General features: G+C 39.8%; 1 long non-coding RNA gene across 1 annotated transcript; it reads right to left on the reverse strand.

The window, feature by feature from the left end:
* Positions 1–63,421: 63,421 nt before the first annotated feature.
* LOC147635324 (uncharacterized) lies at positions 63,422–64,026 on the reverse strand. The gene is made up of 2 exons (XR_015266577.1): positions 63,720–64,026; positions 63,422–63,599 (listed from the first exon to the last, which is right to left on the reverse strand). It is a non-coding gene; the product is annotated as an uncharacterized LOC147635324 (long non-coding RNA).
* Between the last annotated feature and the right edge of the window lie 80,153 nt (positions 64,027–144,179).

Raw genomic sequence — 144,179 nt, forward strand, 5'->3', positions numbered from 1 at the left:
CAAAGAATAGACTACCGTTGAATTAGCGTAGTTTTCCCTTAACCAAAATCACCAAGAATCTAGTTGGAAATTCAGTTAAATGATGGGTAGATTACCCTAATGAGAGATCAATGATTCTCATTAAGAAAATCTGGATTAAGGGAAAATGGTTTTGTGGAACCAATCTCAAACTGGGAATTCTACTTGCATAGAACCTTTGTTTTCTTTTAAAGGACTATTTTATGCCACAATGCTGGAGGAAGCATTTGGTATGTGACTAACTAAGGAGAGACTCGTTTGCAGCTGGCGGGGAGTCATCAAGGGACATCGCTTGCGGCAAAGCTTGCCGAGGTCTTGACCAGCCTTGGTATGGTTAAAATGGTGCACTTCCGATGTACGATGGGCGAGAACCGACGAAGCGGTCCCTGAGTGAAGTGCTAGGACACCTAAGTAGGATCCTAGAGGGTTCTGACCAGGTGATGCATGGGCTCGCGGTTGCTAGGACACCCATGCATACATCGAGGAAGACATGGATGAACCCAAAGAATGACTTTTGTGAATGGAATTTTGATATTGGATCTCATTGGTTGACCAGCTGGTCTTCAACGGAGAGTCTAGATGATATGTTTTGTAAAACAATGGACTCAATATTTTGGAGGATTATGATCACTAATACTATGATTTCATTGAAAGATTGTTTTAAAGATAGCCGAATCTGTTTAAATGGCAATTTCATATTGGGTGTGTAAGTGGTATGACTACCTTGAATTTTGCTTGAAACGCCGGCTAGGGGCCTGGGAACTCTTTTCCTTGGTACTCGGGCAAAACATAACCAAATTTTTATAAAGGAATCCCACCAACACAGTGGTTGGGCGGTTGGCTAATCCATGGGCCATTTTTGTTGGGGTTAGGCTGGATCAAGGGATTCCTGCAATACAAATAGTTACGATTAAGTTACGTTAGTTAGAATAAGTCCTAGGAAGACCCTTGCTCTGTGGGAGGGAATCAGCCGGCGGCGGTGGCTGTGTCTCGCTACTATAAAGGAGGAAAAAAGCGGTGATTCTATAGACCAAGTGCAAGTATCTTCCTTGATCTGACCATGTGACTTTCAAGTTTGGTTGGATCAGTTTGGTTAGTTAAGACTTTGACTCATTAGATCAATTCTCTCGTTAGATGATTTATCCTAGTAGAATCGCCCATGCCTTCCGGGCGAGGGAAGTTTTTTTGGGCTCTCTTGTCCGGATATCCGTGGGCGAGGCCCCAAGTGTAGATCCCTGCCCCGCGCGAGAGGATGACACTGCTTCCGCTGCCACCGCCCTAGGAGGGGGCACCGCGGAGGGGGTGAGGGTCTCACAATCCATATATATTAGGTACTCCAAAAGTACCTAAAAAGGTGACGAGGTTTAAGCTTATCAAGGTACTTAATCCATTGTTTATGTACCCGTAATTAGAGAATTGGTAGTTTGAATATGTATCGAGTACTACTAAAGTACCTAAAATCAACGTCTCGGTACTTGATAGTTCATAAGAATACCTTAATCCACTGTTTAGATACCTAAAAATGGTAAATTGGTAGTTTAAATATGTATTAGGAACTTCAAAAGTACCTAAAAATTGTGACTAGACAAGTTTAAGCTTTTCAAGGTACTTTAATCCACTGTTTAGGTACCTTAAATTAGTCAATTGGTAGTATAGATATGTATTAGGTACTTAAAAAGTATCTAAAATTTCTTACACGGTAGTTGACAGTTCATAACGATACCTTAGGTACCTTAAATTAGTCAATTGGTAGTATAGATATGTATTAGGTACTTAAAAAGTATCTAAAATTTCTTACACGGTAGTTGACAGTTCATAACGATACCTTAATCCACTGTTTAGGTACTTGTGAAAGTGAATTGGTAGTTTAAGTATGTATTAGGTACTTCAAAATTACCTTAAAATGGTGACTGGGTAGGTTTAAGCTTATCAATGTACTTTAATCCAATGTTTAAGTACTTCAAATATGTATTAGGTACTTCTAAAGTACCTAAAATGGTTAAAATTGGTACTTTAAATATGGATTAGGGACTTCAAAAGTTTCATAAAATGGTGACTGGGTAGGTTTAAGCTTATCAAGGTAATTTAATCCAATGTTTAGGTACTTTAAATATGTATAATGTACTTCTAAAGTACCTAAAATTGTTAAAATTGGTACTGTAAATATGGATTAGGTACTTCAAAGGTACCATAAAACGGTGACTGGGTAGGTTTAAGCTTATCAGGGTACTTTAATCCAATGTTTAGGTACTTAAAATATGTATTATGTACCTCTAGAGTACCTAAAATTGTTAAAATTGGTACTTTAAATATGTATTGGGTACATCCAAAGTACCTAAAATTGTTTACAACAGTTCATAAGGATACCTTAATCCACTATTTAGGTACCTATAATTGGGCAATTGGTAGTGTATATATGTATTACGTACTTCAAAAGTACCTAAACATGGTGACTGGGTAGGTGTATACTTATCAAGGTACTTAATTAGGGTACTTTAATCCACTATTTAGGTACCTAAAATTGGTCTATTGGTGACTGGGTACTTTCATCCACCATTGTTTAAGAACCTGAAATTAGTGAATTGGTATTTTAAATGTGTTCTGGTGTTAATGTGCAGAGGGTGTGCGATTTTCTAAAGGCTAAGCTACAGGAGGCTAAGGCCCAGTCTGAGTGTCTGAGTTTATCAAAGCGATGATTGTTGATACCTTGAAGGGACTAAGGTTCCTATTATATCCACGACCACATGTTGTACATGAAACTAAGATGGTCTATGTTGAAGGAGATTGTGTTGCCTATGGGGAGTCACTTGACTCAGCATTTATAGGTGGCTCTTCCATGTTTGCATGCCAACATCTTTACCATCCATTCTGTTTTGCCTGCACTATGACCACAAAGGAGGTGTGTGTGAAAGCTGGGTGTATGGAGCGCATACCTGTAGTGGCCAAGAATTGGGTTTCAGGCATGCCGTTATACGTAAAGAATGAGAAGAGTAAGTATTTTTCTCAGGTTAAGTTACTCTGAACTAGATTACTTTTTAGTGTTCAATATTATTGCTTTATGTTGTAGAGGATGACATCCATTCTGAGTGTGAATGAGTGATGAAGGACTCCTCACATGTTGGTGCTGATAACATTTATTCTTATTTGGAGGGCCAATTCAATCTTGATGAGTTACTGAAGAAAACCGGTTATGGGGAAGGTGTGTCAAATATCTTTTTTTTTAACATAATACAAAGGGTTTGTTTTTTCAATGTAGTTAAACTACGTTGGTGAGCTTTTGATTATGTGCTGAAGATATCTCTGACAAGCTTACTAGCATTGTTGAAGTAGAGGATGATGGAGCTCCTCCAGTATATGGGAGTCAAGTAAACAAGCTGAATGTGCAGAGGGTTTAGGTGCTGAAGACATCTCTGAGAAGCCCACTGCTGCCAACATTGAAGTAGAGTCTGATGAAGCTTCACCAGTACAGGAGTCTACGGAGGAGTCTATGAAACAGGCTGAATGTGCAGAGGTTGTTGGTGCTGAAGACATCTCACAAAAGCCCGCTTCTAGTACTGTTGAAGTAGAGGATGATAAAAATCCTCCAGTACAGGAGTCTGTTCTAGTAGACCTTGATTCTGGAAATGATGAAGTTCCTCTAGGATAGTTGTTTGGTGGGAGGGGATTGAAGCGTCGTGGTTCCAAGGTGGCTGGCATTGGTGAGTGTGTGAATTGTATATGCTTTTGTGGTCTTGTTACTACATGGTATGTTACTAAAGAGTATGTTTCTTTATAGCACGTACCTCTGAAAAATCAAAAAAGTCAAACTTAGGCTGGTGACACCACAGACATGCATGAAGACCAGGAAGCTGAGAGCAAGAAAGAGGAAGACCAGGAAGATAAGAGCAGGAAAGAAGAAGCTGAGAGTAGGAAAGAAGAAGCTGAGGGCATGAAAGAAGAAGCTGAACAAGGAAACGAGGAGTATGAGAAGAAGCTCGAAGAAGTGCCACATGAAGGTGCTACACAAAACCAAAGGCCTAAGCCCGTGCTTGCAAAAAACTATGAACCCTATCCTGTTTATTTTATGTGTGCGTGTTGAGGTCACACACTGTATTGCAACACTATTACTAACCAGACTTGGGTTTTGATGAATAGACTTGGTGATTTGTATTGTATCACAAGTCTTATTTTGCTATTTATAATTTCGTCTCTTCTACTTCTTATTCAATTTAAACATGTTTCATCCCTTTGTTGCTAGTATGATTCCAATGTGTCTTACAATTAAAGTGCCTTGGTGGGCGAAAGAAGAAAATTTGAAGAAACAGTCTTATACAAGTGTAATCCGTGAATTGCCAGCAAAACTACAGGCAGGCTTGTGGTCCTTGAGGTGAATGGGGTTCTTCTTAAAAGCTTTCGATATGCACATCATCATGAAATTTATTATAGTGACCATTACAACGTAGTTGAGATCAATCAGTTTTGTTATTGTGTTGTGCGGAGAGATGTAGAAGACTTCCTTTTTAAACTTAAAAGGATGTGTGACATTATCATCTGGAGCAACTGCACAGTGAAAAACCTGGGTGACATGCTTGAAGTCATTGATAATTTCAAACTGTCATCCTAATTATCATCTGATGTTTGCTTTCCCATGTGATGACATATTTGGTCAAGAGGAGGAATGTGAGATGTGGTGGGAAACACTTGCTGAGATTCCTTATGCACCCACAGAGGTCTGTAAGAAGCTAGTTTTTCTGAAGATTCTGAAGAATGTGTGGGCAAACCACTTGGAGTTTGATTCCATGAACACAATCCTAGTTGACAATGATCGCTATATAAGTCCTTGAAGAATGACTATGAAAATTTTTTGGGCATTCATGGTTTTGATCCACAACTAACAAATCAAGACCCCTATTATCTCACGAATACCATTCTCCCTTGGCTGGAAGGATGGGTGAAAGACCCCTATCCAAGGTCTTATTCTCGAGGACATCCGATATTTGACATAGAGGATGATATCTTAGGTTTGGTAGCTAATTACTTTGTAGAACAAGAAGGATATGCATATCGAATGTACTACCTTACAAGGTACTGTAGTACCTAACAAAGTACCTAATATAATATAGTACCTAACAAGGTACTGTAGTACCTAGCAAAGTACTATAGTACCTAGCAAAGTACTATAGTATTGTGCTGTCTAACAATGTACTACCTTACAAGGTACTGTAGTACCTAAAAAAGTACTTTAGTACCTAACAAGGTATTGTAGTACCTAGCAAAGTATTGTAGTACTCTTTAAGTACTGTAGTACCTACCAAAGTACCTAACAAGATACTGTAGTACCTAATAAGGTACTTTACTGCCTAACAAGATACTATACCTACCAAAGTACCTAACAAGGTACTTTACTACCTAACAAGATACTATACCTACCAAAGTACCTAACAAGGTACTGTACTGTACTTTACTACCTTACATCCACTGTTAAACTTAGCACCTAATAGGGCACTGTTATACTTGGTACTTTATAGGGCACTGTTATAATGAGTATTTTAGAAGGTAATGTATGTGATTTGTTACATTAAACAAGGTACTTTACTACCTAACAAGGTAGTAAAGTATGTGATTTGTTACATTAAACAAGGTACTTTACTACCTAACAAGAACTGTACCTACCAAAGTGTTATAGTACCTAACAAGGTACTGTACTACCTAACAAGATATTATACCTACCAAAGTACTGTAGTACCGACTAAAGTACCTAACAAGGTACTTTACTACCTAATAGGGTATTGTACTGTACTTTACTTTACTACCTTACATCCATTGTTATGCTTACAAGGCACTACTATACTTAGTAATTTACAAGGCACTGCTATAATGAGTACTTTACAAGGTACTATATGTGATTTGTTACTTTAAAAAATACAATACTTAGTAATTTACAAGGCACTGCTATAATGAGTACTTTACAAGGTACTATATGTGATTTGTTACTTTAAAAAATACAATGGTACTCTAGTTTATGGCAAAAAACTCTAACACAAGACACTGTAGAATACCAAAAACTAACCGGTCAGTCACTTACATGCACACAACATTATGTCTTTACAAAAAATTTATGACTTCACTACAAGGAGTAGTCTACCATAATCTATCAGGAGCAGTGTACAAAACAAGTAATCCATAACACCATTTTTATTTTGAAAGTGTTATTCTCATTAAAATGGAATTTATGCATAGTAAAATGCATAAAAGGTTTATTTTTAATTCGAAAGTATTATTTTCCTTAAAATTGAATTCATGCCTAAATAGATGCATAAAAGGATTTTTATAAAAGTGTTATTCCTACTAAAGTTGTCTTTGAGCAGAGCAAACAAAGTAAGTGATGTGGCCTTGGCGAAAAGTGCTTCCAAACTATATGTGATACTTGATCTCAATGGTCTTCTTTTACAACGTTGTTTTTCCAAATCAAAGAGGTTCCAAATTTTTCGAGTGGGCAAGCAATGGGTTGTTCTTCGACCAGGATGCATTGAGTGTGGATGTGATGTATGAATGAGAATGGGGATGTGGATGTATAAATGTGGATGTGGATATGGATGTGGATGTGAAGGTGGATGTGGATATGGATGTGGATGTGAAGGTGGATGTGGATATGGATGTGGATGTGAAAATGGATGTATGGATGTGGATGTGGATGTGGAAATGGATGTATGGATGTGGATGTGGATGTGGATGTGGATGTGGAAATGGATGTATGGATGTGGATGTGGATGTGGATGTGGATGTACGAATGTGGATGTGTATGTGGAATAATGAATGCGAATGTGTATGTGAAATGATGTGACGTCGATATGAGTGAATGGATGAGATGTGATGACATGTGAATTGGGATGTGAATAAATGATATGTGATGTGAATGAATCTGATGTGATGAGATGGAAAATGATGCGATTGGATGAGAATCATACACATATGAATGGAATGTGGAATAAGTAATGTGGATTGATGAGGGATAATGTGGAAAGACGAGAATTCATTATAGAAACTGTATTTGTGACCTATTTGTAAATGACTGTTTTATGTCAAGAATGCTAGTGGGGAAGCATTTGGACCGTCTTGTGATTAAGGTCGTGGAGACCTAACTGATAAAGTTGCAACTGCTGAGACGGAGAGTCAATGGAGGACGTCTCGCGTAGCAAGGTCAGCCGAGGTCTTGACCAGTCTCGGTTTGATTAAAATGGTGAGCTTCCGGTACAGTGAATGAGGGACCAAGGAAGTGGCCTATGAGTGAAGCATTAGGTGACCTGCGAAGGATCCTAGAGGGTGCTGACCATACGGTGCTCGGGCTCTGGGTCGCCGAAGATACCCACAAGTATGTCAGGGAAGATATTGGAACAAGGAGTAAGAGTTGTTTTCTGAATTCGGGTGTGGATCTGGTTGATTAACCTTGCTGGTCCTCAACAGATGAGTCCATAACTCTTTTATATGGATCTGTTGGTTGATCTTGCTGTGATCTTCCACGAAGATTCCATTTTGTTATGAGAATATATTGCCGGTTACTATGAGCTAGGAACTATCGAAAAGGCCCCTGAGTGAACAGGTGGTAAGCGTTCTGGTTGTGCCAATGATGCCATAAGTACACCGATGAAGGAATGATTGGAAATAAGGATTCACCCAGAGATTTTGAGGATTGTGATCAGTGACACAATGGTTTCATTAAAGGATTGTTTTAAAGTTAGCTGATTCTGAGAAAAAAGACAATTTCATATTGTGTGTAAGTGGTGTGACTAGTTTTAAGTTTGCATGAACATCCGGCTAGGGGGGCTGGGAACTCTTTTCCTCCCTGGTACCCGAGACAAAACCTAACCGAATTCCTAATTGGATCCCATCACTACAGTGGTTGGGTGGTTGGCTAACCCATGGGACTGGGTCCACAGGGTTAGGCTGGACTGATGGATCCGTAAATCGAGACTCAATTTCTGTTTAGTTCGATAGATGAAGTAAATTCTAGACAAAAATTATTCTATGGAAAAGAATCAACAGTTGTGCCTCTCAATGAGGAAAAAAGCATTGGTCTCTATGATCCAAGTACAGTCGTTTTCCCTGATTTGACTATGGGACTTACGGGTTCGGTCAGATGAGCTCAGTTAGTTAAGGCTTTTGACTATGTTAGGGAAAAGTTATCCTAGTGGAATCGCCCGTGCTTTTCGAGAAAAGGAAGTTTTTTTGGGTTCGGTTTTGGAAAAACCAATGGATTAGTCTCTTGTCCGGATATCCGTGGGCGAGGCCCCGAGTGTGGGACCCTGCCTCATGCAAGAAGTGCTACTTCCATTGCTAGCACCCTTGAATTTGTTGCATGGTGGGGACAGGGATCTCACAGTTCGTATCAGAGCTATTTGCCTAATGAGGATCAACCGAGAAGCCAAATATGTCAAAAATTTATCAAGAAGCACTAAAAGGTTGTAATCGTGTGATAAAATTCATAAAATTTGATATTCAAACTGAAATTCGTAAATTAGTAATTGGGTCTTCAGATGGAAGTACCGCAATTGTATGGAATCCCTGACTTGCTTGAGGCCTAGACATGATGGTATTTACCTTATAGTTCCAAGAACCATGACTACCCGTATATACTAAGGGTATAACTGCAGCTCTTTACTGGCAGTATATACGAGTAAATCTAAGACTTGAAATTATAATCATTAATGCTATCCAGATGATGAATTCGAATGTGGTTGATATGATTTTTAAATTCTGGTTGAGAATTGATGAGTTGAATTGGATTCTGATTGAAAAATGATGATCCCTGAAATTTGGTTGAAATGTAATAAGTTGAGCAAAACCGCAATGAGGATGAATGTTACGAGTCCTTGTGATGATGTTCTTAACTGGAATGACTGTTTGGGGCATCATAGCATAGCGGAGGCTACACTCCAACCCACACACTTTTCAATCCGTGAATGCAACCCGGTTAGCACATAGAGGCTATCCCGAATGGGAGAAGAAGAGTTAACCACACACTAATGACTTCTAGTCCTACTCAATCCTTCTCAACACTCAAGCAATCAATCTTACATAATCAAAGCATCAAGATTAGGCTACACTTAAGCACACAAATGCAACTTATGCAAGGAACCTAATATGCAAAGAGCTATCACACAAGCCTCAACTACACATTATTTCAAGCACAAGCTTCATTACAAGCACTCTACAACTCACAAATCAAAACATCATTAAGAAATCTAGATTAGCAAGTATGTAGACCAAAACCTCATATCATTGAAAATGTAAAGAATAGAGAGTACAAGATTGAAGTATGAATGGAAATGGAGAGCCTTGGGAGAGCACTTGAGATGGAGCTATGGAGCAAGCTCTCTCTATGAGCCTCTCAACCAAATGACCAAAGAGTCCCTCTAGCTCTCAAATGGGCCACCTTTTATACAAAAATTCTAGAACTCCCAAAAGTTCCCATGTGGGATTATTGTCAAGCCCTCTCCCACATTCATCTACAACTTTGAACTCTTTTCAAGAGCCCTAAGTGTCTTTTTTGTTGCATCCTTGTATTGATCTTCATTCGTCATGCAACAATGACGTTAATGACTTCAGCCAATCACTATGAGATTAGTGGATTGTGCTGGCCGATTATTACTATTAACTTTTGATCAGTGGATCAAGTTAAGGGATGATAAATTAAAAATCTGAAAAATCCCCATGGAGGACTGTTCAGATGGAAAAAATTAGTCTGATGGACCATTATTGTGTTAAAGATATGAATGAGATATTCTGAATGAATTGTTAACTGATAATGCGTTCTATATGAGTATCTTTATCCCTTGATTCTGTGGGGAGCCAACCTATTTAGAGAACCCCGAAGTCAGTTGAATCAAAAATCAGATTGAATCATAAATAAAGAGACTTAACAAGAATTTTCGTATTGATAGGAACATGGATCGAGGTCGTTGTGGTAGAAATGTTAACCCCCAACTTGATGAAGAAGAGCTCGACTTGGATATTCGTAAAACTCTTCATAGTTCACAGCCTGGACCTTTCAAGGGTGAAGGAGAAAACTTGGCGAGGCTGTGGATAAGTGGATCAAATCAATTCGATGTCACCGGGTACAATGAGAAGAGCAAAATGGCTCTTGCAAGGCTGAAGATAGTGGAGACAGCTAGAGTGGCATGGAGAAACCACTGCGAGGCAAACCATCTTGACCGAAATACCCAAACCTGGACTGATCTCAAAATTTACCTAAGGATGAGGTTCTGTCTTCCCGGCTTTTTAGTAGAAACAAAGATGAACGAATTCTTAGAGTTAACCTAGGGGAGTAGAACTATTGAAGCATATCACCAAGCATTTGCCCTCCTCCTCAGATACTCACCTCCACTGGATGAAGAACAGCTGATGGCCAAGTTCATTCGGGGACTGAACGAACCTTTGAATATCCTGGTGAAGAATGCCAAGCAAGTTTCCATGGCCGAAGTAGTTCGGATGGCGAAGGATTTCGCCAAAGCCTTTGATGTCAAAGTCCAGCCAAAGCCAGCACCATCACCTTTCAAAAGGTTTTTATTCCCAGAAGATGATTCCAACCTTCCTCTACCTAAGAGATATAAGGGTCAACCCAGGATATGGGAAGTTCCAGAATGGAAGAAATGTCCTTTTCCCGAAACTCAATCCCCTAGATTTCAACTTCAGAAGTTCCACCCTTGAACAAGAGAGTGAAATGCTATAACTGTCAAGGGTTTGGACATCGTAGCATGGATTGCCTAACTCCTTTTGGATCAAGGTTTTCAGGGCAAGAAAATCAGGGATCAAGATTCCAAACTCCAGCTCCTTCCTTCCAGAGTAATCAGGGTTCCAAAAATCAGGGAAATCCCAGAGGTAGACCCTCTATCCAACCTGAAGTTTCAATCCAAAGTAATGCAAGACCTTCACCTCAGAATAGGGGAAGTCAAAGAGAGTTGCTCCCAAATCGGCCGTCCACTTCCAAGGTAGTAATGCTGGAAGTGATTGAAGAACTTAGAAGAAGAAGATGATGAAAGAGATCATACTCCACCTGCGAGATGAGGACGTCTCGCGGTTTTTAAGTGGGGTAGAATGTAAGATTCCTCCCCAGCGTCTCAGGATGTCCAGTATCTTCCCCTGTAGTCAAATCCCTCTTCAGAAATATAAATGATCTTGTTTCTACCTGTTTTGGCCTAGAGAGAGAAAATGTTCTAGAGAGAGTTATTCAGATTTTGGATATTTTTGGATGGAAAAATATCTCTTCATATTTAAATAAGTTTCCCTGAAACAGAAGTTCAAAAAGATTTTCAGAAGGTGCATTCGAGATAAATTATAATCTGTTCAAAAGGCCTTATCCTGGGGGTCCAGATTTTCTGAAAATTTTAAATTAAGGTTTTGAGGGGCCAATCAGATGCATTCAAATGTGTGGAGGAGATAAATGGAAGAAATAAAGAAAATCCCCCCAAAATGAGTAAATACTCACATAAGATGACTAAGGACAAAGATATTAGTTAAAAAAGAAGAGATATTTAGTGAAATGATGAATTTTTGATACCTCAAGATGGGGATTCCCCCTCATGAAGGAGGCGCCTACTTCACATGTGTGGTGGAGTTTAAAATTATCAAAAATTGAGATATTTCATCTCTCCTGTCTCCAAATTCAAGTCTAGTTCCAAAAAGTAAGCTAAACTGACCTAAAAATGGTCAAAAATTGACCAAACTGATCTGAAAAATTCTAGAATCAATTTGCTTGGTTAGAGGCTCACTTTTTCCTATAAATAGAAGCCTCCCCCTTTGTTGAAGCTCAATAGTGTTTTTTTGCACTGTTACCCTACTTCTCCTAAGAGCCAAAAACTGTGAATTTACTCATAATTCATTAGTTTTTGACCTTCCCTCTTCTAAAGATTGGTGGCCACTCTTGTTTCAAACAAGAGTAGACCCTCAAACCATCAAGCCAAATGAAAGCTCTCAAATTCTCCTTGTAAGTTGGAGATTCTTCTCTTTTCTATTTCATTTTATGGTTTTTTATGATTTTTGTCTTCTCTAAAATGAATATGATGTTATGCCTCATTGAAAAAAGGCATTCCCCTCTCTTCTTTAGTAAATCCAACCATTCTTTATCCTAGATGAATGATTAATGGATAAAATCAAGTTTTTCATAATGTTTCTCTTAAATAAGTAGAAAATGTTTACATTAGAATGATTTAAATACTCTTGGTGAAATTCTAATTAATTTTAGAGAATTAAAAATTGAAAAATAGTCAGCCATACAAAGGAGGTTATGGCAAAATTTTATAAAATTGTGAAAAAAAAGTTTTACTTTTTTTTATTTAAAAAGAGTAATTCCCATCGTATATGTATTCTTAAAGTGTTAATTTTCATCCTAGGTATAAGAAAATGCATACTAAAAATATTTTATTAAAAAAGTGTTACTTTCTTTAGAATTAAATTCTAAGCATAGAAGGAAGCATATTGAAATTGTTATTTTGATTATAAAAGCGTTTTTTCATCATAAATGATTTTTATGCATAAATGGATTCATAAAAGAAATTCTTTTATATTAAAAGAGTGATTTTCATCATAAATGATTTGTATGCATAAACATATGCATAAAATATTTTTTTATTAAAAGTGTGATTTTCATCATAAATGGATTTTATGCATAAATTAGATGCATAAGAGAAATTCTTTTATTCTAAAAGTGTAGTTCCTACTAAATTGGATTTATGCATGGAAAGATGCATAAAGAATTTATTTTGATCCAAAAGTGTTATTCTCATCAATTTTGATTTTATGCCTAGAATGATGCATAAAGAAATCTATTTTTATTTCAAAAGAGTTATTTTCATCAATTTTGATTTTATGCATAAATAGATGCATAAAGAATTTTATTTTTAATTCAAAAGAGTTATTTTCATCAATTTTGATTTTATGCATAAATAGATGCATAAAGAATTTTATTTTTATTCCAAAAGAGTTATTCTTATCAATTTTGATTTTATACATAAATAGATGCATAAAGAATTTTATTTTCAATTCAAAAGAGTTATTTTCATCAATTTTGATTTTATGCATAAATAGATGCATAAAGAATTTTATTTTTATTCCAAAAGAGTTATTCTTATCAATTTTGATTTTATGGATAAATAGAGCATAAAGAATTTTATTTTTAATTCAAAAGAGTTATTTTCATCAATTTGATTTTATGCATAAATAGATGCATAAAGAATTTTATTCTTAATTCAAAAGAGTTATTTTCATCAATTTTGATTTTATGCATAAACAGATGCTTAAAGAATTTTATTTTTATTCTAAAAGAGTTATTCTTATCAATTTTGATTTTATGCATAAATAGATGCATAAAGAATTTTACTTTTAATACAAAAGAGTTATTCTTATCAATTTTGGTTTTATGCATAGAAAGATGCATAAAATAATTATTTTATTTTGAAAGTATTATTTTCATTGAAATTGAAATTATGCATAGATAGATGCATAAAAGATTTATTTTTATTTTGAAAGTGTTATTCTCATTAAAATGGAATTTATGCATAGTAAAATGCATAAAAGGTTTATTTTTAATTCAAAAGTATTATTTTCCTTAAAATTGAATTTATGCCTAAATAGATGCATAAAAGGATTTTTATAAAAGTGTTATTCCTACTAAAGTTGTCTTTATGCCTAATTAGATGCGTAAAGAATCTTTATATCAAAATATTAAAATTCTCTTACATTCTATAAATAGATGTGATGAGATGTGATAGGAATCAGATCAATGTAAATGGATGGATAGAAGTGATATGAATCAGATAGATGTAAATGGATGGATGGAAGTGATATGAATCAGATAAATGAAAATGGATGAATGGATGTGATGTCCTGTGAATTAGGATGTGAATGAATGGTATAGGATGTGAAGGAATGTGATGGCATGTGAATCGTGATGTGAATGAATGATAAGGGATGTGAATGAAAGACGGCATGTGAATGCGGATGTGAAAGTGGATGTATAAATGTAGATGTGGATGTGGATGTATGAATGTGGATGTGGATGTATGGATGTGGATATGGATGTGTATGTATAAATGCGGATGTGGAAGTGGATGTATGAATGTGGATATGGAAATGGATGTGTGGATGTATGAATGTAGATGTGGATATGGATGTGGATGTGGATGTATGAATGTGGATGTGGATGTGGATGTATGAATGTGGATATGGAAATGGATGTGTGAATGAATGTAGATGTGGATGTGGATGTGGATGTATGCATATGGATGTGGATGTATGGATGTGGATATGGATGTGTATGTATGAATGCGGATGTGGAAGTGGATGTATGAATGTGGATATAGAAATAGATGTGTGGATGTATGAATGTAGATGTGGATGTGGATGTATGAATGTGGATGTGGATGTATGGATGTGGATATGGATGGGTATGTATGAATGCGGATGTGGAAGTGGATGTATGAATGTGGATGTGGAAATGGATGTGTGGATGTATGAATGTAGATGTGGATGTGGATGTATGAATGTGAATGTGGATGTGGATATATGAATGAGAATGGAGATGTGGATGTATAAATGTGGATGTGGATATGGATGTGGATGTGAAAATGGATGTATGGATGTGGATGTGGATGTAGAAATGGATGTGGATGTGGATGTGGATGTACGAATGTGGATGTGTATGTGGAATAATGAATGCGAACGTGTATGTGAAATGATGTGACGTCGATATATGAGTAAATGGATGAGATGTGATGACATGTGAATTGGGATGTGAATAAATGATATGTGATGTGAATAAATCTGATGTGATGAGATGGAAAATGATGTGATTGGATGAGAATGAGTACACATATGAATGGAATGTGGAATAAGTAATGTGGATTGATGTGAGGGATAATGTGGAAAGACGAGAGTTCATTATAGAAACTGTATTTTGTTGGAATTAGGGTTGCAGGAATGCACACACAACTTCAAGAAGATGAGGAAGCTTGAGCACAACACAGTAGTGTATTATGAGTGCCAAAATGAAAGATAACAAGCCCTAGAAGATAATGGGCGTATATACAATGCACGGGGGAAAAAACCTCCTAGTGAGGGAAAAAGTGCCCCGGCGGTCCTAAGTGTGTTCACACACATCACTACTATAATATGGTAACAAATCCCCCCTGGAGTGATGCGGTGAACAAGAGCTAGCACTCATGTATAGGGAAGTGTCTAGCTATGTGGACGAATCCACAAAAGGGAGTAAGCCCAAAGCTTTGCGAAAAGCTTCGAACTTCTCACGAGGCAGAGCCTTTGTGAAAAGGTCTGCAAGGTTATCCTGTGTTGGCACATAAGCCAAACTGATCTCTCCTGCAGAGAGTCTCTCCCTGACATAATGGTAGTGCACCTCAATGTGCTTCGTACGAGCATGGAACACTGGGTTCCGCGCAACTGCCAATGCGCTCTGACTGTCAGTGAAGATGGTGGTGGCAGATGGCTGCCCAACACCCAAATCAGCCATAAGGCGTCTGAGCCACACACACTCAACCGTAGCTGTGAAAGCTGCCCTGTACTCAGCTTCACAACTAGAAGTGGCCACAGTAGGCTGCTTCTTGCTCAACCATGATATGCATGAGCTTCCAAGCATGAAGCAAAAACCACTCGTGGACACGCGTGTGTCATAACAACCAGCCCAGTCAGAATCTGAAAAAGCATGTAAATCTGGCGGCAATGATCCCCCCTTGGGATAAAACAACCCAAGATGCCGAGTACCACTCAAATAGCGAAAGATACGCTTCACTGCCTGCCAATGCTTAATGCCTGGGCTATGCATAAATCTGCTCACCTGTGAGACTGCAAACTGAATGTCTGGCCTCGTAATGCATACATAAATGAGGCAACCAACAGCTGTCTGATAGAGTGTGACATCAAAGTGATCTCCAGCATCATGAAGACTCAACTTCAAACCTGTCTCCATTGGAGTAGCAATAGGCTTGCAGTCTTCAAGGCCAAATCTCCGCAACAATGTTTCAATATACTTTGTCTGACACAAAGCAATACCTCCATCACACTGCTTAAATTGTATCCCCAAATAATGATGCAAATGCCCCAAATCTGACATCTCAAAAGAGGCATTCAAATCAGCCTTAAAATCAGCAATATGACTCTTATTTGGTCCTGTGAGCAGCATGTCATCGACATAGAGAGCAATGATTAGATGTACACCATCCACACGTTTAACATACAAAGTGCTTTCTGTTGGACTATTCTGAAACCCATGTGCAGTCAAATATGCATGTATTTTTTCATACCAAGCTCGTGGAGCTTGCTTTAAACCATATAAAGCCTTTTTTAACCTGCATACTTTGTTTTCCTGCCCTCTTTGAACAAAACCACGAGGCTGCGATACATACACCTCCTCATGCAAATCTCCATTTAAGAACGCAGTCTTTATGTCCAGCTGATGTACATTCCAACCATTATGAGCTGCTAATGCACAGATGCTACGAACAGTGGTCATACGACATGTGGGAGCAAAAGTCTCATCAAAATCAATGCCCTTCTCTTGAGCATAACCTTTTGCAACAAGCCTAGCCTTATGGCGATCCACTGTGCCATCAGGCTTACGCTTCAATTTGTATACCCACTTAGTGCCAATGGCCTTCTTGCCAGGGGGCAAGTCACATAAAGACCATGTACCATTCTTCATAATAGCATCGTATTCTGCTTGCATAGCAGCCATCCAATTTTCTGAACTTTGTGCCTCATCAAATGAAACAGGCTCACTTTCATCGCACATACTAGAAACAGCCAATGCATAACAATCTGACGCATAAGAGGCACCATGAGAGCCAGAACGAGTGCGACTAGACAAAGGGGCATCCAACTTGCTGTCACGCAAAGTCTGCAACAGCCATCTAGGCATATTCCTAGAGCCCTCAATCTCTTGTCTCTCATCCTCAAGTGCATCATGCACATCTGCATCAGATATAGGCTGATCTGTGCCATCATTTAAAACCTGCATAGGCTGAAAAACTGCCTCATGAGGTATTGCACTTGACTGTGCACCACTGAAAAGAGGCAACAATGTATCATAGACATCACGTGAGCTGATATCTGTCTCCTTAGTACATGAAACCAAGGGCTGAACTGCATCTTCCACAAATACAACATCACGGCTAACCAAAATGCGCTTTGTCTGTGGATGATACAAACGATAGCCTTTGCTCTCAGCACTATATCCAACAAAAATACATTTGACAGCTTTGTCATCCAATTTTCTGCGATGTTGCACAGGCACTAATGCATATGCCAGGCAACCAAAAACACGTAAATGGCCAACAGATGGCTTGCGGCCATGCCAAGCCTCATATGGAGTGACAACCTGTAATGCTTTGGTGGGACACCTGTTTAGTACATAAGTGGCACACATGACAGCCTCAAGCCAAAAACCATGTGGTAGACTTTGACTCTTAACCATACATCTTGCCATTTCCATGAGAGACCTGTTTTTTCTCTCAGCCACACCATTTTGCTGTGGTGTATACGGCACTGTACATTGGTGTTTTATCCCACGCTCAGCCAGAAATGCATTAAATTCTGAAGACATATACTCCCCCCCTCGATCTGAACGGAGGGTGCCCATCTTACTTTCTGACACATTTTCAGCCATAACCAAAAACTGTTTGAAGCACAAAAACACTTCGGACTTTGCCTTCAAAGGATATACCCATGCATGCCTGGTAAAATCATCAATGAAAGTCACGAAGTAAAGGTAGTTTCCAAATGATGGAGTTTGCATGGGACCACAAACATCACTGTGAACAAGCTGCAATCTGCGTTCAGCTCTCACTGATCCATCTTTGGGAAAGGAAGCACGCTGCATTTTACCCAATATGCAGCCCTCACAAACATGCTTGACAGGTGCCTCAAGCTTAGGCAAAGAAGACACCATTTCAGATTTCTGCAGGCGCAGCAAACTTGCAAAATTCAGATGACCAAAACGTGCATGCCACAGTTTTGCATTTGAAATAGCCTGCGTATCCATAATAGCACATGCTGAATCCTCTACACATTTGCCATCCATATTGAGCTTATACAGCCCTCGACATAGTGAACCAGATGCTACAATGATGTCACCACAAGAGAGATCATGAACAGTACATCTGTCATCCACAAATTTTACAACCAAACCTGTTTTGGCAAATGCGGAGACTGACAGCAGATTCTTTTTGATCCCTGGCACATACAATGCATCAAAAAGTGTAAAGGTGTTGCCATTTGCAACATTCAGCACAATCTGTCCAACTCCTTTAACGGGATAAGAGGAGTTATTGGCACAAGTGACAGTATTCCCTGTGGGAGCAGACTCAAGGAAAGTGAATAAACTGCGCTGCGAGGTGATATGCTTAGTGGCACCACTGTCAAAGTACCATACATCTGAATCTACTGCAGACATACATGTGTCATGCAAAGATGGGTCATAACTGCACTGCGCATTGAATGCCCATTCTGTATCTAGCACAACATTAGCAGATTCATTGTTAGAAGGAGAGGCATCTGCAACAGCCATACCAGCCTCTTTCTTCTTAGCCTCTTTCGCAGCCAGCTTAGGACACGCTTTGATGACATGATCATTTCCCTTACAGTACTTGCAAAATGTCTTCTGTTTGTCACCCTTCTTCTCATCTTTGTCTTCCTTCTTTGGTTGCGCAGCATTTGCAGATTTCTGCTTACTAGAAGAAAAGCCAGCTTTACCTTTCCCGCTTCTCTGACTAGCACCGAAAGCTTGATCTGCGACACGCATACTATTCCTGTTTTGCCTTGACTGGTCTTCTTGCAGCAAAACAGAAACTAACTCCTCAAATGATAAGGCATTGGGATTGCCTTTCATCATCAAGCGAAGAGTGGAAGCAAAACCCTGATAAGAATCTGGTAGACCATTCAAAACAGTCTGCACAAGTGAACTGTCTGACAGGATTTCATCTGCAGAAATGAGCTGCTCTTTGAAATCCTTGATCTTTGTCAAAAAGCTATCCATAGAATCACCTTCGTTCATATGCTCATTCTCCAACTGTTTTCGGAGATAAGCAACACGAGCCTCATTTCTTGCCTGATACAATGTGGCAAGTACATCCCAAGCATCCTTAGAAGTCCTGCAGGAGCGAATATGTGGGATAATGGTACGTTTGACAGACAGCGCAATCAAGGCATGAGCCTGCGCATCTCTACCATCCCAACGAATCTGCTCTGCTGAAAGTGGTGGTTCTCGAACAGCTGCTACAGCACTTGTGCCTGCACCATCATCAACAGTACCTGTTTCTGATGTGTTTGCAGCATTTCCAGCCACCATAGGACGTGCATCAATACCCTGCACAATATTCCATAACCCCTTTGCTACCAATACATGTCGCATCATATATGCCCACAATGGATAGTTGGTGCCATCCAACTTATCCTCAGCAGCCAACATGCGGAATACATCATTGTTGTCAGCCATGGCCAATGACTGTACTACTAGATGTAAATGCTGTCTGCAAGAGGTAAACCTGTATAAAATCGACCTGTGCTATATAGCACAGCCCAAAACAGACGAATGGGCACCTGTCCTGCAGATTTTAATCTTGACAGAAAATCTGCACAGTAGGACGATTTTGCCTGCGCAGTACTTGAAATGCAAAAACGGAGGGCGAAATGACTTCAGATCAAAATTCTGAAACGACCGAGCCCTATGGGCTCTCCCACGGCATATACTAACCTGCAGACGCTCGTGAAACCTCGTTGCAATCGGAGGAGATGAAGCGGCAGGTGCCGGTGATGCTGCCCGGGAGGAGGAAGCCTGCTCTGATACCAATTGTTGGAATTAGGGTTGCAGGAATGCACACACAACTTCAAGAAGATGAGGAAGCTTGAGCACAACACAGTAGTGTATTATGAGTGCCAAAATGAAAGATAACAAGCCCTAGAAGATAATGGGCGTATATACAATGCACGGGGGAAAAAACCTCCTAGTGAGGGAAAAAGTGCCCCGGCGGTCCTAAGTGTGTTCACACACATCACTACTATAATATGGTAACATATTTGTGACCTATTTGTAAATGATTGTTTTATGTTAAGAATGCTAGTGGGGAAGCATTTGGACCGTCTTGTGATTAAGGTCGTGGAGACCTAACTGATAAAGTTGCAACTGCTGAGACGGAGAGTCAATGGAGGACGTCTCGCATAGCAAGGTCGGCCCAGGTCTTGACTAGCCTCGGTTTGATTAAAATGGTGAGCTTCCGGTACAGTGGATAAGGAACCAAGGAAGCAACCTATGAGTGAAGCATTAGGTGACCTGTGAAGGATCCTAGAGGGTACTGACCATACGGTGCTCGGGCTCTGGGTCGCCGAAGATACCCACAAGTACATCGAGGAAGATATTGGAACAAGGAGTAAGAGTTGTTTTCTGAATTTGGGTGTGGATCTGGTTGATTGACCTTGCTGGTCCTCAAAAAAACGGATGAGTCCATGACTCTTTTATATGGATCTGTTGGTTGATCTTGCTGTGATCTTCCACGGAGATTCCATTTTGTTATGAGAATATATTGCCGGTTACTATGAGCTAGGAACTATCGAAAAGGCCCCTGAGTGAACATGTGGTGAGCGTTCTGGTTGCCAATGATGCCATAAGTATACCGATGAAAGAATGATTGGAAATAAGGATTCAACCAGAGATTTTGAGGATTGTGATCAGTGACACAATGGTTTCATTAAAGGATTGTTTTAAAGTTAGCTGATGCTAAGAAAAAAGGCAATTTCATATTGGGTGTGTAAGTGGTGTGACTAGTTTTAAGTTTGCATGAACATCCGGCTAGGGGGCCTGGGAACTCTTTTCCCTGGTACCCGGGACAAAACCTAACCAAATTCCTAATTGGATCCCATCACTACAGTGGTTGGGCGGTTAGCTAACCCATAGGGCTGGATGGGGTTAGGCTGGAGTGATGGATCCGTAAATCGAGACTCAATTTCTGTTTAGTTCGATAGATGAAGTAAATTCCAGACAAAAATTGTTCTATGGAAAAGAATCAACGGTTGTGCCTCTCAATGAGGAAAAAAGTGTTGGTCTCTATGATCCAAGTACAGTCTTTTTCCCTGATTTGACTATGGGACTTACGGGTTCGGTCAGATGAGCTCAGTTAGTTAAGGCTTTTGACTACGTTAGGGAAAAGTTATCCTGGTGGAATCGCCCGTGCTTTCCGGGCAAAGAAAGTTTTCTCGGGTTCGGTTTTGGAAAAACCAATGGATTAGTCTCTTGTCCGGATATCCGTGGGCAAGCCCCCGAGTGTGGGACCCTACCCCATGCAAGAAGTGCTACTTCCGCTGCTAGCACCCCTGAATTTGTTGCACGGTGGGGACAGGGATCTTACATTAATTTGGCTCAAGGTATTACGAATGTTACTGAGAAGAGTGGTTTCTACATTATGACTTGATGATGACGATGGAATGCAGGATGAAGGAGGAGTTGCTATAAAATATTTGCCTTTAATAAGCTAAGCTTAGACTTGTTATCTTTGTGTTCCAACACTTGGCCATAGTTGAACAAATCATTTTTCTTCTTTCATCTTCCTCCTCTAAAGATGGGTCTTCCAACAATATGTATTTTTATCTTGCTCTCCTTCTCTGCTCTCTTTTCTGTGAAGCTTAGTACTCCCGCACAGAAGATGTGTTGCTGATTTGATTATTGCTTCTATCAATATTTTCCTTTTTAGGACCTATGGTGGAATAGAATGTGCTGTTACCAAAGCTAATGTCCACCTTGAGACCTATTGATGGATAGTTGTTGTGGCCAACATTTGACATACTGGGATTACTGTCCAAATCGCTAAACTAGCCTTCCATACCACGAACAGAGAGACGGAGCTCAGAGAGAAGGGAGAGCTTCAAACGGGTGGCAATAGCGAGATCAGAGAGGAGAGGAGAGAAACAGAGAGTCGGGTCACATAATAGCTCGCAGAGAGAAGGGAGAGCTTCAGACGGGTGACAACAGGATCAAAGAGGAGAAGAGAGAGAGGACTATAGCCATGAGTGCAGAGAGAGAATCAAGTGTAGTCATGATGATGCAACCGTAATAAAGTCTTAATATCTTTCTTTTTTTTATAGCATATCTACAATATCACTAAAAACATGTGTAAGGTAACTCATCTATGGGAATAATTCGGCCGGTTATTGCAACACCTACCTCATTGGTATGAGGTGACCTAATAAAAGGACCTCTAAGAGGAAAGCCAAAAATGGGATAAAGGCATATCTTCTGGTGAGGAAGAAAACACGCAAGTAAGAAGACCATGTTATGACCCATGTTATTTGAATAATAATCATGGTCATTTAAATTTGTATATATTTTTTATGATGCCTATTTCTCATCATGAACACATTAGGATTGATTGATGTGATGTCAATTGATTGTTACTACTGACGTGGTTTATGTTTATGAGTTTAGGTGATGAGGTGTGCAAGGGTACCGATTTAGGTGTTGCACAGTGCGAGGGTACCGATTTAGGTGTCACACGGATGGTGGATTGAGTCATGGCATGTGGACCGATCTCACAATATTTTATGGCTCAGTGTGATATTGATAGTCAATCCTGCTTAGCTTTCCAATTGCTAAACCATTGAGGGAGGAAGCAATCTATAATGGACGGTGTATAATTCACCAAGAGCTAATTTATAATTTATGGAGAAATAAGCTCTGTGAGAAATTAAAATTCTGAAAATTGATCTTTCTTCTCTTTCTCTCTCTCCCTCCTTCGTACCCGGGCGGCAGCGCACAGCGCACAATCGCTTTTATCTCCATCCGGCTGTGCAAAACCCAGGAGGCGTAGAATTTTTTCTTTTATTTTTATTTTTCTCCTCTGTCCATCTGGCCGGCGGCGAGCTGCGAATTCAAGAATTTTCAGATTAGCCCAAAATCCCAGAAAGCGCAGAATTTGCCTCTTGCGTTGAATTTTGTTTTATTTATTTATTTTTTTCCTCTTCGCGGGTAGTGCCAAGAGGAGAGGTTTGTTAATTTAAATTTGTAAAGGCCTTGATTAAGCTTTAATAAAGCTTTATAAAGAACCAGCATAAAAGCTTTATGAGCTTAAAATATTTACTTTTATTTTTATATTTTGATGCGATGGTGGGCGACTTTTTCTCCAACGTTGGCGTTGGGCATCGACCAGATTACAAGCTTTAATAGTAAAGTTTTCATAAGCTTTTTAATAAGCTTAATAAATCAAATATTAAAAGTTTTATGAGATAAAGCTTAGTATAAAGCTTTGATATAAGCTTAGTTTTTTTTTTTAAAGGAGACCATATCTATAAATATATGACCTCTTCTCTAAATTTGGATTAGCTGAGCTCTTCTCTAAATTTGGGTTAGTTGAGCTCATAGTTTCAGGCTGAAAAATGCTTGAAAAAGATTTTATTATAAAGCTTTGTTAAGTTTTTCTTAAATAAGCTTTGTGTAATATGATCTTTATGTAAGCTTTTTCACGAGTCGACCATGAGGATGAACTAACAATGATGATTTAGTAAAGTTACTTTAATTTTGCACAAGTGATTGAAGCTTTAATTATTCAAGCTTATTTTAAAGAGTACATGGATTATTTCTTGAAAAATTATGCATTTTGTGTATTGAGCTAACTTGGCAGGATTCTCATCTAGTTCGACATTCCATATGAGATAAGAAACCCTATCTTTTCTCTTGTTTTAAATTTTTCCTATTGTCAGAAAATGGGTGAATATCCGCAGCACCATCGTACTATTCAGGAACAGCTTGATTCTCTCTATATTCTTTTGAATCAAGAACGAGAGCATCGGAACAACTTTCAAAGATTGAACGATGTCTATTTAGAATAAACAAATATATTAAAAAGAAAGTTCAAATTGTGGAAGCATCTGACATGCATAGCCTGACCAATGACATCGTATCCAAGCTGCCTATTGTCAAGTGTTTCAGGTGTAAGATGTTGGGACATTATGCTAAATCTTGCCCACTTAGAAAGAAGAACCAAATTGCACAAAAGGACATGCTTGACATCGAAGAGGTTAACGCACTCGACACATTAACCAAAGGTGGAGTTTGAAAACTTTAGCTCCTAAAAAGAATTTTAGATACCGTAACCTAACTAGAAAGATCGAGATAAGATTAGTAAAAGTTATCTTCAAGATCTAGTTGCCCAAATTCAAGTAAAAGTGATTGCTAGACATTTCATAGAAGATTAAGACCAATTTGAAGATTCAAGAACCAAGCAAGTTTCTCCAGTCTTTGATTCAAGGTATCAATTGCTTCACCATCAAATTTAGTGATGATGAGAAAAGTAAAGAAATAGCTCTCAAGTGACTAGAAACCAAGCTTAAGTTGTATACCAATCACAATTACGAAGTTATACCAATTCAAGTAAAGTTTTGTCTAAATTTTCAAGTGTTCTAGTTTAAGATCTATCCAAGTACAAAATTCTTTCTAGACCAAGAATTGCTCTAAGTCAAAGATATATTCAACCACAAGATTTAAACCCCTTAAGAACAAGATTTATTCAAGAATTGCAATTATGATTAATTAAAGACTAATTTCTCAATTTTCATCTATTCAAGTATTTTTAATCTAAGCCAAGATTCATTACTAGTACATCAAGTTCTTGCTATCAACTAGGGCACAAGATATCTATCATTATTCAAGTTCTGATTTCAAGTTTAAGATTAAGCTTAAGATCAAGATCCCCTTTAGATTTCATTGTTTACAAGTAAGATTCACAAATTCAAGAATTATATACCTATTCAAAGACTATAATTTTTGAATTTAGTTAGACAAGTACAAGATTAAGATCAAAGACAAATCTCAAGAATTCATCAAGATTAAGATTTTAAAAAAAATCTCGAGAATTTAGTTAGATAATTACAAGATTAAGATCAAGAACAAATCCCCAGAATTCATCAAGTTATTGACAGCAATGTAAGTGATTATTTTTTCAATCTTAAGTTGATAAGAATTTCCATTTCGACCTAATTCATTTTTGGAATAAGACTTGTAGTCTAATTTTGAGGATAGAGAAAAGTTATGTCGGAATGAAAGTTTCAGATGGAATTAGCTACTCTGTCTCAAACTTCTGTTCTTAAGGTAGTGTCGTGTGGAATTAATCTATGGTATGGGACATTAGATTGGTTTTACATACCTACCCCAGACGTATCTATGTCTTCTATCTTTCACCAAAACGAGTGTTTGTATGTGGAAGGTACCTATGTGGTATGGGACACTTAGATCCCTTTTACATGCGTTCATTTGTTTGGTTTTATTTTCAGAAATTGTTTGATGTGATGATCTTGTCCTCCACTTGTACCATGAAGCCACCCACTCATTGATTACGCAACTGAGGACAGTTGATTCCCAACAGGGAGGACTGTTATGACCCATGTTATTTGAATAATAATCATGGTCATTTAAATTTGTATATATTTTTTATGATGCCTATTTCTCATCATGAACATGTTAGGATTGATTGATGTGATGTCAATTGATTGTTACTACTAACGTGGTTTATGTTTATGAGTTTAGGTGATGAGGTGTGCAAGGGTACCGATTTAGGTGTTGCACAGTGCGAGGGTACCGATTTAGGTGTCACACGGATGGTGGATTGAGTCATGGCATGTGGACCGATCTCACAATATTTTGTGGCTCAGTGTGATGTGTGTGTGTGCACACATCAATTTATTGTACAGTGTGCATACGAGCACTAGTTGATTTATTTTGTAATGTGCATATGTGCACAAGTTAGATTATTGTATTAGAAAAATAGTGCAAACCTTAGAAGGTTTGAGAACAAAGGCTAATTAAATGGCAAAGTCCAAATATGGATGTGTACTTTATTTTTGGCTGAAAGCTTACTTTTTTGGAATATATCACAAATACCCACGCGAGGAGAAGCGACTCACGTTGGGGGGGGAAGATTGCACCCAGTCTTGTGTTGCCTTGTGTTGATGGTGATGTACTTCTTTCTCTTGCTCTATGTTTTGTTATATGCTTTAATTTTTAATTTATTTCAAGTAGTTATTTGATATTTGATATAATTTTTATGAGTCTTTTGATTATTCTCTTCAAGAAAATTAAAGGTCCGGTTGCAGACCCGCTCAGAAAACCCACCATGCCTTGATCTCATCACGCAATAGTAAGAAGACCCGCTCAGAAAACCCACCATGCCTTGATCTCATCAGGCAATAGTATCGGGGACCCAAACCCAAAGCTTCAATAACCATAGCCAAGCGGACATTGTTACGAAAGTGATGCTAACCCCACGGTGTTACCCTAGTTATGTCTCGATAGGTCCGCCATTTGGTCTGAGCTACAGAAGTTCCCAAGTGAGGGAAAAGTAAGCGCTCATACAGTTCTATAAAATCCTTCTTCACAGACTCGCTTGTGTCTTGAAGGTGAGAAATCATCATGGATAAAACCAAGTCTTGCTGCCAAGCCATAAAGGAGATTAAGAAAGAAAGGAGATCGATGGAAGTAAGATTACTGTGAGCGACAAGTAAGAGTTACGACTTATATAAAAGAAGGAACTAGCGTAACCTAGAAGCCGAAGGCGTATCTTACCACTGAAGTTTTACCGTCTTTCCAAGATTTGGGCTTGGCGTATATTTCTTTAGAAGGCTTACATGAAATACATTATGAACTTTGAGATGAGGAGGTAGAAGAAGCTCGTAGGCTAAGTCACCTACTTTCTTTGAAATCAGATATGGCCCACAATATCTGGGGGATAACTTCTTATACTCCCCAAGAGATAAAGAACTTCTTTTGGGCCTTACTCGAATGAAGACCATATCTGCTTCTTTTAATTCTCTAACTGTCCTCTTCTTATCTGCATATTGCTTCTGTCGATCCTAGGCAGCTTTTATATCTTTATGAATTGCCTGCATCTACCTGCTCCATGTCGTCAAGCATTTGTCTGGATATCTCGACACTAATAAATGGGTCAGACCTAGTTAATGGAGTTAAGCAATCTTGTCCATACAAAGCTTTAAAAGGGCTCATCCCAATACTTCTGTGATAAGAAGCATTGTAGGCGAACTCGACTAGGTGTAGATAGCTTAGCCACTTCTTGGGTTCCCTGCCACAGCATGACTAAAGTGCATCTTCGATTACTTGGTTTACCCTGATACTCTGCTGGAGTATGGATAACTGAGAATTGTTGGTTAGGCCCTTAGTTTTCAATTGTAGCATAGATCTGTGCTTTTTCCTCTTCTACTACATTTGAAATTGCGACTGCTCTGGCTGTTGTAGTCTGAGGCGGAATTCTTTCTCTTTGGTTGCCCCAGTTCTGGAAAGGAGTTCTCAAGTTATTCTGGACAGAGGTAGATGGATGAGCTGGAGTTCTTCTGGGGTTACCCTGGCTTGGGCGAGACGGACCCTGATTAGACTGGTATGAAGGGATTGGTCTCTAAATTTGGGGTTCTTGACTTCCTTGTGCCCTTGACATGGCAGGAGTCGGGCAGTCTTTTAACTGATGACCAAAACCTTGGCATCCAAAACACCGGTTCTCACTTCTGAACTCATCGTTCTGAATCCTTAAAACAGGTGGGGCTCCTGAGAAAGTATTTTGGGGAAAGGGTCTTCCTTTTTTAAACAGAATCTTTCTTTTATTTTAGAGAAGGAATAATTATAAGATCAGAAAGGGAGGTTCTTACTCCTGTATACCTCGAAGGCTGGGGGAGGAATCTTACATTCTACCCCACTTAAAAAAAGTGTGAGATGTCCTCATATCGCAAAGTAGAGGACAACTCTTTTTCTTAAGATCTAATTTATTGTGGGGTTCCTTATATTCTGGTCAACCCAACAGAATACTGGGATAAATATCCCTTATATAGAACTCATCATTAAATAACAATTCATTCAGATCATATCATTCATATCTTTAATACGATAATGGTCCATTAGACCAAAAAATTTCTTTCTGAACATTCCTCCATGGGAATTTCAGTCAAGCAAGTTCTCAATTTGTCATCCCTTAACTTGATCTACTGTGTCAAGTGTTAATAGTAGCAATTTGACAGCACAATCCACTAATCTCATAGTGATTTGCTGAAATCATTATCATCATTCTAGTTATGAATATCATCACAGGGACTCGTCCCATTCATCCTCATTGTGGTTTCGCTCAGGTTATTATATTTCTACTAAATTTTAGAATTCATCATTTTTCAATCAGAATCCAAATCAATTCATCAGTTCTCAAACAGAATTAAAAATCATATCAACCACATTCGAAATCATCATTTGGATAGCATTAATGCTTATAATTTCAAGTCTTAGATTTACTCGTATATACTGTCGATAAAGAGCTGCAGTTATACCCTCGGTATATACGGGTAGTCATGATACTTGGAACTATAAGGTAAATACCATCATGTCTAGGCCTCAAGCAAGTCAGGGTTCCATACAATTGTGGTATTTCCATCTGAAGACCCAATTACTAATTTACGAATTTTCAGTTTGAATATCAAATTGTATGAATTATATCACACAATTACAACCTTTTTGTGCTTCTTGATAAAATTTTGACATATTTGGCTTCTCAGTTGATCTTTATTAGCCAATTTGCTTTGATACCAACTGTGAGATCCCTGTCCCTACCACGCAATGGATTCAGGGTGCTAGCAGCGGAAGTAGCACTTCTTGCGCGGGGTAGGGTCCCACACTCGGGGCCTCGTCCCCCACGGATATCCGAACAAGAGACTAATCCGTCGGTTTTTCCAAAACCAAACCCAGAAAAACTTCCTTTACCTGGAAAGCACGGGCGATTCCACCAGGATAACTTTTTACTCTAACGTAATCAAGACCATTACTGATCAAGCTGATCCGATTGCACCTATAAAGATACTCGGTCAGATCAAGGAAGAAACTTGCACTTGGATCATTGGGATCAACGCTTTTTTCCCCATCAAGAGGCACAACCGTTGATTCCTATCCATAGAACAATTACTATTCAGGATTTACTTTATCTATCGTAATAACAGAAATTGAGTCTCGATTTACGGATCCATCAGTGTAGCCTAACCCCATCCAGTCCCATGGGTTAGCCAACCACCCAACCACTGTAGTGATGGGATCCAATTAGGAATTTGGTTAGGTTTTGTCCCGGGTACCAGGGAAAAGAGTTCCCAGGCCCCCTAGCCAGAAGTTCATGCAAACATAAAACTAGTCACACCACTTACACACCCAATATGAAATTGCCTTTTTCTCAGCATCAACTAACTTTAAAACAATCCTTTAATGAAACCATTATGCCACTGATGATGACAATCCTCGAAATCTCTGGTTGAATCCATATTTCCAATCATTCATTCATCGGTGTACTTATGGCATTATTGGCAACCAGAACGCTCACCACCTGTTCACTCAGGGGCCTTTTCAATAGTTCCTAGCTCATAGTACCCGGCAATATTTTCACATATAAAAATCAAGATGGAATTCTTGTTGAAGATCAGCAAGATCAATCAACAGATCCATATAAGAGAGCCATGGACTCATCCGTTGAGGACCAGCAAGGTTAATCAACCAGATCCATGCCCGGTTTCAGAAAACAACTCTTACTCCTTGTTCCAATATCTTCCACGATGCACATGTGGGTATCTTCGGCGACCCAGAGCCCGAGCACCGTATGGTCAGCACCCTCTAGAATCCTTCACAGGTGACCTAGCGCTTCACTCATAGGTCGCTTCCTTGGTCCGTCTCATCCATCGTACCGGAAGCTCACCATTTAAATCGAACCGAGGCTGGTCAAGACCTTGGTCGACCTTGCTACGCGAGATGTCCTCCATTGACTCTCCGTCAGCAGTTGTAACTTTATCAGTTAGGTCTCCATGACCTTAATCCACAAGACGGTCAAAATGCTTCCCCAGCATTCTTGACATAAAACAGTCATTTATAAATAGGTCACAAAATACAGTTTCTATATCGAACTCTCGTCTTTCCACATTATCCCTCCTCAGTCCACATTACTTATTCCACATTCCATTCATATGTGTATTCATTCTCATCCATTCACTCATATCGACGACACATTATTTCACATACACATTCACATTCATTATTCTACATACACATCCATGTTCGTACATCCACATCATACATCCAATCCCACATTCACATCCATACATCCATATCCACATCCACATTCACATCCATACATACACATCCACATTCATACATCCACATCTACATGCATACATCCATTTTCACATCCTCATTCATACATCCACATCCACATACATACATCCACATCCGTATATACATCCATTCATCCACATCCACATCCACATTCACATTCATACATACACATCCACCTTCATACATCCATTTTCACATCCTCATTCATACATCCACATCCACATCCACATACATACATCCACATCCGTATCTACATCCATACATCCACGTCCACTTCCACATTCACATCCGTACATCCACATCCACATCCACATTCATACATCCACATCTACATGCATACATCCATTTTCACATCCTCATGCATACATCCACATCCACATACATACATCCACATCCGTATCTACATCCATACATCCACATCCACTTCCACATTCACATCCATACATCCACATCCACATTGATACATCCACATCTACATGCATACATCCATTTTCACATCCTCATTCATACATCCACATCCATCCACATCCGTATGTACATCCATACATCCACATCCACTTTCACATTCACATCCATACATCCACATCCACATTCATACATCCACATCTACATTCACATTCATACATACACATCCACATTCATACATCCACATCTACATGCATACATCCATTTTCACATCCTCATTCATACATCCACATCCACATACATACATCCACATCCGTATCTACATCCATACATCCACATCCACATTCACATCCGTATCTACATCCATACATCCACATCCACATTCACATCCATACATCCACATCCTAACTCATCCCATACTCATTCTTATCACATCTCATATAACTCTCAACTCATCCTATCACATCTCATACGCATCTTATCACATCCTAATATCTATTTATAGAATACATTCTTTTATTTGATATAAGATTTCTTTACGCATGCATAAATTCCATTTGAAGGAGAATAACACTTTTGAAATAAAAATCAATCTTTTATGCATCTTCCTATGCATAAATTCATTTTAAATGAGAATGACACTTTTGAATTAAAAATCAATCTTTTATGCATAATTCTAATTTAGTAAAAACTACACTTTTAGAATAAAAGAATTTCTCTTATGCATCTAATTTATGCATAATATTATTTATGATGAAAATCACTCTTTTGAATTAAAATAAAATTCTTTATGCATCTTTCTATGCATAAAATAACAATTAATAAAATAACACTTTTTGGATTAATTTAAATTCTTTACGCATCTATCCATGCATAAATCCAATTTAGTAGGAATTACACTTTTAGAATAAAAGAATTTCTCTTATGCATCTTATTTATGCATAAAATCCATTTATGATGAAAATCACACTTTTAATATAAAAATTATATCCTTTATGCATAGGTTTATGCATACAATTCATTTATGATAAAAATCATTCTTTTAATATAAAAGAGTTTCTTTTATGCATCTAATTTATGCATAAAATCAATTTATGATGAAAATCACTCTTTTGAATTAAAATAAAATTCTTTATGCATCTTTCTATGCATAAAATAAGAATTAATAAAAATAATACTTTTTGGATTAATTTAAATTCTTTATGCATCTATCCATGCATAAATCCAATTTAGTAGGAATTACAATTTTAGAATAAAAGAAGATCCCTTGTGCATCTTATTTATGCATAAAATTCATTTATGATGAAAATTACATTTTTAATATAAAAATTATATCCTTTATGCATAGGTTTATGCATACAATTCATTTATGATAAAAATCATTCTTTTAATATAAAAGAATTTCTTTTATGCATCTAATTTATGCATAAAATCAATTTATGAGATAAAAATCTCACTTTTATAATAAAGTATTTCTAGTATACATTTTTCTATTCCTAGAATGAAAATTAACCCTTTAAGAATACTCATACGATGAGGATTACTCTTTTTAACATACAATTTAATTACTGGAAATCCTCTTTTTCTTAATTCATCAATTATGCATAACATAAAAATCAATTTCTCCATGATAACAATAAAATTCTTTCAATTAATCTAGGATGATAATTCCTAGAATATGGTAGGAAGTCCTCTTTTCATGCTTTGAATGAAATTATTTTATGTGTAATTTTTACAAAAATTTTGCCATAGCTCCGTTGCTATGACTGATAAATCTCAATTATTTTAAAGGATAAAGCTTATTGATCATTAAGGGGATGATTAGAATGATCCCTAATTGGATCATTAACCCATAATGGATTGAATCATCAATATTCATGAAATACATAAACTAAAAGCATAGAAAAAATCCATTAATTTGGCCTCAAGTATAGATTAATCTTGGATTAAGAAAAAGCTTTATGAAAAGCTTCATTTGGATTGAGAATAGGTCACGAGTATGACCATTTCTTGAGTGAGAGAGAGAAATTACATAAAAACCATTAGAATTAAGCATAAATGAAAATTTATGTAATTCTTTACTATCATTCATCAATTAACTTCAATAGCATTCATCAATTTATGTAATTCTTTACTACCACATTCATCAATGAACTTCAATAGCATTCAAAAACCATTCCAATTAAGCTTCTCAAGCTTGAGAGGGGTTGAGAAGAGAGAAACATTGAGAAATTATAGAAAAAATCAAAATTCACCATTTACCTTACAAATTGCTTGATTCTTTGTTCACGGTAGAGGCCCCCAACCAATCAATTGGTTTAGTATGTTGATGGAGCCACCAATGGGGATTGAAGAAAGAGGGAAGCTCCAATTTCTTCAATTTGGAGAGAATTTTAGAGAATAGTAAAAATTAGCATTATTTCAGCATAATTCTAGTATAGTAAAATTTTCCTATTTTTTTCAAAGGACTCATGTTCTATTTATAGGAGAGGGAGGCTCTAACCAAGACCAACTGATTTCTAGAATTTTCTAGATTTCAGTTTGGCTGAATTTGGACTAGATTTGGACCTAGTTTGGCTCCTTTTTGATTCGGTTTTGATTTGGTTGATCCAAGAGAGAGGAGAGATAAAAATATCTCAATTTTTGAAGATTTAAAACTTAATTGCACATGTGAAGTAGGCACCTCATTCATGAGGGAGAAATCCCCATGTAGAGGTGTCAAAAATGCATCATTACTTCTAAATATCTCCCCTTTTTAACTATTAGCCTTGTCCTTAGTCAACTCTTCATCTTATGTGAGCATTTACTCATTTTTGGGTAATTTCTTTTACAAATTGGATTTATCTCCTCCCCACACATGGATTGATCTTATTGGCCCATAGGAACCTTAATTTGAAATTTCGAAAAAATCTTCACCCCTAGGATAATGCCTCTTGAACCGATTATACTTAATTTCTAATGCACCTTCTGAAAATCATTTTGAACTTCTGTTTCAGGGGAACTTATTTTAATAATATGAGAAATTTTTCTATCTAAAAATATTCAAAATCTGAATATTCTCTCTCTAGAATATTTTCTCTCTCTATATCAAAACAGGCAGAGACAAGATCTTTTATATTTCTGAAGAGGGGATTGAGTATAGGGAGAAGATGCTGGACATCTTGAGAGGCTGGGGAGGAATCTTACACAGTCATAGGCCTTTTCCTCATGATTTACTTGACAAGTCCAATTGAATATACACCATATGGCCCCCTTCTTATAGGCCTCTTACAATCAAGTCATAGGTCTTATAATCATAGTACACGTCCCCATTGTTTACTTGACAAGTCCAAGTCAATAGACACCCTATGGCCACTCGGTCATAGGCCTTGCCATCATGCTTTACTTGACAAGTCCATGTAATTAGACACCCTATTGCCCCCTCTATCATAGGATATGCCCTCATTATCTACTTGTTGTGACAAGTTCAAGTGAACTCACACCCTATGGATGCTCGATCATAAGCCTTTCCATCATGCTTTACTTAGCAAGTCCATGTGATTAAACACTCTATTACCCCCTGTATCATAGGGCTTATCTTGAATATTTAATTGACAAGTCCATTTGAGTAGACACCCTATGCCCCCCCGGTCAGAGGCCTTACCCTCATTGTTTACTTGACAAGTCCACGACAACAGACACCCTATGGCCACTTGCCATAGGCCTTTCCATCATGCTTTACTTGACAAGTCTATGTAATTAGACACCTATTGCCCCCTCTATCATAGGACATGCCCTCATTCTCTACTTGTGACAAGTCCAAGTGAACTGACACCCTATGGATGCTCAGTCATAGGCCTTGCCATCATGCTTTACTTGTTGACAAGTCCATGTGATTAGACACCCTATGGCCCCATTAGTCATAGGCCTTGCCCTCATGCTTTACTTGACAAGTTGGTGTGAATAGGCACCCTATAGCATGTTGGTCATAGGACTTACCTCATTCTTTACTTGACAAGTCCATGTGAACAAACACCCTATGGCCGCTCAGTCATAAGCCTTGTCCTCATTCTTTACTTGACAATTCCATGTTAATAAGCAACATGTGGCCCTGTAATCTAGTGCTGGAGGCCTTATAATCAAGTCCTAGAGGTCTTATAATCAAGTTTCAATAAACATCCTATGTCCCCTATGTCATGGGCCTTGCTATCATGCTTTACTTAACAAGTCCATGTAATTAGAAACCCTATGGCCCCTCTATCATAGGACTTTTCCTCATTATTTAGTTAACAAGTCCATTTTAATAGACACCCTACAGCCCCTTGGTCATAGGCATTATCCCATTCATTACTTTTTAATTGCATATGAATAAGCACTGGTGACCTTATAGTCATGTCGGGGAGGCTCATAACCAATTCTTGGAGGCCTTAGCATCATGCTTAACTTGTCAAGTCCATGTAATAAGACACCCTATTGCCCCCTGTATCATAGGGCTTGTCCTGAATATTTAATTGACAAGTCCATTCAAGTAGATACCCTATGGACCCCCGGTGTCACAGGCCTTACCCTCATTGTTTACTTGACAAGTCCAAGTCAACAGACACCCTATGGCCACTCGGTCATAGGCCTTTCCATCATGATTTACTTGACAAGTCCATGTAATTAGACACCCTATTTCCCCCTCTATCATAGGACATTCCCTCATTATCTACTTGTGACAAGACCAAGTGAACTGTTACTTTCTACAGGCCTTGCCATCATGCTTCACTTGACAACTCCATGTGATTAGACACCCTATTCACCAATCTATCATAGTAAATGTCCTCATTATTTAATTAACAAGTCCATTTTAATAGACACCCTATGACCCCCCAGTCATCACAGGCCTTGCCCTCATTATCTACTTGTTGGCAAGTCCTAGTGAATATAAACCCTATGGCCACTCGGTCATAGGCCTTTCCCTCATGCTTTACTTGACCAGACCAATTGAAAATATCCAACCTATAACTCCCTCATTATTTCCTTGAGAGGTCTATTTGAATTGACACCCTATGACCTCCCCATCTCACAGGCCATGCCCTCATTATTTACTTGATGACTCCAAGTGAAGAGACACCCTATGGCCACTCTGTCTCATAAGCCTTGCCATCATGCTTTACTTGTCGAGCCCATGTAATTGGACACCCTATTTCACCCTCTATCATAAATGACAAATCAGGGTCTACAAGTCCATTTCAATAGGTATGGATGCTTTATCGAGGAGTTTCACAATGGTAGAGTAGGTAGAGTACTTGCAAGGGGACATAAGAAAGGAAGATTCTTTGAATTGGATGCTGGATATCCCTATGTTTACAGTGGTATGTATGTCCGGAAAGGTCATGCACAGAATGCTAAGGTAGAATTATGGCACAAACACATAGGTCAGGTGAACCTACAACATTTAAAAACCATGTAGAAAAGGGAGATTGCACATGGATTACCACGGTTTGGACATATCAATTATGAGCATGTTTGTGAAGCTTGTTAGTTTGGGAAATCGTCCCGATTGCCATTTCCAAATAGGGAGAGAGTAAGCATGTATCCTTTGGAAATTGTGCATTTAAACATATGGGGACCGAGTGAGAATATATCATGGTTGGATTACGGTATTATATTACATTCATTGATGATTTCAGCCGCAAGTACATGCCATTTAGCTATTGGGAAGAGGTTGTGCACATGGCAATCCATATATGAATAGGATGCCTACAACCACCACACATAACATTTCTCCTCACAAAAAGCATTATGGGATCAAGCCAACATTGACTTACTTGAAGGTGTTTGGATGTGTGTGCTACGTGCATGTGCCAAGCGAAGTGCGAAAGAAGATGGAGCCAAGGGCAGTGAAGTGCATCTTCCATTAGGAATTTTTTGGACCCAAAGAGGGCCTCTTGGATTAACTTTTGATTAGGAATGGACCAATAGGAAGAGGGCTGGGTGCACATTTTTGACTTCTTTGACCCTAGGGGGCCTAGGCTTTGGTTTGCTAATGGGGCCTAATTACTACTCTTGTCCCCCTACCTCTTGGGCCCAGACTTAGAGGTCCCCCCACCTAGAATCGCGCAGATTAAAAACCTTAAAAATTGAAATTTGTTAATTTTTTTTCAAAAGTGTGTTTTCCCTCTCAAACTTCCCCCCAACATACTCTAGGGTTGGAAAGCTCATTTTGAACCTCTTTCTTCCTCTTCTAAGCTCTCCATTGCTGCAAAAACTCCATACTCTCAAGCTCCCTCCCTCTCAATCTCCCTCTCTCTCTCTCTCTCTCCATCTCAGGCTGCCTCCCTCTCCATTGCTGTAGAAACTCTATCCCTCTTTAGTCTACTCTAGGTTTAGGAAGCCTATTCTCAAACTCTAACCATCTTTTAAGCTTTCCATCGCTGCACTGAAAACCCTGAACTTTCTCTCCTCTCCACTCCTCTGTTGTAAAACAAGCTTTTCTTTTTCCTTCTCTTTTCTTACCACCATGGCCTCTTCCAGTAATGTGAGAAGACCTAGGGAGAAGGTGGAAGAGCTTGTGCTGCATAATTGGGTCTACATGCACAACCAAGCTCTAAGGGACCACATCGAGTGCATCAACTGGGGAATATGCTACATCATTGGAAGGGGCGGCTACAGCCTACAAGGCTTCAAGCATACTAAGAAGGAAGGACTGGTTGCCATAGTGCAACATGTGTATACCCTTGGAGACCTATACATTCAAGGCCAACGACCAAGGTTTCCTTCAAATTGTCAGTGTAACATAAACACAGCTTTAACAACATGCTAATATTAGATTTTTTGTTTCAAATTTTCTTATTCTCCATTTTCTTATGTCTCTCTGCAGATATTTTTTCCTCTAATTATGTTGAGGAACAACCACTCCAAAGCCTCACTGGAGTTTTCTATGCTATGCATGCATCCATTGGAGAGGCAATGTTTGTATCTCAAAGCCCAAGTGATCTTGTACAAAACAATATCTTTTTCTTTTCTCACTCATATTTTGTAGATAAAAAACCATGTTTATTTGGCAAGCTAGAAGAGATCCCCAATCCCCCTCCCCTCTTAACAATCCCGAATGGCCCAAACCTGATGCTTGGACCATATTATGCTTAAAGTTTAAGATGGTAAGTGATATCAAGACATCACTCAAGTTTTCAAAGGCATCTAGGTCAGTAGGGCTAAATTGGTTTTGTCCTTTACATGTTTTTGTGCACATGTTCAATTCCATGCCAATGCACCAAACAAAAACAATGTATATTTGTAATAAGGAGGTACGGTCTGACCTCATTCAAGGATTACTAGGAGAGGGTTGGGAGGTTAATGAGGGGTCACATCAAGGTGATGTGTACAAGTGCAATGTAGTAGATTCTATAGTGTCTTTCAGGTTCTTGAAGGCACGTTCTATTTTGTACATGCGTCTGCACTACCAAAGATGGATGCAAAAGCACGGGACATGGATCCCACTTCAAGCCTCAGAAGAAGAAATTATGCCTATTGAGGTAGCTGTGATGATGCAAAATGGACGGATTGAGCGAGTGGCAGCAAGCAAGCATTGGAGCCTAGCAGACCTGCGTCAACACTTTAGCATCATGGGCATTGGAGCCTAGCAGACCTGCGTCAACACTTTAGCATCATGGGCTTTGACAATGTGGAAGAGTCAAGTTTCAAGTTGATGAGAAGAAAGGTATATCTGATTCCACTAATACATGTCTAGAATTAACCCTTACACTTTGTGGTTATTGTGCCACTTTCTATATTTTTACAGATTGGGAAGAAGCGTAAGGAGGGGTGGTCTCAGAATCATGGCAAATGGGGGACCTTGAATTTTTAGCAAGGTGCATAGCCCTACCAACACATAGTAGGCATGTGGAAGAGCTTGAAGATGAACTGAGTATATGGGAAAATAGCCTCTGTTTTGATGCATGTGAGGGGCAAGAGTTTCAGGATTGAGGTAAAGGCAATGACAAGCTTTCAAGTCAACAAGGAGATGGAGATCAACATGAAGTAAATGTCGCAAGAGGGGCAAAAAATGAAGACATTATAACAATTTTAGATTAGATGACATGCTTGTAATTTTGTAGCAGGCTCTTTTTTAACCAGTCTTTATTTAATTGAAATCTTAATATTTTTGCAAACTGTAAATTTTTTGTCTAGCGGTCTAGTGTGAAAAGGCCAAACTTTAAATTTTAACTATAAATAGCCAAAGGTGCCTTTTTTCTCATTTTCACGCGATAGAAACCAAGCACGAGCTCACACTATCTCTTTGCATTCACATGGATATCCACTTTGACAACTTCTGTGAGTTCCTCTCCACCACCCCGTGGGCAGGCAAGAGCAAGCTCTTTGTCATGTTCTCTCGTGAAGTCGACTTTGAAAAGTCACTCACCCTTGCATCCCAACATTATGAGACGTAGATTGCATACATGGAGCAATACTTAGCTCCCCACTCCATCTCCTTTTCCCATTGCCCCAATGATCTGTTGATCTGCTTAAGTACATTCAACAATATGCTTGCCCCTACATATAGCGCCCTGAATGCTTCATCGACATCTGCATCCCCGCAGGAGCTTATTGTACCTTCAATAAGCAGGAGGTGAAGAGGTTGGGGAAGGGGAAAATTTAGGAACTAGGTTCCTCTCGTGGCTCGCCACTTTTGCGTTCCTCACATCAGCGAACGATGAGGATTCGGATGAGGAGGTAGAGATGCGTGCATTATAGTTGGCAGGGTATTTGAGGGATGACAAGTGGAAAGACGGTTGTCTCCCTAGGTATGCAATATAGGCAAGTAGACTACACTCCTAGCTCACCAATGGAATGATAAACACTCCTTTCATCGCTAGGGGATTCAACCCGGTTAGGTGCATGAAAGCTTATCCCTTTCGGGAGAGAATACTATGAACACCACTACCTTGACATAGACTTTACACACACAAGCTCAATCTTGCCATAGCTCATTCACTGATCATCCCACTCATTCATACATCCAATACAAGAAGAAAGCTAAGCTAATGCACACACAAGCTCACTCATAAGCACACAAGCTCAAGCACACTTCATTCTCAAGCACTTACTTCCCTAGCATGCACACAAACCTTGAAGCTTAATGGAACTTGAAATAAACATGCATTCTCATTCACCACTTCAAGCAATGCCTTGCCCATGGAAAAGCTACAAGCTATGGAGAAGCTTAAGCTTGAATCCACTACCACACAAAGCCTAATAGAGAATCCACAAGCATCAATCAAAGAAGTTTGCACACTAGAGAATAGAAATGAGAAGAGAGAAAAACATCATCTCATTGCATTGAATTAGAAGAGCATTGCTCATACAATAGTGTAGATGGGGAGAGAGAAGAGCTTGCACCTCTATGAACAAGAGGGAGAGCTAGTCTCAAGAGAGCCCAATGTCTATGTGAGCTCTCAAATGAGCCACTATTTATACTAAAACTCCTAAAACTCCTAAAACTTCCCATGTGGGATTATTCTCAAGCCCACCCCCACACTCACCCACAACTTGGAACTCTCTACAAGAGCCCTAAATAAGAATGTCAAGTCTCTTGTTTTCCTGCTTCCATCTTTGTGTTGCATCCTTGCATTGATCACCACTCGTCACGCAACATTCCCCCCTTCCTATTTTGCGCACGTCCTCGAGCGCGTAGATGCCAAGGAAGAGTAGAATCTCCAGTGTGTACCTGGCAAGCAAAATGATAGGTGGTTTGTGTGTTCTTTTTTTTTTTTTGAAAAGCAAAAGTACTGACAGACAATAACGAAACAAGCAATTTTACTGAAGAAGACATGGCAATAAACGTCCAATTAGCTAGAGGAAGGAAACATTGAAGCAGTGTAGAGATTGAATAGGTTTGTTCAAGCCTTAATAATTACTACCTGCAGCTAACTAAAGTAAAGAATGTCTTATGCCAAATGTATTGTTCTTTTCCTAGAAGGCAAAAGACAACAGTTAATCGAGGGACTATCAAGTAGTATACCTAGCCTATGCTAAGTCAAAGATGTCGGTTCAACACTAATAAATCTAACATAATTATGTAGTGGCAGACTCTTGATATTGCTTAGTGTTAAGGTTTAATATTTTAAGCACAATGGCGACCATCCTGGATCAGACAAGCATTTCTCTTGGAGCCTTTCTGTCCTTTTTTTTTCTTCTTCTTATTTTTTTTTCTTTTTGGACAGAGCTTTCTTCAAGAGTATGTTTGCGCACCCGCGGTATGGCTATTCCTTGCTACACAAGGCATTGGTCTGGGAAAGGTATAGACCTCCCTCGCCTACCATGAATAACAAGGCAATAGGCCACAAACATATACACTTTTCTTTTATTTTTGTCATGCCAATTTTTGTTATGGAAGGTTTATTAGATTGTCCCTAAGCAATGTCCTAGTAAAGGCAAGATATCCACTGACGGTCCTATGATTAATTTAGTCTCTTTGTCCTAGGTCTGGAACTCTACCTTTAGCACAAAACACTAATTACTTTGTATTGCTAAATGGGTAAAAACAATTACGGTCAAACTTACACTATCAAGTCTAAAGCTACTAAAATGCTATCCCTACTCTAGACCAAAGGAGATGCATATTGCCATGCTTAGTAAAGTGAATTTTATAAACAATCAAGCAACAAGAAAAATACAGAAAACATTAGAGATTGGTATGAGTTCACCTGTTTCTGTTAAAGCACTGGTTGGTGAAGAATTGTTTGCACTTGATTGTATGACTGTCAGTTGTTGCGGAACTGAAGCGGAAGATGTAGTTTGGTGCTTGTATCTATTTTATTCCGACAAAACAAACTAAAGAGAAAGAAAATTAAAAAGACAAGAAATAAGAAACATTGGTGCTAAACATTGGCCGAGGGGAAAAACCCGATGGAAAAAAGTGCCATGGCTTCTAGTTCTTATTAAGAGAGTACAAGTGCTAAAATGGGGGTGGATGTATGTCTGCATTCTCAGGTGGGTGGACATCAATAGCTTCAGGATGTAAAGATAACCCAGAACGTAATCCTGCCCATGGAGAAGATGGCAAGGGAAGAAGTGCATCTTCACTAACATATGGTATGGGCACAGTAGGAAGGCTAAAGAGGCAACTATGGTTTTTAAACCGTTCTAAAGACTCACTCACATTGAGCCAAAACTGACATGTAGATTCATGGGGAAGAAGAACCTGCAAAATGGGAGGGGTTAGCAAACGAAGGGTGTCCTCACGCCATGTTTGAGCTCTTTCCTCTTTCGAGAGTCTTTGTTGGTTGGGTCCACGTTGCAGCATCATGATTGCCCAGAGATTATGTCGTTGAGGTGTGACCCCCATGATCTGCTGCACCGTACCAGTGCCATAGCGACGAAAATATGTGCGACACTGCCAACATATATGGGAAGCATTCACCAATACCATACGAGCACAGTCCACAAATTGTTATGGAAGGTTTATTAGATTGATCACCACTCGTCACGCAACATTCCCCCCTTCCTATTTTGCGCACATCCTCAAGCGCGTAGATGCCAAGGAAGAGTAGAATCTCCAGTGTGTACCTACAAGCAAAATGATAGGTGGTTTGTGTGTCCTTTTTTTTTTTTTGAAAAGCAAAAGTACTGACAGACAATAACTAAACAAGCAATTTTACTGAATAAGACATGGCAATAAACATCCAATTAGCTAGAGGAAGGAAACATTGAAGCAGTGTAGAGATTGAGTAGGTTTGTTCAAGCCTTAATAATTACTACCTGCAGCTAACTAAAGTAAAGAATGTTTTATGCCAAATGGATTGTTCTTTTCCTAGAAGGCAAAAGACAACAGTTAATCGAGGGACTATCAAGTAGTATACCTAGCCTATGCTAAGTCAAAGATGTCGGTTCAACACTAATAAATCTAACATAATTATGTAGTGGCAGACTCTTGATATTGCTTAGTGTTAAGGTTTAATATTTTAAGCACAATGGAGACCATCCTGGATTAGACAAGCATTTCTCTTGGTGCCTTTCTGTCCTTTTTTCTTCTTCTTCTTATTTTTTTTTCTTTTTGGACAGAGCTTTCTTCAAGAGTATGTTTGCGCACCCGCGGTATGGCTATTCCTTGCTACACAAGGCATTGGTCTGGGAAAGGTATAGACCTCCCTCGCCTACCATGAATAACAAGGAAATAGGCCACAAACATATACACTTTTCTTTTATTTTTGTCATGCCAATTTTTGTTATGGAAGGTTTATTAGATTGTCCCTAAGCAATGTCCTAGTAAAGGCAAGATATCCACTGACGGTCCTATGATTAATTTAGTCTCTTTGTCCTAGGTCTGGAACTCTACCTTTAGCACAAAACACTAATTACTTTGTATTGCTAAACGGGTAAAAACAATTACGGTCAAACTTACACTATCAAGTCTAAAGCTACTAAAATGCTATCCCTACTCTAGACCAAAGGAGATGCATATTGCCATGCTTAGTAAAGTGAATTTTATAAACAATCAAGCAACAAGAAAAATACAGAAAACATTAGAGATTGGTATGAGTTCACCTGTTTCTATTAAAGCGCTGGTTGGTGAAGAATTGTTTGCACTTGATTGTATGACTATCAGTTGCGGAACTGAAGCGGAAGATGTAGTTTGGTGCTTGTATCTGTTTTATTCCGACAAAACAAACTAAAGAGAAAGAAAATTAAAAAGACAAAAAATAAGAAACATTGGTTCTAAACATCGGATTTGGCCGAGGGGAAAAACCCAATGGGAAAAAGTGCCATGGCTTCTAGTTCTTATTAAGAGAGTACAAGTGCTAGTCTTACACTGGGGGTGGATGTATGTCTGCATTCTCAGGTGGGTGGACATCAATAGCTTCAGGATGTAAAGATAACCCAGAACGTAATCCTACCCATGGAGAAGATGGCAAGGGAAGAAGTGCATCTTCACTAACATATGGTATGGGCACAGTAGGAAGGCTAAAGAGGCACCTATGGTTTTGAAACCGTTCTAAAGACTCACTCACATTGAGCCAAAACTGACATGTAGATTCATGGGGAAGAAGAACCTGCAAAATGGGAGGGGTTAGCAAACGAAGGGTGTCCTCACGCCATGTTTGAGCTCTTTCCTCTTCCGAGAGTCTTTGTTGGTTGGGTCCACGTTGCGGCATCATAATTGCCCAGAGATTATGTCGTTGAGGTGTGACCCCCATGATCTGCTGCATCGTACCAGTGCCATAGCGACAAAAATATGTGCGACACTGCCAACATATATGGGAAGCATTCACCAATACCATACGAGCACAGTGTGGAAACGGATGATGTTGCTGGTAGTATAACTCCACAAATTGTCTTCCATAGCAATCTTCACCCACCACTGGGGCAAAAAAATATCGGGAGTGCGTCTGAAATGGTGCAGCAATGCTGTAGCCCCCTTGATGGTGAGGGTGAGTGCTATCTAGGTCCAAAGATGGACTTCATGTGTCCAGCCAAGTCTCCATTTGGTTATTCTACACAACATATAAGGAAGTGTTCAGATTTTTTTATTTAATGCAAGTTGAACGAAGAATGCTAGTATGTACAGGCATGACGGAAATAGAGCTAATAGATTCGATAGATGAATTGCCAAAAAGTAGCTTTTGTAGCATGATAGCTCTTTCAAGAATGAGTTTGTTTTTGGATGTAACATTATGCAAATTGTTTGTGGGGTGTTGACGTATCGCATAGGTTCCTTTTTGTTGGACTCTTTTTGGTACCCATTTCAGAGTACGTGCAGGAGATTGAAGTTTAGTCGGAGGTGAGATTTTAGCGATAGGCATAGGAAATGCATTGGGACAAATAGGAGGAGGTGTGAATGGAGATATTTGAACACTTCTGAGCGTTGGCAACCATATGGCAGCTGTGTTCTTGCCATCCCATTGGGCTTTCAAAATTTTCTTGAGTCTTCAGAGTACCCAACTCTAACACCTATGCCTGTAGACTTATGGCTGGTAATGTAATTTGATTAGGGAAAGAGTAGAATACCGACGAAATTCCAAATAGTTGGAGTTATAGGAAGAACGCTCTTTCCTTGTTGATAGTCAGGGAGTCTACTTGTGTAGAAGCCTGATTGAAAGTTGTCGGCTTTGTAAGACAAACTTTGACATTGCTTTTGTTTTGAGGAATAGACTCTGAACTTGATTCGGTTGTAATATACTTCTTCTGATGTGTTGCCTCTGAGATAGAAGTGAGTAAAGGTACCCACTTGCCTTTTTCTTCCCATGTCAGTTTAGAGTATCCCTTCCTGTTCGAGACCTTCTGATGATGTCCGATACGCGTCAGCTTGTGTTTCCACCTGGACTCTTTCAGGCTTGGTAAGGCGTGGTTTCCAGTATTGATTTGGTTTCAATAAGTGAGGTGGTATTGACTGCTTTTGTTCTTGAGTAGATTCAGGAACATAATGATGTTTTGCTACAGTAGTCCCTGCATTCGTTTTTGGTAGCCACAAGGTAGTAGCACCCTCATAGTAGCCTTGTGCTTGCAGAACATTCTTTGGGATCCACCGTTGTTGAGTGGTCTTGTTGGAGGTGGAACTGTTGGTTTTGGTGAACCTCCTCTTTAGCTTTGTATTCCTTGGATGTTCCTTGGCAGCATTGGGTCTTGGCTTGCGAGCTGCTTTAGGTAACCAGATTTGAATTGTAAGCGCTTTCCCCCTTCCGTAGCCTTGTGCATATAAGAGAGATGTTGGCACATGCCATCCTTGTGTATTGTCATTGTCATTATTCACCCAAATCATTGGATCTTTTGAGGTTGTCTCTATCACAGTGGTGAAGGTCTCCACCTTTTGAAAAGATGGGAGTGCCGAAGCACTTGATCCTGTAAGGTGAGTAGAATTTACCAACAAGATGTATTGTCGGGAGTTCCAGTCCATACTGCATCTGGTGGTTCTAATCCATGATCTGCCTAGAACAACATCCACCACTGCTTGGCTCTTGTTAGCAACATAAAAAGTCATGTGCATAGATTGATCCTGAATGGACATATTAATACAGCACTTGCCTAGGGTTGGGGTTTCATCACCAGAGAAACTCTGGAAGTTCAATGATACATTGGTGAGCAAAGGTTGGCCTAATGATGTCCATGCTTTATAAGACAAAACATTGCAGTCGGCTCCCAAATCTATAAGTGCAGACACTGCAAAGATTGCTCTTTGAGTAGGGATCCTTACTTCAATATGAAAGGGATCTACAAAGTCTTCATCATCATTCAAGTGGATGGCCATGATAGCTGCCTTGCGGCGCTCTCATGCTAGTGCTACTCTAGCCTTAGCTTCTTCTTTTGCTTGACTTTGTAACAAAGCTTTAGCTTTTTTACGTGTCTGACTAGCATGTATGCGTATCAGCATATCATCTGTTAGAGGTTCTTCATAGCGCTTCAAGCGGCTACCATTGATGAAGTTAGTCATTGGCTCTCCATCTAAGGTTTCCAACCTTACTGCACCACTCGCACTAAGCTCGTTGATCACAAATGGACCAAGTCCTCGCATTTTCAGCTTGCATTTTTGTTTCTTCAATGTGTAAAGCAACACTAAATCACCTCTCCTGAAGCGACCTTTCTTCACATGCATATCATGCCAATGCTTTTGGCGTCGTTTTTCAGCATACATGCCAATGACTACCAATAGCCTGTCTTCATCTAGCCTCTCCAATTCATCGATCCGTGTAGAGAATTCATGATCCGTCCACTCAAGTTGTTTTGCAACTCGAAGTGTAGGTACAATAAATTCTATCAAAAGGATAGCATCCAATCCAAAAACTAGATTGAAAGGTGTCGTGCCTATGGACGTTTTGTAAGCAATTCGGTAAGCCCATAGAACTGAGTGAAGTTTCTGTTCCCAATCTATTCTATGTCCCTCAACAATCTTTGTAACCGCGGTGCAAAGAGTCTTGTTTGTGCTCTCAGCTTGACCATTTGCTTGCGGGTGATAAGGCGCTGACCTCTTATGGATGACCATAAAGTCTTCCAAAAGAAAGGTAATGACTTCATTGATAAAATGCACACCTTGGTCACTCACAATCTCAATAGGTAAACCGTAGCGTGTAAACACATGTTCTTATAAAAACTTTGCAGTGGTCCTCGCATCGTTTTTTACTGTGGCTTTTGCTTCTACCCACTTCGTAAGATAATCTGTGGCTACAATGATATACTCAGTATGTGTATGGCGTACTGGTGGTTTAATCGGCCCCACAAAATCAATTTCCCATTTGGCAAAAGCTCTAACCCCCATAATTGGTCTCAATGGCATGTCCTCATACTTGGTAGGAGGTTTGGCTCTTTGACATTGATCACATCATTTGACATACTCTGTTGCATCATGAAAAAGCATAGGCCACCATAGTCCTGACCATAGTATAAGTTTGGCAGTTGTTTCTCCATAGAAATGTCCACCCCCAACTCCTGAATGTGCATGAGTCAATACGCTAAGGTAGTCACTCTCACAAACACAAGTCCGTAGGTTTCCATCTTTGCCCCTTTTGTACAGTTGGCCTTCAATTATCTGAAAACTCCCTGCTTCTACCTCTATGGCTCTCTTTCTATGCCTAGGCATCTTATCGTCCGTATGACCCTACGTCAAATACTTCACAATGTTGTTGAAATATAAAATAGAGTCACATGAGGAATCGGTTTCCTTTGTTGACAAATTTTACAATTCCGTACATACTCTTCTGTATCAGCAGCAGGCCACCAAATATCCTTCCCACAAAACTCTTTTAACCGTATCCTTTCCAGAGACATGTCTGCCTCCTAAGCTCACGTGGACATATGAGATAATCTCATCATATTGATCAGGGTCAGGGCATAGACCAAGTATTCCATCTTTTCCTAATTTATACAATCGTCCAGAAAGAAGATTATAAGGAGCACAATGCTCTAAGGCCATTATCTTTTCATTGGTGGGACTAATGGAGTTAACAAATCCTGTCGTTAAAACTTGAATGATGGGTTCTGCCCATCTTGGTACTGTCTCAACCAAGAATAGAGTAGCGTCAGGAATATCATCATCTATACCAATGGGTGCTTCTCCTGAAGTTATTCTGGAAAGATGATCAGCCCGCTAATGCATTTTTTCCTTCTTTACCGCTACTTCGAATTCAAATTCAAGTAGAATAACACACCAGCGTAAAATCCTTCCGGTTGCACATGGCTTGTTCACAAGGTAAAGCAAAGCTTGATGATCTACGAAGAATGTAAATTTGTTGGCCAAAAGGTAATGCCGAAACTTCTTCATAGCATAGCTAATAGCTAAGCCTTCTCTTTCCGTGGTGGTGTAATTCTTTTCAGCACTATTCAACTGGCGGCTAGTATATGAGACTGGAAAGTCCATTTTGTTCTCGCCTGGTTGAGCTAAAATACAGCCAATTGCAAAAGCCAAAGCATCTATATGTACGTGGAATAAATTATCCCAATCCGGCGACCTGAGAATAGGTGCCGTCACTAATGCTTTCTTTAGTTTTTCAAAGGCTTCTTCACAATCCTCTGTCCATTCAAATACAACAAGGAGTGCGTACAATGGCCATGCTATTTCAGCGTACATGTAGATAAATCTACGATAGTAGCCACAATGACCCATGAAAACTTGTACCCCTTTTGCATTGTAAGGTCTAGGTAGCTCAACAATAACAGCTATCTTTTCTGCATCCGTGGATATACCATTCCTAGACACAATGTGGCCTAGAATCTTCCCTTGCCTAACCATAAACTTGCATTTATCAAGGTTAAGGCATATGTGATACACTCTGCATTTCTCAAAGATTTTTTTGAGATGCTCTATGTGTTCTTCTCTATTTATGGAATGCACACACAAGTCATCCATGAATATTTCAAGAAATAATCGCAGGTATTCTTTGAACGCATGGCTCATCAGCCTCTGAAAGGTGGCTAGAGCGTTAGTCAAACCAAAAGGCATGACTCTATATGCAAACACTCCCCATTCTGTAGTAGCAAATGCGGTTTTGTGTTGATCCTTGGGATCAATAGATACCTGGTTGTAGCCCGAAAATCCATCAAGAAAACTGTATGCCTTCTTACCACCTACCCTCTCCAATACATGATCAGTGAGTGGAAGCGGATAGTGGTCCCGGACAGTAGCAGCATTTACTTTCTTTAGATTGACACATACTCGTAGTTTTCCATTCTTCTTAGGTACTACCACAATCGGTGAAACCCATTCTGTATGTTCAATCTCATAAATAAATTCAGCCACTCTAACAGCTTGTCAATCTCTTCTTTGATCTTTTTGGCAAAATTATCGTTATACGTATAAGGACGCTGCTTGGACGGCTTGGCATCCTCTCGCATGGGAATTGTATGTTGGCAGATCTTTGGTGTGGATCTACCCCCTTAAGGTCTTTGTAACTCCAAGCAAATATATCTCGATACTCTCTCAGAGTAGAGATTAGCAATTCTTCCTCCGCTTGGGTTAAGTCTGTGGCAATCCACACATTACGTGGCTCTTCGCTTGGTTTTGCCAGGTCTATTTTCTTGGCGTCCTCAGGGCCATCATAGGAAACTCCTGATTCCTCAGGTTTCTGTCGAATAGGTTGTTGCAAGACTATTTTCCGATCTTGTATGGTGAATTTCTTGAAGTTTGAGGGGATATTTGTGGTATCCTCTTCTTCCTTTGAGTCATCACTCATGGAATACCATGCTGCTTTTAGCATTCTCTTCCTTTCTTGCACTAGAGCTTTACGCTCCACTCTCGTCATGGTGCTTTGTTGAGTCTTGACTGAATGCACTGAAGCCTTAGATTTTAGCTTCGGTTTCCTTTTCATCTTCTTCTTTGGTTTGTCACTCTCCTTCTCGTTTAGCTTTTGCACTAATTGAAAGCCGTATCTCCATTTCATCTCATCTTTGATGCAATCATCAACTCCCAAGTAGTATAAGTACTCGTTCTTCCCTACAAAGGTTGGAGGTGGAATAAAGTCTTCTTTATCCACATCTTCTCTTTCTTTTTGTTGTTGTTGTCTCTTTTCCTTGACTTTCTGTTTGCGAAACATCTGGTGACTCTTGCAAAACTTACGTTTTGGTTTGTCACTAGGAATACTTAGCAAGACCTCTCTGCCCTTTAACAACAATCTTATCTTCTCTAACTCTGATTCAGGGACTATGGCATCGTCATCAGAATCCTTTCCATCAGAGGATTCTAAGCATCTATCCTCATCTCCTTCATCAGTTGAGCTGTACTCAAGAGGGGATACTTCCTCTATAGATACCATATCTCCTAGCAATAATGATTTGTTTGCTTCATACCTAGGGGCTTCTTGAGGTTCCTCTGCATAGATTGGTCTTAGCATTCTTACGGGAATAATGTCATACCCATCTGGATCACAGAACTGTGTTTGCCTTGGCAATGCACAAGTGTCTATGGTAGCTAAAACATGGTTCCATTCTAAGGGATCTATCAAGTTCTCAGGAAAAGGTATAGGGATATACGCCTCATCCGTCACACTTCTGTCTATGGTAACATTTCCAGGTTGCAAGTCTCGACAAGATGCTCCACAGATCCATAGATCAGCTCTTCCTTCAGACATAGTTGCTCCCGATGCTTCTGAAGAAGCGAAATCAAACTCATCCACAGGAGAGTGCGTCACATCTTGATAAGCATGGTTTTTCAGATTCACCCTCGTGGTTACATTCTCATGTCTGAGGTACAAGTAATTGTAACCCCAATCTTGAATCATTTTGAATTGGCGCATGAATGGCCTTCCTAGGATCACTTCGTAATTTGTGTTCTTGCCAAAGTCTACAATAGCAAAGGTATGTCCATACTCAATGCCACATGACTTGACTATAACGTTCTCAAGCAATCCTATGGGACTCTCTAGATTTTTGTCTGCCAATTGCAAACTCATCCTTGTACTTCTAATTGCAGGTTTTTCCCACATTTCCCATACAATTTTTGTTGCTATACTCACCCCTGCTCCACTATCTAGAATAGCTATAGATTCAATCTTGTTGATCTCCACAGGAAGCGTAGTATTTCCTTCATCGTCTTCACAATGCTTGCCAACTTTGTTCACAGGAACCGGAATTGTTTGCTTAAGCATTAGCCCAGAAGCCTTTGCCTTCAACAACTCCTTAACCTGGATGTTCTGGTTCCACAATCCTTGCTCAGTTAATTGTGTAGCCACCTCCCCACAATCTTGGCCTAAGCTTTAAGAACTCTGCGAGTGGAATGGTACACGTAACTGGTGCCGACATTAAAGCTTGTAAACTCCCTATGTCTCGTTCCTGATGAGGTTGTCGTGTCATTGATGGTACTCGCATGATTTTGCTATGTGCTTCGTACAGTCCTAAATATGAGGGCAGTGTCTTGCAAGTGAGCTTGTTGCTCCGAGCTGAGACAACAGTCTAAGCATCATATCTGGTAGAGATAAAGCATCAAATTCTTGAACCCTTTGATTCGAGAATTCTACTATAGAAAACCGTGGTGACTTGTCAGAAGATGCTAGATCCTCAACTTGTTTTTGCACCACTTCCCACATCTCCCTTGCTACTGCTTCCTCTATTTCTGGAATTTTATCTCCAAAATCCGCGGTAGTCAATGGTTTTGACTCGTCTGCATTGGTATGAGGAAATGTAAAGATACAACTTCACTTCCCTTTTCCATGCTTGGCGTGGCTTCTGGTATCGTCTCTAAGTTAGGCTTCAGAGAAGCAGGTCCTCTTGCGTACATAGGTGGTGGGCTATCTATTAGAGTCTGAGTATCCCTAATCAACTGCTTTTGGATAGCCAAGTTGATTGTCTCTTCACGAGGGTTGGGATATTCTTGCAGCTTCTTAGGCAGCCAAGGACTGATCTTCCTGAGCTTTCCTCAGACTCAGATGCTTTTTCCTTTTGCTCATTTTGAGTTTTCTCTCCTATTTGTTTCATTTTCAACATTCTTTCTAGCTTTTTTGGGATAGAATTTCCTCCATCAGAGCTCTTCTTCTCCTTCGACTTCTTACTCCTCGTGCTGCGTGGTTTACGTCGAGTTGATTTCTTTCTCTCTTTTCCATCTTTGGATAAAACCTTAATCTCAGAGGGTTTCTCAACAACCTCTTTGACATTCTTTTGCGCTTGGGCTTTAGTCACTACTCTTAGCGACACTAGTTCGTTCTCCTCCTCAGATATCGTGGGTGATGGAATCACTTGAACATAGTTGAGGGCCGCTTTAGCTTTTTGTGCCGCCGGATCCGCAGGCTTCAACAAGCAATCCTTTGGTAGATGGTCAATGCTACACCCTTGGCAAAACCTCTCTATAGGTGGAAACGTAGATGTTGTGCCTATGTTAGCTAAGAGGGGTCGTTTCTTGTTTGGACATTCTCTCGCCCAATGTGGTCCACCACATTCGTAGCATGGTCCTGTTTGTTGTGTAGGGTATTGTCTCTTTGTAGGATATGGTCTTGGATAACCTTGAGTCTTGGTTGGCTGAGATCCTATAAGCATCAAAGAGCTTGGGTCTCCATTAAAGTCATGAACTAGGCTTGGTCCCGGTTGGGTTCTCAAAGTAGGGTTCGACAAGAGGATGCTCCATTTCGATGTAGTATGGTTGAGAGCTAACCATCTCCATTCCTAATTCAGGATTCTCATATTCCACATATCTAAAGGAAGCTGTGCCAGGTGGAGGAGGTTGAGCTCCTAGCACCGGCCGTGCTTGCTCTTGAGCAACTAAGGTTCTCTCATGGTTCACAACTTGCTGTCTAGGTGCAGAGTTGGCTGCTTGTTCCCTTTGTATCCTTGCAATGTGATTGCAGTCCGAAGTCACATGTGTGTAGTTCCATTTACAAAGCTGGCACCACTTCTTTGTTGGTTGATTGCCAACCAATGGTGAGAAGGTTGGGCACTGCTCGGTTTTATGGCTACCTCCACATCCTCCACAGACGTAGGGGCCTGTAGGTACAGTATGCATGTATGATGGTTGGGGTCGGTAGGAAGGTCTGCAGTATTGCCCCATCTTTTTCAATACTATCTCGGCAATCTGATCTGGATTAACTAATGGCACACTAGAGTCAGAGCCCTTCCCAGAGCTACGTTTATCATCCGGATGACTATCTTGGTTTCCCATGCCAGTCATGTCAAAGTTGTCATCGTAATCCATGGCATCCATGCAACACTCATTGAAGATAACATGCTTCTTTGCGTACAAGTGAGCGTGAAGCGTCTTGTTTTGTAAGCCTTCCAGGAAGATAGAAATTAATCTTCCTTGGCTTGGCTTCTCATCGTTAGGGCATCGATTGATGTACTGCTTTAGCCTATTTACGCAATCCCACACAGATTCTTGATCTTTTTGCTTAAAAGCGTAAATTTGAGCTACCGCATTGTGCTTAATTCCCATTTTTGAAAACGCAACTATAAATCTCTTTTCCAGCCCATCGAAAGATCGTTTGCCTCAGGCTCTAAAGTCTGAAACCATGATAAAGACTTACTCTCTAGTGTCAAGCCAAATCCTTCGATTTGCGTATGCGTATCCGTGACTTGCTCCACATGTATAGCTTGCTTAAAAGCTGCTATATGGTCATATGGGTCACCGGATCCGTTATACTTCTTGACAAGCTTTTGCAGTGCAGATGGTCTCACTTTTCTAGAATATTCATCGTCATGTCTCCTATATGAGTCTTGGCCTCTAACTCTAGGCTCTTCAAATGTCAGTTCACTTGGTCTATGGGGTTCTCTTGGAGGTACATATCCACTTGCTCGTGGTCTTTCTTCTCCCCTAGATTCTCTAATAGCCCCGGGTCTCCTCGTAGGATCAATCATTGGAAATACTGGTCCTTTAGCAGTTGTTCGCAAGGAAGGTGCTGGTCGAGCCACACTTGGGGTTCTAGCCCATGGTGGTGCTAGTGTTTCTCCTCGAAAGGCAGATTCATCTGGACATGCCGTGTCTAAGGTAGAAACCTCAGTGAAAATGGGCCTTCCTTTCCATGTCATTTCCCTAACCTCTGGCCATTCAAGGGTTCTAAAGTCGTTCCCCCATCTATCATGAACACGCTTAGTGAAACCTTCTAGATGCTCTACAGTTATTGTATGCGTGATTGGAAGCTCTAAGCTCGAGTGCTTAGTGGTTGCATAGTAGGTTTCTTCCACATCCCTATACACCTCGTTAATTGGGTCGTCTCTTGATAGATTTTGACTACTGGAATTTCTTTTACTATGTCCCATGGGTTTTTCTTGGTCTCTTTTTCTTTTCCCGTTCTTTCTCTATCCTTCCAATTCCTGTCAGAAAACAATTCTTCAAGTAAAGAAATGGGCGTACCAGGTCTACGCGATGTTCCTGGCACATTTGGGTCCGATGGAAGCTCCTTCTTCTACTTTGCTTGTGCGCTAGGTTGAAGTACACCCAAAGCATCCACTTGTTCAGGATTTTTGGTGACCTCGTAGCGTACTCCATTTCTACCCATGGTGTTGGTTCAAACGCAGAATGAATGTCTGCAATTTTAACAACAAACCGGCTCATTGGATCTTTGTAGATCTCACCCCCCGCCATGCACGTTTGTATACAAGAAATGGAGTCTCATGTTGTCAATAAACTCCCCATCTGGGATTTCAAATGGATTAGCAGAATCTGCCATACCAATGGGTGTGGATGGTCTATTCATGCCAAATGACTCGTTTACGTCCATTGAAATATCACTCTTGGTTCTTGAGAGGCTCTCTGTTTGAGACTTCGAAGATGTCTCGAGAATGCTCTCCAAGTTGCCAACAACTGATTGAGTGCCGCTCCCTTGAGTGGTTACCCTAGATGGTGCACTAGTGTTACGTCCCCCTAGTATTGTTCCCGAGCGTAGGTTCATATGCTATTTTTAGCATGTTGCAGTGTCCAGTTTTTGAATTTTTTTAAAATTGCTATATATATATATATATATATTTAAACCCTACCTAACCACTAAATGCAACTAACATGAATATGTGTGTAAATATTTTTTTTTAATAATATAATTTTTATTTTTATTTATTTATTTTAATAATTACATAAAAATACGAATTATGCTAATACTAATTATGCAGATTACACTAATTATGCAAAAAATTACAAAATTTTAAAAAAATGCAAAATATGCAAAAAATGTGGACTCTAAAGAAAACACATAATTTACAGCTCTTTTTAAAAATATATATATATATTATTTTTATTTTTATTTTATTTTTTTTTAATTTTTTAAATTTTTATTTCTATTTTTTAAAAAAAATACAAAAAACATGAAAATTGTTATGCAGGGATTGCTGATTTTTAAAAATTAAAGATTAACAAAAAATAATAATAATAAAATAAAAAATAAAAATAAAATACTAACCTTATCCTCTTATCCTCGCGAATCTGCTACCGCCTTCACCTCCACACCTTCTCTGCTGCGCCACCGGCCGCTCTCCTCAGGTGCCGCCTTCGCTTCTACAACTGCCGCCTCCTCTGCTGTCGCTGCGCCACCTCCTCCTCTGCTCGTCTGCCTACGGTTACCCTTCGCCGAAGGCTCTCTCCCGGCCCCTTCGCCTTCACCTCCTCGCGGCCCTTCAGTGAGCTCGCCTCCCCGCCTTCACAGACGCCTTCGCCTCCAGCAGTCAGTCAACTTCGCCGCCCCAACTTCGCCGCCCTTGGCTTCGCCTTCGCCACCCCAACTACTGCGGGTGAGCTGACGCCACCTTCCTATACGACCCGCCACTTCTCTGGTCGCTGCGCTCCCAGTTAGCTCTGTAGAAGCGGGCCTCCCTCTCCTTGCGCCTGCACTTTCACCCCATGGTCGGTGCCATCCTGCTGTGCAGCTACCTTTCTCCTTCTCTGCTGCCAGCCTCTCCTTCGCCTTCGCTGACTCCTTCGCCGCCAGCTGCCGGCTTCGCCTCCTTCGCTGACTCACCTTCTTCGCTACAGCCGCCTTCTCTTCATCTAAGCTAGGAGCTTGCGCTCACCTCTCTCAATCCCAAAGCATGCACACATACAACATGGAAGCTTTAATGGAAGCTCGCCACACACACAAGCACTCAACATACAAGCCTCAACCGAACACTTGAGAGCCTATGGAGCTTGCATAAGCTATGGAAGAGCTTAGCAACGCACCCAATAGCATTCCGCAATGCTCAATGAGAGCTACAACCCGTCATACCGTTGCAACCATGCATAGCTTACAAGAGAAAGAGATAGAGAACACTATGTATTCATTAGCTAAGAGAAGAGCCTTGCTCATACAATAGTAGAGGTGCATTTGGGGACTCTTGACGAGGTCAGGCAGCTTCGACCCCTTGGGTCTTGCTGAATGTTTAGAATGTAATGGCTGCCAAGGATCCTCAACCAACCGTAGGTCGTATCCCCGACAGCGGCGCCAATGGAAAGGCGGTTGTCTCCCTACGTATGCAATATAGGCAAGTAGACTACACTCCTAGCTCACCAATGGAATGATAAACATTCCTTTCATCGCTAGGGGATTCAACCCGGTTAGGTGCATGGAAGCTTATCCCTTTCGGGAGAGAATACTATGAGCACCACTACCTTGACATAGACTTTACACACACAAGCTCAATCTTGCCATAGCTCATTCACTCATCATCCCACTCATTCATACATCCAATACAAGAAGAAAGCTAAGCTAATGCACACACAAGCTCACTCATAAGCACACAAGCTCAAGCACACTTCATTCTCAAGCACTGACTTCCCTAGCATGCACACAAACCTTGAAGCTTCATGGAACTTGAAATAAACATGCATTCTCATTCACCACTTCAAGCACTGCCTTGCCCATGGAAAAGCTACAAGCTATGGAGAAGCTTAAGCTTGAATCCACTACCACACAAAGCCTAATAGAGAATCCACAAGCATCAATCAAAGAAGCATGCACACTAGAGAATAGAAATGAGAAGAGAGAAAAACATCATCTCATTGCATTGAATTAGAAGAGCATTGCTCATACAATAGTGTAGATGGGGAGAGAGAAGAGCTTGCACCTCTATGAACAAGAGGGAGAGCTAGTCTCAAGAGAGCTCAAGCATGAGTTTAGCCCAATGTCTATGTGAGCTCTCAAATGAGCCACTATTTATACTAAAACTCCTAAAACTTCCCATGTGGGATTATTCTCAAGCCCACCCCCACACTCACCCACAACTTGGAACTCTCTACAAGAGCCCTAAATAAGAATGTCAAGTCTCTTGTTTTCCTGCTTCCATCTTTGTGTTGCATCCTTGCATTGATCACCACTCGTCACGCAACAACAAGGAAGTGAAGGCAGTATAGGAATGAGTGCTGGTGTAGAAGAGCAGCTTGCATCAGAGCACTTTCCAGAGGGTGCACAATCTGCAGCTGAACAGTCCACTGTAGTAGAAGATGCAGGGCCATCTTCCCCACACAAGGAGACCAAGGTGCTGCCAGAGCTTGAGATCAATCTCTTGAGCACCATTGTGGTGGAAGGCGAAGAATACTTATTTCTTCATGACCTTGAAAAGGTAGCTGGCTTGAGAATGGATGAATGCATGGGCATTATATGCATGCGATGTGAGGTGGACCTTGATACGTCCAACCTCGGTCCTCACCTAGATAGTGCTATATTACCCCTTTGAGAATCTATCGCTCGCAGAGACAGTTGCTTTGGTCATGGAGACTGTGGTTGAGACCGCGGAGCAAGCCCTAGTTCCAGAGGAGGAATTCACAACCTTACAAGACAAGCTAGGCTGAAAAGGATACCCTTGCTGCTGGAGTGATGGAGGAAACCAAAGCACCAAAAAAGGATGAGGCTAAGTCCTCGATTGACCTCTCCGTCCCCACCCGCACTTCGGCAAAAGAAGACATTGAGCAAGAGGTAATAATCGACCTTTTACAACCTAGAAACATTTGTAATTATGTATAGGAAAATATTTTGATTTTTCCTTTGATTGCAGAGGGTGGTTGAAATTGACGCATTTGCTGGGAGAGGTGGTGGTAGCAGAGACCAGGCCAAGGTCCATGGACATGATGCTACGTTGGCGCACTATCTTGGTCGACTTCCTGTGGATGGCATCGCCATTATCCATAGGGAATACACCCCTCAATTTGCCTTCACTCTAAGGTGCTCTGTGTAGCCTCTATGGCACAGAGCACCAAATGTATAGTTTTGATTAAAAAATCCCTTGCCTTCGATGTTTTTGGTTTTGGATTTAGGGGTAAGCTTCTTGCTCGTATAGGTATAGCCAAAAGCATAGGCATAGAGGATCCTCACGAAATAGCCCAATCACTCCTTGAGCACACTCTGCCCAATAACAAGAGAAGGAAGCTCAATATTGTAAGAAAGCTTTTGTAAAGATGATGTATCACTTCTTATTTATGAATACAATACAATTTTAGCCTTATTACATCTAGATTTATGCTGGTGCGTGCACAACCCAATGCCTCCCTTGTCTCCTCATTCGTGCACGCCAAAGCACCATGCCTATGGGGAGCATTGGTCTGCAACCATTAAAGCTGAGCATGACTTTTTGCAACCTTGCGTGCCTCTTTCACAAGCTTAGATTGTTGGGCCCGCTCCCTAACCAATACCCTTCCAAAGGTTGTGCAATAAAACCAATTGAACATCTCTTGTAGATAGTTTGTACGTGTTCCTCTCCTGCAGAAGCTCCACCTCCATGTCTTGTATTTTTGAAATAAACCCCTCTTGCTTAAGATGATAAATTACGAAATTGCGAAAAGGAGGGTTTGCTATTAATGGAGGGTCAACTGGATAGAGATGCCCATCAACCCAAAGATCTACATTTTTCTCCTTAGCTATCCTACGAGCTTGGACAGATTGTGCATCAGTAGGATGGGTTTTTTTAGAGCTGTCATACTCTTCAGGAATACGAATGTGTAAATCAACCTTCCGTTTTCTAGCTTCACAGGGGGCTACACACACAGCTTGCAAAGGCTCCATAGCTAAGCAGAGGAAGAAGCTAAAGCAGAGAGATCCTCATAGGGGGAGAGAGAGAGAGAGAGAGAGAGAGAGAGAGAGGGTGTGAGTGAGAGAGGTGTTAAAACTTTGATGTTCCAGGTTTAACACAAATCCGTTTTTCTAAGTAGAAAATGATATTTTTGATATACAAATATACTAACATGGAGTTTTTCATCAATAAATTACATTTATGAGAAAAATTAAATATTCTCTTAATCTCGATTCTTTTCCTAGACTTACAAAAAAACTAGCTAACATCACATCATTGGTCATAATTCGTAAGGGTTTTGAAATATAAAATATTAATAGAGAGAAATTATATGCTCGACATAAGCGATGATGTAAAGAAGATTCTAAGTTCCATTGGTATGAACTCCAATTATATACATGCATGCCCAAATGATTGTGTCCTCTTCCATGGGGATCTTAGTGAACTCTCCATATGTCCAAAATGTGGTGCTCAATGGTATAGACAAGATTTTCAAGATGGAACCATTCCTTGTAAAATTCTAAGGTGTTTTCTATTCATCCTAAGAATCCAACACATGTTTAAGTGCAAGTCCATACATAGCTTATGACTTGGCGAGGTCTTGGCATGCTAAAAACTGGTGGCATCTTATGTATTTCTGCTAATTGCACTGCATGGAGACACATTGAAAAGACACGGCCTGAATTTAAGGAAGAGCCTTGATACATACGTCTCAGTGTGGCAATGAACGACATTAACCCATTTGGTTTGTGTTCCATAACATGGAGCATCTTTCCGATGGTATTAGTAAATTATAATATCCCTCCATGGTTGACTATTAAAAAGGGACATCTCTTACTTGGTTTATTATTACCTAGAAAGTACAAAGTAAAAAACATGGACATTTATAAGGCACCCTTAGTAGAAGAACTACAAACCGTATGGTGGGTAGGCATCCATATTCATGACGTCTAAACGTCCTCAAAACAGATCAAGTATAAAGGGAATACTGATTTGGACTATGCACGACTTTTCGGGCTTGACTTTTCGGGCTTGGGCGAATGTTTAGGTTAATAACAAATTAAAATTGCCAAACATTAAACATACATTTTCACATGATCATTATATAACTAAATGGTGTTATGTAGGTCTTACTAACAATGGATACCATGCATGTCCTATTTCTAGACCTGGATTGGATATGCGTCATTCTCCAACTCTAAAGAAGATTATATATCAGGGGCACGTAAGATATCTTTTGTTGCATCATCATGGACTACGGGATGGAAATCTCATCGACCACCCTGTAGAATGAAAGAAAGTGATTAATTATAATTATGGAGAGCCAATAGTATTGAAGAACCTATAGATGGAATGAAGAGGCTCTCTCTTTTCACTAACTCCCTTACTGGAATGATTAATTAATCAATCATCCTTTGGATCCCATGCATATATTCAAAAATGTCGAGATCATCATTTGGGAGCATTTAATTGGAGATAAAGACAATAAGGGTGCTCAAGGAGCTTTGTGGACATAAGTAGATGAATCAAGAAAAGTAATCCTACCCCCAGCACCCTCTCTCTAGCTTTGGATATTGTCTAAGAGAGAGAAAAGACTAAAGAAGATTATTGTGCATCCTTTCATACACCACCAAGACACATGCATTGTCTTAAGGGGTGCATTTACTCGAAACAATAAGCTAAGTAGCCTAAAGTCACACGACAACTTGCATAAGTTTTTACAAGTATATACAACTCATTTTATCTCTACTTTATTTTATATATATATATATATATATATATATATTCATTACTAACATACATGTGTCACATTATAGTTTATGCTTCCTATTGGCAATTAAAGATTGCATAAGTGAAGACATTAGGAATGTTATTTACAAGATTAGTGCCTTAGTTTGATAGATATCCTTGAAGTAGAGAAACTTGAAAACAATCACGAGATGATGTAAGAATGAACTTTCGGATAATCCTTGTTCTATGGAAAAGAATCAACGGATGTGCCTCTTGACGGGGAAAAAAATGTTGGTCTCTATGATCAAAGTGCAAGTTCCTCCTTTGATCCGGCCATGTGACCTACGGGTTCGGTCGAAATGAAAAAGGGTAACTTAAGGCTCTTGACCACGTTAGAATAAAATTCTCCTGGAGGAATCACCTATGCTTTCTGGGCAAAGAAAGTTTTTTTTTGGGTTCAGTTTTGGGAGAACCGAGGGATTAGTCTCTTGTCCGAACATCCGTGGGCGAGGCCCCAAGTGGGAAACCCTGCCCTACACGTGAGGTTGCTACTTCCGCTACTAGATTCCCAGATTCCGGTGCACGGAGGGGACAGGGGTCTCACACTCGACCAAGGCTTTAAATCTCTGAAAGTGAGAAAAAACCTCACTTTTCTCCTTCATGAAATAAACCCACCATATTTTCCCTATTTTACTGGTTGTGGGAGGGTTGTCAGTTTTGGACTTGGATGTGTCCTGGCCAACTTGGTATGCTGGCCGCGACTGGAGGACTTTTCCTAGTCATGGACTCTTGGCTACTCTGTCGGCTAGTTTATAGTAGCTGGCTGACCAGCATAGGGAGGTGGTATAAATACCACCCCTGCCCCCACTCCATTGTGTCATTGGGTATTTTACCGGATCTTGTATATAGAGCAGAGTTCATATAGCTTCTAGTCACTCTCTTCTGCGTTTGTTCTTCCACACAATCCTGTGTTTTCAGACTGTGGTTCTCTTGCGTTTTCTCAAGGCTTCATTGTGGTGTATTGCTACGTTGTGCTCTCAGTTGTTTGTCTCATATCCATTGAGTATTTCGACACCTATGTGCTAAGATAGAAAGAAGAGTGCAGTAGAATCACACATAAAACACACAGGAGTCGTAAACTAATGCTTTCTGTTATGTACAGGAAAGAAGCAATGATTGAGAAGCACTTTCCAATGTGTATTCTCACCATTCAAATGCACTTGCTTATACATGTAGAGGAGGTTGCAATTATTGTTGGCACTATTCATAGTCGATGGATGTTTTTCTTGGAGAGATTCACGAAGATCTTGAAGGGGTTTGTTCGACAAAGGGCAAGGCCAAAAGAGAGCATGACAAAAGCTTGGTTAGTACAAGAATCATTGGTGTACATCTCACTTCCTCGAATAAATTGATCCTGGCATGTCTTGACTTTGGCACAACAAAGAGGATGAATGGATAGTTGGAGGTATCACAAGGGAAAGGGCTAACTCATAAGATGGATGATACCTTTTAATCATATGTTGGCCCACCGAAGAAATAGGGGATATAGAAATAGCATTAGAAATTGACCTCCTCGGAGCAATGGATCTTCTGGAAGATGAACAATCATGAATTTTATGTAAATGATTTTTCTCAAAAAAATTGATACAAATATATTTTTTAAACAGCTATCGACACCTATATTGTCGCTTTTATCGACGCACACTGACGCCTATATCGACACTACACTAGCGCGCTTACCAATGCATATAGCGAACCAAAGCTAAGAGAAAAAAATATTTCTTGAAAAAATCCATCGATAAAGAGAAGCGCTTATAATGTTTGGATCGAACTCCAGACCTTTTTGCTGGATGTTACGGGGTGAGCGAACTAGCCAAGATGGTCCCTCTGCCGTTGGGCAAAGGGTTTCGGGGTGATTGGCTACACCTCTCATCTTTTAGCTAATCCGAGGCTCCCGCGGTCTCTTGACTTGGATCAAACTCCAGACCTTTTTGCTGGATGTTACGGGGTGAGCTTATAAAGAAGCGCTTATAATGTTTGTTGAAACATTGAGACGAGATTGCAAGCCTTTGCTTACATTACTTATGTTTGTCTCTGAACAACCAAAGGCCCATTATGGTTCAAATGTAAAGGACATAGAAAAGACGTTACAAAAAACTATTTTATATCATGAGGTGGATTGAGACATTTATCCAATGCCACATAAATGGTCTTCGATGCGAGTAACTACTATCCTTGTAAATTCATGATTAAATGATTTTACAACACGATTTTTACGATGTTGAATTTCGTTATAATTCTAGATATAATTCCACTCCTCCTTATACTAGTGTTAAAAGGAAATCCATAATTATTTAACGTGTACTACTATAATTATTTAACATGCACTATTGTATACTCGAATAAAAATAAGAGGTTTCAACGTTATCAAAGATTCATTTTAACGTAATTAAATATATTTTATGCTATAATTAGCAAATAATATTTTTTAAAATCTCAATTTTATATTTAATTTAATGTTGTCAATAATAGATGCAATTTACATGATGTTTGATAAAAATTTACTGGTTAAAATTCAAAGTAATATGTAATATAGTAAATATGTACCATGTATTTATTTTTTATAATAATACTTTTCAAAAATTAATACGATGTAATTCGAACTCCTCATTCAAATAAATGGAGACTATTCCGTAATAAGGATAAAGACAATATATGATGTAATTCGAGTTCCTTATTTGAATAAAATAACTGGAGACTATTCCGTAAGGATAAAGACAATCTACAAAGCATAAGAGCTCTATAGAGATCATCGCTCTATGCTGCATGCTTAAGAGCGTGCATACTATTAGTTAATAAACGGCTTTGCACCGCGCGCGCAGAGCAGAGAATTTACAAAGAATACAGCGTGCGCAGAGATTTAAATATCTTGTTAAATCTCTCCATAAATAGTTGTGGAGCAGATATTATTTATTTCATAAATAGTTGTGGAGCAATTCACACAACTGAGATTAAAAAAGAGGTAAAATAGTTCAAATGGTTTTGAGGGAATTGGAAGAATAATCATCGATTTAGAGGTTTTTGTCTGATGCTCTGTAACCCCTCAATACTTTTTTTTCATAAACAAATCTAAATTTATATTATAACTACGTGAGAATGTGCACGTATCAAACCTCGTGTTGAAGGCTAACAAAATAATACACGAAATTGATTAATGCCAACCATATATTTAATATTTTTGAACACAATTTTTTTTCATAAAAAAACCAAAAGCTATAGATAGGTGTAGCATTTTAAAAAAAAATTGAAAAACAAAGGCAGCCGCTTAAGTATTACAAGCAAAGGTCTTATTTCTGTCTATTAAAAGCCTCTAAAATCACACAAAAAGGTGCTTTTATTTATGTACACCTCTGCGGCTCCAGCAAAACGTCATTATTATATTATAAAAAGCCTGCAAAGAAAACCAATGGACAGTTTAGCGCCAAAAAAATAAAAATCGCAGTTAAAATGCTCGTATTTAGGTTTGCTCCAGAGAACATTTTAATTGAGAGTCTCTAAAACCAGGTATTACCCCGGGGTTTAATCGTGGCCGCCGCGGCCGCCACGATGGCGGCCGTAATCGCCGCCGTGATGGCGGCCGTAATCGCCGCCGTCGTTATATTTTACGTCCTTGTCGCCACCCTTATGATGCCCTTTGTCGTCGTGATCTTCGTACCCTTGGCTCTCCGCCATCTTGCGCTCAGCAAAGGCGCCGCAACACAGCAACGCCACCATCAACACTATCAACACAACCTCCCGCTTTTCTGCCATCTTCTTGTGTTCGTAAGAAGCTTGCGCTATGTCAGAAAACTACCCAACGTCACGATTCACAGCAAAATGAATTGACAGAATCGCCCTATTTATAGCTGGGAGTTCGCCTCTCAATGTGAGGCGCCTGGTTGACTTGCGAGAGCAATGCGGAAGTCCGCCATGCTCGACCGATTGAGTATGTCTCATGTCAACCTGCCTTCTTGGGAAACGAATCCGTCAGCTGCACTTTCCGTCGTCATCCAACTCGTCGGCATGGACTCGTGGCTACGGATCTTCCCTGGATCGATTCTCTCGGGCGCAGCTTCTCGTCGCAAACGTGTTTGGTTCAACCTCGACGTCCTTTCATTACGTGTGGTGCCACGAATGTAGAAGAATTCAACGATGTCAGCTCTAATTAGCAAGTTGTGGCATAAAAACCGGCGCCGCCTCCCTACAGAGAAACGAAACGAAATGCAATGGAAATATATTATCGTCCTGAGAGAGAGAGAGAGAGAGAGAGAGAGGGAGAGTTTAATTATGCATGCGTCTGTACCTAAATATTAGTCACCTTTTTGTTTGGTGTGCATTAACTAGCTTCATGATTGCAGCTAATTAATGTGACTATTTGAATACATTGAGGTTTCAAATTAAGGTACAACAGTTAAAACAAATGTGCTCCTGGTTGGTTGTATCCTGGTTGTATAGATTCACCCCTGTTTGGTACTATGGTTTCTTCCTGGATGCTCTCCATGCTCCAACTGATGTAATTTTTGTTCTATTCTAATTCAATTCATCACGCTTCTGGAAAAAAAAACAAACAAACAAATGTGCATCCAAAATTTTGCAAACAAGGTTGGAGATTTATTATTCGAGAAATTTACATGTAGCAAAACATCACACAATTCAAGAAAGCAAAGCAATAGTTCAAAATCTTCCTAAGCAACACAAAAATACCAAATCTTTTATTATCTTTCATCTACTATTCATGATTACCTTTTCGACTACTATTCATGTCAAAACATGACATAAGTCAACAAACCAAACCAACAACATAGTGAAAGCAAACTACAGAAAGCATGCCTCTTCCTCTGTAAGACCAACCTGTTTACAAACGGACGGTGATAGTGCGACAAACTCATTGCCATCCATGATAGCTTTTTTGAAATTGTGTGTTTTCTCCCACACAAACAGATAAGATGCACTGTAGTTCGGCAGTGCATGGGAGCTATCATCATCATCATCTACAATGATAGGGTTACTTTGACTTCCAGGCTGCAAAACAGCATCTAACACTATTGCAAGTAAAATAGGTAACAGACGAGGGTTACCTAAAAAGATTCCCTCCCAAAATGTGTGAAATCTCAAAAATGGCTTAAAAACATAGTTTTTTGAAAACACATCTAGAATCCCATGTATAAATTTAAAAAATACACGAATTTTGCTATTTTTTTCTAGATTGAAAACACGCGTGACCTTCATAGATTTATAAACTGCTGTTGTTTGTGACATAAAAATAAATTTGACTTACAAAATTACATAGGAGTCTACATAACTTAAAGAAATATCAATCTTTTTCAAATAAAAATTTATTTTATAAATTTCATGAATATAAGACACTTTTTTTAATGGACTTTTTGGGACAAATTCTACCACTATGCATAAATATGCACATTATTTGATAAGCACTCAAAAAATATTAGAATACATAACAATATAAGCTCCATAATTTATGAAAAAATCTACAAACATCCTTGAGTCTATTTCTAGACCCAAATAGTAAAGCCTTTAGTATATACTTACCTTGACAGTATGCATGATATAATTATTTGCTCTATTATTTATAAGCAGATAGTGGGCATAACATACAACCAATGCTAAGAGTTTAAAGAGGTCAACTTATAGGTGTGCAAAGGTAGACTTGTATTCATATATATGTAGAAGATGGTAACTATAGAGGCTCTGAGTAAACCTAAGCATGTTAAAAGAGATATTTTTTTAGCACGACAATCTTAGAGGCAGACATCATATAGCCTATGGGTGTAAATTTCGACCCACATAGGCATTTGTTTTCACATGAAGGGAATTTTTGTTATACAATATTGATAAGGGTGGCGGGAAGAAATTGTAGCCTATATCATGTACATATGTGGTGCTGGCAAAAATTCATAGTATGCATAATAATATGTTGATGTTTGATCCAGATAGCCATTATCATGAACATAGGTGATGGTATATTTTAAGAGTAGTGTAGGAATGAGCTCTAGTTATAATTATTTATGTGCATGTGAAGGATGTTGAAAGATAGTATGTCTAAGGGTAGTGTAGAATGAACTCTGGTTATAATTATTTAGAGAACATGCAAAGGATGCTGAGAGATGCAATCTTCGCTCGTGACATTGTCTTTGTGTACAAAGAGAAAAGAGAGGAGCTTAGGGCTTATGGAATGGTGGTAGAGAAGAGCTTAGAGCTTTCACGACGATGACGATAGATTCAAGGTCCCCTATGCTGGAGAGCATACTATTGCACATAGGCATGGCAGAGTCCAGGCTCACATGCACCCCCCTCCTCGACATAGATGGTCGCACCACGTGTATTTGCTTATAGTTCTTCAGCTTTAAAAGTGAATTGTAGAACAAAAATTAGGATTGGCGAATCAATTGTCTTGTGGTATTCCAAATCAATGGAGCCTTGCACATTTGGATTAAAGCCAATGGATTACAGGGTCATCATGGATTATCTCATCTAGCTCTTATGTTATCATGATTTTTTGGCATCTACTATGTAGCGAAATTATTTATGATACAAAGGTTACATGGTTACATAGACAAGCATTTTTTTTATAACCTCCTCTCAAATTTGTAGTCAAAGATTGCAACCATATGTGTTTTTTGCGTCCTTAGCCGTAAACCTATGTTCTACCTATATCACCTTATCCTAGGTATATTTTTTCTTTAATTCTATGCAAAACATCAAGTTTTATGAAAAAGTTGATATTTTGCATAAAATCGTAAAACATCGACTTTTTCATAAAACTTAATGTTTTGCATCAACTCCATGCAAAACATCGAGTTATGTGGAAAAGTTGATATTTTGCATCGAGTTGATGCAAAACATCAAATTTTCCACACAACTCAATGTTGTGCATCGAGTTGATGCAAAACATCAACTTTTCCACACAACTCGATGTTTTGCATCATCAAAGTTGATGCAAAACATCAAATTTTTTACACAACTCGATGAAGTTGATGCAAAACATCAACTCTACCACAAAACTTGATGTTTTGCATCAAGTTTCAGATACTCGAGAGAAAAAAGTTAGAGGATCGGAGGTTGATTTTCACAAACGGATGTTTTTAGCTATTCCATCCACGATGGCATGCTCAGACGACCTATTCCACAAATTCTGAGTATGAACACAACTATGTTTTGATGCGATTTGCAAACGTCACAAAGCGACTTGCTGATGCAGCAAGTCGCTTTGTGACGTCTGCAAATTGCATGGAAACATAGTTGTGTTGATACTCAAAATTTGTGGAATAGGTTGTCTGAGCATGCGCATGCAGACGGAATCGCTAAAACATCCTGTTTGTCAAAATCGATATCCGATCCTCCAACTTTCTTCTCTGCAGCATCTCAAACTTGATGCAAAACATCAAGTTTTATGGTAGAGTTGATGTTTTGCATCAACTTTGATGCAAAACATCGAGTTGTGAGGAAAAGTTAATGTTTTGCAACAACTCGATGCAAAACATCGAGTTGTGTGGAAAAGTTGATGTTTTGCATCAACTCGATACAAAATATCAGCTTTTCCACACAACTCAATGTTTTGCATCGAGTTGATACAAAACATCAAGTTTTATGAAAAAGTTGATGTTTTACATCGATTTTATGCAAAACATCTTCTTTTCCATAAAACTTGATGTTTTGCATCAAAGTTGATGTAAAACATCAAGTTTTGTGGAAAGTTGATGTTTTGCACAATACAAAAACATCAAGTATTGTAAAAAAGTTGATCTTTTGCATAGAAAGTTAATGTTTTGAATATAAAGTTAATGTTTTACATCAACTTGATGCAAAATATTAAATTTTCATAAAAGTTGATGGAAAACATCAACTCTTAGCTGAGAAGTTCTTACTCAGCATTAAGTTGGCCACAAATGTTATATCTAAAACATCCTTACTATGTGTAGTAACGAGTAGGATTCGAACCTAAGTCCCTACCTGATATTTTACAAAAAAAGTATTTTGGAAAGTATAAACTTTTGTTTCTTGAAGAGATATTTTTCATACTTTCTAAACTCATTTAATAACTAAAATTGCCATTTAACCCTTTTTTGTCACATCAAGGACACATCTTCTTTAAAAATGAGTGTGGAATTATTTTTCAAAATTAGACAACTTTTAAATAGCTTATTCATATGTACGTAACGAACTCTTTTTAAAAAAGTATATATTATCAATTAAGAAATTGTGATACTCAAGAGCTTCAAAATGGATTTTAATACTACTCTCATTGAGAGCCAAAATAGGGTTTTATAATTAAGATAATAATTGTATCAAAATAACGCTTTTGTAATATCACATCCTCAATCATGCTAACATGGCAGATGACCCAAGGAGTCTAAGCTTCAAGTGTACACATAGAAGAAAAAAATTATATTTGTGGATAGTGAAGAGGATTCCTCGTCTACCTTCTCAGGGAAAGGCACATCGACTAATGATGGTATAGCAATGATTATGAGGAACCATACCTATGCCATAAGCTATATGTTTAGAAAATGGATTCTTTTACAGTTGTATCATTTTTTTAATGGATTGAAGATGAAAATAATAAACATTGTCTCTATTTTGGCATGTTTTTTGAAAACTTATTGTTAGATTTTTAATTATAATCTCAAAAAGTAAGCAAAACGAAGTCTTTTTTTCATGTCAATTTTTGTAAGAAACATGTAAAGTGCCCAAAATATTATCGTTTTTTGGCGCAGTGTTGTATGCATGCGTAGACCACTTTTTAAAAAGAGGTTAAAAACTGAACTTTTTTGATGGAATCGTTGAAAGATGCCAAATGTTTCTTGTTTGCAGGAAATATTACCTATTTGTCCACACAACAGTGTTATCTCCTTCATTATTCCTTGCATTATCATCTTCATTGATGTCTACATGTCGATACAATGGATCAAAATATGTACCACTAGGCGTGTCTGCGAAGAAAATGACATCAATGTCCATGCATTGCGTAAGGTGAGGCACTTTCATTACTTTCAAAATCGTTTGCTGACCTTATACAAGCAGTCCATAATGTGAACACGCTAAAATGGAGTGGGTAGGTATGGACTAGTCAGTGTAGTCCAATTGTAGAATCTCTGGCAAAGATATGTCTTTGTGCTAGCTATCAAACCCACCAGTGATGTAAATGTCAAACGGTCATGCAAGCGCCTCGTAAGTGTCAGCTCATGATGAGCTTAATATCTCAACACTCCCCCTCAAGCTCAACTCTAGCTTGTGAACTCTAAGTATATCTCAAAATCTGCAGAGCTTCTCAGCTCCCAAAGACTTCATGAAGATGTCAACAATCTGATCTTATGTGCTGACGTAGGCCAAGTCGATGTCGCCTGCCAAGACTCTCTCCCTGCTGATGAAGTGGTAGTGTACATCAATGTGTTTCGTCTCTACGCATGGAAAACTGGGTTCTTGGCCAACTTTATACTGCTAAGATTGTCATAATATATGACAACCTTTCTCTCCACATGCAACCCCAAATCAACATGTAGCTTGTGTAACCAAGCTACCTCACACACTTTGCGAGCATAGATCCTCTCTGTACTCTGCCTCTATACTTGACAAGGCAACTGTGGGCTGCTTCTTGCTACTTTCTCCATGTCACAGCAACACTCCCTAATGAAAACATAAATCCACCACCAATAGATCTCCTGTCTGAGCTCCTGTCTGAGATACTACTTGCCCAATTTGCATATGTGTACGCATATAGCTCCAATGGTACACCTACTTCATAAAACAATGCATAATCAATAGTGGCCCTCAAATACCGAAGTGTGTGTCGCACACTGTCAAATCTGGCCTACTGATCATGACATAGATCAAACTCCCCAAAATCTTCCTGTACATAGTAGTGGGATCCTCCAACACATAACCTGCATCCGCACTGAGCTTGCCATTTTTGATCTAATGGCACCGATATTAGCTTACAACTAGCCATCCCATACTTGAACAACATGTCCAATACATACCGTCTCTGTGATAGCCAAATACCATAAGGTGTGCGAATGACCTCAATGCCCAAGAAGTAGCGCAAATCTCCTAAATCCTTCATGTCAAACTTCCTTTTGAGAAGACTTTGCACATGCTTAATCTCTTCCAAGTTGTCACCCCCAGCAATAAGATCATCTACATAGATGGTGATGATCACAATACCCTTATCTCTCTTGCGCACATACAAAGAGTGATCTCTGCATCTACCATATGAAAACCAATAGTGACAAGATACTCACCAATCTTTTCATGCCATGCTCGTGGAGCTTGCTTCAGTCCACAAGGCCTTACGAAGCTTACATACATACTCTAGGTGACCTGTATCCTCAAAACCAAGTGGTTGATCCATATACACTTCTTCTTGCAAGTCACCATGCAAGAACACATTTTTTACATCCATCTGATGTAAAAACCAGCCTTTAGCTGCAGCCACCACAATCACAGCTCTCACATTTTCCATCTTTACAACCTGGGTAAAGGTTTCCTCATAATCAATCCCATGTGTTTGCGCATATCCTTTGGCTACCAATCTATCCTTGTACTCACTTATGCTACCATCACTGTTATGTTTCACCTTATACACCCACTTATATCCAATAGCTTACTTGCCTTCAGGCAATGGCACCAAATCCCAAGTCTCATTTCCATACAATGCATCCATCTCCTCATCCATAGCTTTCTCCCAATACACATTTCTAATAGCGTCATTAAAACATGTGGGCTCTACAACATGCACAACTTTTGCCATATAAGCATAGTGAATACCACATAACCATCATAAGTAAACCTCTCCACAAGGTTTTTAACTCTTCCAGATCTTCATAACTTTGCATTCATGGCTTCCAAAGCCTTCTTTACACTAGGTGTCCTCATTTTGCTGGGATTCCAAGCTCCTCATCAAGGCTCAACTCTGAGAGCCACTAGACTCTCCACATCAACAAAAGAATTCCCTGCAGAAATATAAGGCATACTAAGGGGCTCTTCTCTTTGCCTTTATGTGATGTACCAACTACATTTCCAAGACTCGTATTATGATGCAACCTGCCACTCCATGGTCTATTAACAGACCCAACACAAGAGGACTCTCCAGGTCCACTTAATGACTATGATTGTGGACTTGCCCTTCTATGCAATCACATTTTCACTTACATCAGTCCCAATAGCATCTGTTTCAACAACATACCAGCTAAACAGTGAGCCATGAAAAACAACAACGAGTCATGAGTTGTCGTTTGCAACAAGCTGTCTTGATTTTTCACTAGACCTAAATATTAATCAATTTACACTCTTTTAGAGACATTGAAGAGAAATGTTTTTAGAAATTTTGTAAAATAAGCATAGTTTCAAAGTTCTTTAAAAAAATGTACATATTGCTCATTTGAAGGTAAAATTTTATCACTTTTCATGTCAAATAACAAAATGGAAAAAATAAGGTCAATGAAAAGATCTAATATTGTTTAAAACTACTTATAATTCATGCATGTCTATGTAGTGTATAATATATTCTTTACTTAGAATTATAAAAATGTTTTTTTAAACAAGAAATTAACTATCAAAACAAAAGATAGTCACATTTCACCATGAAATATACACACAGCCATCATCACTCATTTGAAATAGACCATAAACCAATAAGATCATATTTTATTAACTTCACAAGTTTGATCCCAGAAAAGATACTTTAAATTGTACTAAACATGATGATCATGACAACATCTTGTGAACAAGATAATAAGACTCTTCAACAATACAAGTGTTTTTGAGAAACATCACTAATGGGAAAAAAGGCAATAAAAGTCTGGATAAAATTCTATTCTATCATCGGATGTTCTTCTTCTTCTTGATGTGGCTCCCTCTCTTCTTCTGTACAACCAAGCTCACGAGTACTGATTACCCTTTCCTCCTCCTTCATTATGAACATCTGGCTCATAATCAACCAGATCTACAATCTCCCCAACATCTTGGTCACTAATGGGAGGCTGAGGCTCTCCAGAAGTATCTAGAAACCTTGGATTAGACTCCATAGATTTCATCCCCACCTTCTGGAACTCATCCGGTAACTCTCTTATCATCGTCACTCTCTGCTCAATGAATTGTACCTGCAAGGGGTCACACTCAATAGCAATAACATTTCTCCTCCTCTTTAGAGCACTGACAGTTGTGGTGCCTGTCCCCACAAATAGTCCATTATCCACTCTCCCTTAATTGAAATAAGGTTAATTAAATCCATCATCAAAAGCTGAGGCTTTTGATAAGGATTAATCATGCCTGTTAATTCACCACTTGTATGCCTAAACTTCTTACAAATGCCTGATCTCTCAAACACATTTGTACAAATTGGTTTCATGGCAAAATTATATATCCCTTGAGCTCTTCGTCCAAATGGAGAGTGAAAACCAATTGTTGCAAACTCACATGCCCAAGAAAGCCAATCGAGTTTGTACCCGTGGATGTTGGATTTGGTCCTGCAAGATGTTGTTCAGAAATACCACAAAAGAGGAACAGTGAAAAGAAAGGTTAAAGGAGAACAAAAAGTAGAAACACTATCATATAATCATCTGATTCACCATGTTTAGATCTATGAAACCTTTTTGAGCGGCTGTGATTTGATCATGATTGAGCATGAAAAAATACGAGTTCCCATGATTCACAAGTTGTCACTTTCTAAAAAGCGTGAATGACTCTTTTATAAGCATTTACTCCATACTTCACATCATCATTAACTGATCTTGGAGCTTTGAAACCATATGGAGCATTAGCTAATGCTAAAGTATAAGGACGAGCTATCACAAATGTATCCATTTCCTCTACTCATCCTTCATAAACTGTCCAAAGCAAAGGAGGTTCATCCACATCACCAAAAATGTATTTGTTTAGGCTAGGAACATTTTGAATCATTTGTTCTTGCTCTCTTCTTTTCCTCTCTATCCAACAACGAGAAAAAACTATTCAATGGGTTATGGAATTTCCTTCAACTTAACATGAGGGTCTCGGTTCTGCAAACCAGAGATATTAAGTAAGACCCAGAATACTTGAAACTTAAAACAAAATCAAAGAATTTACATTTCAAAATCTAAAGCATAACATATGACAAGAATTTAGAATGTTAAGTCTTTAAAAACAAATGTGTCTCACACATGACCTTAAGCTAGATTCCAAAAACCAAAGTAAGTCTTCATCAGACTACAAGGTGGATTCTAGAATCCAAAGAGGACCCATAACACCTTAACATGGAAACTAGAAAAAGTAACTTGTAGGCTTGAATTAGGATTCTAGAATCCTAATTTTACTTAAAATAGGAAAGGGAGAAAAACACTTACACATTTTTCAAAAAGAAATAAGAATCTCTCAAGCTCCTTTGGGTTACTTGAATCAGGATGGTATTTCCTAACTTCATCCCAATCATTGCAAGCTTTTCTATCATAATTCTTTGCATGTGCAAATAAGGTTTTTGCCTACAAAGATAAAGCTATTTTCATTAAAAATAAAACAACAGGTTGTGGAGTGAAAATGAGAGAAAACAATAGATATATACCTTTCAAATTCTACTCCCCAGCCTTCACACGTGCAAGAATTCTCATTATTAGAGATGTATCACGGATTCCTTGTAGTGATCGCCAGGGAGTTATCTTCATGTCTTCAGGAAGAGGCTTTATGGCTTCATCTGCCTTGGGTTTCCCCACTCATTTTCATAATTTCAAAGTGATGGCTGAAAAGCAGACAGGAAAGCATGTGAAGTGCCTAAGGGGGAGAATACTTCTCCAATGAGTTCTCTGATTTCTTGCAGAAGAATGGCATTCAAAGACATTTTACATGTAGATACACTGTGCAGCAAAATGGAGTTGCTGTGAGCAAAAAACAGGCACATTGAAGAGATAGCACAAGCATTGATGGCAGAGAAGAATATGCCGCAGAGCTATTGGGCTGAGGCTGTGTCCACAACAATTATATACATGATGTAATGCCAGAGGAGAAGTTTACCAACAAGAAACCTGATTTGTCTCAATTGAAAGTTTTTAGATGTATTGCATATGTGCATGTGCCAGATGAGTTGCGTACTAAGCATGTGTATTGCATATGTGCATGTGCCAGATGAGTTGCGTACTAAGCTGGATCCAAAGGCAGAATTGAGGGTAAGTAGGGATGCTGTATTTGATGAGATGAGTAGCAATAGCGAGTCTTAAAAAACGACAACAAAATCATGCAAACGATAACTCAAGTCCATTGTTGGAAAAAAAACCCAAAAATGTACCTTTTTTCAAAATTATGGAGACAAAATACACACTTTTATGTCAAACATTAAAAAAAACCACTCCTTTTGTGAAAAAAAGAATGCATAAAACATTACTTACATTTTGATATAGAACCCAAAAACATCCAATATTATCAATTGGAAAAAGAGTTATCTTCTTCAATTTGGAAAACATGACAAATTACAAAGGAGACGAAACTCTTCCATCCAACTAGGAGAGTCCTGGACCTTTTGCTTTTAAAATATTGATTGTTTTTTGGCGCAAGTGTCCAGACTTTTTTAACTCAAATCCATACACAATAATTTCTACATCTTGCAATTTAAGCATGTCCACACGTCGATGAATTCCACATTTCTTTCCTTTTTTTCTTTGTTTAATCATCTCTAGATCATACTTTCCCTTGAGCGCATCGGTTGAAAGAGTTCTATACCAGTGTACTTCCACAAAAGTAATAACATTGCCCTCATGGATAAGTTTTGTGACTTTGGTGAACCAAAATGGATGATTGTTCTCATCATCAGTAGCAAGAACTACAATCATTGTGCCCTCATTTAGCTCATTTACATTACCCTCCCACATTTCTTTCTCTTGCAGATGACACTTGGCTGATTTTCTAGGCCCAACATACATTTCCCTGGTTTCTCTATGGACCATTGCTAATAACTCTTCTCCAACTGGCATTTCATTGATTGCGCCACTACGAACCATGTTGCTTGTGTTATAAAGTTCACTTTCCTGCCATAGAAATGGTACATTGAGCTAAATCAGTTTTAAACTCCTCAATGAGTCTCTCATGCTTTGCAGAAAACTTTGCCACCATTGTAGCGGACTTGTTGGAAAATATACATGTGCACCCCACACTATCTCCCTTATTTCAATCAAGCACTGTAGAAAATCAATAGAACAATTATCTTTTTGAGACCTTGCTATCTCATTTGTGGAAGAGAGAAACATGTGCTTAGCTTGACCTATTCCACGTGTTGGAAGGGATAATAAGAACTTAAGTCCATCTTTTGGGAGCCATGTTTCAGAGTTGGAATCCTTCTTGCTCCACATGAGTGTCTTTTCCTCCTTTTTCTCTATTTAAACTGATGCTGAGTTGCACAAATAGTGGGTCATAGATACCTTCTCCAGTTGCATATGATCTGAAATCATGTCTCCTCAATTACTTCAATGGCATTGGAATATATGCATCTTGTAGCACACTGCAAATCCACAGAAGATCAAATGCACTTTTCTTTGCAAGTTTGACAGAAAATCTACTGAACATATGATCAATCTGATCATGTGCATGTCCTACCAACACGAAGCCGAGTTTAATCTTCTTGAAAATACTTCTGTGCACTAACATGTTCAATTATGAAAGTAGAACTTGATTTTTGTTCTCTCTACTTGTGTTGCCAAGTTTCAAGTAGAGAATAGGTGGTAACTGACCAGGCCATCCACCAATGATCTTTTGAAGTATTGTGACTGTCAAATTCGGATCATTATGAATGTTAGGAAAATTGATAAACACTCTTGATGACAAGACACTGTTGAACACCAATGCTCCAACAACATGCAATTGGATGAAGTTTTCTACCTTCACATTCTTTGGAGTGTGCACAAAGTGAGATAGCATGGTTTTTTTTTAAATCCATACCATAAATCACCAAGCCCAAGTACTTCTGTTTCTTCTTTAAGCCTTTTTTCATGTGCTTTGCCAACTTTTATCTTTCTATGCTTTGTTGCTCTCTATGAATCTTTAAAGCCTTCAAAATTGGCTCTAAAATGTATGAGAATAATTTCATAATTTCAAATATGTAGCTTAAACACATAATAAAAATTTCTTTGGACAACTTAATGTACTCACCCTTGTCTTCATTGGTCTTTGCGATGTCTCTTTTTGCTTTTAACTCTACACAAGTTTGACAAACACCCATCCTACTCTTCTTAGGAATTTTCACGTGAGAGAAATATTACCTCCAGACTCTCAAGAATGAGGGCAGTATGAGAACCTCTCTCATACTCTCCTTGAAAGAATCTACATCGATATTGTAGACTTATTTCTTTGTGAAACTATCAGTCAAATGAGTGAATTTAGAATTTGGAAGGACTTCCCCATTGAGCAACACAAAACTTTCAAGCCATTGCCTCACTAATGAAAGTTGTGGTGTTTCTTACAAACTAAACGCTACTTGAAACTCCTCAAGTCCTCCGCTTGAAATTATTTTCCCCATTCTTAAGTTTCCAAGGGAAAACACTTTCATGAAGCTTACTCTACACACCATCATATCAACAATAAAGTACTTGGTTGCTCTGTGAGGAGGAGGAGACTCTCACTAAAGTCCTCACAAGAAGAAATTTTGTTGTGCTCTTTTTAACCCAAAGAAATGTTGTCATTCTTGATGGATTTTTTAAAATCCTAGTGACCTCATATAGATTTTGTGACAACAAAATGCTCTACTTGCATCTCGTATGAAATCCTTGAAAGCATCCTTGCCTTCCTTGCACCTCTTGAAGTTCTTTGCTTTTTGTTGTTGGGGTCGATGCTCAATGTACATGTAGATTGTCAAGATTGAAGTCTACTAGAGGAGGGGGTCCAGTTGATCGCTTCAATATCCGTGCTAGGACTACTCATGAGCTCCATGTTATCACTCTCTCATCCCACAAAAATGAAAGGTTGCACCTTCTAAATGAGGCTCTAGAGCCTTGGCTAGAGTTTATCTAAACTTTACTAATAATCCAAAAATAGAGAGAGAGGGCTTTAAAATGAGGTGGAGAGCCTCACTTTTCAATTGCAGAAGTTGGAATTTAAGCTCATGAGCACGCCATAATCAATTTCACGATTGTACACTTTTTTCTACAAGTTTTAAACCAAGGTTGTTCTTTATCTTGTCTTATTTAGTTTAAATTTTAAAAATGTAGCTTTTTAGAAAAACATTAGGTAATTGGTGGTTAATCTCTTGGGATTCCACGGATATAGTTTTAATGGCAATTGCAAACTTTGGGAAAAAAAGCTACAATTTTCTATCAATTTGAGGTGTGGCATTATTTTTGAGGGAAAACTCTCTTTTACAAATTTTTGGTTATTTGTTCATAATTTGAAAATGATAATTAAATGTAAAAATTAGACAACACCTAAAAAAGTGAAGGTTTCATTTCTCAATATCACTCCTCCATTCTGAAACAAAAAAAAAATTAGGATTCTAAAATCTAAATCTTGGAAGTCTTGCTCTTGAAAAATGGTTCTTTAGAACTCGTGTAAAGGAAATTAGGATTCCACAATCCACTTGATATCAATCTTGGGTTTTGGATTCTAACCCTAGTCTTAAATGGTTTTTAGAATACAACTTTCCTCTTACTTGGATTCTGGAATCCCCAACCTAAGGAAGAGTGGGTCTTTAGAAACGAACTTTGCGGTCAAGTGGATTCTTGAATCCTTGAGTTTTGTACTAATTATTGGTTTTGTTCTTTCATCATAATGTTCAAGGCACTAAAGCTCCATTAACACTTCTATCTCTATCTTGATGGCCTGTACTCACAAAACTATGTACTACTAAAGCTCCATTAACACTTCTATCTCTATCTTGATGGCCTGTACTCACAAAACTATGTACTACTAGATGATAGAATCATAGAACACCTTAAGTTTTGGCAATTTTTGTTTGTCTTTAAGTCCAAATTTGAAAGACATGCAATCAAAGGTTTTGGGATGGTCAAGTATGAGGGCGAAGCCCCCGATAGCAGGGGGTCCGGGGGTGGCAGCCCCCCGGCGGGGTCCGGGGGCAACCCCCCTAGCGGCGAGGTTTGGGGGCTATCGGTAGATGCCAGCCCACGACAATAAGACCAATATGTGAATTGTGTCTTGCTCTCCTGGTCCGTGCCTCATTGAACTACTCTAATTTTAGGAAATCAGATTCTAGAATCCAAGTTTTGAGAACTTGGGATACTGGAATCCTAAAAAGCAACACAACTGTGTTAAACGTGACTCAAAAGCCTAAGAAGTAGCACAAAATCTTGCAAATCATGGAAAACGACGAGGGAAGAAGGAGAAAACAACGTTTGTAAGATAGAAACCCTTTTCAAAGACAAAGACAAACAAAGGACTATGTGCAAAAGAAAGGATGAGTGTCGTGCATCTGCAAGGGAGAGGCGACATTTGCGTGCACATGCATGGGATAGGTACGGTGTCTGGAAGTTTCTACAAGAGGTGATTTCCTTGTGTAGTTTTTTGTGTATGTGCCATATACCTGGCCGATTTACTTATGGAGGGTCAGATTTCCCCTTAAGGGGACGATGCCTAGAAGGTCCACTTTGTTTCTTGCAGAGTTAGGCAAAGGCCAGCGATAGAAGACATGCCAACACACACTATCACACAGTGGTTTGTAGAACAGAAAACTAAGCAAGCACCAGATTGCAACCAAATTCAGCAAGTGTGTGGATCTTGTGTTTTGTTGTGCCTCTTTGGGGTATGCATGAGTCTCAAGTAGTTGAATTCTGGCTTTTAGTGTGAATCCAAGGACTCTGCCTTGAGCTTACAAAAATCCCATTCAATAAACATAATTATTGCACTTCCATGTGTGGTCAACTACAATCTAACAAATCTCTTTATAAAGCGGTGAGCTTGTTTAACAAGAATCGTCTTTATTTTGCATTTCCAAGAAGAATCATCAGTGTTCTGTTTATAAATTGTTGGAAATTTTATATATTTTAAAGGTTTTTTCAACACAAATTTAACTTTGTTTTACATAATTTTGTTTTGTTTTAACAACTGGAATGAACAGTTTTTGTATCTTTCAAATTATTAAAGTGTTCTTTTGGGAAAAATAATACAGCAATTAGCTAATCAATTCTAAGAATTTTATGTGAATTTTGAGGGATCTTGTCAAGTTTTTTAAAATTTCTAATTTTGAGACATTTTTTGCTAAATTGTGAGAAGAGTATGGTTTCTTGTTTATCAGCCTTTCATAGTGGGATTTTGGAATCCATCCTTTCAAATTTTTTAGTCAAGACTCTAGTATTCAACTTTCATGCTAGTTTCAACTTGACTAGCTAGTCTTAACTTCATGTTTTGTTCGGTTTGGATTTTGGAATCCAAGTTCTGAATTGTTTCTTGAAGAGTCTTGCCAACCTGAGGTTTCTGAAAACAGTTTTCGAGTAATTTTTCCCTTTTCTGTTTGACTGTAATTTTTCCCTTTTCTTAGTATTTGTTTTGCAGACCATGGCATCACAGTCTTAGTTCACTCACTCCAAGAAGAAGTCCAAAACCTCAAAACATAAATCACCTTCTCAAGTTGGAGATGTAAGTGGAAGGTTGGGGAACTCAGGTTCCTTGACTCCTTCTCGTTTGCAAGCACGACCCATGAGTCTAGCATTTGTAGAGACAAGATGACTCAACTCACCAAGTTGTCTGTTGAGGAGAGAGCTCCTTACAGCTGAATAGTTTCTAGAAGAATGCCAGGTCATGCCAACAAGGGAAAGGTTGTTTAAAGGAAAGCCTCTTCTCTTACAGCAGAACAATTTCCACAGGAAAGCTCGCCCACACCATCAAGATGGAAAGGTCATAAAGGTTAGCGCTTGTTAAATGAGATGGAGGCTTGTGTCCCCAAGGCTGTGGAACCTAGTGGCAACAAGGGTTCTTTTAAGGGAAAGACTAAAAAATCTAGGTATGGGCATGGTTAGACCTTGACCATAGGAACACATGGCCTTCATAAGTAAGTAGTTGAGCCTATTGCTCCCTTTTTGCTTGTGACTAAACATAAAGGTTCGTCAAGCAAGGCTAATGAATTTCAACATGGTGGACGTATCATAATTGTAATGGAACAGAGATCAGAGAAGATATATTTTCTTGTTGAGCGTGAATCAAAACCATCCCAAGTTGTTATCCTCCTTCAAAAGGACTTTGAGATACAAGAGGTCAATCCCCTTAGCACACAACAATTTCTTGAAGAGCCTGTGATACGAACAAGAGGCTTGGTAAGTTGAATTTCTCTTCATCTCCTAGTTACTTAAATTGTAATTTACATCTTCTTTTTCTGAGTTTCTATTATTTTGGTGGATTTGAGAGTTTTTATCAAGCATTTTTGGAGCACATGGATAATATTTTTGGTGATCAACAACAAAGGGGAACAACTCCAAATTCAAGAAACTCTTAACTCAAGAGCAGCAGCAAGCAAGAGCTTAAGTTTCCCACATGCAGATTATATGTTTGAGGCCTTGAAGATGAAAGCATTAATTGAAGATGTAGAAATAAGAATGAGAGAGGCCAAGGATGCATATACAATTTGTGAGAAGAAATTGGAAGCTGCAAAAGTTCAGAAATTGATTGAGGAGAAATTTGCCAAAGCCCTCAAGTTGTTAAAAGAACAAATGGAAACAACACAATCCAAGTTGGCTTCCTTGCCTGATGAAGACTCCGTCACATAAGAACCACACTTAGTGTGAGTAACTAGCAACACTGAAGTTGATGTTATAGGTTCTTGGAGGAGTATCAATAGATTTTGTGGACCTATCTGTGATTGAGGTGAATTTATTAGTTTATCTATTTTTTATATTTATTGTATGTGTGTACATTTTGATTGACTGCCTTATGTGTGTTTTCTATATGGATATTGATTGACTGTAGGTTGATATGGAGCTACAGGGGCTGATGTAATCAAGGAGCTAGAAATGCAGCATGCTTTGCTTGTAGAGATGCTTAGTAGAGTTGAAGCGGGCCAGCAAGTGTGCCTCTTCCCATCTCCACCTGCTCTGGTCTCCCACACCATAGACAACCTTACTGTAGCAAGAAAGTGTGCTGGGTGTGGGAAAGGTTTCAAACCCTGATGTTGGTGGTACTTCCATGCAAGCACACATATCACTCAATGTGCTTTACATCATTATGTACTCTTAGGGATCGATGTATATTTCCCTATTGTACTATGGTGATTCCACGTAGTGCTCATTTGAGTGTGGTTTGGAGAGCAAGTAAAGACCTTTGTTTCATTTTTACATGTAAAGACCGTATTAGGTAAAGTGGGAAACATCCCATTCCCACATTGAAAAATTTAATGCATTTAATCTAGAATCTACCTTTTTCAACCTATAAAAAATTTAAAAATGGTTTGCTTTATCAAGTGATGCTAGATCGAACCTAGCTTGATCTTAGAAATAGAAAGGTTTCAAGATTTTTTAGATCCACCACTTGTATATTTTACAATTGAAGAGGATTTTTAGATCCACCACTTGGCCATTCTACAGTGCATAATAACCCAAGATCAGATTCTACCATTTGGTCAATCTAGACCCCCCATTTAAAAAAATGGTACAAGAGATTATATATTGAGAGTCCCCTTAGAGTAGGATGCACTCTTCAATTTAAGACTTCATTGTAATGAACAAGACTAAATGAACAAGAATTTTAAAAATTGACATGGTGAAGGTATCCTTATATACACAACCACTACAAATTAACATTATTAAGGATAGAAAGAGTCTCCTTAGAGTAGGATGCACTTTGTCAAAATTACGATTATAAGATTTCATTTTGATGAAGCTTATTCTACTAAAGAAATAATAAAACTTTTGCATTAACAACCAAAAGATAAAAGGATAAAAGGAGTCCCCTTAAAGTAGGATGCACTTTGTGGATGCATAAGAGGAGTCTCCTTAGACTAGGATGCACTCCATCTATGAATTTATTCATTGTGTTAAAAATTGTTCAATGCATTGCAAAGATACACAATTGAACAGTCTGCTCCCAAAGTTGGCCAAATTACAAAGACCCTCTATATTTTGTTATAATAGAGACCATTTACAAAGACCATTTACGTTCAATTATAAAAGGGAGTAACAAAATGTGCTAGTATCATGGGGGTGTAATTTTGATTTTAAGGGGTTCTAGTTCCACCACATGGTAGAGCTAGAATTTTGAGCTAGCTCTACCATGTGGAGCTACAACACATTGAGGAGGATTTAAAGATTTTTAGATCCACCACTTGGCCATTCTACAGTCCATAAGAAACCAAGATATACCATTTGATTGATCTAGACCCCCAATTACAAACATTGATACAAGAGATTGTATATTGAGAGTCCCCTTAGAGTAGGATGCACTCTCCAATTTTAAAGCTTCATTGTAATGAACAAGACATAATGAACAAGATTTTATAAATTGAGGTGGTGAAGGTATACTTATACATACAATCACTACAAATTAACATTATTAAAGATAGAAAGAGTCTCCTGGAGTAGGATGCACTTTGTCAAAATTACGGTTAAAAGATTTCATTTTGATGAAGCTTATTCTACTAAAGAGTCCCCTTAAAGTATGATGCACTTTGTCAATAGATAAAAGGAGTCTCCTTAGAGTAGGATGCACTCCATCTACGACTCCATTATAATAAAACATTGTAAATGAAAATGAATTTATTTTTTTGTGTTAAAATATGTTCAATGCCTTGCAAAAGGCACACAATTGAACAGCACGCTCCCAAAGATGGCCAGATTACAAAGACCCTTTATATTTTATTATAATAGATACCATTTACAAAGACCATTTACATTCAATTACAAAAGGGAGTACCAAAATGTGCTAGTGTCATGGGGGTGTATTGGTTGAATGAGGTATGGAGCTTCTTTTTAAGCATGTTCATTTTGTGTACTCACAAGATCACACACTTAGATTATTCTCTCAATTATTATCTTGATTATCATCTTGATTGTTGAACACATTGTAGTAGCTATCATCGAATTTCAATGTATTCTTGTTGTTGTACAAAACATGGAGACCCCAAAAGAAATAAACTTTTTTAAAGAAAACTCGTGTAGTTATTTGTCTGAAATGGACAATGCAGCGAGATATTTGCCTTATTGCTCATATTGAGGTGTCTAGCATGGCTAGCAGTCCAACGTCAATCACTTTATCTCTTCACTTTAGATCTAGCACTTGTCTATTATTACAGAGCTAAAAAGGATTTCTTGATCCATGACTTATCCATTCTAGATCCTGTTCCACAACTTGGACACTATAGAGATAGACTTCAGTGGATGCAAGCTCCACCAAACAGTAGATCTAGACCCAAAATTCTAGTCGTATTGTATGACTTCCATAGGTTTAGGTCTACCACACATGGATACTAGCTCCATATTGTATGACTTCCATAGGTTTAGGTCTACCACACATGGATACTAGCTCCACCATGTGGTAAGGCTGAAACTCCATGAAGAGACCATGGCTGCCACCTCCACCACATGGTGGAGCTAGAGCTCAATAAGATACCACATGGTGGAGCTAGCTAGCTCCATGAAATTATACAGCTAGACTTCAATGGATGGTAGCTCCACCACATGGTAGATATAGACATAGAATTCTAGCTCTACCATCCCATATGGTGGAACTTGATTTTAAGGGATTCTAGCTCTACCACATGGTAGAGCTAGAATTCTGAGCTAGCTCTACCACGTGGAGCAAGAACGCATTGAAAGAACCAAGATCTACCATTTGTTCAATCTAGACCCCCAAGTAAAAACATTGATACAAGAGATTGTATATTGAGAGTCCCCTTAGAGTAGGATGCACTCTCCAATTTTAGGACTGCATTGTAATGAACAAAGACTAAATAAACAAGAATTTATAATTTGACATGGTGAAAGTATCCTTGTATACACAACTACTACAAATTCACATTATTAAAGATAGAAAGAGTCTCCTTGCAGTAGGATGCCCTTTGTCAAAATGATAGTTAAAAGTCTTCACCTACTCTACTAAAAATTTTTTTTTGCAAAGTTTGACCAAAAGATAAAAGGATAAAAGGAGTCCCCTTAGAGAAGGATGGACTCCATTTATGACTGAATTATAATAAGACATTGTAAATGAACATGAATTTATTGCTTGTGCTAGAATTTGTTCAATGCTTTGCAAAGGCAAACATTTGAACAGTATGCTCCATAAGAGGCCTGATTACAATATCATATTTCAATATATGGACTTTTGTTACATTAAAAAAAGGCCAAATTACTTGCATCCTCTACATTTGATTATAATAGGGACAAACAAAATGAGCTTCATGGTGGTGTATTACTTTCATGATGCCTCCTCTTGTTGCTTTGCTTGATTTTCACTCTCTGCTTGCCTCTCTGCCTCAGCTCTTCAGCCTCCTCTCGTTGCTTTCTTTGATTTTCAAGTTGTTCCTGCCTCTCTGCCTCAGCATCAGCCTCCTGTTGTCGCTTCCACACCTCTCCCTTTTTCCTATTCTCTACTTCCAATTTCTCTTCTTCAAGCCATTTCTTCATCACATCATCTGAGAATTGGTTAGGTTTTTCTTCAAAGGCATTATCCCATGTATACTCTTGCCGATCTTCATTCTGTAGCCATAAAAACAACCAATTTCTTAAATCTTCTGTCAAAAAACTATACCTTTCCTTGGAAGGTTGATGGTACAATTTTGGGACTATTAACCAGGTTCCTCGCTCATTCTTAAACACCTTATAGTAGCTATCATCAATTATCAATGTATTTTTCTTGTTGTACAAAGGATGGAGACCCCAAAAGGTCTCAAGCTTTTTAAAGAAAACTTTCTATTCTGCACAACCCATGTGGATTTTGAACAATGCTCTTGTGAGAGAACACCTGCAAACTGTTGAAATGTAGAGAGAAAGAGACGAGACAAGAGACATATCATGTACGCTCCCAAAGACTGATTCATATTGAGGACAAGATACATATATATAGGTGAGACCAAGTTAGGTAGAGTGAGCTATATATAGAGCTCCAACACCCCCACTCAAACAAGGGTCTCTAGCTATGGATGAAAAAACCCTTGGGGAGTACAAGGGAAAAACCCAAGCCCCTATACAAATGTGAAAATATGAACCAAAAGTAATGATGTGAAAGTGCATTGTGCATCTATGTACAAATATACAAAAGGACCAAGAGGTCATAGTGTGCAATTGTGAAATGTGCAAAGTGCATGGTGTCTAGAAGATTACAACGATATATGTACAAAGCTACCATACGAGTAAAGAGCTTAATCTAGAAAGAGTGAGCCCGAGGCAACTCCAAGCTCTGAGCGCAAGAGAATGAAGTGTGACTCATTGAGACCTTTGGTAAGAATACCTGCAATCATCTGGTCACTTGGATAATGTTCAATCATGATAGTGCCTTTGCGTACTTCGTATCGAACATAATGGTAATGCACAACAATATGTTTTGACTTGTTATGTTGGACATAGTCTTTTGCAAGACTAATAGCACTCTGATTATCACACCGCAAGGGTGTACTAGAAAGAGGAGAATGGCCAATATCTGTCAATACTTGTCGAAGCCAAATGAGTTCACAAGCTGCAAGTGATGTCGCAACATATTCAGATTCTGTTGTAGAAACCGCAACACAACGTTGTTTCTTGCTGGTCCAAGAAATAAGACAACCATTAATGAAGAAACAATTGCTACTAGTAGATCGCATAGATAAATGTGAGCTGGCCCAATCTGCATCTGTGTAACCCAAAAGAGAAAGAGATGGAATGGAGTCGGATGTGAATTGTCGTTGATAAACCAAACCATAATCTGCAGTGCCTTTCAAGTATTTCAATACGCGCTTTGCTGAAGACCAATGCTTAAGAGAAGGACATGCAAGATGTTGCTCGAGATAGTTTAGCAATCAAACCTCTGACATGTAGCCAGGATGACATGACGTGAACATAAACCTCATAAGCTGACGGGATGAGAAATCAAACCTCTCGGGAAATATGCTCGACGGAATTTCTTGTTAGTTGCCATAGATTGAATTCCAAGACTTGACCACCATTGATCAGTCACATAAGGATATAGACCATCATTCTGATCATGAAAAGAGCTGCTACTGACCCTGTCCTCTCTCATGGCAAGACAAGATCACCCATATAGCCATTTAGACCTGCATGGTTGCATTGTCGACCACAAAAGACATTGATAGACTTAAATAAACCTAGTCAATCTGATGAGCCAAAGCCAAGGCACGGTGCATCCAATGACCATGGCATCATGGTAACAATCCATGGAAACGTAGTCAACCATCATTCACGAAACATGTAACCATCATCACGGAACAACACCACGGCATCATGGATAAAATCCATGGAAACACAATCAACCAATATAGATTAGCCAAGTGAACCAACATCAACGAAACATGTAGCTTGGAATGACCAACATCAACGAAACATGTAGCTTGGAATGACCAACATCAACAAAACAAATAGCTTGGAATGAACAACATCAACGAAACATATAACCATCACCATGGAACAACGATCCATGGAAACATAGTCAACCATCATCGACGAAACATGTAACCATCATCACGGAACAACACCACGGCATCATGGATACAATCCATGGAAACATAGTCAACCATCATCGACGAAACATGCAACACCATGGCATCATGGATACAATCCATGGAAACATAGTCAACCATCATTCACGAAACATGTAACCATCATCACGGAACAACACCATGGCATCATGGATAAAATCCATGGAAACACAATCAACATATAGCTTGGAATGACCAACAACAAAACATGGAACAATGATCCATGGAAACATAGTCAACCATCATCGATGAAACATGTAGCCATCATCACGGAACAACACCACGGCATCATGGATACAATCCATGGAAATATAGTCAACCATCATCGACGAAACATGTAATCATCATCACAGAACAACACCATGGCATCATGGATACAATCCATGGAAACATAGTCAACCATCATCAACAAAACATGTAACCATCATCACGGAACAATATTGCGACAACATAAAGTGGATACACAAAAATCAAGAAAAACTTGCACCCTACATGCGCACACACACACACACACATGACTAACATATATATGAAGATGTGAGTGAATTACATCAATGCAATGAACACATATACATATATCGATAAAATGTGTAACCATCACCACCATGGCATCATGGACATTTTGACGAAAAAGTATCCATTTGTATGCTTGAAAAATCATCATAAAATAGCACCATGGCATCATGGATCTTTTCCATGGGAACATAGTCAACCATCATTCACGAAACATGTAACCAAGTCAATGGATGCACATTCCATCAATATGAAAGAAACAAGATGCATTTAAAGCATCACAATCAATATGGGAGAAACAATTGACATACCTTTTCTTGAGGATTTAATATGAGAATCATACCTATCAGCTCCTCATCTGAAAAGTGAGATTTGAGTATCCTCCACGCACTTGATGGATACCTACCCATATAGCAGTTTTCGTGATGGAGAACCAATGCTACCATTGTATGATGGAGATAAGGATTATGTCTCCACAAGATCTTCCTTAGGGTCACAAACTACTCCTGAATAGCTTCCATTAAAAGATGTCAAAATTAGCAGGTTACGATAGCCATATCAAACTCGACACCAAATGCAGGGTGAGAAAGGTAAAATTAGCGTGAACTTGTGTAAAATAGTAGTTATGCTCTGTCTAAGAGACGCTTAATAGTGGATTCATGTATGAATTTCAATACAATTTCTCATAGTTAATGCAAAACAAACTATAAAATAGAGAACTTATCTCGCCATAATCCAAACTCTCCTGCTCTTGTTGGCACCTACTGCAGAGCAGGCTTGACAGGGAGGGGCGAATCCATGAAATCATAAATTTTCAGATAGTACTGGGTACCCAAACATCATCCGTAGTCTTGCTATCTGAAGATTTTCACAAGTTGGTTGCAAAAGTTAATCCGGCCACATCAATTACGACGCCCTTGAGTAAGCCCACCGGTTGAACTCTGCGCTAATCCACCATCCGCGCGAAGAACGGTGCAGGTTCCCAATCCGTGAGACCCACACGCTCGCAAGCAGCTTGTGTGATGATATTGACTCCTCTCCGATTACGTGTTTGCTTTCTCCTCTTGTTGACGTGTGCACGTGAGCGGACTACTGTGTGTGATCTTGTTGGACGTCCGCGTGACGATTCGGGCTCTGCTGCTGTTGCGCAGGCTGCTCTCTATCCCCACCTTGCTTTTTGTTGATCTTGTTGGACGTCTGCGTGACGATTCGGGCTCTGCTGCTGAGCACCGCCGCTTCTTTTACCCTTGCAACTCGCTAACACACAGAGTTCAAATTTCAAAGTCCAACTGCACTATTGCAAAAACTAGTACTTTGTGATAAGCAGAGCTGGTAACTGTTTACATTTATCACCACCATCATACACCACATGAAATGCATGCAAGAGCTTAATTATTCTCATTCACGCTTGTGTACTAATGCTCTTATTTCACTCACAAGTTCTTGCTTTCAAATGTAACTCACAAGCAGTGTTCATGAAAAATCGAGGTTTAGTGTCACGTGAATGGTAAATTTTGATAAATAACCTTCAAATTTCAAAATAACAATTCGCAAAACCTTACAAAATTTAAGAGATTTTAGTTACAATTTTGCTATTAAAAAAAACCTTTAAATTTTAGGAAAAAACCTACATAAATTTGAGGTTGAAGGTTTTTTGAACTCTTGGAAAAAATGTTTTCTACAAACACTGCTCACAAGTTCTTGCTTTCAAATGTAGCTTAAAATCACAGAGAGAAATATTACAAGATCTAGCATTCGTGGTATATATATATATATATATATATATATATATATATATATATATATACAAATTTGGTAACATTAATCACAAGTACTTTCCATTCAATAAACCAAATGATACATTCCAAACAGACACGAAATGTAAAAACATTTCCTAAACCTTGCTAGCCTTTACATCTCCAGACAAACCAAACATTACACACTTCAACATTCCAATCTCAACAAAAGGCAACATCTTCCGGAACCACTCTATGCAGAGATAGCGGCACATAATCAGCAGCATTCAATATTGCAGCATTCAATATTGCTTGGTTTTATCCCAGATAGACCGATACTTAACCGCATACTCTTCGCTCTTGTAATCATACTTTCTTTAGACTCAAGCACTATAGGATTTACATAATAGCCAATCTTTCCATGATTGGGAGCACAAGCCTGTTGATGTTGATGTCATACAGCTTCTCCATCACGCCTTCGTTTGCCTTAAACGTCGAAAGATCGAAAGATCAGAGAAGAAAATGCCATCCAAATCACGAGCCTCTACCAAGTGTGGCATTTTCATAACTTTCCAAATCATGTTTGCATGCTTTCTGTCCACCACTTTCGATATGACCCAAGAAGCTACTAGATAATATTTTCTTGTTTGCAGCATCTTCAGCAAAGTCGAATCAAGATTTACAGCCAATTTGTTGACAATGTAGTTGTCCATATAAACATGACACACGTGTGGGTATCTTTGGCGACCCAAAGCCCGAGCACTGTATGGTCAGCACCCTCTAGGATCCCCCGCAGGTGACCTAGCACTTCACTCATAGGCCACTTCCTTGGTCCCTCATCCACCATACTGGAAGCTCACCATTTAAAGCGAACCAAGGCTGGTCAACAAGACCTCGGTCGACCTTGCTACGTGAGACGTCCTCCGTTGACTCTCCCTCAGCTATTGCAATTTTATCAATTAGCTCTCCGCGACCTCATTCTCAAGACGGTCAAAATGCTTTCTCAACATTATTGACATAAAACACTCATTTAAAAACAGGTCATAACTACAGTTTCTATAATGAACTCTCATCTTTCACATTGTTCCACATCTGTCACAACATTACTTAATCCATATCCAATTCATATGTATTCCTATTCTCATCCAATCACATCATTTTTCATCTCATCACATCTTTCCTCATTTATCCTCATCACATCTCATCCACTCACATCTACCCATATTTACATCCCATCACACCTCATTCATTTACATCACATATCATTCATTCACATCTATCTCAATTTACATCACATCTCATCACATTCATTTCACATCTCATCTCATTCATTCTTATCTTCACATCACATCACATCTCATCCATTCACATCCCATATCATTCATTTACATCCAATTCACATGACATCACATCTCATTCATTCACATCCCGATTCACATCACATCACATCTCATTCATTCTCTCACATTGATATCACATCCTTTCACATACACATCCACATCCATTCTTTTACATACACATCCATTTCCATTCTTCCACATACACATCCATATCCATTCTTCCACATACACATCCACATCCATTCTTCCACATTCATACTTCCACATACACATCCACATCCATTCTTCCACATTCATACTTCCACATACACATCCATATCCATTCTTCCACATACACATCCACATTCATATATACACATCCACATCCATTCTTCCACATACACATCCACATTCATTCTTCCACATACACATCCACATCCATACATACACATCCACATCCATTCTTCCACATACACATCCACATTCATACTTCCACATACACATCCACATTCATTCTTCCACATACACATCCCCATTCTTCATACTTCCACATACACATCCACATTCATACTTCCACATACACATTTACATTCATTCTTCCACATACACATCCACATTCAATCTTCCACATACACATCCACATCCATTCTTCCACATACACATCCATATTCATTCATCCACATACAAATCCCCGTTCATACTTCCACATTCATTCTTCCACATACACATCCACATCCATACATACACATCCACATCCATTTTCATTACATCACATCTTATCATATCCTATTTTCATCTTATCACATCCTATCTTATGCTATTCCCATTTAATAGCTTTTTCTATGTTGATCCCGCGATAATTGGACTTTTTCTAAATTTATGCCAATTGCTTGGCCTAATTAAAGGTTCTTTTTCTCGACGATTAGTTCCATATTCATTCTCAATTTCTTAAATGAACTATATTCAATATTTCCCTTTTGGAATAGAAGAATTCATGGGATTTACAGAAATCAATTCTACCCATATTTCCACTTTTGATAAGTAATCAAAAAATTTGAAATATACTAAAATTTTCTCTTCTTCCCATTTAATTTTTGGATCTCAAATACCATGGGAATTCCTCTTTTTGCATTTAATTAATTGCATTCCAATGTCATGGGTATTCCTCTTTTATTCATAAAGTAATTTCATCTAAAATAAAATACCCATAAATTCAATATGCAAGGAATTTCTCTTTTCCCATCTAAATGATGGAATTCCAAATGTCATAGGAATTCCTCTTTTAACATTTAAATATTTCTCATAGATAAAATAAAATTGGGTTAACTCTAAGAATTCGTTCATCTTTGTTTCCAAAAAGCCGGGAGGACAGAATCTCTTCCTTAAGTAAATTTTGAGATTGTTCCATGTCTGAGTGTTTCGATCCACACGGTTTGTCTTGTAGTGGTTTCTCCATGCTACTCTGGCTGTTTCTACTATCTTCAGCCTTGCAAGAGCCATTTTGCTCTTCTCATTGTACCCGGTGACATTGAAGTACTCTTCCATTGCTTCGATCCACTTCTCCACAGTCTCGCCCAAGTTTTTCCCTTCACCCTTGAAAGGTCCAGGCTGCGATCTATGAAGAGCTTTATGAACATCCAAGTCGAGCTCTTCCTCATCGAGTTAGGGGTTATCATTCCTACCACGACGACCTCGATCCATGATCCTATCAATACAAAAATTCTTGTTAAGTCCTTTTATTTACAATTCAAATCCGACTTTAGATCCAACTTATTCTGGGGTTCTTTAGATTGGTCAGCTCTCCACAGAATCATGGGATAAAGATCCCTTATATAGAATTCATTATCAGATAACAATTCATTCAGAATATATCATTAATATTCTTAACACAATAATGGTCCATCAGGCCGAAAATTTCATCTAAACATTCCTCCATGGAAGTTTCAGTTATGCAGGTTTTTAATTTGTCATCCCTTAACTGGATCCACTAGGTCAAGTGTTAACAGTAGCAACCTATCAGCACAAGCCACTAATCTCGTAGTGATTTGCTAAAGTCATTATCGTCGTTCCAGTTACGAACATCATCATAGGGACTTGTCCCATTCATCCTTATTGTGGCTTTGCTCAGCTTATTACATTTCAACCAAAATTCAGGAATCATCATTTTTCAATCATAATCCAAATCAACTCATTAGTTCTCAACCAGAATTTTAAAATCATATCAACCACATTCAAATTCATCATCTGGATAGCATTTTTGCTTAGATTTTCAAGTCTTAGATTTACTCGTGTATACTGCCAGTAAGGAGCTGCAGTTATACCCTCGGTATATACGGGTAGTCACGAAACCGAACCCGAAAAAGCTTCCCCCTATCGGAAAGCACAGGCGATTCCTCCAAGATATTTGTACTCTAACGTAGTCAAGGTCACTACTGACCAAACTGATCCGACCGAACTTGCGAGTCACTTGGTCAGATCAAGGAAGAAACTTGCACTTGGATCATAGAAACCAATGCTTTTTTCCCCATCAAGAGGCACAGCCGGTGATTCTTTTTCCATAGAACAATTACTATCTTGGATTTACTTCATCTATCGTACTATAACAGAATTGAATCTCATTTTACGGATCCATTAGTCCAACCTAACCCCATCCAGTCCCATGGGCTAGCCAACCGCCCAACCACTATAGTGATGGGATCCAATTAGGAATTTGGTTAGGTTTTTGTCCCGGGTACCAGGGAAAAGAGTTCCCAGGCCCCCTAGCCGGATATTCATGCAAATTTAATGCCAGTCACACCACTTACACACCCAATATGAAATTGCCTTTTTCACCGATTCAACTATATTTAAAACAATCATTTAATGAAACCAAAGTGTTATTGATCATAATCCTTCAAAATATCTGATTGAATCCTAATTTCTAATCATTCCTTAATCGGTGTACCTATGGCATCATTGGCAACCAGAACGCTCACCACCTATCCCTCAGGGGCCTTTTCGATAGTTCCTAGCTCATAGTACCCGACAATATATTCACTTATAAAAATCAAGATGGAATCTCGGTTGAAGATCAGCAAGATCAACCAACAGATCCATATAAATAGCCATGGACTCATCTGTTGAGGACCAACAAGGTCAATCAATCAGATCCATGCCCGGTTTCAGAAAACAACTCTTACTCCTTGTTCCAATATCTTCCACGATGCATGTGTGGGTATCTTCGACGACCCAAAGCCCGAGCACCGTATGGTCAGCACCCTCTAGGATCCTTCGGAGGTGACCTAGCGCTTCACTCATAGGCCGCTTCCTTGGTCCCTCATCCACCATATCGGAAGCTCACCATTTAAAGCGAACCGAGGCTGGTCATTAAGACCTTGGCCGACCTTGCTACGCGAGATGTCCTCCATTGACTCTCCGTCAACTATTGCAACTTTATCAGTTAGGTCTCCCACGATCTCATTCTCAAGATAGTCAAAATGCTTCCCCAGCATTATTGACATAAAACAGTCATTTAAAAACAAGTCATAACTACAATTTCTATAATGAACTCTCATCTTTCACATTGTTCCACATCTATCCACATTACTTAATCCATATCCGATTTATATGTATTTTTATTCTCATCGAATCACATCATTTTTCATCTCATCACATCTTTCCTCATTTATGCTCATCACATCTCATCCACTTGCATCTACCCATATTCACATCCCATCACACCTCATTCATTTACATCACATATCATTCATTCACATCTATCTCAATTTACATCACATCTCATCAAACTCATTTCACATCTCATCTCATTCATTCTTATCCCGATTCACATCTCATCCATTCACATCCCATATCATTCATTTACATCCAATTCACATGACATTACATCTCATTCATTCACATCCCGATTCACATCACATCACATCTCATTCATTCACTCACATCGATATCACATCCTTTCACATACACATCCACATCCATTCTTTTACATACACATCCATTTCCATTCTTCCACATACACATCCACATTCATTCTTCCACATACACATCCACATTCAATCTTCCACATACACATCCACATCCATACATACAGATCCACATACACATTCACATTCATACTTCCACATACACATCCACATTCATTCTTCCACACACATCCCCATTCATACTTTCACATAAACATCCACATTCATTCTTCCACATACACATCCACATTCATTCTTCCACACATACACATCCACATCCATACATACACATCCACATCCATTCTTCCACATCCATACACCCTTTGGGTAAGGTCCTTTATACTTATTTTCAATTAATTCCAAATGCACATTGGAAAGTTCTTTTTAAATTTCTATTTCAGGGGAAACCATTTTAGACACTAGGAGGATTTTTATATCCAAAAATATCTCAATTTTGGATTACCTCTCTCTAGACATTTTTCTCTCCCTAGGTCAAAACAGGGTAAAGCAGAATCTTTCTTTTATTCCAAAGAGGGGAATAATTACAAGATCAGAAGGGGAGGTTCTTACACCTGTACACCTCAAAAGTTGGAGGGAGGAATCTTACATCCTATCCCACTTAAAAAACACGAGATGTCCTCATCTCGTATGTGGAGTATGATCTCTTTCATCATCATCATCTTCTTCTTCTTCTTCTTTTTCTTCTTCAATCACTTCCAGCATTACTACCTTGGAAGTGCACGGCCGATTTGGGAACATCTCTCTTTGACTTCCCCTATTCTGAGGCGCAGGTCTTGCATTACTTTGGATTAAAACTGCGGGTTGGTTAGACGGTCTACCTCTGGGATTTCTCTCATTTTGGCGGAAAGAAACCTGATTACTCTGGAAGGAAGGAGCTAGAGTCTCAAATCTTGATCCCTGATTTTTACGCCCTGAAAACCTTGTTCCAAAAGGTGTTGGTGGGCAATCCATATTGCAATGTCCAAATCCTTGACAGTTCTAGCAATTCAATCCCTTGTTCAAGGGTGGAACTTCTGAAGTTGAATTCCAAGGGATTGAGTTCCAGGAAAAGGACATTTCTTCCATTTTAGAACTTCCCATATCCTGGGCTTGACCCTTATATCTCTTAGATGGTGGAAGATTGGAATCACCTTTTGGAGCTAAAAACCTTTTGAAAGGTGATGGTGCTGGCTTTGGTGGGACCTTGACACACATCAAAGGCCTTGGCAAAATCCTTTGCCATCCGCACTCCTTCGGCCATGCAAACTGGCTTGGCATTCTTCACTAGGATATTAAAAGGTTCGTTCAGTCCTCGAATGAACCTGCCATCAGTTGTTCTTCATCCAGCGGTGGCGAGTATTTGAGGAGGAGAGCAAATGCTTGGTGATATACTTCAATAGTTCTGATCCCCCCTGGGTTAACTCTAAGAATTCGTTCGTCTTTGTTTCCAAAAAGCCGGGAGGACAGAATCTCTTCCTTAAGTGAATTTTGAGATCATTTCATGTCTGAGTGTTTCGATCCACACGGTTTGTCTCCCAGTGGTTTCTCCATGCTACTCTGGCTGTTTCTACTATCTTCAGCTTTGCAAGAGCCATTTTGCTCTTCTCATTGTACCTAGTGACATCAAAGTACTCTTCCATTGCTTCGATCCACTTCTCCACAGTCTCGCCCAAGTTTTTCCCTTCGCCCTTGAAAGGTCCAGGCTGCGATCTATGAAGAGTTTTACGAACATCCAAGTCGTGTTCTTCCTCATCATCGAGTTGGGGGTTATCATTCCTACCACGACACCTCAATCCATGATCCTATCAATACAAAAATTCTTGTTAAGTCCTTTTATTTACAATTCAAATCCGACTTTAGATCCAACTGATTCTGGGGTTCTTTAGATTGGTCAGCTCTCCACAGAATCATGGGATAAAGATCCCTTATATAGAACTCATTATCAGATAACAATTCATTCAGAACATATCATTCATATTCTTAACACAATAATGGTCCATCAGACCGAAAATTCCATCTGAACATTCCTCCATGGAAGTTTTAGTTATGCAGGTTTTTAATTTGTCATCCCTTAACTGGATCCACTAGGTCAAGTGTTAACAATAGCAATCTGTCAGCATTATCCACTAGTCTCGTAGTGATTTGCTGAAGTAATTATCATCGTTCCAGTTACGAACATCATCACAGGGACTCGTCCCGTTCATCCTCATTGTGGCTTTGCTCAACTTATTACATTTCAACCAAAATTCAGGAGTCATCATTTTTCAATCAGAATCCAAATCAACTCATTAGTTCTCAACGAGAATTTTAAAATCATATCAACCACATTCGAATTCATCATCTGGATAGCATTTATGCTTATATTAAGTCTTAGATTTACTCGTGTATACTACCAGTAAAGAGCTGCAGTTATACCCTCGCGGTACATACGGGTAGTAAATAGTCCTTGGAATTATAAGGTAAATACCATCATGTCTAGGCCTCAAGCAAGTCAGGGATTCCATACAATTGTGAAATTTCCATCTGAAGACCCAATTACCAATTTATTAATTTCAGTCTGAATATCAATTTGTATGAATTTCATCACACAATTCCAACCTTTTATTGATGCTTCATAAATTTTTGACATTTTTGGCTTCTTAGTTGATTCACTTTAGTCAATTCGCTCTGATACCAGCTGAAAGATCCCTACCCCCTCCGCACAACAAATTCGAGGGTGCTAGCAATGGAAGTAGCACTTCTTGCACGGGCCAGGATCCTTCACTCGGGGCCTCGCCCATGAATATCCGATCAAGAGTAATCCCTTGGTTCTTCAAAATCCGAACCCGAAAAAACTTCCCCCTATTCAAAAGCACGGGCGATTCCTCCAGGATATTTGTACTCTAACGTAGTCAGGGTCATTTTTACTGTCCAAACTAATCCGACGACCGAAGTTGCGAGTCACTTGGTCAGATCAAGGAAGAAACTTGCACTTGGATCATAGAAATCAACGCTTTTTTCCCCATCCAGAGGCACAGCCGTTGATTCTTTTTCCATAGAACAATTACTATCCGAGATTTACTTCATCTATTGTACTATAACAGAATTGAATCTCATTTTACGGATCCATCAGTCCAGCCTAATGGGTTAGCCAACTGCCCAACCATTGTAGTGATGGGATCCAATTAGAAATTTGGTTAGGTTTTTATCCCGAGTTCCAGGGAAAAGAGTTCCCAGGCCCCCTAGCCAGATATTCATGCAAATTTTCTTGTCTTCCCTGAATATGTACTTGATGAGTTCAACCGGAACCCATAGGCCCTCATCACCCTCAAACATGATGGAGTACATGCTAATGTGTTGATCCATATACTCAATGACATCTGTAAAAGCATCCGCGTGTAGATGCATTGTTGCACGCACATCAATTACTCCCTCAAAAATAGGGACGATCTCGTCAACCCTATGAAGTAGCTCAAGCTTTCCTAGCTGTGCAATAAGTGCGTCAAGTAGAGGTGCCATGACTATGAGTGATTGCAAGAAATAGAGAGTGTGTGATACAGAAAGGTGTCCGAAATTGAGAGCGTGTTAGGAGAGAACGATAATTGTCAATTGATGAAAATGAGTAAAGTATCGTTTATAAATGGGCGACCTTGTTATAAAATTTTTAAAAACTTTTAAAATTTTTAAGTACCAAAATTTTTTAAAAAAATGGTATGCGAAAGAAAGAACGTATCCTTCCATCATCACAAGGTCATTTCTAATTTACTAGTGGCTCAAGCCACAGATGCTTGTGTGACCAACCTTACACTATCACAAAAAAATAAAACTTGCACAAGACAATTGAAAAACCTTAATAAGACAGTGAGGCAAAAAAATTGAAATTGTATTTACTTCAATCCAAGATTACATATCCAGTGGTTGTTTGATAGCTACACAGCCAGGGAAAGTAATTTCTCTACAAAGAAAAGATCGTTCGTGCCTTTTGCGCACTACTCTACCATTGATTATCAAAGCAAAATCACCACTCAGTGAGAATCGAAGAACTAAGTAGTCACGTAAGTTACCAAGGGACCAGTCATCATTCACAGCAACATCTTCTACATCCCCACCTTGCATGGATATATGTAGCACACCCTGTTCTGTAGAGGTTGTGTCGCCAGTCACACCACTTACACACCCGATATGAAAATGCCTTTTTCACAGATTCAGCTATCTTTAAAACAATCATTTAATGAAACCATAGTGTCACTAATCATAATCCTCCAAAATATCCGATTGAATCCTAATTTTCAATCATTCCTTCATCGGTGTACCTATGGCATCATTGGCAACCAGAACGCTCACCACCTATCCGTCAGGGGCCTTTTCAATAGTTCCTAGCTCATAGTACCCGACAATATATTCACTTATAAAAATCAAGGTGGAATCCATCAACCAACAGATCCATATAAAAGAGCCATGGACTCATCCGTTGAGGACCAACAAGGTCAATCAACTAGATCCTTACCCGATTTTAGAAAACAACTCTTACTCCTTGTTCCAATATCTTCCACGATGCACGTGTGGGTATCTTTGGCGACCCAGAGCTTGAGCACCGTATGGTCAGCACACTCTAGGATCCTTCTCGCAAGTGACCTAGCACTTCACTCATAGGCCGCTTCCTTGGTCCCTCATCCACCATACTGGAAGCTCACCATTTAAAGCGAACCGAGGCTGGTCAAGACCTTGGCCGACCTTGCTACGCGAGACGTCCTCGGTTGACTCTCCATCAACAGCTATTGCAACTTTATCAGTTAGGTCTCCACGACCTCATTCTCAAAACGGTCAAAATGCTTCCCCAGCATTATTGACATAAAACAGTCATTTAAAAACAAGTCATAACTACAGTTTCTATAATGAACTCTCGTCTTTCACATTGTTCCACATCTGTCCACATTACTTAATCCATATCCAATTCATATGTATTCCTATTCTCATCCAATCACATCATTTTTTATCTCATCACATCTTTCCTCATTTATCCTCATCACATCTCATCCACTCGCATCTACCCATATTCACATCCCATCACACCTCATTCATTTACATCACATATCATTCATTCACATCTATCTCAGTTTACATCACATCTCATCAAACTCATTTCACATCTCATCTCATTCATTCTTATCCCGATTCACATCACATCACATCTCATCCATTCACATCCCATATCATTCATTTACATGCAATTCACATGACATCACATCTCATTCATTCACATCCCGATTCACATCACATCACATCTCATTCATTCACTCACATCGATATCACATCCTTTCACATACACATCCACATCCATTCTTTTACATACACATCCATTTCCATTCTTCTACATACACATCCATATCCATTCTTCTACATACACATCCACATCCATACATACACATCCACATCCATTCTTCCACATACATATCCACATTCATACTTCCACATACACATCCATATCCATTCTTCCACATACACATCCACATCCATACATACACATCCACATCCATTCTTCCACATACACATCCACATTCATTCTTCCACATACACATCCACATTCAATCTTCCACATACACATCCACATCCATCCATACACATCCACATCCACATTCAATCTTCCACATACACATCCACATCCATACATACACATCCACATCCATTCTTCCACATACACATCCACATTCATACTTCCACATACACATCCACATTCATTTTTCCACATACACATCCCCATTCATACTTCCACATTCATTCTTCCACATACACATCCACATCCATACGTACACATCCACATCCATTCTTCCACATTCATTCTTCCACATACACCTCCACATTCAGTCTTCCACATGCACATCCACATCCAGCTCAAAAGTGGAAGATTGAATGTGGATGTGTATGTGGAAGAATGAATGTGTATCATGACAAGACTCTAAAGTGGCCATGGGTTTCCTCATTATCCAGCTCAAAATCAAGGTTTCCTATAGAGTGGCGAGATACTACTTCTTTCCCACTGGCTAACTCAATCAAAAGCTGAAATGGCTTACCGTGATAAGTGGCTGGGGTTTGGATTACACCAAATTGTTTATTCGGACCTTGGTGTTCTACTGCCGCATGGACGGTGGTGCGCTCTTCTTTAGCCATCTCCAAGGTCGATTCTTCACTTATAATACAAGCGGTCCTAGCAACTGCTCCTCTGCGGCCTCTGCCATGCCCACCACCTCTTGCACCTTGGGGTGGATAGGGGTTCCACGGCCTTGATTTCCTCTGCCACCTTGGGGAAATGATGTTACCATCTTGGGACAGTTGGCCCTAAAGTGTCCCGGCTCATTGCACTCAAAACATAGAGGGCCTTCTCTAGAAGAAGCAGCATACGAGCGGGGGACAAAAGAGTTGCCTTGTCGCCCTCTGTTGTAGTAGGGGAAATTCTGTTGGGGTTTCTTGTAGGGTTGATCTTTAGGATTTGCCTCAGGGTAAGATCTCTTTTGATGCTTAGGTTTGTGAGTCCTCATTTCTTTCACAAGGGGCTTTGCTCGTATGAGAGCATCCTGTAATGTGCTTGGCCTCATTGCTTCAAGGCGGGAATCTAAGGGTTCATTTAACCCTTGGTAAAAAAACGAGCCACTTGCTTTGGAAAGTAGTCATAGCTGGGGCATACTTCCGAAGAGTGATAAATTTGGAATAGTAGTCCTCAAGAGTTAAGCTACACTGCCTAAGACTAAAAAACTCATTCATCTTTATGGATTCATGGGATGGGGAAGATATCTTTCCTTCACGGCGGCCTGCTTAATGTCTTCCCACATTTGAGAATGCTCGGTGACTCCCTTGTCACGGCACCACTGTTTGCACCAGAGTTTAGCATCTCCGATGAGGCAAAATCGTGCAAGCGTGGCAGAGAAATAATCATCCATCACTTCAATCTAGACTTCAGCATTCTTCTCAATCTTTGAACCTTCTCCTTTAAAAGGAGGGAGGTTGCATTTGCTTGAGCAAGAGCTTCTTCTCCTGGATATCAGTGTAAAGCGCATTGGGAAGTGGAGGGTGATCATCCTTGCCATCATTGTAAAAACAATTTTAAGATTACAAGATTCATATTTGCACAGAAAGCAGGCGATTTCGAGCACTGCGGGTAAGTCATCGATTCTCTGCAGAACTCTGTTTTAAGAACTACAGGAAGACAGATTGACTGTGCAGACACTGTGGGTGCTGCAAAGAGGTCTACAGTTGCCATTGGGTGTATGTATGCACATTGAGGTCACTGGTTGTGACATTTGAGAGTACTACAGTACCACTGTAGGAAATACAGCAGTTTGTGCAGAACAAACCAGAGTGCTGTTTCTGGTTAAATTGTGTGTTTGGCAAGATGTCAAATGATGGGATAATCCAGATTGTGGCTGAGAAGCTAGATAAGAATAACTTCCATGCTTGGAGGTTCAGGTTGACAAATTTCTTGATGGGAAAGGGCTATTGGGACTACATAGAAGGTGAACATGAAGAGGCACCGGAGATACCGACATAAATCCTACTGCTGTAGATGTGAAAGAGTTTAAAGATTGGAACCAAGGAGCCAGGAAAGTCATGTATTGGCTCTCCATTAGTATACAGGACACCATGATTGGGCACATTCAGGATTCCAAGTCCCCCAAGGAGGCGTGGGACACCTTGGTAAAGCTTTATGAAACAAATACCAAGGCACGTAAGATACAGTTGAAGAATGAACTTCATACTGTGGAGAAAAAGAGCATGTCTGTGAATGACTATGCGTTGAAGATAAAGGGTATTGTGGAATCCCTTGCATATATTGGTGTGTCAGTAGATGATGATGATAAGGTGGAGGTCTGTCTACGTGGTCTCGGGCCACAATACAAGGCGTTCAAGACGTCCATTCAGACTCGGGAAAACATTCCCAACTTTACAGATTAGGTGTCTATGCTGATTATCGAAGAGAAGAGCTTGGGTGAAGACCAACAGTCTTCACAAAGCAAAAACAGTTCAGAGCAACAGGCCTTCTACACGAGTTCAGGAAGAGGACGAGGTAGAGGAGGCCGTGGACGCGGTCAAGGAGGTGGCCGAACAGGTAATCAGAATTATGGACAGCAGCAGCAACAACAACAGTCCCAGAATCAACAACAACAACAACACGCAGGTGGAAGAGGCAAATTCAGAGGCAGGGGGAGTCAAGGAGGCCGTGGAAATTGGCAAAGGCAATATAATGATGCACGTGAATGCTATTATTGTGGTAAGCCTGGACATGTGCAGGCAGAATGTTATGAGAAGCAGGCTGACATGCAAAATGGGAAAGTGCAGCAAAACAACTATGCATCCTCCTCAAGTAGAAATAATGAGGATAATGAAAGGTTGTTTGTTATGCAGCAGCATGTTGTGAATGCCATGTTTGAAAATGTTAATGCAGCACAAAAAGATGATGTATGGTATGTGGATTCAGGTGCTTCGAACCACATGACAAGTCATGGGGAGTGGTTCAAGGAGATGAAAAACCCGAAAAGACCAGGTTTTGTGGAAACAGGGGATGACACTGCTCATCCAATTGCCCATGTTGGAGATGTGCCATTATCTATGCAGGATGGCAAAGTGAAGTACCTTGCAGATGTACTTCACGTTTTGAACATAACAAAGAATCTGGTTTCAGTTGGCCAGATGATTGAGCAGGGTTTGCAGGTTCGGTTTAACCCTGATGGTTGTTATGTTGAAGATTTTAAAGACAAGTGCAGGTTGGTTACAAAAGGCAACAGAGTGGGCAGAATGTTTACGTTGAATGTAGACATGCCTGAAATGAGTGCTGCGATGTTTGCAAACGGTTCAGGAATTGTTGCAGACACAGACATTTGGCATAAAAGAATTGGACATGTGAATGTGCAGAGATTGAAGTCTATGCAGACTAAAGGAATTGTGACAGGGCTGCCAAAATTTAAAGTGGAAGGTATGCAGAAAATATGTGAAGCATGCCAATTTGGGAAGCAAACAAAGCATGTGTTTCCACGTAACAGATATGTGAGCAGAAATGCACTAGATGTTGTGCATTCAGATGTATGGGGTCCTACGAAGACCATATCTATGGGAGGCTGCAGGTATTATGTGACTTTCATTGATGACCACACAAGGAAAGTGTGGGTATATTTCATGAAGGAGAAGAGTGAGGTGTTTACTCACTTTCAAAATTTCAGAGTTTTGGTTGAAAAGCAAACAGGGAAATATGTAAAGTGCCTAAGGTCAGATGGAGGGGGAGAGTACTTCTCCAATGAGTTCTCTGAATTTTTGAAGAAGAATGGTATTCGAAGACAGTTTACATGCAGATACACTCCGCAGCAAAATGGAGTTGCTGAGCAAAAAAACAGGCACATTGCTGAGATTGCGCGAGCATTGATGGAAGAGAAGAATATGCCGCATAGCTATTGGGCTGAGGCTGTTTCTACAATAGTATACATCATGAACAGGACTCCAATTGCAGCCATACATGATGTAACTCCAGAGGAGAGGTTTACTGGCAGAAAACCAGATTTGTCTCATCTGAAAGTCTTTGGATGCATTGCCTATGTGCACGTGCCAGATGAGCTGAGAACTAAGCTGGATCCAAAAGCTGAAAAATGTGTGTTTATTGGATATTCCCTTGAGCAAAAGGGATACAGGTGTTATAACCCTGCTACTACACGTGAGTTGAGGGTAAGCAGGGATGTTGTCTTTGATGAGATGAGCAGCTGGTATGCTGCTGAAAAAGAAGCTATTGGGGCTGATGTGAGTGGAAGTGTGGTTGCACAGAATGCAGGTCAGCAATCACAGTCTTTGAGTGGACCAGGAGAGTCCTCATCTAGTGGGTCTGTTGATAGACCATGGAGTGGCAAGCTGCGTCATAATACCAGTCCTACAAATGTGATTCGTACATCACGTAAAGGAAAAGAGAAAGTGGTTGAGCCCCTTGGTATGCCTGACATTTCTGCAGGGCATTCTCATGTTGATGGAGAGTCTAGTGGCTCAGATATGAGCCTTGATGAGGAGCTTGGGATCCCAGCTATGAGAACACCTGGTGTAAAGAAGGCTATGGAAGCCATGAATACAAAGCTGTGAAGATCTGGGAGAGTGAAAAATCCTGTGCAGAGATTTACCTATGATGGTTATGTGGCACATCACTATGCATATATGGCAAAGGTTGTGCAGGTTGTTGAGCCCACATGCATTGATGAGGCTGTTGGAAATGTGTGTTGGGAGAAAGCTATGGATGAGGAGATGGATGCACTATATGGAAATGAGACTTGGGATTTAGTGCAATTGCCTGAAGGCAAGAAAGCCATTGGATGCAAGTGGGTGTACAAAGTAAAACATAACAGTGATGGAAGCATAAACAGGTACAAGGCTAGATTGGTAGCCAAAGGATATGCGCAGACATATTGCATTGATTATGAGGAAACTTTTAGCCCAGTTGCCAAGATGGCAACAGTGAGAGTTGTGATAGCAGTGGCTGTGTCAAAGCAATGGTCTTTACATCAGATGGATGTAAAGAATGCATTCTTGCATGGGGATTTGCAAGAAGAGGTGTATATGTTGCAGCCACCTGGTTATGAGGATGTGGGTCACCTCGAGCATGTTTGCAGGTTGAAGAAAGCCTTGTATGGCTTAAAATAAGCACCAAGAGCATGGTCTGACAAGATTTTTGAATATCTTGTCACTATTGGCTTTCATGTAGCCAATACAGATTTCTCGCTATATGTGAGACATGGTGATAGAGGGGTTGTGCTTGTTGTCATCTATGTAGATGACTTGATCATTACGGGGGACCATGATGCAGAGATCTTTGATGTAAAGATCTTGCTTAGACAGAAGTTCGAGATGAAGGATCTGGGGAAGCTCAGATATTTCTTGGGCATTGAGGTGATTAGGTCACCACATGGTATTGGATTACTGCAGAGACAGTATGGCTTGGACATGTTGTCCAAGTATGGTATGACAGGCTGTAAGCCTATCTCAGTGCCATTGGATCAGAATGGCAAGTTGAGTGCAGATTCAGGAGAGATCTTGGAGGATCCTACTATGTATAGACGCATAGTAGGAAGCTTGATCTACATGACGATCACCAGACCAGATTTGAGCTATGCTGTTGGGTTGGTGAGTCAGTTTATGCAGGTTCCATGGAAACCACATTTGGATGCAGTGAGACGCATACTGAGGTATGTGAGGTCTACTTTGCATTGTGGACTATTCTATGAGACTGGGACAGAGATCTGTGTACATGGGTACACAGATGCTGATTGGGCTGGTAGTATCTTAGGTAGAAGATCTACCAGTGGATTCATGTTTTCTTTGGGGAGTGCTGCTGTGACTTGGAGCAGCAAGAAGCAGCCTACAGTTGCTCTATCCAGTACAGAGGCCGAGTATAGAGGAGCTGCTATGGCAGCATGTGAGGTAGCTTGGTTGAGGAAGCTACTTGCAGATTTGGGTCTATCAATGGTGGATAGACAAGTTGTCATTTTCTGTGACAACATTAGCAGTATACAGTTGGCCAGGAACCCAGTCTTTCATGCTCGTACGAAGCACATAGAGGTTCACTACCATTTTGTTAGAGAGAAGGTCTTGGCAAGAGACCTTGACCTTGTTTATGTCAGCACAGAGGATCAGGTAGCTGACATCTTCACCAAGGCATTAGGTACAGAGAAGCTCCGCAGATTCAGGGCTTCGCTTGGTGTACATGAGATGGAGTTGAGCTCGAGGGGGAGTGTTGAGATATCGAGCTCATCCAGTGAGGCGATGGACACTGATGACCCGCCTGGGGGATAGGCCCCACACTTACACCACTGGCATGGTTGGTGAGATCTTGGGTGATATGCGGCCAGTGGGATGACAGGCTGTGTGACAGCCATTCTAGAGACTGGCATAGTTATAGCACCAGCTCATTTAGTCGGGTTCACACTATAGAGAACCCGTGTATGTATTGGTTGAGTACCTTTCATATTATGTGTACTCTTATCTTTGTATATGGTGTGTTGAGTGTTGTGTGAAGAAGAAGAAGATTTCAGCCTCTCACCTTGTGTGTTCTCTATTAGGGTTTTGTGAGTGTGTGTGTGTGCTTGCAAGAGCTCAAGCTCTCTTCCCCCCTGCATCTTTTCACCCAACACAGCTACTCTATCAGTAGGTAAGACTTGCATCACTTGGTCGTCATACACCCAGCGATTCTTGAGGTATGCGAATCCCATCTATAGTCACAGAGGTGTCGGCCCTGGGGGTACCGACGGCGAACCAAAATAAACGGATCATCTTCAACTTTTCAATCCAATGAATCCACTTTAGGTCGGTGGTAAGGTTCCCAATTCGATCTGCTCGGATGAAGAAATATCTCGGTCCACGACTCCATGAATCTCTACCCCATCCTCTTTCAATATGAGAGAAATAAGGGAGGGACATATTCTCTAGTATCTGCACCATGGTGTCACGGAACTCAAAATTTGAGGAGTGACTCTAGCAGTCTCTCGAAGATGCATTGGTAAACTAGAAACTTCGAGTAGGCATCTTCCTCTTCCTACAATCATTCAAACATCAATTCAACTTGTTTGTTTTAGTAGGATGTTTTTATTAATTAGCATTATGTTAGGTAAAACATTCATTGCAAAACAGTCCTTAAATGGTAATTCCTAAGAGCTAAGATCGGCTCTGATACCAATTGTAAGGTTCCCCCCTTCTAAAATAGGGGAAACACTTAAGATAGTCCACTAAGTCTTAACTAGAAGAAAATTCCCTATTCGACACCTTGTTCATGTAGAGATTTAAGGATACAATTCATAGGTAAGACCTAGTCCTATCCCGCAGCAGGGGGAGCATGATCTTCTAAAAATCAAATCACCCATAGGGTAATTGATCATAAATTGGGCAACTACTAGACTTGATTCCTAGATAGGTAAGACCTAGTCCTATCCCGCAGGGGAGCATGATCTTCTAAAAATCAAATCACCCATAGGGTAATTGATCATAAATTGGGCAACTACTAGACTTGATTCCTAGAGGCAACACTTTTTTCCTCATCCATGCAAGGCATATGGAGGATTAGTTTCTTTAAAGCAGGATCCTTAGGGATACATAGCCTGTGATTGAAGTAGAGGCTTCCTTCATGAGTAGAGTATCCCTCGATTAGATTCTTCTCTTTCTTTGAATTTCCCCCTTATTCTACTAACTTCATCATCCTCTGATAATCTGGATCATGAGATGAGACTTCTTCCACCTTGACCAGTATGGGATTATTTGGCATTGAAATTGCACTCAAGAAGGATTTGCGGCTAAGTCTCTCTGGAAGAAGCAGCATACGAGTAGGGGACAAAAGAGTTGTCTTGTCGCCCTCTGTTGTAGTAGGGGAAATTCTGTTGGGGTTTCTTGTAGGGTTGATCTTTAGGATTTGCCTCAGGGTAAGATCTCTTTTGATGCTTAGGTTTGTCAGTCCTCATTTCTTTCTCACAAGGGGCTTTGCTCGTATGAGAGCATCCTGTAATGTGCTTGGCCTCATTGCTTCAAGGCGGGAATCTAAGGGTTCATTTAACCCTTGGCAGAAAAACGAGCCACTTGTTGGGAAGTAGTCATAGCTGGGGCATACTTCCGAAGAGTGATAAATTTAGAATAGTGGTCCTCAAGTTAAGCTGCACTGCCTAAGACTAAAAAACTCATTCATCTTTATGGATTCATGGGATGGGGGAAGATATCTTTCCTTCATGGCCTGCTTGATGTCTTCCCACATTTGAGAATGCTCGGTGACTCCCTTGTCACACGGCACCATTATTTCCATCAGAGTTTAGCACCTCCGATGAGGCGAAACCGTGCAAGCATAGACTAATTTGCCACTCGAGTACCGGCGCAGAGAAATAATCGTCCATCGCTTCAATCCAGACTTCAGCATCCTTCTCAATCTTTGAACCTTCTCCTTTAAAGGAGGGAGGTTGCATTTACTTGACCAAGAGCTTCTTCTCCTGGATATCAGTGTAAAGCGCATTGGGAAGTGGAGGGTGATCATCCTGGCCATCATTGTAAAAATAATTTTAAGATTACAAGATTCATATTTACACAATGCTTATTTTGGAGAGAGTAAAACATTGAAATCTTTTTATTTTCAAATATTTACAAGGACGAGTTTTATTACAAAGATTTGAGACTAATATAATTAGTCTTATTTGCCATCAAGGGAAATTCCTAGGCTTGACTATGACATAAGGGTAGAGCAGTCCACATAGGTGAAATATGGGGGTTCCGCGCTGTAGTTTCTAAGACTCTAAAAATTGATGGTAAGGGTGGTAGACTCTAGATTGGGGTAGGTCCCAATAGAGCTACTCTATCAGTAGGTATGACTTGCTTCACTTGGTCATACACCCAGCGATCCTGAGGTATGCGAATCCCATCTATAGTCACAGAGGTGTCGGCCCTGGGGGTATCGACGAACCAAAATAAACGGATCATCTTCAACTTTTCAATCCAACGAATCTGCTTTAGGTCGGTGGTAAGGTTCCCAATTCGATCTGCTCGGATGAAGAAATATCTCGGCCCACGACTCCAAAAATCTCTACCCCATCCTCTTTCAATACGAGAGAAATGAGAGAGGGACATCTTCTCTAAAATCTGCACCATGGTGTCATGGAACTCGAAATTTGAGGAGTGACTAGTAGTCTCGAAGATGCATTGAAACACTAGAAACTTCGAGTAGGCATCTTCCTCTTCTTACAATCATTCAAACATCAATTCAACTTGTTTGTTTTAGTAGGATGTTTTTATTAATTAGCATTATGTTAGGTAAAACATTCATTGCAAAACAGTCCTTAAATGGCAATTCCTAGGAGCTAAGATCGGCTTTGATACCAATTGTAAGGTTCCCCTCTTCTAAAATAGGGGAAACACTTAAGATAGTCCACTAAGTCTTAACTAGAAGAAAATTTTGTATTCATCGACACCTTGACCATGTAGAGATTCAAGGATATGATTCATAGGTAAGACCTAGTCCTATCCCGCAGACAGGGGGAGCGTGGTCTTCTAAAAATCAAATCACCCATAGGGTAATTGATCATAAATTGGGCAACTACTAGACTTGATTCTTAGAGGCAACGCTTTTTTCCTCATCCATGCAAAGCACAGCAGCTGGCCTAGTCTTCTAGAATAGAGTTGCCCAAGAACCTATTTATCTAGCATAGGGCTTTCACTTAATCTGTTGGAAAGCTACCCGACTAATCGGGTCCACCCGTCCGTAGGATGGTGCCGTCGGGGCATTCCATCCTCCCACTTTCCACCCTACTCACGTGTCAATTTGTTTTCTAATTAATCCTACCACACTATTTGACATAAATAAACATGTTCCTTAATTAAGGCCCTTTTCACAAGGTTTGTTAAAACAGTCTTTTTCCACAATACAATAATGCCAAAAACAAGATCTGTAAAAAAAAGTTTATACATGATTCAATTCCATACAAGCCAAACCGGCTCTCTTATTCTTTTCCTTTATACTGCCGATGATCTAGAATTCGGCCTTCCAGTCTCTACATGCTGGGCAAAACCCTATGGGACCATACACCTCATCGTCGGCCCGCTGGCGAGGACTCAAGTTGGCCTGTCGCCCTCTCAGGCTCCATCGCTCGATCCTCCCGCCCCTCAGAGGGATGTCTGCACACTAGGGTGGGCTTATTCAGTGCACTGGCCTGGGCCCTCAGAACTAGACAGCATCATAATCTCTTGCCTCAATCGACGAACCTTATTCTCCCAATGGTATGAGGGATACCTTGGGTCATTCCCAGGCTTTTCTAATGACGCCGCCCGGCTACACAAGCACGGAATGGAGTTAGCATCGAAGCCAAGAAAAACTTGCATTCTTTAAAGACAACAATTTCAATGCAATTTATTGAATACACCATCACACAATTCGTAACTTCATATAATTTTGTCATTATTTTAAAAGGAAAAGATACACATTTATTAACACTAATATTAAAAAAAACACTTCTTTAAAAGATAACCAAACTAACGTGGCCACCATTTCCTTGAGGAGCTTGTAAAGGGAGGATTGGAGCCGCATCGAGCATTTTCTCTAATTTTGTTGTTGCGCGCTCCTCCCAAAGCAATATTCTGACGTCTCCGGGAAGGGGTCATCTTGGACGTCGTCTTGTAGGGCTCACTGTCGGCGGTCGAAACGCTTCAGTTGGATCTCAGTTCTGAGATTGTTTGCTCACCATATGAGCAAAAGACCACAGCGCATGAACCCTCTCTTAAGGCTAAAACCTCTTACTAAAGTCCACACAAATGGGGGGGATTGTGAGATGTCCTTAACACAAAAACGTTTTGCTAAAGGGGAGAAGGGCTGAGGGCTACTGTAAGTCTCTTCAGACCAGGGGGGAGAAGAGTTAAGGACACTGCCTCTCCTAGTAGCAAGAGGGGGATAGAGGAAAATTGCCTTATCTGAAAAGTGGCAAATAAGGGGGTGTGAGAGGGGTGGCTGTACTACAGCAAGTACAGTGCACAGGGAGACAGACGGCAGTACAGATGGCGGCACAGCAGAGCATAAGCTACGTAGAAATGCGTGTTGCCCATGGAGCACCCCGGGGGGTTTATATAACTGTGGGATACGGGTACGGGCACTGCGTAAAGCAAGGACAAAAGGGTGGTGTACCAGCAAAGGCTGTGGATCAGTGGCCTGCATGGCTCAGGGGGAAAGGTACGGTGTCGGTTAACAGGGAAAGGAGTGGTACGCATGTACCTTCTCTAGTCAGGGGGGCAGCATGGGTGTCCACGTAGCAGTACGTGTGGACCACACAGTGGGCGGCAATGTCTTGTGCTTGATCTGTAAGATTAAAATCTTGCTTCTAGCTGTAAGAAAATTGTAGGCAGCATGGTTATACCTGCAGGGGACTTTGGATGCAGTTGTATGCATCTCAGTGAAACTTCCAAGCAAGTTTTGGTATTGACATAAGGTGCTAAACGTGAGCAGTGGATTGACAAGTGTCATGCCTCATTTATGAGCTGAAAAGAGGTCATTTTTTGCAGACATTCATTGTTGTACACAATAAACAGCAGGGTTCTCTTGTTGTAGGCAGATTGATACCTACTCTCATCTGATGCTATTTGGGGATGTCTGTAAGCATGTTTATGATCTGAAATGTCACTGTCATGCTGAAAATGCTCAGTAACCAGAACTGAACATTTGAAAATACACTGCAAGTTTTGGTTTCTTGCAATTCTCTTGGTCAGTTGTTTTGACAGATTTGGCTTGTTTTTTTTTGTCACTTGAGCTGTAATCATGGCTACTAGTAGCAGTGATAGCAGCAACCTACTGCACATCAAGAAGCTTGAAGGGGCACATAACTTTGCAATTTGGCAAAAGCAGTGCTACAATGTCTTGGTGCAGAAGAAACAGGTGAAGCCTATAAAGACGAAGGGAGTATGACCAGCCGACGTAGCACAAGACAATTGGGATGATCTGGATGAGCTTGCACGCTCTACCATTGAACTGTTAGCTGCAGAGGGATTGGACACTGCCTATGCTATGTGGACAAGACTGGAAGAGTTGTATGCTCAGAAGAGTGCTACAAGTAAAGTCTATTGGCTGAAGAAACTCATGGATTTGCGCATGAAAGAGGGCATTGCCATGTCTACTCACCTCATTGAGTTTAATTCTATTTTCAGCCAGCTAGCTGCCTTGAAGTTCAATATTGATGATGAGTTCAAGGCTACCTTTCTATTATGCACTCTACCTGAAAGCTGGGATACTTTCAGGATAGCTATGGGCAACTCGAATGCTATGCTGTTGTAATCTAATGTAGAGAGTTCTCTGCTCATGGAAGAAATGAATCGGTAGAACAATGCATCTAGTAAGTGTTCCAGTGCATTGCATACTAGAGGCAGATCATAGCAGAAAGGGAAATTTGATAGCAAGGGACGCAGTGAATCTCGTGGTAAGGATGTTGAATGCCATCACTGTGGCAAGAAGGGTCACTTCAAACATGACTGAATATATAGATGGAAGAAGGGTCACTTCAAACGTGATTGCTATAGATGGAAGAAAGAGAAAGGAAAGGGTAAGAAGACGGATGACGGCAAGGAAGAGAAGAAAGTGAGTCAGCCTACTAAGAAGAGCAGTGTAAAGATCAAAGAAGTGAATGTAGTCAGCCAAAAGAGCGACAATGGGAGTGATGTACTCTTTGTCTCTTCTTGCTTCAGTGCACATGCCTTGATTGCAGATACGGATGATGACATGCACACTTGGATTTTAGATTCAGGTGCCTCTTTTCATGTCACCCCTCATCGCGAGTGGTTTTCTAGACTACACTAGGGGGCAGACATGGTGTTGTCCATTTGGGGGACAATTATGCATGTGACATTGCAGGCATTGGTAGTGTGCAGCTGCAGTTTCAGCATGGATCTATCTTCACTCTTCAGCATGTAAGGCATCTACCACAGCTTAAGAAGAGCTTGATTAGTACTGGGGAGCTAGATGATGATGGTTTTCATACCACCTTTGGCGATCGGAAATGGAAGATCTGTAAGGGATCTAGGGTTATTGCCAGAGGTTGCAAGAGTGATACCTTGTATCCACTTCATGTATCTAGTGTGTGTGACCATGTTGTTGCCGTGACCGAGCAGCCAAGTGTTTCCTTGTGGCATGGCCAGTTGGGACACATGAGTCAGACAGGAATGAAAGTACTTTCTCATTTGGGTTACTTGCCTTGTCTTCGTTTATGCTGATTTTGAGCACTGTGATCATTGTGTTTATGGTGGTAAGCATACACAGACGTCTCATAAAAGTCTCTTTCATTGAAATCTTTGCCTCTAGAGTTAGTACATTCAGATGTATGTCAAATGCTAGGGTTATCTACTTTGTCACCTTTGTTGATGATGCTACATGGAAGATATGGGTTTACCCTATTCGTAGGTAGCAAGAACAAAGTGCTTGACAAGTTTCAGAAATTCTTGGCATTGGTTGAGAACCAGACTAATAAGACACTTAAGTGTCTTCGCTCTGACAATGGTGGGGAGTATGTGTCCAAAGCCTTTCAGGCATTTTGTGACAGTAAGGGGATAAAGAGGGAGCTCACTGCCCCTCATAATCCACCCCACAACGGAGTTGGAGAGCGCATGAATCGGACCATACAGGATAAGGTCCGTACGATGTTGTCTCATGCTACATTACCCCATGGCTTTTGGGCGGAGGCTGTTATGATAGCCGTTCATCTGATCAATAGGTCACCAAACAGGTCTTTGGGGGGAGAGTCCCTCAGGAAGAGTGGTCGAGCAAGCCACCTTCTTATGCTCATTTGAGAGTTTTTAGCTGCGAGGCTTTTGTGCACATATGAAAAGAAGAACGTAGCAAACTAGAACCAAAGTCCTATAAATGCATATTCCTAGGATACGGTGACGAGGGTGAGATGGGGTACAGACTATGGGATCTCGAGAAAAGATAGTACACAGCAATGATGTCATCTTTCGTGAAGATTGCATGCATAAGCAGCCCAAGAAGATTGAGGAGGTCAGAAGGGTTGTTTTCAGGGAGGATGTACCTGTTAGACACAGCAATTAGTGCCCAGTGGGGACAGAAATGTGTACCTGCTGTAAATGACCCCGAAAATGCAGGGAATGGTGTTGGAAATGACCAGCAAAGTATTGCGCATGATGCTCCACAGTTGCAACAAGAAAATATGCAATTAGGACAGCCAGCAGGGGTGGACAGCATGCTGAAATTTCAGGACAGCAAGCTGAAAATGTAGGATTGCAAGTTCCACATCCTGCAAATGCTGAGCATTCGTTCCGTAGGTCGACCCGCCGACCATCAAGGCCACCTGACAAGTTTGTTCCTGGTGCGCAGTATGTTGGTGATTATGTCATGGTTACTGACTGTGGTGAGCCGTCATGCTTCCAGGAAGCAATGACTAGACCGGACAGCAAGAAGTGGTTTAAGGCCATGCTATCGGAAATGGAATCACTTGAAAAGAATGGTACTTGGGACTTGGTGCAGCTGCCTAAAGGGCAAAAAACCCTTCCATGCAAGTGGGTTTACAAGATGAAGGTCACTTCTGGTTCCTTGCCAAAGTACAAAGCACGATTGGTTGCAAAGGGGTACAAGCAGGAACATGGAATTGACTTTGATGAGATCTTCTCTCCTATAGTCAAGATGACTACTCTAAGAACCATTTTGGGCTTGGTTGCAGCTGAAGATATGGAGCTCCTACAGATATATATAAAGACTGCATTCTTACATGGTGATCTGCATGAGGACATATATATGTAGCAGTCTGAGGGTTTTATTGCTAAGGGCAAAGAGAAGATGGTCTGTAAACTCAAACGGAGTTTGTATGGGCTGAAACAAGCACCCCGAGAATGGTATCATAAGTTTGATACTTTCATGCAGTCTCAGGGCTATCAGAGGAGTCAAGTTGATCACTGCTTGTACACCAAGAAGGCAGCAGATTATCTTGGTTTTGTATGTTGATGACATGCTGATTGCTGGCAGGGATACTCATGCCTTGGATTCATTGAAACAGAATCTACATGGCAGCTTTGACATGAAGGATCTTGGTGATGCAAACCACATTCTTGGAATGCGGATACTCAGAGATAGGTCGAAGGGGTTACTCTATTTATCTCAGCAAGAGTATGTATCCAAGATTTTGCATAGTTTCAATATGGAGGGGGGGAAAGCAATCGGAGTTCCATTGCCTCCATATGTGAAACTCAGTGCAGAGGACCGCCCTACATTTGATGATGAGAAGGCTGAAATGGCCAAGATTCCGTATGCTTCAGCTGTTGGTAGTTTGATGTATGCCATGGTTGCTACACGTCCTGATATTGCCTTTGCAATGGGAGTGGTTAGGTACATGGCAAACCCTGGCAAGAAGAATTGGGAAGCAGTGAAAGGTATTATGAGATACCTCAAGGGCACAAGGGATTTGTGCATCTGCTTTGGTAAGCAGAAGGCATCTGTCGTTGGCTTTACGGATGCAGACTATGCTGGACATGCGGACTGCAGGAAGTCCACTTCAGGGTATGTGTTTACCTTCACAGGGGGGATCTGTCTCTTGGATATCCTTGGATATCCAGGCTGCAGAAGGGTGTTGCACTACTGTCTACTATAGAGGCAGAGTATGTGGCTACCACAGGCATGCAAAGAGGCTTTATGGTTGTCACGTTTGGTTGCTGAGCTTGGTATCACTGAGGTTCCTGTCCTCCACCGTGGTGAGTCAGAGTGCTATCATGTTAGCACGAAACCCTGTCTTTCATGCAAAGACAAAACACATATAGGTGAAGTATCATTTCATCAGGGAAGTACTTGGACAGCAAGAGCATTGAGCTAGTCAAGGTACATACTGATGATAACCCTGCAGACCTTCTCACGAAGATTCTTCCAGCAGAGCGGTTTGCCCATTGCTGGCAGATGATGGGAGTTGGATAGGTATAGATTTTCAGCTCTGTACATACTTAGACTTAGCTGATTCTTTCCCTCTACCTTTAGGCACGTTGCCTTTAGGGGGGAGGTTGTTGGGAATAAAGGGCCACCATGCTCACCTAGTGTCTGGGCACCCTTCGTGGTTGTACCATTATTCATATACCTATCTGAAAAACCTTAGTGGTACATCATCATTGTACCCACATACTGTGTCTCTGTCTCTCTCTCTCTCTCTCTACCTGCATTACTGCATCCATTGAAGCTCCGCACTCCGTGGTCCGTGCACTTCACCTCATCCACCGTACCGGAAGCTCACCATTTAAATCGAACCGAGGCTGGTCAAGACCTCAGTCGGATGAGACGTCCTCCGTTGACTCTCCGTCAGCTATTGCAACTTTATCAGTTAGGTCTACACACGACCTCATTCTCAAGATGGTCAAAATGCTTCGCCAGCATTATTGACATAAAACAGTCATTTAAAAATAGGTCATAAATACAGTTTCTATAATGAACTCTCGTCTTTCACATTGTTCCACATCTGTCCACATTACTTTATCCATATCCAATTCATATGTATTCCTATTCTCATCCAATCACAATATTTTTCATCTCATCCAATCACAATATTTTTCATCTCATCACATCTTTCCTCATTTATCCTCATCACATCTCATCCACTCGCATCTACTCATATTCACATCCCATCACACCTCATTCATTTACATCACATATCATTCATTCACATCTATCTCAATTTACATCACATCTCATCACATTCATTTCACATCTCATCTCATTCATTCTTATCCCGATTCACATCACATCACATCTCATCCATTCACATCCCATATCATTCATTTACATCCAATTCACATGACATCACATCTCATTCATTCACATCCCGATTCACATCACATCACATCTCATTCATTCACTCACATCGATATCACATCCTTTCACATACACATCCACATCCATTCTTTAACATACACATCCATATCCATTCTTCCACATACACATCCATATCCATTCTTCCACATACACATCCACATCCATACATACACATCCACATCCATTCTTCCACATATATATCCACATTCATACTTCCACATAAACATCCATATCCATTCTTCCACATACACATCCACATCCATACATACACATCCACATTCATTCTTTCACATACACATCCACATTCAATCTTCCACGTACACATCCACATCCATACATACACATCCACATCCATTCTTCTGCATACACATCCACATTCATACTTTCACATTCATTCTTCCACATACACATCCCCATTCATACTTCCACATACAAATCCACATTCATTCTTCCACATACACATCCACATCCATATATACACATCCACATCCACATTCATTCTTCCACATACACATCCACATCCATACATACACATCCACATCCACATCCATACATACACATCCACATCCATTCTTCCACATACACATCCACATTCAATCTTCCACATACACATCCACATCCATTCTTCCACATACACATCCACAGTCATACTTCCACATACACATCCACATTCATTCTTCACATACACATCCCCATTCATACTTCCACATACACGTCCACATTCATTCTTCCACATACACATCCACATCCATACATACACATCCACATCCATTCTCATTACATCACATCTTATCATATCCTATTTTCATCTTATCACATCCTATCACATGCTATTCCCATTTAATAGCTTTTTCTAGGTTGATCCCGATAATGAGACTTTTTCTAAATTTCTGCCAATTGCTTGGCCTAATTAAAGGTTCTTTTTCTCGACAATTAGTTCCATATTCATTCTCAATTTCTCAAATGAATTATAGTCAATATTCCCCTTTTGGAATAGAAGAATTCATGCGATTTACAGAAATCAATTCTACCCATATTTCCACTTTTGATAAGTAATCAAAAAAATTAAATTATACTAAAATTTCCTCTTCTTCCCATTTAATTTCTTGGATCTCAAATACCATGGGAATTCCTCTTTTTGCATTTAATTAATTGCATTCCAATGTCATGGGTATTCCTCTTTTATTCATAAAGTAATTTCATCTAAAATAAAATACCCATAAATTCAATATGCTAGGAATTTCTCTTTTCCCATCTAAATGATGGAATTCCAAATGTCATAGGAATTTCTCTTAACATTTAAATATTTCTCATGGATAAAATAAATTTATCTAAATTTTATCTTTGAATTTAATTAAAATACTCATTAATTCCAATATGCTAGGAATTTCTCTTTTCCCATCTCAATGATGGAATTCCAAATGTCATAGGAATTCCTCTTTTAACATTTAAATATTTCTCATAGATAAAATAAAATTTATCTAAATTTCATCTTTGAATGTAATTAAAATACTCATTAATTTCAATATGCTAGGAATTTCTCTTTTTCCATCTCAATGATGGAATTTCCAAATGTCATAGGAATTTCTCTTTTAACATTTAAATATTTCTTATGGATAAAATAAATTTATCTAAATTTCATCTTTGAATTTAATTAAAATACTCATTAGTTCCAATATGCTAGGAATTTCTCTTTTCCCATCTCAATGATGGAATTTCCAAATGTCATAGGAATTCCTCTTTTAACATTAAAAATGAATTACTATAAATTCCTCTTTTGCTAATTACTATTTATGCATAAATATAAAAATTAAATTTTTCATGATTATAATGAGAATCATTCAATTAATCTAGGATGATTAATCCTAGAATATGGTAGGAAGCCCTCTTTTCATAATATAAATGAAAATGATTTATGTGTTTATTTTTTAAAAATTTTACCATATCTCCGCTCTGCTATTATTGATAATTCTCAATAAATTTGAAAGAATAAAGTTCAGTATTATTCATGTGACTAGAATAACCACTAATTGGATCATTATCCAATTATGGATTGATTCTTAATTTTACCATAAAGCATAAAAGTATTAAAAGCCATTATTTTGACCTCCAATTAGACAAGCATAGAAATTACTTTTAGATTAGAGAAATGCTTCATAAGAAGCTTCATTTGAATTGAGAATAGATCATAGGAATGACCATTCTTTGGGGGAGAGAGAGAAATGCTTAAAAACCATTATAAATTAAGCATAAATAAAAATTTATGTATTTCTTCATTACAATACATTAAAGAGCTTCAATAGTATTCAAAAGCCATTCAAATTAATGCTTCTCAAGCTTGAGAGGGGTTGAGAAGAGAAAAATTTGGAGATTTAAGAAAAAGAAGACAATAATCCACACTTTACCTCCTAAATTACTTGATTCTTTGATCATAGTAGAGGCCCCCAACCAATCAATTGGTTTGGTATGTTGTTGGAGTCACCAAGGAAGATTGAAGAGAGAGAGAAGCTCCAATCTCTTGAATTTGTAGAGGATTTTTAGAGGATAATAGAAAATATCATTATTTCAGTATAATACTGGCATGGTATAGTTCTCATATTTTTTTACAAAGAGCTAAGGATCTATTTATAGGTGAGGGAGGCCTCTAACCAAGTCCAACTAGTTTTTAGAATTTTCCAGATCCAATTTGGCGGCTGAATTTGGACAAGATTTGGAACTAGTTTGGCTCCCTTTTTTATTTGGTTTGATCTAGGAGAGAGGAGAGATAAAAAAATCACAATATTTTTGAGTTTAAATCTCCACCACACATGTGAAATGGGTGCCTCCTTGAAGAGCCCCCTTCTCCCTACCAAGGTGTCAAAATTGAATCATTATACCCAAAATATCTCATTTTTTTTAGTAATACTCATAGTTTTTTACTAATAAACCTTGTCCTTAGTCAACTCTTCGTCTTATGTGAGCATTTACTCATTTTTGGGGATTTTTCTTTTATAAATTAGATTTATCTCCTCCCCACACTTGGATTGATCCTATTGGCCCATAGGAACCTTAATTGGAGCAAAATTTAAAAATTTTTGAAAATCTGGACCCTTAGGCTAAGGTCCTTTATACTTATTTTCAATTAATTCCAAATGCACATTGGAAAGTTCTTTTTGAATTTCTGTTTCAGGGAAAACCATTTTAGACACTAGGAAGATTTTTATATCCAAAAATATCTCAATTCTGGATTACCCCTTTCTAGATATTTTCTCTCTCTAGGTCAAAACAGGGTAAAGCAGAATCTTTCTTTTATTTCAAAGAGGGGAATAATTACAAGATCAGAAGGGGAGGTTCTTACACCTGTACACCTCAAAAGCTGGAGGGAGGAATCTTACAAGGCTCCCCAGGCCTTTTTTGCCCATGGTTGCAAGCTGCAAATGAACGTGACAGCATTTGGGGAGACACCCTCCAGCTGCATCTATTCAAAAAAAGCAAGTGCTTCCTCATCATGTAGACACCCTCTAGCTCCATCTATTCAAAACAATCAAGTTCTTCCTCTCATCATGCCCATGTTCAACATTTTCTGTGATTAATGCAATCCACGAGACGACATCTCGAACCACATTTGCTGTGATATGTCAAAGACTTGCTGTGTTAGGGCAAGAAAACCACATTTGGAAAACATATCAACATAGGTCTTCTGCAGCACCATAGCCTTGTATGGTGCACCCATGGCTCTAGGCCCCCCCTTTTTTTGGTTGTGGCTATAGCACCACAACCATATCCCACCTTGTATGGTGCACCCATGGCAAAAAAAGGGGAGCCCAAGAGCCCCCATAAACTCTGTGCTAGCGCAGAGTGTGTGGGGGCTCTCGGGCCCCCCTTTTTTTACCATGGGTGCACCATAGCCTCTTGTATGTCAATGGCATAGTCCTCATATCACATCTAGAACATGGTCATAATATACTCCTATCTTATCAAGAGTGAGCCATTGATGTCACATGAGATTGTGCTTCGTGAGTTTGGGGTGAGCCCTTTGGTCCTTAATGCCCTTTTTTAGGACCATCACTTACATCTACTATGTATACAAAATGGACAAAGTATGTCTCCCAAGGGTGGCACTAGAAAGGGCATAGCACGTGTTGGTACTCCCACATCAGATAACCTCCATGCCCCCTTTTTTTGCGCAATCATTGTAAGCCATGAGCTAGCATCTTGCATACATGCATAATGTCTATCTTGCATACATGCATAATTCTTTTAATCCATGTGTCCATTTATATGATTTTTGCTAAATTGATTGACACATATTTCTTTTCATGAAGATTTATTAAGGGTTTATCAAGGGATGACACCAAAGGGAAAGAAAATATTGACTCCAAGAGGTATGTACCTTCTTGAATATATAGCTTTTGAAGCATTTATTTCAACATTGAGTTGTTGTGGTATATATACTTAGTGTTGTTCTCATAGACGTTAGGAGTTATGAGTTGCGATCAGGTGCTACTTTGAGAATAGTTAATGCACTTCTCGAAACAAAGGGGAAGATGTAGTAATACAGAAAGAAGCTACAATACAGTCTGAGGTGACCAAAGAAGGAGAGAACATATAAGGAGAGAATGTTCTAGGGGTCTCCCAAGGCCAAGGACAAGACACACAAGAAGATGTGACACAACAAGAGGAAGACAAAGAAGAGAATGAACAAGAGAAAGCACAGAAGGAAAAAAAGCCATCTCATCCTTGGATACTTGGCAAAAAGATTCGAGTTAAACTCCTCTCATATGTATTTGAGGAATTTTGCATATGACGAGCAACAAGGTCCCCACAAATTCCCCTATGCAGGCTTGTGGCAAATGAGGCTATTTGCATGGCTTCAAGTGATGAAAAGGAGCTTCGAGATAGTTTTGAGCTGTGAGGTTATGTGTCTTCTATAAGTGCACCCTTTTTTGGTGTCTATGCGGAGGCCAGGGAGTATAGAGTATTTACCTCTGGATGGACATGGACATGGACTATCATGAGTGGGGTCCCACTTGGAATTTTTTGAGTGAAAAGTTTTTCAATGAGCTAAATGATGATTGGCAAGACTTGAAGGGAAGGAAGTTCTTGGTGTGGGATGGAAACAATAGATTAAAAGCTTGGTATTCTCTCATTAGACAAGGTAGACCTCTCATCATTTGTCCTAGCATGAAATTTATTATTGTGTGAGCTCTTGTTATGAATCTAAATGACTTTGTTGTGTGTAGCTTTTGGAAATTACCTTTCTCGACACATATGTGTAAATTGTGAGTTCATTGAGGCGGATCGATGAAGGGAAGGGGAACTACTATTGGCATTGAAATCAACAAATGAGTAAGTAATAATCACTTAAGTCTATCATGGGAATTGATGCAAAATCGAATGAATTATATTATTATAATTCTATCTTGTAACTTTAGTTTGTATATGTCTACTCTATGCAAAGGATTACTCGGTCACATGTTATGCCAACCTATGCACATGAGGTGTTCTTGTTTTAGAAGTTTGGAATAGTAGATAAGACTTCCTTGTTTGATCTCTTGAGTGATGAGGATAAGAAATGGGTCGAGGTGGAGATGGCCTTAGAGAGGAAGAATAGTTGTCCTTGGTATACTACACCTGCAATTGTGCTTGCTCAGCTTGTGTGGAAGATAAATTACCCTCTACTTAATGTCTTTTATGTCATATAATGCTATTGTAAGTGGCAATTTTGTGCTCGTGCCTTGTAGGAGGAATTCACACAAGTAGTGAATAAGGCAACCGCCATCTTGGACAGGCATAGCATGACTATGTAAGAGTACATAGTTGCACACACCAAGGCAGTTAAAACAATGGAGAGCTCTTTAAGGGATTGTGCATACAATATTCAATCAATTGTTGACCCTACTAATGGTGATGGGTTTTTTCAACTATTGTATAGCTATGATTGGTAAAACAAGCAAGGTTCACTAACAAAGGATAAAGTCTACATGCTAGCCTCGAGTAGGCTTCCACCAAGAGGCATTATATACATATTTTTAGCATTCAATGTGCCAGCATATTAATGTTTAGTTGGTATATTTTTAATATACAATAATACTATAAAATAGTCTTATATGCAATGGTTTGTGTCTCAACAGAAAAAGGGAGACTTGTACAAGATGATATCTTCCAAAAGCAAGGATCATGTGGAATCTACCAAGTTTGGAGACACACATAAGCTCAGACTTCATCTCAAGAAGGAGATGTACTAGCACTACATGTATGAGCAGGGACTCCAGATCATTGATGATTTATGCAACAACCAAGGGTTGGATCTCCCTGTCGGGTTTGATGCCTCCTACAAATAACAACAACACCACAATCTTGTAGATGCCTTTCTAGATATATGGCAAGATATTAAGCATGCCTTCGTCGATGCAGATAAGCAGCCATAAATGGATAAATTGACAAAGCGACTTGTCTATAGTAGGTAAGGAGCAGCACAACCCTTGGATTATTTTCTATGTGTAATCATGGCATGAATTTGTTAATGTATTTCATTTCATACACGGCAAGTGGGTGAACAATTTTTTGTGCACCAACGTGTATTATAATATCATGACTTGAGAGGTGCATAGGTGGAGTGATCCAGATAGTGACGTAGGATGCACAAATTGAAGCTCATTTTTTATTAGATCTCCAAAAAGCGGACATGTGACACAAAACCAAAAATAGAGTGATATAGAAATTTTGTAAAGTGAGATATAGGGTGAAAAATGCAGTCCTTTTGCATCATTACATATGTGGCAAGCTAAATAGCATCACTACAAATGTGGCAAGCTAAATAACATCACATTTTGGATTTTGTCTTGGTGGTCAAACATCAAAAGTTCATTTTGTTGACTTTTTTGGTAAAAAGTCAAAATAGAATATAGTATAGCTTTGACCACGTCAAAGGTGACTTCACGTGTGGCTTGTACACCCCGATATTTCTAAAGAGCCTGAGATCACTCAATTCTATTGTCGATTACCAAAATGCCAAAGGGAAGACCCCGCAAAGGCAAAGAGGCAATGCTTTGGGAAAATGGAAAATGTGAAAAATGATAGAAATATAACTATGACAAAAAAGGTTACCGATGTTGATGAGGGTTTAATGTATACTCATGTGGGGCTGTCCACAAATGATAGTTTGGATGCAAAGTACATTCTAGTTTGGTTATACAATTGGTGAGAGCAATGAAATGCAAACTATGTTGGAAATGATGCGGTCAATGCTTGAAATCATCAACAAAGGTCAAGCTAATTTGATGGAGAATCAATCTCAACAAACTAGGAAATCATGAACAAGAACCAAGCTATTTTGGTTGAGAGCATGAATCAAAACCAAACATCTTTGATAGAAGCCCTCAAAGGGGGGGTCCTTTCACAAGCAACAAGCTCCGCTAGCGGAAGTACCTATGCAAAGAGATGGAAATGTGGTTGATCATGGAATGTACTTGAGTCCCTCTCAACACCTCAAAGACTTCATGATTTCACATAAGTGTTCAGGTGTGGAAATGTGCATGAATAAGCGAGCAACAAGGAAAGCTTACCCACTGAGTGCATTTTCTTTTGGGAGTTTGCCTACAAACATTTTGTGTACATCACGAGGTGATGCCAAAGGGAAGCATGTAGCCTTTGACTCTACATATACCACTAAGTTCATTCTCTTTTGGGAGTTTGCCTACAAAAATTCCATCTACATCATGAGGTGATGCAAAGGGAAACATGTAGCTTTTGACTTTACACTTGTGGATGGTTCATGGAATCATGATGACCCACCCGCGGCTATGAGGCTACATGTGGGTAATGCCAAGGAAAATGAAAATGAGTTCAAGGGAATCAAAGACAAAGTGGTTTTCTCAAAGTTCAAAGGGGAAGGATCAAGCAATGAAGAGTATGATGAATGGTTTGACAAATTGGATATGTATTTTGAAATGAACCCAAGAAGTGATCGCCGCTAAGGTGTACTTTACCTCACTCCCCCTTGACTCCACCCGAACCCACATGGAGGGGTTTGCACACACTTGGTGGTGACATTTGCATGACAATGGTTATGAAATTACCAAATGGGGTGCTTTTAAGGGTGCAATGCAAAATGCCTTCACTTCCAAGTTGAGAAATGACAAGTTGATTGGTAAGTGGGATGACTTAGGGCAAGGTTTTGACAAGGTCAAGGGCTACAAAAGTTCTTGAAACTAATTCTCCATGTGGATGGAATTAAGTAAGAAATTCAAGATGATCAAATAGATCAAGGATCTCAAACCAAACATTGGGGAAGATATAACATCATAAAGGCCTTCTATTCTCCAAGAAGCAATTATGTATACCAAGATCTATGAAGATAAATATGCATATAGATGGCTGATAAATAGTGGAGGTATGACTGATAAATATGCATATAGATGGCTAATAAATAGTGGAGGTATGACTGATAAATAGTGGAGGTATGGATAATTAGAATTCCTTGACTTTTTGAAAGTTTTCAAAGTATGCTTTGTCAACTCCCACCATTCCTAATTATCCTACCGTCTATGGTGGTGGTTCAAAACAAAATTTCAGATTTGGGTTAAATCCTTCTAAAGCTTTGAGTGGGGATGAAAAGCCAACCAATGTAGGTGTCAACAAAAGAAATTTCATGAAGGAAGACCAAATTAATGAGTTAAGAAACAAGGGACTTTGCTATAAATGTGGGGAGAATAGCATAATGCACATTTTAAGATGTAAATTTAGAAATGACATTATCAATATGGTCTTATCAAAAGTCATTGAAGATGAACATGAAGAAGATAATGACACCTTTGGTGATGACTGCAATAATGAGTTCATGAGAAATGATGATGAGACCATGTACTAGACTAGGAGTTTCCTTTTGACTATGCTAGTACTTTGCAAGATAATTTGTGAGAGTATAATGATGGAATGCTTATGTGCACTTTTGATAGAGCAAGCATCAAGCCAACTTTGTGCACTTTATCTCATGACTCTTATGCAAGATGTAAGGGTACAAAGACCTTGAGACTCAAGGTTAATGTCAATGGTAGAGTAGCTTATATTGTAAGATTCCTCCCTCCAGCTATTGAGGTGTAAAGATGTAAGAACCTCCCCTTCTATTCTTGAAATTATTCCCCTCTCCGAAATAGGAGAAAGATCTTGTTTTACCCTATTTTGGCCTAGAGAGAGAAAATGTCTAGAGAGAGATAATCTAAAATTGAGATATCTTTGGATATAAAAATCCTCCTAGTGTCTCAAATGGATTCCCTTGAAACAGAAGTTCAAAATGAACTTTCCAATGTGCATTAGGAATTAATTGAAAATGGTATAAGGGACCTTAGCCTAAGGGTCTACATTTTTAGAAATTTTTGGATTATGGTCCAATTAAGGTTCCAATGTGCTAATTGGATTAATCCAAGTGTTGGGATGAGATAAATCTAAAAGAATAAAAGAAAATACCCAAAAATGATTAAATGCTCACATAAGATGAAGAGTTGACTGAGTACAAGGTTTATTAGTTAAAAGTTATGAGATATTACTAAAAATGAGATATTTTGAAATAAGGATGCATTTTTCACACCTTGGTAAGGAAAGGGGGACTCTTGAGGTAGGTGCCTCTTTCACATGTGTGGAAGGATTTTTAATTCAAAAGAATTGTGATATTTTTATCTCTCCTCTCTCTTGGATCAAACCAAATCAAAAAGGGAGCCAAACTGGTCCAAATCTTGTCCAAATTGAGTCAAACTGAACCTGGAAAATTTTAGAACCCAATTCGACTTGGTTAGTGGCCTCCTTCACCTATAAATAGACCCTCAATCATTTGTAATTGAATATTGGAGCTATACTATGCCAGTATTATATTAAAATAATCATATTTTCTATTATCCTTTAAATTTTCCTCTCTCTTCGGAGCTTGGAGCTCTCTCTCTCAATGGTCTTTACATCAGATGGATGTAAAGAATGCATTCTTGCATGGGGATTTGTAGGAAGAGGTGTACATGTTGCAACCACCTGGTTATGAGGATGTGAGTCACCCCGAACATGTTTGCAGGTTGAAGAAAGCCTTGTATGGCTTAAAACAAGCACCAAGAGCATGGTCTGACAAGATTTCTGAATATCTTGTCACTATTGGCTTTTCATATAGCCAATGCAGATTTCTCGCTATATGTTATTTGGTTGAGTATCTTTCATATTGTGTGTACTCTTATCTTTGTATATGGTGTGTTGAGTGTTGTGTGAAGAAGAAGAAGATTTTCAGCCTCTCACCTTGTGTGTTTTCTTTTAGGGTTTTGTGAGTGTGTGTGTGCTTATTACAAGAGCTCAAGTTCTCTTCTCCCCTACATCTTTTCATGGTATTAGAGCCTAGTTCATGCTAAGGGCTAAGCTGCAAGAAGCAAGAGAAGCACAAGAAGTGGTATGAGGGTAAGAGCTTCAACTACTCTTCCCTATTTGTGTGGGCAACTACACCCTTGTCGGGAGCTCTACGGGAGGCACCGGCAAACGATCTCTAATTGAGGGGCTTTTTTCTCGTGAGAGTAAAGCTGTAGGGCAACCATAGAGTCCCATTGGACAGAATTTTTCAGACCGAAAATTCGTTTCGGGCACGTTACGACCTTTGTTTTTCAAAAAGCACGCGATTTGAAGCACCGCGGGTAAGTCATCGATTCTCTGCAAAACTCTATTTTAAGAATTGCAAAAAGACAGATTGGTTGTGCAGACATTGTGTGTGCTGCAAGGAGGTCAACAGTTGCCATTGGGTGTATGTATGCACATTGAGGTCACTGGTTTTGTGACATTTGAGTGTAGTACAGTACCGCTGTAAAAAATACAGTAGTTTGTGCAGGACAAAACCAGAGTGCTGTTTCTGGTAAATTTGTGTGTCTAGCAAGATGTCAAATGATGGCATAAACCAAATTGTTACTGAGAAGCTTGATAAGAACAATTTCCATGCTTGGAGGTTCAGGCTGACAAATTTCCTAATGGGAAAGGGTTACTGGGACTATATAGAAGGTGAACATGAAGAGGCACCGGAGATACCGGAGATATCGGAGATCAATCCGACTGCTACAGATGTGAAAGACTTTAAGGATTGGAACCAAGGAGCCAGAAAAGTTATGTATTGGCTCTCTATCAGTATATAGGACACCATGATTAGGCACATACAGGATGCCAAGTCTCCCAAGGAAGCGTGGGACACCTTGGTAAAACTCTATGAAACGAATACCAAGGCGCAAAAGAAACAGTTGAAGAATGAACCTAATACTGTGGAGAAAAAGAGTATGTCTGTGAATGACTATGCATTGAAGATCAAGGGTATTGTGGAATCCCTTGCATCTATTAGTGTTTCACTAGATGATGAATGATAAGGTGGAAGTCTATCTACATGGTCTTAGGCCACAATACAAGGCGTTCAAGACGTCTATTCAGACTCGGGAAAACATTCCCAATTTCATAGATTTGGTGTCTATGTTGATTATAGAAGAGAAGAGCTTGGGTGAAGACCAAGAGCCTTCACAAAACAAAAACAGTTCAGAGCAATAGGCCTTCTACACAAATTCAGGAAGAGGACGCGGTAGAGTGTTGAAAGATCGGTAGAGGAGGAGGAGACACACACACAGGAGCAAACCCTAATGTATATTCCAAACCCTAATCATAGAGGGAAGCCATGTCCACTCTCACACAAAGCATAATGCACTAATCCATAATCCACACAACACACAATGAGTTGTGTCCACACTCTACTAACCCTAGCTAATGTCCACACACTATGACCAGCTAGACACGCGGTCATTTATGTCTCACACATGTTCCTACCTAATCTGCCAGCACATAGCATAGCTGGCTCACACTGACATCGAGCTTGAATCTCAACAGCCCCTCTCAAGCTCATGATGTACTGCCGATGAAGATGTAGATGAGCTTGGGATATCAACACTCTCAACACTCCCCCTCAAGCTCATCCCATGTACTCCCAACATAGTCCGGAAGTACTCAAACTTCTCCCTGCTAAGTGGCTTCGTGAAGATATCAGCCACCTGCTCATCAGTTTTCACATAGTGAAGATCAACTGTACCATCCAGCACCTTTTCTCTGATAAAGTGATAATGGACCTCTATGTGTTTGGTCCTCGCATGAAATACTGGATTCTTTGCCAACTGCATACTGCTCATGTTGTCACAATGTATGACAACTTTGCCATCAAGAGGCTCACATAAATCTGCCAAGAGACTCTTTAACCATATAGCCTCACAAGTAGCAATGGCTGCACCTCTGTACTCAGCCTCTGTACTGGATAAAGCAACTGTAGGTTGCTTTTTGCTACTCCAACTCACCACGGCACTTCCAAGTGTAAAAGCATATCCACTAGTAGACCTCCTGTCATATGCGCTACCTGCCCAATCAGCATCTGTGTAGCCATGAATGTCCAAGCTTTTACCACTCTCATAAAATAAACCATAATGTGCTGTGGTTTTCACATATCTCATGATGCGTCTCACTGCATCCAAATGTGGTTTCCTGGGGCTCTGCATAAACTGGCTAACTAGCCCCACCGCATAACTCAAATCTGGGCGTGTGATAGTCATGTATATGAGACTACCAACCATCTTCCTGTACATAGAAGGATCATCCAATTCCTCGCCATAATCAGCCCGCAACTTTACATTTTGCTCCAATGGTGTACTCATAGGCTTACACCCTGTCATGCCATACTTTGCCAACATATCCAATGCATATTGGCGCTGTACTAACCAAGTACCTGCATGATCTTTCACCACTTCAATGCCAAGGAAGTATCTCAACTCACCAAGATCTTTCATGTCAAATTGCCCACTCAAAGCTTTCTTGACATGCATCACATCTGCACTATGATCACCTGTAATAATCAAGTCATCCACATAGATGACTAGTAAAACAATCCCATGCTGTGTCTTCTTCACATACAGTGAAGAATCTGCTGTAGAAATTTGAAAACCAAGTGAGATAAGATATCTGCTCATCTTATCACTCCAAGCACGTGGTGCTTGCTTCAGACCATACAATGCCTTTTTCAACCTGCATACGTGAGTGGGATATCTAGGGTGTACATACCCTTCTGGCTGTGCCATGTATACTTCCTCTTGTAGATCTCCATTCAGAAATGCATTCTTGACATCCATCTGATGTATTTCCCAGCCATTAGCTGCAGCCATAGCAATGACTGCTCTCACTGTGCCCATCTTAGCCACTGGGCTAAACGTCTCATCATAATCCAATCCATGGGTCTGTGCATAACCCTTTGCTACCAATCTAGCTTTATGTCTCTCAATAGAACCATCAGATTTGCACTTCACTTTGTAAACCCATTTACATCCAATAACATTCTTGTCCTTTGGTAGTGCAACCAAGTCCCATGTATCATTATGGACCAATGCGTCCATCTCTACATCCATTGCTTTTTCCCATACATGCTCTCCAATAGCCTCTGTATAGCATGTAGGTTCCACATGCTTCACCATAGATGTCATGTATGCATAGTGCATAGCAAAATCTCTATATGTCAACCTGTCAACAGGATATCTGACCCTCTGGGATCTCCGCAATGCATGCGGGTCACTCTGTACACCTGTGACTCTAGCATGTGGTGGCACATATCTGTCCTGTCTAGCACCAGGTGTGCGTAAAACAGGTATGCCAAGCTCCTCATCCAAACTTTCAGAACTGGATGACTCATATCCTGTGATTCCAATTCCTTCGACTTTCTTTTTGCCTTTATCCATAGCACTACTCCCAGTGCTTACACTTTCATGCCTCAAACGTCCTGACCATGGACGTACACTGCTGCTCTCAGCTTCTGCTGCTGGCCCAGACATAGTAGTAGAGCTAGAACTTGCTTGTGGTGGCAAGTTCACATGTACATCAGCCTCAAGTGACTCAATAACACCTTCATCTTTTGCCTTATACCAACTAGCAAGCTCATCAAATACCACATCACGTGAGATGACCACTTGTCTAGTTTGTGGATTATAACACTTGTAGGCTTTTCGATCCTGTGCATATCCAACAAATATACATTTCTCTGCCTTAGGATCCAACTTTCTTCTTCTTTCATCGGGCACATGCACATAAGCTATGCATCCAAAAACTTTAAGATGTCCAATGTCTGGCCTGTAACCTGTGAGCCGCATCTCTGGCATGCTTCCATGAATGGCTGCTGTAGGTGTTTTGTTCAATATATAAACTACAGTAGCACATGCTTCTGCCCAATAGTAATCTGGCATGCTCTTTTCATTAAGCATCGCCCTTGCCACTTCACATATAACTCTATTCTTTCTCTCAGCCACACCATTCTGCTGAGGTGTATACCTGCATGTCAATTGTCTCCTTATCCCATGCTTCCTCAAGAAATGCTCAAAAGCTTTTGAGGTATATTCACCACCTCCATCTGTCCTCAGACATTTAATCCAACAGCCATACTGCTTTTCTGCAAAAGCTTTGAAATCCATGAATTTTTCCAATACTTCACTCTTCTCCCTGAGAAAGTATATCCATGTCATCCTGCTAAAGTCATCAATGAATGTAACATAGTATAAGCTGCCTTTGATAGATGGGTTTTGTGCAGGACCCCATACATCACTGTGTACTATCTCAAGTGGCCTGTTACTCATATTTCCTTCTCTAGGAAACCTCAATCTTGCCTGCTTCCCAAACTGACAGGCTTCACAAACATGCATATGTCCATCATATTTGAACCTAGGCAAACCATTGACAATGCCTCTTGTTTGCATGTTTTTTAATCTCTGTATATTTACATGGCCAATCCTCTTGTGCCACATATCAATATCCTATACCACATTCCTGCTCTTTGAGAACATGGCTAATTTTAGCTCAGGAATTCCAGCATCCAGCTTAAACAGTCTTCCTTCTTTCTTGCCTTTAGCAATCACTCTACATCCATGTTTGAAGTCTTCAACGAAGCATCCATGCTCATTGAATCTAACCTGTAATCCCTGTTCCACCATTTGACCAACTGAGGCCAAGCTTTTAGTGATCGAAGGCACATACAGCACATCTGACATAGACTTTGTCTGACCATTATGCATGACCAATGGTACACTTCCAACATGTGTAATGACATGCTGGGTATCATCACCTGTTTCCACATAGCCTTTGACATCCATTGGCTTCATGTGCTCAAACCATTCACCATGGCATGTCATATGATTTGATGCTCCTGAGTCCATGTACCATGTATCATCATTCTCAGCATTTGTTGTCATAGAACCCACAACATGCTTCATGGCAAACAAATGATTTGCAGTCCCATCATTGCTACTTGATGCATAGTTGCCACCATGTTGTGCATAGTTTCCACCATAATGACCACCACGTTGTGCTCTTCCCCCTCTCAAATCATTCTGTTTGCGAAAGCAATCTCTCGCCATATGACCATATTTGCCACAATAATGGCATTCCACATCTTGCATAGAATTTTGTTGGCCTTACCAACGTCCCCTACCACGGGGGGTACCTCTGCCTCTTTGTGGTGCATATCCACGACCACCTCGAGCACCATATGAAGGCTGAAAATTCTGTTGTGGAGGCCTATCCTGCCATCCACGACCATTACCACCACGTCCACGTGATGCAAATCTCCCCCTGCCTCTAAAGCCTCTCTGCGAGTAGAAAGCCTGATTTCTGCCATCATCATGGCTAGAAGATGCATCCAAAAATGAATCACTGAGCTTGATTTCCTCAACCAATAAGAGTGAAACCAGCTCATCGAAGTCGGATAGACCTGTACTCCTCACTGAGATAGATGTATCAAAAGATTTGTATTCCTTGCCAAGACCACGCAAGGTAATATCCACCAAATCATCATCAGGCATGGGGGCATTTATTGTGGCCAATGCATCTGCAAACTTCTTGATTTCTTGCACATAATCATGTATGCTCCTTTTATTCCTTTTCACATTGTGTATCTGCTGTCGCAATTGAGACTTGCGAGCACTCGTATCTGTATCAAACATCTTGACCAAAGTATCCCATGCATCTTTGGGATTCTCAGCATCCTGAATGTGTATGAGCATAGCATCAGAAATGCATATAGACAAATAATGCAGCACTTTGAATGCTCTCTCTGACCATTGCTTATGAGCAATAAGCTATTGCTGTGTAGGTTGCCGAGGTAGCTCAGGCTCTGGCTCAGCACCTGTAATGAGATTCCAAAATCCTTTCCCTTTCAAGAAACTCTTTATCCTGTACTTCCATGCCTGGAAGTTCTTCCTATCCAGCTTCTCACCAACAATCTGAACTGGATTGTCCGACATGTTGCTCAATGCATACACCTTCCGCACACTTCAAATCTTAAATGAGCCTTCCTCAGCTCAACCACACTCCAATGAATGTTGCAGATACTCCAAGATAGCCAACAAACTCCAAATTTGATGTAGAAAATCAACCTGTAATCATCTGAGATGAACTGACTCACGCAGTGCGGAATACCCTGTATTGACACGCCTTCCAAGGCTCCAAATCGCAATGTAATGGTGCAATCAAGTATAGGCAACTTGCATTGACACCTAATGAACCTCAATGTTGAGTATCAACTCCATTTGACATGTGTAATTATCAATTTTTGAAAACCCCTTTCTCTGTTTTTGGAAAAACCAGAAAAACCAGAAAAACCAGTAATGATTTGGCTCTAATTCCTTCAATATTTCACCAAATTGAGCAACCAGGCATTCATTGGCTTAGCAAGAGTGTCCATCAACTCATGTAAGAGGAATTTGTCCAATTGTAAAACACCAAAGATTAATTGCTCGATTAAAATGCTTTGTTTCTCTGCAACCAGTGGACAGCCTGTTTTAATCAGCTCATTCCCAGCTCAATTAAGCATCATTGGCCAAACAAATCACATAGCCCTCTTCTCCAAGATGTAAAGCATCCAATTGCTAAGAAGATTGTGGAAGATATCAAGCACCAAGTAAGAAATCGACCTCCTCGTAGTGAAAAAACCAGTTTTCTGCCCTGTTTCCTCTGTATGGGCTGCGCCGCCTGCAAATCAGGGGTTTGGGAGTGTTTATCAAGTTGTTTGATGATGGTTATAGGTGCCCAACACACTTGGGTATGTGTGCAACCCACCAATGCTTTGATTTTCACCAAAAATAGGCTCCAAATGCATCAATTTTTGACTTTCTTCTCTCTGTTTTGTGAGAGCTCAAAAAACCAGTAATTTCTCTCAATTAAATGCATGTAAATTGCTCCAAAATCACAGTAGGGCTTGCATAGAAGTTGCCAATACATCTCTCATTGTCAGATACATGTTTGCTTTGCCAGATTTACATGTATTTCCACCATACATCAATGCTTTCAAGCTTTAATGGAAAGCTTCAAAAACCAGAATTTTGCCTTGCTTTGATTTGCTCTAAAATGCTTTGCTTTTGCCTGTTTCACCTGCAATCCGCTCAAGGATGTTTAGAGGACCTTACCCGGTAGGCCAAGATTTCAAATCTGATAATATTTGGTGTGCTCCAAGCTTCACAGCTCCAATGGCAGCTTCACAGCTTCTTCTTCCCTCTTCACTCACTCACTCATAAACCCTAATAAACAGCACAAGGCTCTGATACCATGTTGAAAGATCGGTAGAGGAGGAGGAGACACACACATAGGAGCAAACCCTAATGTATATTCCAAACCCTAATCATAGAGGGAAGCCATGTCCACTCTCACACAAAGCATAATGCACTAATCCATAATCCACACAACACACAATGAGTTGTGTCCACACTCTACTAACCCTAGCTAATGTCCACACACTATGACCAGCTGGACACGCGGTCATTTATGTCTCACACATGTTCCTACCTAATCTGCCAGCACATAGCATAGCTGGCTCACACTGACATCGAGCTTGAATCTCAACATAGAGGAGGCCGTGGACGCGGCCAAGGAGGTGGCCGAATAATTAATCAAAATTATGGCCAGCAGCAACAACAACAGTCCCAGAATTCACAACAACAACAGCACGCAGGTGGAAGAGGCCAATTCAGAGGCAGGAGGAGTCAAAGAGGTCGTGGAAATCGGCAAAGGCAGTATAATGATACATGTGGATGCTTTTATTGTGGTAAGCCTGGACATGTGCAGGCAAATTGTTATAGGCTGACATGCAAAATGGGAAATTGCAGCAAAACAACTATGCATCCTCGAGCAGAAACAATGAGGATAATGAAAGGTTGTTTGTTATGCAGCATGTCGTTAACGCCATGTCTGAAAATGTTGAAGCAGCATATAAATATGATGTATGGTATGTTGATTCAGGTGCTTCGAACCACATGACAAGTCATGGGGAGTGGGTCAAGGAGATGAAAAACCTTGAAAGACCAGGTTTTGTGGAAACAGGGAATGACACTACTCATCCAATTGCCCATGTTGGAGATGTGCCATTGTCTATGCAGGATGGCAACGTGAAGTACCTTACAAATGTACTTCATGTTTTGAACATAACAAAGAATCTGGTTTCAGTTGGCCAGATGATTGAGCAGGGTTTGTAGGTTCGGTTTAACCCTGATGGTTGTTATGTTGAAGACTTTAAAGACAAGTGCACGTTGGTTGCAAAAGGTAACAGAGTGGGCATAATGTTTACATTGAATGTAAACATGCCTGAAGTGAGTGATGCGATGTTTACAAATGGTTCACGAATTGTTGCAGACAACACAGACATTTGGCATAAAAGAATTGGACATGTGAATGTGCAGAGAATGAAGTCTATGCAGACTAAAGGAATTGTGACAGGGCTGCCAAAGTTTAAAGTTGAAGGTATGTAGAAAATATGTGAAGCATGCCAATTTGGAAAGCAAACAAAGCATGTATTTCCACGTAACACAGAAATGTGAGCAGAAATGCACTAGATGTTGTGCATTCAGATGTATGGGGTCCTACGAAGACCATGTCTATGGGAGGCTGTAGGTATTATGTGACATTTTTTGATAACCACACAAGGAAAGTGTGGGTATACTTCATGAAGGAGAAGAGTGAGGTGTTAACTCATTTTCAGAATTTCAGAGTTATGGTTGAAAAGCAAACAGGGAAATATGTAAAGTGCCTAAGGTCAGATGGAGGGGGAGAGTACTTCTCCAATGAGTTCTCTGAATTTTTTAAGAAGAATGGTATTCTGAGACAGTTTACATGCAGATACACTCTGCAGCAAAATGGAGTTGCTGAGCAGAAAAACAGGCACATTGCTGAGATTGCGCAAGCATTGATGGGAGAGAAGAATATGCCGCATAGCTATTGGGCTAATGCTGTTTCTACAGCAGTTTACATCATGAATAGGACTCCAACTGCAGCCCTACATGATATAACTCAAGAGGAGAGGTTTACTGGTAGAAAACCCAATTTGTCTCATCTGAAAGTCTTTGGATGTATAGCATATGTGTGCCAGATGAGCTGAGAACTAAGCTGGATCCAAAAGTTGAAAAATGTGTGTTTATTGGGTATCCCTTGAGCAAAAGGGATACAGGTGTTATAACCCTGCTACACGTGAGTAGAGGGTAAGCACAAGGATGTTGTTTTTGATGAGATGAGCAGTTGGTATGCTGCTGAAAAAGAAGCTGTTGGGGCTGATGTGAGTGGAAATGTGGTTACAAAGAATGCAAGTCAACAATCACATTCTTTGAGTGGACCAGGAGAGTCCTCCTCTAGTGGTTCAGTTGATAGACCATGGAGTGGCAAGCTACGTCATAATACCAGTCCTACAAATGTGATTAGTACATCACATAAAGGCAAAGAGAAAGTGGTTGAGCCCCTTAGTATGCCTGACATTTTTGCAGGGCATTCTCATGATGATGGAGAGTCTAGTGGCTCAAAGATTAGCCTTGATGAGGATCTTGGGATACTAGCTATGAGAACACCTGGTGTAAAGAAGGCTATGGAAGCCCATGAATGCAAAGCTGTGAAAATCTAGGAGAGTGAAGAATCCTGTGTAGAGGTTTACCTATGATGGTTATGTGGCACATCACTATGTATACATGGCAAAAGTTGTGCAGGTTGTAGAGCCCACATGCATTGATGAGGCTGTTGGAAATGTGTGCTGGGAGAAAGCTATGGATGACGAGATGGATGCACTATATGGAAATGAGACTTGGGATTTTGTGCAATTGCCTGAAGGCAAGAAAGCCATTGGATGCAAGTGGGTGTACAAAGTAAAACATAACAGTGATGGAAGCATAAGCAGGTACAAGGCTAGATTGGTAGCCAAAGGATATGCACAGACATATGGCATTGATTATGAGGAAATTTTCAGCCCAGTTGCCAAGATAGCAACAGTGAGAGTTGTGATAGTAGTGGCTGCATCAAAGCAACGGTCTTTACATCAGATGGATGTAAAGAATGCATTCTTGCATGGGGATTTGCAGGAAGAGGTGTATATGTTGCATCCACCTAGTTATGAAGATGTGAGTCACCCCGAGCATGTTTGCAGGTTGAAGAAGGCCTTGTATGGCTTAAAACAAGCAACAAGAGCATGGTCTGACAAGATTTTTGAATATCTTGTCACTATTGGCTTTCATGTAGCCAATGCAAATTTCTCGCTATATGTGAGACACGGTGATAGAGGGGTTGTGCTTGTTGTCATCTATATAGATAACCTGATCATTACGGGGGACCATGATGTAGAGATCTTTGATGTAAATATCTTGCTTAGACAGAAGTTTGAGATGAAGGATCTGGGGGAGCTCAGATATTTCTTGGGCATTGAGGTGATTAGGTCACCACATGGTATTGGATTACTGTGCAGAGACAATATGGCTTGGGCATGTTGTCCAAGTATGGTATGACAAGCTGCTGTAAGCCTATCTCAGTGCCATTAGATCAGAATGGCAAGCTGAGTGTAGATTCAGGAGAGATTTTGGAGGATCCTACTATGTATAGGCGCATAGTAGGAAGCTTAATCTACATGACACGATCACCAGGCCGCGAATTTGAGCTATGCTATTGGGTTGGTGAGTTAGTTTATGCAGGTTCCACAGAAGCCGCATTTGGATGCATTGAGACGCATACTGAGATATGTGAGGTCTACTTTGCATTGTGGACTATTTTATGAAACTGGGACAGAGATATGTGTACATGGGTACATAGATGCTGATTGGGCTGGTAGTATATCAGATAGGAGATCTACTAGTGGCTTCATGTTTTCTTTGGGGAGTGCTGCTGTGACTTGGAGCAGCAAGAAGCAGCCTACAGTTGCTCTATCGAGTACAGAGGCCGAGTACAGAGATGCTGCTATGGTAGCATGTGAGGTAGCTTGGTTGAGAAAGCTACTTGCAGATTTGGGTCTATCAGTGGATAGACAAGTTGTCATTTTCTGTGACAACATTAGTAGTATATAGCTGGCTAGGAACCCAGTTTTTCATGCTCGCACGAAGCATATAGAGGTCCACTACCATTTTGTCTGAGAGAAAGTTTTGGCAGCAGGAGACGTTGACCTTGTTTATGTCAGCATACAGGATCAGGTAACTAACATCTTCACCAAAGCATTGGGTACAGAGAAGCTCCGCAGGTTCAGGGCTTCGCTTGGTGTACACGAGATGGAGTTGAGCTCGGGGGAGTGTTGAGATATCGAGCTCATCTAGTGAGACGGTGGACACTGATGACCCGCCTGGGGGATAGGCCTCACACTTACACCACTGGCATGGTTGGTGAGATCATGGGTGATATGCGGCCAGTGGGATGACAGGCTGTGTGACAGCCATTCTAGAGATTGGCATAGTTATAGCGCCAACTCATTTAGTTGGGTTCACACTAAAGAGAACCCTAGTATGTATTTGGTTGAGTACCTTTCATATTGTGTGTACTCTTATCTTTGTATATGGTGTGTTGAGTGTTGTGTGAAGAAGAAGAAGATTTCAGCCTCTCACCTTGTGTGTTCTCTATTAGGGTTTTGTGAGTGTGTGTGTGCTTGCAAGAGCTCAAGCTCTCTTCTCCCCTGCATCTTTTCATTTTGGACTCAAAAATGCTCCCCCAACATTTCAGAAGTGGGTACAGGAAGTGTTTGAACCATTTTTAACATCATTCATGAAAGTCTTTCTAGATGATTTTAGTGTGTTTGGGAAAATGGTTGATCATTTAAAACACCTCGAGCTTTGCTTTGAGAGATGCAGGATGGTGGGTTTAGCACTTAACCCCTCAAAGTGTGCTTTTGCTATAAATAGAGGCATTCTACTTGGATATGTTATTTCTAAAGAGGGAATGCATATTGATAGTAGCAGGAAAGTATCTGCAATCCAAGAAACTGTACAACCTAAGAATGTCAAGCAATTGGCAAGGTTCATAGGACATGTGAAATGGCATAACAACCTAAGAATGTCAAGCAATTGGCAAGGTTCATAGGACATGTGAAATGGCATAACAAGTTTTTGAGATATTTATCTCATGTGTGCCATCCTTTGAGAAAACTGACAAAGAAGAAGATAGCTTTTATTTGGGGTGAAGAACAGGATATAGCTTTCAAATTATTAAAGAAGATGTTGGTGGTGGCACCAATTCTTCAGCCACCTGACTGGAATTTGGAGTTTCATGTTTTTGTTGATGCATCCCATATTGCAGTAGGAGCTGTACTGATGATGCAAGAGAAGACAAAGGACTGGTTTAGACTAGTATATTATGCAAGCATAGTTCTTGCTACTGCAGAAAGGAATTATTCAGTTACAGAAAGAGAAGTATTGGGCATGATATATGCTCTCAAGAAGTTCAGACATTGTCTTTTGGCCAACAGGGTGGTTTTTCATGTAGATCACCAGGCTCTTCTTTATATGGTGAGTAAACCTGACTTGTCAGGGAGGATGGCTAGATGGGTATTGTTATTACAAGAGTTTGATTATATAGTTATCCATACACCAGGAAGAAGTCATGTGGTAGCAAACTATCTTAGCAGAATAGAAACAGGAGAGAAGCCAAAGGGAATTTCAGATGATTTCCCTGACTCTCAGATTTTTCAGACTCAGTCAGTTGAACCAGAAAATTGGTATGACCAAATGTTGATGTTCCTTACAGATGGATTATTTCCTGAATTAATGAGCAAGGACAGGAGGAAGAAGTTAGCTTTAAAGAGCAAATCCTTCCTTGTTATTGCAGGGGTACTTTACAAGAGGGACATAGATCAAGTAATGAGGAGGTGTGTCCCTAAATTTGAATAATCAGCTGTGAGATTAAGGAGGCACATCAGGGAATAGCAGGAGGAAACTTCCCTGGTGTGAGATAATAGGGAGAAAGATATTTCAGGCAGGGCTATGGTGGCCCACTGTGATTAAAGATTCCCATGACTTCTCAAAACAATGTATCCAGTGTCAAAGAGATGGCAGGCCAACTCAAACAGACAGAATGCCTCATCAACCTGTATTACCCTTGGAACCATTTCAAAAATGGGGGATGGATTTTGTAGGACCATTCAAACCAGCTGGCTGCAAGGTTTACAGGAAATAGGTATGTCCTTGTCGCAAAATGGGTAGAGGCAATAGCTTTGAGAGACAATAAAGCCTCTAGTGTGGCCAAGTTTTTGTATAAGAACATCATGACTAGGTATGGGTGCCCAATAGAACTAGTTTCAGATCAGGGGGGCATTTCCTGAATAAGATCATCAAGAAGCTGACTAGAGTTCACCTAATTATTCACAAAAAATCAACAGTGTATTATCCTCAAGCTAATGGTCAAGTAGAGAGCTCTAACAAAATCTTGGTTAAAATCCTAAAAAATATTGTGGAAGAGAACAGGAAGGATGGGGACCAAAAGTTAGACTCTGCTTTATGGGCATTCAGGACAGCATTCAAGGTCACAAATAGGACTCACACCATTCAAGTTAGTTTATGGGTTGGAAGCAATTCCTAGTCTGAGAATTGCAGTAGCCCATAAGCTATCACCTGAGAAATCCTTGGATTATAGATTGGAAAAATTGATGGAGTTGGAACAGGACAAAAGCAAGAAACACAGCATGCAAGTGTGGCACAAGAGATCCCTCTAACAGAAGCTAAGAAGGCTTGGAAATTGATGGATGACTTTCTGATCCAATAACAAATGTACTTAAGAGTAGATAAAAAGAAAAATAGGGAGCTAGAAGGAAAAGTGCTCAGCTTGGAAAGACAGTTGGTATAGAGAAGGATGTCAAGAATGACAGGGTTACAGAGTTAGAAGCTCAACTGCATGTTCAGGAGTAGTCTCATTTGCAGGATCAGAAAAAGCTGGAAGAAGACCTGAGAAAATGGCAAGAAAAAGCTAGAGCCAGAGTACAAACAAAGATGATCCTTACAGATTGGCTGATAGAAATCAAGGTGTCATATAGCACTGAATTAGAGGAACTGGCAAAATAGAATATAGAGTTGCAGACTAGTAATAAAGTTTAATCAGCTCACAGGACTGAAGAATGTACAAGATCAGCTGAAATCTATGGTTGAAGATGAGGAAGTGGACATTAATGGTGTGTTCATGAGCAATGCAGATTTGGCAGTTATGAAATCAGAGCTGATGAAATCAAGGTGTCATATAGCACTGAATTAGAGGAACTGGCAAAACAGAATATAGAGTTGCAGACTAGTAATAAAGTTTTGATTAATCAGCTCACAGGACTGAAGACTGTACAAGATCAGCTGAAATCTATGGTTGAAGATGAGGAAGTGGACATTAATGGTGTGTTCATGAGCAATGCGTAGATTTGGCAGTTATGAAATCAGAGCTGATGAATACAGGCAATTTCATTTGGACAGGCATAAAAGATAGAATTCACAAGGTGCTGACCAGGGCCATGGGAAGCTTTTGCAGATAGAGAGCATACTGCAGAAATTGAAATGCTCAAGGCCCAGATAGCAACCTTACAGAAGAAGAACCTGAAATTTTAGTCAATTTATTCTCCTATTAATATAGAACCTCTTCAGGTGGAGTTGCCATGTCACACCACTTGGGAGAATCCCTTGGATTCCATCAAAGAGTACAAGGAGCTTGATGAAGGGCTGTCAATAGAAAGCCAAAGATCCTTTAAATTTGTTTCTGGTTTTGCAGGTTTGAACAAAGTTGTTGAAGAACAAGATGATCTGGAAGTGGAAAGCTTGAAGATTACTGATGGTGACACAGTACCAGTCCAAACCAGAGGCCTTGTTTCTAATCCACATGCAGAAATGTTGGCTGAGGTGGTTCAAGAGATTGCTGATATGCAAGATCAGTTACTAGAAAAGGAATCAGACAAATATACTAGGTGTTAACCCATGGCGGACATTGCGACGTACTATATTTTACATCATTAATTTAAATATTCTGAGTCATGGGCTGGGCTTGTCGGCACCATATGTTAAGGATGAAGGGATTGGGTGATCGCCGATGAGAGGCGCACCTTGGATATTAGTAGGATAAGGGTTAGGGTCGGCCGGCCATGTATGGGCGCCCAAGTGTGAACGGCCAAGTCACCTATAAGAGTCAAATGTAACCCTAAAATCCTCATTCTCGTGTGTTGTGAATACAAGAGTGCTCTTGCCTTATCTCTTTGGTTTCCTTCTCCTGCGTGTGTGTGAGAGAGAGAGGGAGAGTGAGAGAGCGATCGAGCGCACTGTGTAGCGGCACGGCGACGGCGGCGGCGAGGCGGTAGAGCGGCGACGGCGGCTCCTCCTTCACGGCTGCGATGCGTGAATCCTTCAAGGCGGCAGTTAAGCGGTGAGTGACACACCTTTTGCATTCTGTTTTGAGCTTGCCTTCCTGGTTGTATGCTTGCAGCCATTCGTGGCTCGCATACGGTGTCCGGCAAGTCCCCAGCTACGACCTGTGCGACAAAAGCGCACATTTTTGGCGCCGCTGTCGGGGAATTGCCCTACACCAAGCTCCAGTTTGCAGCTCGGCTGCTGCGTGAAGTTTAATCTACACTGCAGGAAAGCGTCTGTGTTGCTGTTGAGGTGTTTCTGTGGTTTTCAATCTATGTTTCTGTAATTTGTCTTCTGTATTCCTGTTTCTTTTGTTATATTTTCGCTCCGCGTGTGGGCGTACGTTCTGTTATCTGGTTTCTGCGTGTGAGAGGGATTTCTGAATCCCCAGATCTGCGTTGTGTGTGCGAACTGCACCGCGGCCAAGGCTGAACCCTAAGGAAACCCTAGAAAACTTATCTCACAAAAAAAAACAGAAAATAAAAAATAAAAAATTATAAAAAATAAAAAAGAAAAAATTAAATTTTATTTTCAAAGAAAGAACCAAACATGTGGAGAGGAAAGATTTTCTAATTGGAGAAAAAAATTTTGAAAAGAAAGAACCCCAATTGACCCACGACCCCGGCCCCGGCCCCGGCCCCGGTCTCGGTCTTTTGATATATATATATAGGAGAGTGAGCCTCCATAGCTTTCTCTCAAGTGAGAGCTTATGGGAAGTCGCGCCCTATATGTAGCCCACTCCCCAAGGAGTAAAGTGAGCATGTGGGATAAAGCCCTCACCCTTTCCTCCACAAGCAAATAGGCTTTTGCCCCTTTCCCCCAAGGGAAACGGACTGTTTTGAGGACTACGAGAGCTCCGGATAGGCAAACACGGTGCTGTAAAGCACGCTACGATCCTTTGAACGATACGCTCGTTTCGAGCTATCACACGCCCTAGTCCAAGTTCGACCGTAAGTAAGGGGGTCAAAAACGGGTTAAAAACAACACAAAAACAAGTAAAAACGGGGTGCGAAACACCTAAGAAACCACTTGTGTGAGTTTCAAGGGTAGTTACCAACGCACGTAGGGTACCCACGTCACATGCATCTACGTTTTGGTCGGGTGCTAGAGCCTGAACCACTAGAAAGCGTTTCAGTCTACGCAGGCTCACACCATCCCTCCACGTTGGCATCTTGGCCTTCGGCTGGAACCCAAGGGAGTGCAACCCAAGATCCACGAATCGTGGATAGTGATTCATCCTCTGACTCAGAAGCCATGGAAGGGCACCCTACCAAGAACCCTGAGGAGACAAGCCAAAACATGCCAGTGTGGGCCCCACAGCCCGGATCTAGCATGTTTAGTCGTTTAATAGAGACCTTTAGTAGAGCTACACGCTTTGAGCATGCGACAAGCGAAGTAAATGAGGAAGGAGGGGTAGTAGATTCGCCATTCACATCTTATGTGGACCCTACCCTCCCAAAGAGTGTCCATGTGGATATTCTACCCACTTCGTTTAATGAGGGCCCTACTGAGCTACCACATTCCGATGCTCTTCCTAAAGTAGAGGTCCCTAGAAGCCAATCCATAAGAAGTGACATTGCGTCCACTTCAAGAGAACCGTTTGGCACACCAAGTCTAGATGGGATATTTCTCAATGAAAATTGGGAATATGATCTACACACAGAGACTCTAACGGACCTATACACGGGTTACACATACCATGTAGGTTGGTTAGAAGTCCTACGATCTACATCTAGCGCCACTAATCTAGAGGAGCAACAACACATGATATGTGATGTTATTCATAGAATTATCCAAATTGAGAGGCAAAATAGGGGAGTGGACCTAGTTTCCACTGGCCCTATGAGGTTTTTGGATACGGGCAAGGCCAAACAACCAACCCTATCACAATTGGAGACTCCCTCAGTGAGTCCCATAGACCCTTCGTATGTTGTTTCG

This window comes from Cibotium barometz, chromosome 9 (genome assembly GCF_041138505.1).
Source record: "Cibotium barometz isolate CiBa-2024 chromosome 9, ASM4113850v1, whole genome shotgun sequence".
In the NCBI taxonomy this organism is placed as follows: Eukaryota; Viridiplantae; Streptophyta; class Polypodiopsida; order Cyatheales; family Cibotiaceae; genus Cibotium; species Cibotium barometz.